Source organism: Rhodamnia argentea, chromosome 3 (assembly GCF_020921035.1).
Source record: "Rhodamnia argentea isolate NSW1041297 chromosome 3, ASM2092103v1, whole genome shotgun sequence".
NCBI lineage: Eukaryota > Viridiplantae > Streptophyta > Magnoliopsida > Myrtales > Myrtaceae > Rhodamnia > Rhodamnia argentea.
In genome coordinates this window covers 32,754,296-32,878,245 of record NC_063152.1, presented here as the reverse complement: position 1 = coordinate 32,878,245, position 123,950 = coordinate 32,754,296, and the positions used below count along the sequence as shown (strand labels likewise).

The 123,950-nt window shown below is 41.2% G+C and overlaps 6 protein-coding genes and 1 pseudogene across 14 annotated transcripts; 5 read left to right on the top strand and 2 right to left on the bottom strand.

Moving 5' to 3' along the window:
- Positions 1-15,119: 15,119 nt before the first annotated feature.
- On the top strand, positions 15,120-28,021 carry LOC115733964 (putative disease resistance protein At1g50180). Its single transcript, XM_048275963.1, has 2 exons — positions 15,120-16,201; positions 27,105-28,021. The coding sequence occupies exons 1-2, from the start codon at positions 15,190-15,192 to the stop codon at positions 28,019-28,021; spliced, it is 1,929 nt and encodes a 642-aa protein (XP_048131920.1). The 5' UTR covers positions 15,120-15,189.
- Positions 28,022-47,067: 19,046 nt separating this feature from the next.
- On the top strand, positions 47,068-79,527 carry LOC115754663 (mitochondrial inner membrane protein OXA1-like). Of its 7 annotated transcripts, none has more exons than XM_048275969.1 (11): positions 47,068-47,233; positions 47,773-47,895; positions 73,286-73,661; positions 74,102-74,192; positions 75,457-75,504; positions 76,096-76,154; positions 77,206-77,281; positions 77,390-77,521; positions 77,962-78,069; positions 78,767-78,821; positions 78,936-79,527. In XM_048275969.1, exons 2-11 carry the CDS (start codon positions 47,796-47,798, stop codon positions 79,193-79,195), a joined length of 1,305 nt encoding a protein of 434 aa, XP_048131926.1. In that variant the 5' UTR covers positions 47,068-47,233; positions 47,773-47,795; the 3' UTR covers positions 79,196-79,527. The 7 variants fall into 7 exon arrangements, with proteins under 7 accessions (XP_048131926.1, XP_048131928.1, XP_048131925.1 ...); XM_048275971.1 differs by having other exon boundaries at positions 47,773-47,919; positions 73,310-73,661; XM_048275968.1 differs by having other exon boundaries at positions 47,068-47,254; positions 47,774-47,895.
- Positions 54,788-59,695, top strand: LOC115754672 (annotated as a pseudogene).
- A 578-nt stretch (positions 79,528-80,105) lies between the features above and the next one.
- Positions 80,106-109,843, bottom strand: LOC115754662 (toll-like receptor 3). 3 transcript variants are annotated; one of them, XM_048275965.1, is made up of 8 exons: positions 109,809-109,843; positions 84,681-84,904; positions 83,300-83,454; positions 82,823-83,040; positions 81,903-82,509; positions 80,824-81,129; positions 80,626-80,733; positions 80,106-80,524 (listed from the first exon to the last, which is right to left on the bottom strand). In XM_048275965.1, exons 1-8 carry the CDS (start codon positions 109,809-109,811, stop codon positions 80,415-80,417), a joined length of 1,731 nt encoding a protein of 576 aa, XP_048131922.1. In that variant the 5' UTR covers positions 109,812-109,843; the 3' UTR covers positions 80,106-80,414. The 3 variants fall into 3 exon arrangements, with proteins under 3 accessions (XP_048131922.1, XP_048131921.1, XP_030549616.1); XM_048275964.1 differs by having other exon boundaries at positions 80,626-81,129; XM_030693756.2 differs by lacking the exon at positions 109,809-109,843 and having other exon boundaries at positions 80,626-81,129; positions 84,681-84,996.
- LOC115754664 (protein phosphatase 2C 51-like) lies at positions 89,771-92,718 on the top strand. Its single transcript, XM_030693759.2, has 4 exons — positions 89,771-90,029; positions 90,099-90,815; positions 91,713-91,818; positions 92,235-92,718. Exons 2-4 carry the CDS (start codon positions 90,102-90,104, stop codon positions 92,543-92,545), a joined length of 1,131 nt encoding a protein of 376 aa, XP_030549619.1. The 5' UTR covers positions 89,771-90,029; positions 90,099-90,101; the 3' UTR covers positions 92,546-92,718.
- On the bottom strand, positions 92,862-97,824 carry LOC115754683 (endoglucanase 6-like). Its single transcript, XM_030693787.2, has 9 exons — positions 97,336-97,824; positions 96,853-97,065; positions 96,368-96,568; positions 95,206-95,295; positions 94,907-95,071; positions 94,387-94,671; positions 93,931-94,279; positions 93,761-93,811; positions 92,862-93,682 (listed from the first exon to the last, which is right to left on the bottom strand). Exons 1-9 carry the CDS (start codon positions 97,525-97,527, stop codon positions 93,384-93,386), a joined length of 1,845 nt encoding a protein of 614 aa, XP_030549647.1. The 5' UTR covers positions 97,528-97,824; the 3' UTR covers positions 92,862-93,383.
- Positions 109,844-120,576: 10,733 nt separating the features above from the next.
- On the top strand, positions 120,577-122,200 carry LOC115754684 (ethylene-responsive transcription factor ERF061-like). The gene has a single exon (XM_030693788.2). It carries the CDS (start codon positions 121,008-121,010, stop codon positions 121,974-121,976), a length of 969 nt encoding a protein of 322 aa, XP_030549648.1. The 5' UTR covers positions 120,577-121,007; the 3' UTR covers positions 121,977-122,200.
- Positions 122,201-123,950: the final 1,750 nt, after the last annotated feature.

Below are 123,950 nucleotides of genomic sequence, written 5' to 3'. Positions count from 1 at the left end.
GCCGACACATCATTCTCAAAAAATAGAGAATGTTAACACTTTGGGCACGTCATATATTAAATGTATATTTTTATATATACATGCACATTAAATGTACAAATATCAGTAGTTAGTTTCTTTTCTTCTTCTTCTATAAGAGATTTACGATTATTTTTTTTTTCTAGCTAGGTATATTGGTTTTGGAGGTAGATATATGATTTAAGTATATACATTTGTGATAAATTTATATTTTGACCCCTAATTTACTGAAAAGGCTTAGAATTAATCCTATGAGTGTCAAAATGACGTGTCAGAATGCTAAATTCGCCTATCATTGGCCTGTCCAGAGTGCGGACCACATGTCATTAACATGTCGGAGAGTGTCAAAGTGTTGAAGAGTGTCGGGCGTGATACAAAAGCTCCCGAAGAGTGTCGGTGCTTCCTAGTAAACCACTAGTGTGGGCGAGCCTCGCCTAGAATTGGCAAGGCACAATCCGCTAGAGGAAGAAGAAAAGGAAGGAAAAGAAAGAGAAAGAGAGAGAGAAACGAAAAAAGAAAAAGAAAAGAAAAACAAACAAATAAATAAATAATTCTAGAAAAAATTAAATATTATTAAAAGTTGTCTACATCAGCGTTGGCAACGCCACGTCGGCGGTTTCAGGCCAAAATTGGTCGGATGGATAAAATTGGCACAAATACAAAAGGTTTAAGACTGAATTGACATAATTACAATAGGTTTATGACTTTTTTTTATCATTGTCCCTATAGATTAACACAAATGAAGTTAGCTATTCTCGCTTTGGGAATACATGTCTCAATCAAGCAAGGTACGTGCCTTGTGAACTAGGTGCAATCACAACCCCTTGATTTTGTAAACTCACGTCAGACGCAGATGATAAATGACTGTCAGATTGGGAGAAAATTATCTAGTCTCCCAATATGTCCTAAATTTGTTGTATTATATTTATTTAGTCCTAAATTTTTCAATTTTGTCAAATTAGTCCTAATTGCGCAAAATTTCAATGTAATCTTTCCAATCAATTTTCGCCGAAAATTGATAAAGTGGTGGTTCAGTCACACGGATTTGTGGCCGTATATCACACGGATGTGTAGTCGTATGAATCTGTCACTTTGACGGGTTGACAGCCGTCTTTTTAGCTTCTCTTTGGGTGAATGGACTTCTCCTGTCGTTGAGACGTCCGTAAATAATTTTCCAACTCCTACCCCACCAATAATCAGCTAATAATGTAGGGCTTTCAAAGCGTGCCAAGTTGGGGATACTCCTCGGCCTCGTGTTGCCCTCGCTTCTTTGCATTTCCGGACTCGCGTTCTACCTAAGCTCGCGCGCTCGAGTCTCCTAGCATCGCGATCCTCTCGATCAACCTCCTAATGGCAACGACCGCAAAAATGACATGGCAGACATCACATCTCCTTTGAGCCCCTCGAGAGAAACTCGACATGCCTCCAATAGCGTCACGGGCATCGATTTAGCCACGATAGAATCTTATCCAAAAACTCAAATCGATGACGATGGACAAGTACCCAGGCCGAACGACAACGTTTGCACAATATGCTTGTCGGAGTATCAGCCCAAGGAAATGCTACGAACCATCCCCAAGTGTGGACACTACTTCCATGCACGGTGCATCGATTTGTGGCTCAGGCAGAACGCTTCTTGCCCGTTGTGCCACGATCACAGGGGGCACATGTAATTTTCTTTTTCTTATACTATAGTTAATGTCGTCGAAATGGATATACTAACCCCATTTTACGGCTCATCTTGAAATCCATTATGTGGGATCATGTGAATTATTGTACGTTGTAATATTGTTCCATGAGAGTCGAGATACCTAGAAGCTTATCTCTTCTACTCAAAATGACTAAACTAGCTTTTCATCGGCAAAACAAAATAAATAAGTGCACAAGTTTAGGGACGGGATGAACAGTCCCCAGGCACAACAGTATGGTTCCGAGATCAGCTTATGTTTGTGTAATAGGGTCACATAATGTCTGCAGGAATTTTCGTCGCTAGTAGCAAAAAATCTTAAATTTATTGTGCGGCAATCAATTCAGTCGTAAACTTTTCAATTGTGCCGATTTAGTCCTAAACCTTTTCAATTGTATCAATTTAGTTTTAAACCTTTTGAAGTTTGTTAATGTAGTCCTCTCAGCCAATTGTCCAAATAATAGGTTTAGGATTAAAGCGGCAGAACTTCAAAAGGTTTAGAGCTAAATTAACAAATCATCAAAAATTTTAGGACTAAATTAATACAATTAAAAAATTTATGATTGAATTGGTCGCCGTACAATAGGTTTAGTACTTCCTGGATAATTTTCGCCAAATTTTCAGCTTCTATGGAAGCCATCGCCAGCAAACCTTTTTAAGTAGTGATGCCTTGAATGATGAGCTCATTTCGGTTTGGCAAAGTAGTGGCTAATTCTGAAACTTTGATAGCTCGATTTTATTAATTGAACTTGACTTTCTTATCGTATAACAAATTTCTGAGGGTAATGCTGGTCTTCGAATTCGATGACAGCAAGCAATTGAAAGTAAGTTACCATGTGGATCGGAAAGGAACATGGTAACGCACAGCCGTTGGCAGTTTTCTCTTTGAAAGTTCATCTCCTCACGCAGCGTAAGTATACATGCACATGTAATGGAAAAATTGTCTAAAAAGCTTTAAACCTATTGTACCGCAGTCAATTCAATCATAAACTTTTGAATTGTGCTAATTTAGTCTTAAGCTTTTTGACAGTATGCCAATTTAATTCTAAACTTTTTAACAATTTGTTAATATAGTCATTTGAGCCAATTATCAAAAAAATAGGTTTAGCACAACTAAGAACTTTAGGACTGAATTGGACTCTATACAATAGGTATAGGACTTTCTAGACAGTTATCCCCACATGCAATGTACAAACTCACTACAGCACTGTGATTCAACCATTTAATTGATTCAACATCTATCATACGTTAGTCCTTCAGCTTGTTCTACCAACAACATTTAGCGCCTTAATTATTCAATCCTTGCATCACATCCTTATGTCCTGGCCATGAATTTTCGTTTGAGATTAGTTTCCGTAAATGCGCGCCTGTTTCGTTAGGAAGAAAAAAAAAATGAAGCAATGTGGAGTTTACCTCATACATCGAATAGGAAATTTTGTCCCTAAATTCCATCAAATCAAGGAGGATTTCGTGCCTACGGAAAGTACGTCGCATTTATGCACTCGTAGCGTGATGTGTAATGCTTAGGTGAGATCGGGTTCTCGCTATGGTCGGTCCATTGGACAAATTGATCACTAGCATTCCTCACAAGTCTAAATGCTAGACTAAACTAAGTTGTATTCAACATTTTTAAAAGATGGGTCAATTATGTGTTATGAAAACAGCGGAAAAATAAGTAACATTTGGACAAGCAGGAGGACCAGGTCGATGGCCAGTTCTACCCAATAACCCTGTTCAAATGCATGCTTATTATCACCAATTCGTTAAATCGCCTAACAGAATGATCTTTCTGGCAAGATCGAGTCGAGTCGAGATGACACGGCGTCACTCTCGAGCTCGACTTGACTCGTAAATCTCGATTGCGTACTTTTTTTCCTTGCCGAATTAGACTCGGCAAAAAAACTCGACATACTCAAGCTCGGCTCGATTTTAAGTACATAAGACTCAACAGCGGGGATTTTCCAACTTAATCAAATGGGACTTAGATCGAAATCCATAACAACATAATATATGCATAAAAAAATGAGATACTCGATTAGGCTTGTAAGTCGATCCAGTCAAGTGTCTTGAGGCTCGAACTCGGCTTGATGAGCCACTTATCCTCGACTCTAGCTTGGAAAAAATCGAGCCGACCTCGAGCAGTTGATGAGTCGAGCATAATTTGCTCTACCAAGTACCAAGTAGCCTGACTCGCTTGTATGCCTTACCATAAATCCTATGGAAAATCCTTTTGATATGGAGCAAAATTCGGAACCTACCCGAGCATTGGCCACTAAACTCCTTCCCAGCACTCGGCAAATTTCCGCGAGATCACTTACACATAGTCCATATTTTAATACTCAATTTTGATTTCGCAACGATCAATCATCGTTCATTGTTATAGAGAGGAGGTCGAAATTCTATTCTTTACTATTGACAAAAGTGACACGGCTCATGTCAATGGGGCGTTGGATGAGTTGGTTGAGTTTCCTAGGCCTTAGACAGTTAAACCGATGAGATCCCAAGTTCGACTCCCAACGACCGCGTGTTGGGGACTTACCCGGTGGCATTAGCATACTCCCACCACTCAGAAGAATAGTCCATTGCATGTGAGATTAATTTTCGAAAGTCATAATAGATCAACGGTACGCCGTTCACGCAAGCCATTTTCGCGTCATCTTTAGTGTAATCGATGCGGGGTTTTGGGTCGAGCAACTTTAGTCACTGAGGCCAGGAATGCTTCAACTTGAGCTCCAGAAGTGAACAGTGGGCAGAACAGTCCACGTTTCAGCAATCTTCTCGCACTTTTTCTCATTCTGGGTACCGCGGGAATTCTTGCGTCTCTCTAGTTGCACTGTTTACTCCAAAGTGTTGCGCTTTTGCTGATTTTACACAGGCCCGTGTGTTCTTTCGGCTCCTTTTCTGTACATGCTGCAGCTAAAATCACACAGTAAAAGATCTTATGGGAAATTTTGTCAAAGACGGAGAAGGAAAGTAATGTTAGGATTGAGTGTACAATAACAACGAAGTAAAGCGTAAAAACAATAAAACAAAAGCTAGACAAAAGATTTTATCTTAGTTCACCTTAAATTAGGACTATATCTAGATTTCACTGTAGTTAGCAGCATCTTGCACCTCTTGTTATATTGTTTAATTACAAGCGGAAAAAAGTATATACAGAAGTAGTTATTCATGAGTTCAAGTTCAAACTACCAATAGAAAAATATGGGCTCAAATTATAAAAGGCATCTAATATCCAAGGGGCGTTGTCCCCTTGAGAATCCATCGGGACGGCTTCCCGGACCTCGTCCGCTCAGCGGGGAGCGGGAACCACGTGCTTTCCTACCGATGAGGTGTATGAAACATACTCCAATAACGAATACTTGAAAGAAAAAAAAAACCAAAGGCGAGAATCTTAATTCACACCCAAGCACAATGGAAGCATTGTCGACTTCCCGGACCCCCGATCAGCTCCCCTTCTTGGTTCAGGGACGTCCAAGGTAAACGTCGTGCCTGTCCTGGAGTTGAACCCTCATGCAACAATGGAAGCCAGGCGATCTTCCGATTAGCCCGACTGGGAAGACTTTGTCGGCCGCATCGACTACATGAGACGATACATTTCACAGAGAGATGCAGTACTTAATTGTCTCCATGGGCCTTGTCCTCATGGAACCAAACAGCATTATGCAATTGTCTATTACCTTAGTAAGGACATTACGTTTCGCCTTTTCCCTTTGATTGTTTCAACGTTATGTCTTTCTAATGACCTACATAACCCCACCCGTTTTGGGCCGGCTAAATAAACTAAGGCACATCCTGTGGTCTTGTCCTTGAGTAGGTACGCAAGATATTAATGACATCTCCTTCAAAAGGAAAGAAATCTTTCTTTAGAAAAAAGAGAAAGAAGAACCTTAACTTCCTAAGTACAACCCTAGCTACTCTCCGTTATGTGCCTCTCATGGCTTCCTCCGCCATCTTCTTCTCTTTCTTCCTCGGCCTCTCTCTCCATGTCTCCGCCGATAACCGCAGCGATATATGTCCGGTAAGAGTTTGTCATCCTCACAGTCCTGAGATTCGCTTCCCTTTCCAAGTAAGAGACTTCCATCCTGAGCGATGCAGCTATCCTGGCTTCGACCTCTCGTGCAACATCCGAGGCCAAGCAATTCTCCAGTTGCCCAACTCGCAGTACTTCGTCATCGACCTCATTAACTACGAGCAGCAGTACGTGGTGCTCAAGGAACCGAGCAACTGCCTGGTGAAGCGGCTTCAGAACTTGACGCTTTTGAGCTCGCCCTTCCTGGCGGAAGAGTACAGGAGCTACACGTTTGCGAGTTGCATTGAAGATCTAACGTCGGAGCCAGGGATCGAGCGGGTGGACTGCCTCAGCGATCAACGAAACAACGTGCTGTATAGTAGTACCGGCAATTTCTACGCTTCTTGGTACTTCTCGGTGTTCAGATGTCGGAATTGGACAGTGTCGGTTCCGGTGTCGTTGCAATATCAAACGAATATAACCGAGAGGGTTGTCCTAAGGTGGGATCTACCGGATTTTGGAGGGTGTGAGAAAAGTGGCAGGAGGTGCGGGCTCAAGGAATCCGCAGGCTCCGATGTTGGATGCTTCGGTAAACATGGTACGTGCCTAGATTCGCTAGCTTCTGCCCAAGATTTATGTTATTAACGTGTATAATAAACAGGGATTTAAGAACACTTCTGAAAAAAAAAAAATCGATTTCATAGATTATAAGCAATCAAATCTATTTTTCACCGGTTGATCATACGGTTATACCTAGCTTTCCCCCACATATAATTTATCTCTTAATTTAAAGATCACTCTCGAACTGTCTCATTATTCAATATGGTCAATCAATCAATCATGTAGGGGTTTTACAGAATGCCAAGTTTTGGATACTCTCCGGCGTCATATTGCCCTTCGTCGCTTGCATGTCTTGTATAGCGTGCTACCTAAGCTCGCGCTCTCCGCTCTCTAGTCATCATGGTCGCCGGGGACCACCCTCCTAGCATTGAGGACGGCGAGAACAACGTCGTTGATATCTCATTTCCTTCAAGCCCCTCGAGAGAAACTCGAAGCTCCCGCAGTGGCGTCGCTGGCATTGATCTAGCCACGATAGAATCTTATCCGAAGATTCAAGTCGACGATAATGGACAAGTACCTAGGCCCAACGACGATACCTGCACGATTTGCCTATCAGAGTACCAACCCAAGGAGACACTCCAGACCATCCCTGCATGTGGACACTACTTCCACGCCCAGTGCATCGACCAGTGGCTCAGACGAAATGCTTCTTGTCCATTGTGCCGCGATCACAAGGGGTATGTGAATTTGTTGTTCCTATAGTTACCCTCCAACAACATAGATATATCGACCTCATTTGACCCCTGACTAGAGATTAATATATAGAGTCATCTCAATTACCGTACATTCTAATCAAACTCAGCCCTTTTAGCATAATTTTTGTGCTAGTTCAATATGATAATTGTTAAAATATGTCTCGAGTTTGAGCCCAAAGCGAAAATATAAAATTGCAACGATAAATAAATGAATAAGGAAATTATTTGTTAGGTGAGAATTGGCTTTGATAATTCTCGTGTTGAGAATCCAAGATGGAAGACTTTAACTTGAAAAGATAATTGAAGAAAAAGATAAAGATCAAGAAAGTCCCAATTTCAATATTCGTGGACATCGGGACTGCATGTTGTGGAATATCTTCTGTTAGGTGATGTCTTGGAGATCTCCTTCTTGAAGTCAGCAAAGAAAAAAAAGAGATAAGTCCAAAAGTGAAGAAAACAACAAAAGGATAAGTCCAACCGTGGACTTGAATAGTTCGGTCAAACTTGGATGTGAGTGTCATTGACCAATATGTGCAGAAAGACTTCTGCTGGCTTTGCTATATATAAAAGCAACGAACGTCGCAGATGGTAAGGGTTTTTCGAATGCACGAAGTCTTGAAGCGCCGGTTTATGATCAAGTGCTTGGCAATGATTTTCTTCGTGAGTTTTGTTCGCAAAATTACATCAAGAATTCAAGTGTCGAAGCCGATTAAATCTTGAGGTTAGATTTGTGTAATTCCTTTGCGAGATTGAGAGATTATTTCGTTAGAAATTGGGGGCTAAACACTGTGTGCGTTCTTGAATGTAATTGGGGCTGAGAAACACCGAGAGTGTTTGAGTGACTCGAGTGTGGTTCTGTAATCTCCGTGTATCGCTTGTTCTATAGTGGAATTCGTTGCTGCTCTCCCCGTGGACGTAGGTCTCTACGACCGAACCACGTTCATCTAGTGTCCGATTTATTTTCTTGTTATGTCTATTTTATTGTTCGATCGCTTGTTCCGCGCAACAATAATAATGATCTCTTTTTGGGTTTATGTAGGTCTCCCGATCCTATGACCGCAAGTAACTGAAAGTAGATTGCCATGTAGAAGAGCATGGCAATGCGCAGCCTCTGGCGGTTTTCTCTTTTGGAAGTTCATCTCCTCAGGCAGTGCCAGTATATGAACATGAACAAGAGCATCTCATCAAAGTGGAGCAGAAGAAGAAAAGAAATACGAGTTAATAGAATTGAAATTTACGATTGTACGGAAACTTTCCTCCCTTTGTTTTTGTTTTTTCTTCCCTGTGTGTATTGTCGTAACTGGGGGTAGAGTTTGTGGTTGCACCTACACGAGTGTGGTTCAACAATTTAATTGATTCATGTTTAGTCCTTTGATATCTTGAGTCTATTTGTTAAACTTAGCTTTACTACTGTAAATTTGCAATTCGACAAGAATAATAATCACCTTGGATTATGTAGATCTTGAGATTCTATGTCCGCAACCAACGGAAACTAAATTGCCGTGTGTAGGAACGTGGTAACGCAAAACTTTGTGTGTTTTCTCTTTGGAAGTTCATTGTCTCATTCATTTTTGTAAACGATATAATAAAATGCGAGTCACAAATTACAGAAAGGGACGGATGCACATTCACCCCCCTCTTGCTATGGTTGGTCCATTGGAAAGTCGATTATCAGCATTTTTTTCACGAGCCATTGCTAGTTGCTAGACTGGACTAAGTTGCATAACAAAATGTGTAGACCGTGAGGCTGTAAATTATATCATACGCAAATAGCAGAAAATTGGACAAAGGAATGAAGGAGAAGTAGCCTACTAGGTGGGTGGTTTGGGGACCGATGGACTAATCGGATGAACTGAACATACGCATACGCACAGAAGGTCCGAAAAAAGATTAAACATGTCAAAAATGAAATTTTTAACACTTGAATTATTGCAAAAAATTGAATTTGTTTGTTGAAGTTGTAGATACAAGATTTGGGAGGATTTACTTGGTTTAAAACTTAGAATGAACGAAAATTTTTATTTTTATTTTCATGAAAGTATCCAATTATGGAAACTACGTAATTTTGTAAATGATGTTTCCCTAATAGTACTATCAAGGACGGTAAAATCTCAATCGTAGATTCACACACCATCACATCATGTTTTATATAAAGCACTCATTAATTAGGACATCGTGAGGTCATAAATAATTGACAGTATTATTAGACTGTCAGGCTAATAGTTTCCTTTTGCAAATTATGCGGACATCGCCTTGAGAATAGGGAATTGGGGTGTCTCAGTTTACTAATACATGCTTGGATCATGGTCAATGCCTTGCGAACTTGGTTTAGTCATAAACCCTTAGTTTTATAAACCAACGTGAGATCCAGGCGATGAATGACTGGGATTGACCTGATCATCGTCGACCAGGTGAGCACAAATATTTGCTCAAGAAGAACATAAGAGGAGCAAATGGATTGGAATCCCAAGTAAATTGTCTTATGCTTTTGTCCTCATGGAACCAAACAACAAAACCCAAATTGATATTACCTTGCTAAGGACCGACATATCCCCATCCATTTGGCGCCGGCTAAATTAACTAACGCACATTTTATGGTTGTGTCCTTGAGTTAGGTACAGGAGAAAATTCATAATCTCCCTTTCAAAAGGAAATAAATCTTGTCAATGTGGCGGACCCGAGATTCGCACCCCTTTTCGGCTGAGAGACGTCCAACTCGAGCGATGTGGCTATCCGGGTTTCGATCTCTCGTGCAACAACCGAAGCCAAGCGATTCTCCAATTGCCCGACTCGCAATACTTCGCAGTCGACCTCATTAACTATGAGCAACTATATGTCGTGTCAAGGACCCGAGCAACTGCCTAGCGAAGCGGCTTCCAAACTTGACATTTCGAGCTCGCCTTTCGTGGCGCAAGAGTATTAGAGCTTCATGTTCGTGAGTTGCAGGGAAGATCTATCGTCGGAGCTCGGGATCGAACGGGTGGACTGCCTCAGTGATCAACGAAACAACGTGCTGTTCAGCAGTATTGGGAACATCTACGCTTTTTGGTACTTCTCAGAGTTCAGATGTCGTAACTGGACCGTGTCTGTTCCGGTGTCATGGCAATATCCAACGGATATAACTGACAGTGTTGTCCTGAAGTGGGATCAACTGGATCATCGAGTCTCCGAGAAAAGTGGTGGGAGGTGCGGGCTCAAGGGATCCGCAGGCTCCGATGTTGGATGCTTTGGTAAACATGGTACGTATGTAGATTCGCTAGTTTCTGCCCGAGATTTATGTTATTTTCTAACCAAAGTTAATGCATTAGATTTTTTATTGTACAACAACTTCCCCCTTTTCGTTTCTGTGTGTATTTTCCTAACTGTGGGTAGAGTTTAAGATCGAACGATTCAATTGATTCATTTTTTTTTTTTTCTCTTCAGATTGTTTTACCCACAGAAATTTAACGCCTTCAAGTACTCAATTCATGCATGGACTAGCCATGAACTTTTGTTTGAGATACGTTTGGATTATTACGCCGGTTTCGTTAAGGAAAAAATTAATAAAGCAATCTAAAACTCGCAAATTAGTGAAAGTGATCGATGCCCATTCACCCCTCCTTCGAGATAGGCCATTTCGAGCTAATGGAGTACTACAAGGTGAAATCTCGTTATTATGCACTTGTAGCGTGATGTGTAAGGCGTAGATGAGATCAAGTTCTCGCTATGATTGGTCCAACCGAGGGAGGATTACAAAAAAATTTTTAAACCTATTGCAATTGTGTCAATTCATTTCTAAATTTTTTGCATTTGTGCCAATTCAATCCATCCGATCAACTTTGATCGAAAATGGCTGACGTAGACATTGGCCGCATGGTAAGACTAACGCTGACGTGGACATATTTTAAAAATATTTTAGAATTTCTTTCTTTTTTCTTTATCTTTTTTTCCCTGCACTTACGGCCGATAAGGGCTGAGACACCGTCCCCAGCACCGGCAAGGGCATCACGACCCTCGCCCCGTCTAGCGAGGGCTTGTGGTCCCTCGCCTAAGCTGGCCAAGCGAGGGCGCCGTGTCCCTTGCTAGCGAGAGCTTGCCGCGGCCCTAAGTGCAAGAAAAACAGTAAAAAAAGAAAAGAAAAAAGTTATAAAAAGTTCAAAAAATTATGAAAGTTTAATTTGAAAATATCTATGTCGATGTCGACCGTATCATGTAAGACGGTCGATGCCTACGTCAATAATTTTCGGTCAAAATAGGCTAAATTGACTAAACTCGCATAAATGCAAAAAGTTTAGAACTAAATTGGCAAGAAAAAAAGGTTTAGCACTTAATTGACCAAATTAGAAAGACTTACGACTTTTTTGGTAATTTCCCCTTCCATCAAATGAATTGGTTATTAGCATCTTCACAAGCCATTGCTAATTGCTAGACTAGACTAAGTTTTATGAGAAAATACACAAAGGAAGAAGGAGGAGGAGGAGGTGGGTCAATATCATGAAAAATCACAAACCGGTATCCCTACGGCAAAATTACCGAATTTTTTTTTTTTTACCACAACAAAATCCCAAACTAGTTTACCTATGATGAATTTATTCCAAACTATTTTTTTGATCGCCAAAAACCCTAAACTGATACACTTGTGATAAATTTACTCTCTATTAGTTTTCGTGAAATTTCACCGTCCAACTGTTGAGTTAGACGACACGTGATAATTGACAGTTGTACCAGCTGAGATATTTACCCTCTCTTTGTCACATGTGGGCCAGTTTGAGGATTTTTATGGTAAACGAATTAGTTTTTGGTAAATTTATGGCAAGTATACTAGTTTAGAGTTTTTGGTGGTAAAAAAAATAGTTTATGGTAAATTTGTCACAAGTGTACCAATTTGGAGTTTATTATGGTAAAAAAAAAGTTTGGAATAAATTTGTCACATGAATAATAGCGTGGAGTTTTTCGTGATATTAACCCAAAAAACAAATAAAATTTTAACAAGTAGGAGGACTTGGTCGATGGCGAACATGCTTAAAAATAACTCCATTTAATATCATGCTTAATTATCATCAATTCAAAAATTGCTCACGAGAATCATCTTTCAACCGGCCAAATTTTGCGGTGAAATCAGGTTGAGTTGAGACAGACAGTGGTAGGCTTGAGCTCGACTCGACTCATGAATTCAAAGCTCGAAACTCGGTTCAATCTCGATTCAATTCTTTTTCCCAAGTCAAACTCTACCCTATATAAAACTTGATATACTCCAGCTTGACTGGAATTTAAGTATATAAAACCCAACATACTAGATTTTCGCAGCTTGATCGAACTTGACTCTGCTCGAAGTACATGCATTGTAAACCTAGCCTAACAAAAAATTTTGAAAAATGGGTGAGTACTTCGTAGACCCATTTTACCAGCTCTACCTACGATAGAAGAAAGCGGAGCTTCAATATATTGACGCTAGACTAATAAGTGATAGCACTCATGCATTTGTACAGATTGTCTGAAGAAAAATTAACATGCAAAAAATGAAACTTAAAACATATGAATTATTTCAGTAATCGAATTCGAATGTTGAAGTTGTAGATATATGATTAGGAATATCTACTTGAGGTCAAAATTAACAAGTGCAAAAGATTTATCATATTCTTCTTCGATGAAAAAGATTTACGTATAACTTCGACGGGTATCCTACATTTGTAATTGTCTCTAGGGGCTTGTCCTCATGGGACCAAACAACGTTATGCAATTCTCGGTGAAATTACCAAAAATATTTTAAATCTATTGCTATTATTCTCATTCAATCTTAAACTTTTTTTTTTGCCAGTTTAGTCCTAAATCATTTGCATTCGTACCAATTCAATCCTTCAAGCGTCACATCAACAATTTCTATCCAAAATTGGCTAGAAAGACTGAATTGACACAAATACAAAGGTTTAAGACCGAATTGGAAAAGAAAAAAGTTTAAGACTAAATTAGCACAATTGCAATAGATTTAGGACTTTTTTAGTAATTTTTCCTATAATTTTGTAAGGACATGATGTTTCGCCTTCTTTTTCCTCATTCGTTCTTTCGACACATGCCTTTGTAAGGACTACACATCCCATTCCATTTGGCCGGCTAAGTTAACTAGGGCACATTTTATGTCGTGTCCTTGAGAAGGAAGGTAAGATACTAATGACCTCTCCCTGCAAAAGGAAATATATCTTTCTTTAGAAAGAAGAGAGAGAAGAACCTAACATTCCTAAGTAGATTATTTGTTGGAATCACACCCAATATGAGTTTATTCCAATATTTCCTGAACTACTGTTGCTTTTTGTTGTTTCTTTTCAGGTTGGCCCTTCTACACGTTTTGCCTCCTTCTTACCGTGCAGTCTAACTCGAATTTGTATCTTGACGACGGTACTACCAAGAAGTTCACGAGTGCAAAGATTTCGCTTCCTCACTTTTGATGGGATTTACATGATCCGTTCCGCAACCTCACTATGGTTGGATTTGCACGCACAATGGACCACCAGCGAATGCTTGAGACGTATATAGACAATGTACTACATAAGTTAGAGCAGGTCTATATAGAAAATGTACGAAACGGAATGTTTTACGCCCCGCATCATCCGACTTCCTAATGAGTCCATTCATGACTGTCACTTGGCATCATAGAATCCCTAAAAAAATGTCCGGCGAGTGCAAACTGAGTTAGGAATGTGATAGAACGACCCTGTGTAGGCTGATGAATGAGAGCAGCCCATCCTTGAATTTTACACCAAGTTGGACAAATTTTGTTGAAGAATTAAACTGAATTCATTAGCAAGCAAATTAAGATGCAACTCCAGTGAATGATTAGGGCGACAAAGGACAAAGACTTGGTAGCTAGACTTCTCAAGTTATTCTTCCTAGCAATCATATATTGCCTTTAACAACAAAGCAACATATTCGTGATTGCTGTCAAAGCAAACTCATGATTCGTTCTTCACACAAGAAAGCATTTATACCTTCTTAGATTGCTGTCATAATCCTTTGATAACTTTAATTACATTCTTCTCCCTGTGGAGAGAATATATACCTGTAAACCTCTCCATAACTCCATTCTTTTCTGCTTGGGGAGATTTTTCTCTTGTGTCGGTGGATATAGAATTTGCTAAGTAGTTATTCCTTTCCTCTCTTCTTCCCAACTTGCAGGCCTATATATCCACAGCTTGTTCACGCCTCAGAAGTGAATTCTCAAGTCATTCTCAATCATAAGCTCCACCGATAATAGTCAAGTAGTGGATACCAATCACATTCTTCTACCAGCGGAAAGAAAATATACCTGTAAACTTCTCCATTGCTCCAATTTTTTTTTTTCTCTTGGGATGATTTTCTCGTGTTGGCGAATATAGAATATGGTTTGGGTAAGCCCATAGAGTTGTTTCAGGATATGGCCTTTTGGATATCTCTCTTTTCTTTTGTTACGGAAATGCTAGTGAGCTGAAATTAGGGTCGGGAATGTGTTGTCGTAGATAAAAAGGGAAAAGAGCAGGTAATGTCAGCTTCATATTCGTTGCAGGTGCTTGGTGAAGGTGAAGTTCCATTTCGTCAGAGCCTCCACGATGCTGCATTTGGGGAATGAAGAAGATCTCTAGGGATTGCGAGAGATGCGAGAGGGACGGCACTTTTGATAGCTTGAATAGTCATGGCAGAGATGAATTATTAATATGAGCGCAAAACGAGCTTGAAAGCTTCTTGTGGAAGACTGATGATGACAGCATTTTGTTCCGCTTTTGTTCACCGTGCAATCAAGACAAACTCACCATGAGTAAGCCTTTAACAAGAAAGTATTATTCTTGATTGCTGTCAAAGCAAATTCAGTTTTGTCCTTCAAACAAGAAAGCCTTCACACCATCTTGGATTGCTGTCATAACCCTTTTGATAACTTTAATTACATTCTTCTCCCTGCGGAGAGAATAAATTCTTGTAAACTTCACCATTACTCCATTCTTTCTTCATGGGGTGATTTTCTTGCGTCGGTGGATATAGAATGTGTGTTATCAAAGTAATATGTAACTTTCTATCTACTTATTCTTGTCCTCTCTTCTTTGCAACACGCAGGCCTAATTAATCACGGCTTGTTAACGCATCAGAAGTGAATTCCTCAAGACATTCTCAATCATAAGCTCCACTGATCATAGTCAAGTAGTGCGATACCAATGGCCGAGTCTGTTGTTTCATCCATGGGGAAGACAATAGGAAAGCTGCTCATCGACGAGGCCAAATTCTTGTGGGGCGTGGAGGGCAAGGTCCAGGACCTGCAAAAGGAGCTGGAGCTGATTCAGGGCTTTCTGATGGACGCGGACGCGAGACCAGAGCACGAACAAGCTGTTGGAGTATGGGTGTCCCAACTCCGAGAAATTGCTTATGATGCCGAGGACGTCATAGAACGATACATCCTCAGAGTGGCGCAGAAGAAGGGACAAAACATCATCAAAGCTTATGCTTGCTTTGTGGCGAAGTGCGCGTGCTTGCAGGCTCATATGGTGGGGACAGAGATTGAGGGTTTAAAATCCAGAATCTCCAATCTTAGAATGAGCATGCAGGATCGCGGCATACGATCTGTGAATGAAGGCGAACGCAAACACAGGGGAGCTTCTATGTCGAGACGAACTTATGATCACATCAAGGAGGATTTTGTCGGGAGGGAAGATAGTATGAAGGAATTGGTGGAGGAGATGTTGAATGATAAAAAAAAGCAGGGAGTTATTTCTATATGGGGAATGGGTGGTTTGGGCAAAACCTCCCTCGCTAAGAAAGTCATTGCTCATGAAAAAGTGAAGAACAATTTTGATGGTATCGCTTGGGCTTGTATATCTCAAGAATACCACGTGAAAGATATCTTGATGGGAATTCTCATTAAGTTGATCCCTGATCAAAGACAGGAAGTTAAGGAGATGATAGATGACGAATTGTTTAAAGCTCTATACGAGATCCAACAAAAGAAAAGATGTATCGTGGTTCTTGACGATATTTGGACCAAAGAAGCATGGAACTGTCTTCGAGCCGCATTCCCGATGGATGACACGAGAAGCAAGCTATTGATAACAACCCGCAATAAAGAAGTAGCGGAATATATCAATCCTCGAGGTCTTGTCCATGAACTTCGGTGCTTATCGGACCAGGAGAGCTGGGATTTGTTGAAGAAGAGGGCGTTCCCTGAAACGAAAGGTAAGGCTTCTCTAAAGTTATTATCCTAACATACAGTAGCTCCAAGAGATTATATTGCCTGCTTGATTCCGATTTATGACGCTTCTGTTATTATTGCAGGATTAGTTATTGAACATTCTTCTGTCGGACCTAGAGTTGGCCAAGGTAGAGCTACAAGTCAAGTTGTAGAAGGTATCGAAAGACAACCAGAGATGGAGGGACAAATACCAATTACGTCATTCCTCAGTCTTGCCTTTCCGAAGCTTTAAAAATTTATGAATCTATAGTTGTTGACGCCTAAATTTTGATTAATCTATTTTTTGCATAAAAATTATAAAAAAATCATCTCACATATTTATTTTTAGCGTACATTGCATTGGCATATAATCGGGCAAGCAGAACACTTAATTTAGCATGCGTCTAGACTAGGCACGGGATGGAAAAATACACCGAGAAGATTTGAAACTTCAAGGACTGTATTGCAAATACTTAAAATTTCAGGGACTGTATTGCAAATACTTGGAACTTCGGGGACTGTATTGCAAATACCAAAAGAAGATGAAGAAGGGAAGATGATGAAGGGAAGATAATGAAAAGAAGATGAAGAAGGGAAGATGATGAAGGGAAGATAATAAAGGGAAGATGAAAATGGAAGGTGAAGAAATGAAGATGAAGAAGGGGGAAGAGGAGGAGAATTTTGGTGATAGAGAAGGTAGAGAGCTCTTGAGAAGAGTTTTAGAGGGGGGAGTGGAAGAGAATTGAGAGAGTTTTGAGAGAGTTTTTGAGAGGAATTTTTAGAGAAGAAAAAGAGAGTTATTGAGAAAAATCAGAAGAGAAAATTCGAGAGTGAAGAAAAGAGTTTTAGTCGAGCATCATCTTCGACGAGTCCCGACACATATTTCGCCTCTCGCCACCCAACAACGCCATTGCTTGCCATTTTCGACGACAGCCGCATTCTTCCAGCTCCGAGATCTTGAAGGGAACTATAACGTGTATGTGAGTAAGATTTTGTGTAATAGAAGGTAATCCTTTCCATCTCGATCTACAAAAATGTAATCGTTTGGTTTGAACATTTGTTTGTTTATTTTAGACATGCCACGTGTTCCAAATTTTAGCATTATTACATGTTAATTTATTTTTATAAATACTCGTGACTGGCTGTGTTTTCTTTCTTTCTAAATCACCCATGGTGTATATCGTACAAAGTTCAATGTTTTACACCCCCATAAAAAAGAAGAAAAAATCAAAAAAATTGCATCTTTGAATTTCAAGTAAAATCCATCAAAATTGCCAAATCAAATATTTTTTCATGAAAATGGTACCGAAAGGGCGTTAGAGTAATCTAGCGTAACCAAATCCCCGAATTCAAAATCTCCGGTTCGCGGAAATAAGATAGTTTTCTCCCGCTATTTTATTTAGGTTTCTAATCAACCTACCGAAAATGATTAGTGGCGACTCCAAATTCAAAACACGTTGCATGTTAATTATTTGAACCTTAAGTTGCGATTTGGTATGGACTTGGGAGAGTCCGAGTTAGGTTAGTTAATTAATTAACCTGATAATCCATTAGCCCGAAAATTAACCTGTTTATTTTTTTAGGTCGCGACAGCTTGGCGACTCACTTGGGGACCCAAAGAGGACTTAGGCCAGATAATTTCATGAAAAAGAAATCACTTGATTTGGTAAACTTTGGTTGAATTCTCATTCTTAGGTGTTAAATGTTTTTGCAGATTGGGAGTTATAAGGGGAGGAGTGATCGGCTAACCCTTTGTTTTGCGAGCTTGGTGAATTGGAATTGTGATTTAACTTTTGAATCATTGAAGCGGTGTTTGCCTTTAATTGTTGTGCATGATTTATCGTATTTGCACTACACCGCACACAACCCGTGATCGGACCCGGGTCACACTAATAGTTTTAAGATGGTATTTAGATGGTTCTTTAACCTTGGCGGTAAGGTTTCGCTAAAGGTTATCCCATTTGGATCCCGAAAATTTTTCCAAAAAATGGCTCAAGGGTCGTTCTCATACACGTGAGGCTACGATGCATGAGAATTGCCCTTGTCGACCGAACCAAGCCGAAGTGATTGGACCCAACTAGTCATGACTATTGTACGCGAGGTTGCGACTAGTCATGATGACTGCGCGCGAGGCTGCGACATGTCGTTTCGTTCATCATTTCACTTTGCAGAAGCCTTTTGGATAGATAGAATAAGATTTAAACTCACAATTCATGCGCATGTCTTTGTGATTGGCATTTTCTTCGTATGAGAGGTAATTTCTTGTCTCTTGTACCCTGTTATCTCATTTTTATTTTGGGCCGGTCCATGGTTTAGGTTGATTGTTTAGAAGTTTCATTATCTTATTTCCAATTTCGCACTTTGCTTCCGTAGCTTTTACAATTTCATCAGTTGTCCTCAATTCTGATTTGGCTTATTCCTGTTGTGCGATTTTTACTAAATTCTACGATCGAGCTTTGAGTAAGTGCCAAACATGAAAGTTGTAGACCTATGTTTCAACTAATATCTTGCAAAATTTCAGAATTAAATTCATAATTTAAGATGGCCCTTCGTTTTTTCAACAACATGCGGTTATAACAGTTTTCTGAACGTGATTTTTTTGGAAAGACACATTAAACTGATTTGATCCGTGCATTTCTAGTATGATTGGCCAACATAAAAGTTGTTCATCACATTCTCAACTATAAGCTCGTAAAATTTGGACATGTTTTGATCAACGTGCGAATTAATACGAATTTTTTCGTAAAAGCGGACAAACTGAAAATTACATGTTTCAATCTTTTGGTCATAATCACTTTGTTCGTTTGAGTCTAGAGGGATGTCATGGGCTGGCTCGCTATTCTTGCTCCCTGTACTCATTTTGGGTTTGTTACTGCGTACAGGTAATTTATCACGGATCCTCCATATATTACTCGATCGATCGCGAAGAGGATGGCCAACATCAACGCTACCGTCAGTGCTGCCCCGCACGAGAAACTTGGCTCCTTGACCAAGCGCTTTGAAGGGATGATGTCCCAAAAGACGGAAGAAATGATGGCCGCCTTCACCGCCAAACTTCAATCATCCGCCGCCAGCCCGCCGCTTCCTGCTCTAGTTCCTCCTACGGACAACTTCGATAAAGCCCCGGAAGCTACTCCCTATCCGACAATGCCACTAGATGATGTGATCATCACGGGCGTGAGCTCGAGCACGCCGCCCATAGTCCCAATCCCTCAAGCCAGCCCCGTGGCCCCCGGATTAAATGGTGATGCGGCCAAGCTGTTGGCCCAAATGGAACAGAGGATCCGAGAGGTTGAGGGGACTCACAACATACCCCAGATTGACTTGTCTATCTTTTCAAAGGTCACAATGCCGGAGAAATTCAAGATGCCCGACTTCGAGAAGTATGATGGGACTTCCAACCCGGTTCAGCACGTCCGGATGTACCAGGCAAGAATGAATAAGCATGCGACCAACGGCCCTCTAATGGTTCAGACTTTCCAGGCTAGTTTAAAAGAAGCTGCCATGAGATGGTATACGGACTACGAGATCTACCGGATGGATGATTGGGAAAAGGCAGCTAATGCTTTCATCAAACATTTTAGCTTTAACTTGGACGTGCTCACCACTAGAGAAGACCTTGAACAGCTTGAGATGAAGAAGGGAGAAACAATCAAGCAGTATGCCACCAGGTGGAGGAACGTGGCATCTCAATTGAAACCAGTCCCTCCCAAAAGGGAACTCATGAAATTGTTTGTTTCCACCCCGCCACCGCTTATGAGAACTCGAATTTTGGGATCCGCCGCTACGTCATTCAGCCATCTCATCGCAATGGCTGAAGAAATCGAGAACGGCATAAAGAAAGGTTGGTACGGTAATGTCGCCACGACGACTAAGAGGTTTGCGGTAAGAAAAGTGGAAGACGAGAGATGCTAAATTGCTGTCCTACCATGAGTATCTGGATGAACCGGTGGAGGAATTTAAGGATATCTCATTTGAGTATCTGTCCAGGACTCATAATCGATTCACCGATGCATTGGCTACCTTGTCTTCAATGTTACAAGTCGCCAATGGATTTGAGGTTGACCCACCGAAGATCGAGGTATTAAAAAAGACGGCATATTGTATGCCCGTAATCGATTAACCCGTTGACAATAACCAACGACCAACAAGTTTGTCATCATGGGGGATACATGAGGAGGGAAATAACTGCCTCGTTAGTAGAGAAAGCGGAAAGATTTGAAGAGGGAAATAACTGCCTCTTCCGTATGAGGGAGCGAAAAGATTTGAGGAGGGAAATAACTGCCTCGTTCGTAGAGAAAGCGAAAAGATTTGAGGGCTCCTCCATATCAGAAAAGAAAAAGATGACAGATTGAGTGAGAGATAAGAGTTATTACGGCTTGGAATCAAGGCGACCGGACCAAAGTTGATTGGAAGATCAATACCGGGAAAACCTACCGAGCAAAAGGTACCCGGCCACCTCCCAATCAAGAATACAGGCCATACCAACCTTCCGCTGGTGGTTCTAGCAGCAAACCGGTTGATCATCCCTACAAGTTTCCGAGCAACGGCGGAAGCTCAAGCTCAAGGAGTCAGATCGCTCACGGTGAAAACAAAGTGGGAAATCCGTCGCTAGTGTTAGCAAGTAACACTACCCAATTCGAGTATCAATCAGAAGATTACTTTGATGATGAGCTCACCACCTTGATCAACCGGTTCGGAGCTGAAGGACCTCCCGAGTTGTGATCCGAAGCAAGTGATTATAGATCCTTGAACAACGATCGTTGGTGTATGATCCAAGACAAAATCAGTCGATCATTGGAATGGCCAGCAAGAGAGGTGGAACCAATCTCGCATGAATACTTCTTTAATTCCATGTATAGTTCCCCTGCGTGGGATATTTTTTACTTTCTCGCTGTCTAGAATTTGTCTAGAGTTAAAGGGCGAATTTTCTCCTATCTTATCAAATGCGTAAGTTCCTTGTTAAGCTAGGCCCGTAGCAAATCAATTTGTGGACGACGCCCCTGAACGCCCGTAAAGAGAGATTCCGAATAGCCTTACTTGGGAGAATACGAGTAAAAGACCAAGCGGACTCAAAGATGGGTAACTCCGTATCGTCCCAATTGGCCCTCGATCATTTCAAACTCTAAATTATGCTTATTTTATTCTCGACAGGGGATTGCCAACTGTTTTGAGAACAATATAGCAAAAAGCGAACCAACCGTGGACGCCAACATCACCACGGCCTAGTGGTTGGGGGAATGACAGTGGTCCGAGGCATCCCGGGTTCGATCCCGGGATTTGGCATCAATGTACAAAGATTAATAAAAACCTTTTGCTTCGCGAGTTCAATGCCGATTGAAGCTCAGCCTAGATGGTTACAAAACCGGAGAGATAACATCCCGGACATACAATCCGATCCAGATGAATCGATCTTTTCAAATTCAAAGTTTGCAAGGAATACGTACAAGGGTAAAGCGGTATCGTTTCAACTCGTTTAGGACATGAGAACGTACATTGATACTTTCCCTTTTGATTTTTACGAGGGTCACCGCCTTTCCAGATAGGGAAGTATCCATTCTCCATGAAAAATTAATGAAATAAGAAATTCCTAGAGCCTTTGACAATCTCATGTCTCGAACCGGATAATGAAGTTTTGCAACTCATTTGCATGAGCGAGGGCAACTCCCGATCCACGCCCCTAAGAAGTTTCTTATGTGCTTGCGAATTCTGTCCACCAAGATAAAAAGTTGCTGCATTTTATATGCTCAAAAACACTCATACATTGCATAGTTTGCGCATGACTGTTCCTCATGTTTAATTTACCAACTCTGAATAAGGAACATGAACCGCATAAGATACATCGAATGTATGGAATGGGGCACGACAGGATGATGTAAGGCAATCCTTTCCCAAACACGTCCAATTTTTTCAAGCGAGATGAACGGTGGCAAAATTCCGCATTCCCCGAGGTAAAGAGTTTTCTCGCGAAAGGTACGATAACCGAAGTGACGGAGGCGTTCATTTCTCTATCATAAACACTACAAGTTATCCATTGATTACCCCTTTTGAGCGGTGGTTTCATTTCTTTACCCCTGTCAAGAACCACCCCACATCGGGGTCCAGACGGGTTAATTCCAGCAGCAACACGAGGTAAATGGTTAGAAATTTTCTTGCTCGGACTAACATTAATCTTCGGGTGTTTCTTTGCATTTATACTCGAATTTTAATTCAAGTGCCTTAGGATGATGAAGAGCATTCATTTCTCTATCCTATATACTTCATTCTTTGCGTAGCCCACTTGAGCCTGCAAATTCATTTCTTAAACCCCCGTTGGTGATCATTTGCTCATTCCAAAGACGAAGATAGCATTTTCCCAAGGATTAGAATTGGAGATGGTCGGGTCAACAGAGAATTCCCGAATGGACTCATTTCTTGTATGCTAGATTTTTTATGTTTACATAATTTTTCTTTGTAAATGTTTATGTTTGTTGTAATTCCTGGTTCAAAATCATGGGATTGTAAAAAAAAAGGAGAGGCAAACTCAGCTTAAAGGAGAAGGGCCCGCTCTAAAACAAAAAAAACAAAAAAAAAAAAGCAAAATAAAGAGATGTCGAAGAGCTCTCAAAGAAAAATGAAAAGAAATCTCTTCTCGAAAAAAAGAAGAAAAAAAAGAAAAATGAGAGTCGGGAGTAAGAAAAGCAAATGCCGATCTCATATGAAAATTTCAAGTATAGGAAAAGCAAAGTGCCTATCAAAAGTAAGGCCAATGCACATTCATTTGTAAAGTACTTCTGAATTTTGAATGTACATTTTTGCATGTTAAGTTGTAAATTCCATGTACATGTTTGCATTGTGTCTCTTGCAAATCCTTGACAGACACTTGTTGTGAAGAAGACTCCCCAAGAAATCAGTTTGCAAAGTGCAATTTTCAGTAGAAAACTACCATCCATCATTCAATGATGGTATTCTTTCCGAAGACATTTCCGGAAGACCAAGATCGGTGACTAGTCGGCGATGATCACCAACGTCAAGCCCCTTCTCATTTAATTTCTGAGCCAAAACGAGCCTTTTCGTTCCTCGCTCCCCAATCCTAGCCTACGTTATAACCCTCCAAAGTCTCTTCCGATTAGGGCACTTGAGTTAACGTAGAGTTAAATGATTTTAAGCATCACTCGAAGAGGTTCGAGCAAGATTATTTCTCTCTCATTTTTGCGGGGTTCTTGACTTGTAAATCCGGAGCAGATGATGAAGAAATTCATTTCAGCAGCTTTGACTCAACTAGAGTCCTCTTTGTAAACCTTTGACCTAGCCCTCATTACGGTCCTAATCAAGACCTCCAGATCGGCTCGGTCGTATCAATTGCGAGATTACTTGGATCCTTATTGAATGCGATGATGGAAAGATTGAGTGATTTCTCTTGAATCCTGCAGACAGGATAAATAGCTTTTCTCGAGAGTGAGAGAAAGCCCTTTCGGACCGAAGTCCCCCCATTCAGCTCACATTCGAGGTATTCGTAATGTGAGAACCTCCCTGGACAAAATTGGTAATGCAAACTTGACAGAATGGTTATGCATGAACCATAGTATGAGTGATTGCATTATACTCATTGTTGAATATGTTTGTGTGTGTTACCTCTGACATTCTATGATAGGTAATACATTCCCGATGTTCGAGTTCCCTCCCAAGGTCTCGAAATTCATCCAAGGATTATTGAATGAGCAAGTTTTGCTGGCAAATGCCTACCAGGTACGATATGAGCAATCTGTTTCGTTCCTTGATTAATCGTTTGGAGAACCCATGTAAGTTTTCTGAACCCCTTTTCAAATTAACAACTCTTCTCATGATAGTTGTTATGATTCAATTCAGGCAATATGCCCCTTTTGTACTTATCGATTCCATTTGATGGTGCTCCTATCAAATATTGTTCAATTCGGGCAATATGCCTCTCCCGTCAAGTCGTGTAGACATATGCACCGGCGATCTTGACATCTTATAAAATCATAACGACGTAGCTCTTATGGTTTCAATCTCGGGACGTGAAGACATATGCACCGGCGATCTTGACATCTTATCAAATCATAACGACGTAGCTCTTATGGTTTCAATCTCGGGACGTGAAGACATATGCACTGGCGATCTTGACATCTCATCAAATCATAACGACGTAACTCTTATGATTTCGGTTTCAGATCACGAAGACGTATGCACCGGTGATCTTGACCTTTAGTCGGCTCATAATGACATAGCTCTTATGATTTTCGGCTCCTTTATCAAATCATAAAGACATAAGCACCCATGATTTTGATCCAAACCAAATCATAACGACGTAACTCTTATGATTTTGGTTCCCCTTTATCGAATCATGAAGACATATGCACTGGCGATTTCGACATTTAATCAACTCACAACGACGTAGCTCTTGTGAACTTGATCTCTTTCCTTTCGACTCACAACGACGTAGCTCTTGTGATCTCAAACGACACACATATCTTGCGCTGTCTTGCATTAGGGAGAAGTCTCCGATAACGGATAAGGCACCGATACCTTAAAATCCTTGCATCCGCAAAAAGAAGCTTGGAAATTAAGAGAACCATTAGCTTACGAGAAATTTGGTAAAACAGGTATTCTTGTATGCGATCCATGTGCAGGTTTCTCTAACATGAAAAAGGGAAATTATGACACGTGTTATTTACAGTCTTGCATATCATGCATCACTTCATTACATAAAAAATGGGATTAAAACTCCCGCCAAAAAGTTCATCCATAATTTGCACTATCAAAATTTAGGATTCAATTTTGTCTTTGAGCGGAACCTCTACGAGCCTCCACTCAAAGAGGGGCAGCTGTTGACGCCTAAATTTTGATTAATCTATTTTTTGCATAAAAATTATAAAAAAATCATCTCACATATTTATTTTTAGCGTACATTGCATTGGCATATAATCGGGCAAGCGTAACACTTAATTTAGCATGCGTCTAGACTAGGCACGGGATGGAAAAATACACCGAGAAGATTTGAAACTTCAAGGACTGTATTGCAAATACTTAAAATTTCGAGGACCGTATTGCAAATACTTGGAACTTCGGGGACCGTATTGCAAATACCAAAAGAAGATGAAGAAGGGAAGATGATGAAGGGAAGATAATGAAAAGAAGATGAAGAAGGGAAGATGATGAAGGGAAGATAATAAAGGGAAGATGAAAATGGAAGGTGAAGAAATGAAGATGAAGAAGGGGGAAGAGGAGGAGAATTTTGGTGATAGAGAAGGTAGAGAGCTCTTGAGAAGAGTTTTAGAGGGGGGAGTGGAAGAGAATTGAGAGAGTTTTGAGAGAGTTTTTGAGAGGAATTTTTAGAGAAGAAAAAGAGAGTTATTGAGAAAAATCAGAAGAGAAAATTCGAGAGTGAAGAAAAGAGTTTTAGTCGAGCATCATCTTCGACGAGTCCCGACACATATTTCGCCTCTCGCCACCCAACAACGCCATTGCTTGCCATTTTCGACGACAGCCGCATTCTTCCAGCTCCGAGATCTTGAAGGGAACTATAACGTGTATGTGAGTAAGATTTTGTGTAATAGAAGGTAATCCTTTCCATCTCGATCTACAAAAATGTAATCGTTTGGTTTGAACATTTGTTTGTTTATTTTAGACATGCCACGTGTTCCAAATTTTAGCATTATTACATGTTAATTTATTTTTATAAATACTCGTGGATTGGCTGTGTTTTCTTTCTTTCTAAATCACCCATGGTGTATATCGTACAAAGTTCAATGTTTTACACCCCCATAAAAAAGAAGAAAAAATCAAAAAAATTGCATCTTTGAATTTCAAGTAAAATCCATCAAAATTGCCAAATCAAATATTTTTTCATGAAAATGGTACCGAAAGGGCGTTAGAGTAATCTAGCGTAACCAAATCCCCGAATTCAAAATCTCCGGTTCGCGGAAATAAGATAGTTTTCTCCCGCTATTTTATTTAGGTTTCTAATCAACCTACCGAAAATGATTAGTGGCGACTCCAAATTCAAAACACGTTGCATGTTAATTATTTGAACCTTAAGTTGCGATTTGGTATGGACTTGGGAGAGTCCGAGTTAGGTTAGTTAATTAATTAACCTGATAATCCATTAGCCCGAAAATTAACCTGTTTATTTTTTTAGGTCGCGACAATAGTTGCAGTGGAGTTCAAATGATCGATTGCCGAGTATTAGACACAATAATTTCAATATTTAGGGAATGAAAAGCCCCTTTTGTTTCTTAATAGCTAACAATCGTACCTCTAAACCAACATCCTAAAAACTTTGCTCCTCCTTTCCTCTGATGAGGATAAATATCGAGGAGACTTTTTATGGCCAACATAGTAAGCGATTTTCATGGGACTTATGAAATAATGTGAAGCCTAGCTATGTTACTTCTTCTATAGGCTTCATCTCAGGTCACCTTTTTTGACAATAAGATTTGGGACTGCTAGGAAAATCATGAGTCTTTATTCGAGAAAATATGATGACAACATGAAGATTTCACTAGAAGTAGCGCGGGAGATTAGTGGCACGCTCAAGTCACGTGATATTACTAGCACTCTTGAGCTATCTCTACGTTGTTTTCATTTTTCTTCATCAAGTAGGATTGTTGTTGTTATACATTTGCTTGAGTCACTCAATTCAAGCCACAAATAACAAAGATAATACATTTCATTTTCTAATTTAGGGTAGTTGATCTTTTAGACGTAGATGGAGGCATATGTAGAAGCTTTGTTGTGGTCTCCATAGTCTTTCCCTTACAAAAGCATAAATGATCCACGAAATACAAAGAACTATAGCATCTTACTTAAACATCTCAAGGTAGATATTCGTCCTTGATGTTATCCTTTTATGAAAATTGCATCTTCCTGTGATTGCTGAGTTGCAATTGGTTGCCTGTTGTTGTGCAGTAATCAATGAAGACATGAAGAGATTAGGACATGAGCTCCTTAAGAAGTGTGGAGGAATACCCTTGGCTATCATCGTGCTTGGTGGACTTCTGGCGGTCAACGGTGGACTTCTGGCGGTCGACGAGTGGGAGAAGGTTTACAAAAAGATTAATTTGCATTTTAGTGATAAGAGTGAATTATCAAAAGTGTTGGCCTTGAGCTATGATGATCTACCATGGCAACTAAAGCCATGCTTCCTACATTTGGGTAGCTTTCCAGAGGATGCAGAAATCCCCGCAACGAAGGTTCTTAACATGTGGATTGCTGAAGGCTTTGTGTTGCTGAATGCATATGAAGAAGAGAGTAAAACTCAAGTGGAAGATGTAGCGGAGCAATATTTAACGGAGTTGGTTAATAGAGGGATGGTTCAAGTACGATTCAACTTGAGTGGAAAGATCAAAACCTGCCACCTCCATGACCTGATGCGAGAATTATGCGTCTCCATGGCTATGCGAGAGAGTTTTCTAAGCATTCTTAACATTCAGCAGGACAATGAGACGGAGGATTGCTCTTCTCCGATGGCACCAAAAGTCGAGTCAACTTGCAAAATACGCAGGCTTTCTCTCAATATGCGCATGAGTGATAAAAGAAACATGATTCAGAGTCTAAAACAGATAGGAAGGGCTACGCTCCACCTACGAACTCTCATGTTCTTCGGATCTATGGAAGGGAAGTGGAAGATATGTCAACCTATTTTCACTAACTGTAAGTTTCTTAGAGTTCTGAAGCTAGAATATCTTTTCAATATGGAAGGAAAATTACCCAAATCAGTGGGAGACCTAGTCCATTTAAGATTCTTAAGTTTAGCAGGCAGTAGTTTTCAGGGTTTGCCGAAATCTATGGGGAATCTTGTATGCATGGAATTCTTGGACTTGTGAGTAATCGAAATGACGATACATGCAGTGCCGGATGTGCTATGGAAGCTGAGAAGGTTGAGACACCTCTATCTCCCCTATTCATTCCATGTCACTGGGAAACCCCATGGGTACCGGAAGAAGTTGCGATTGGGCACTTTAAAGAATCTTCGGACATTGAGAAACTTCTGTCTGGATAATTGTGATGTGAAGGATGTAGGCAAACCGACCAATCTGCAAAAACTGAAAGTCATTAATTCTAACGAGTCGGAGATATTTCCACAACTTGCTGAATTCAAGTTGAAAAATCTTCAATCCTCTTCTTTTGGCTTCCGAAGCTTTCGATCAATAAATGAAGGTGAATTGAGGAAAACCTCAAGTTATCCCTATTCCATGCAACTGTGCATATGGGGGGTAATAGAGAAATTACCGTAACATAAGTATCTACCCCAGCAATCGACGAAGCTGGTTTTATTTCACTCCGAACTCAAAGAAGATCCGATGCCAATATTGGAGAAATTGCGGCACTTGGTTGTTCTCCTGCTGGGGCATCATGCTTTTGTGGGAAAGGATATGGTTTGCACTGCAGGAGGCTTTCCGAAACTCAAGCATTTACTTCCGGGAGATTTGCCAAATTTGGAGGAGTGGAGGGTGGCTGAAGGAGCCATGCCTCATCTTTCTCGATTAGGGATCAGCAGATGTCCCAAATTGAAGGCGGTACCTCAACTTGAAGGAGTCTCCACGTATGACGGTGAGGAAGACGTGCTTCATGAGTATTGGAAGGCTTGTGGTTGAGGAATTCAGGTTAAGCGCACCACTTCAAAAATTAACTGGGCAGTTTTAATTAAGAAAGGATAGAGTAATTTATTTTATTTTGTGTTGACAATTTCAATTTGTTTCGACCAGGGTTTTTTTTTTTTTAATTTGCACAGCTGGCAATGGGAAGGGAACCGCTATTCTCTCTCCCTCCATTTATAACTTCTCCATGTCTTCTTTTGTTCGTTTCATTTTCCCTCGAGGACGAATCTGTCGTTTCTCTCACTGTCGAGAGATGTCGCGACTTTGCTCGTTGCAAAGACTGCGTATCTCTCCCGAGCGCCGTGAGGAGGTGGAGCGAATTCAATGACTCTCCAAGGACGCTGACGGGAGGCATACCAAGGAATAAGAGCCATCGCTTGGAGAGGAGAGAAGACCCGGGCATCTCATAGTGCTGGTCAGATGTTTGACGATATGTGCACATGAGTAGAAATTGCTGTGATTTATAGAAATCTGAAACGGCGTGTTGCCTTCGGCCTGTGCAATTGATTTCTTTGTATATTGAGTGCATTTTGCACGTCCCAGTCTCCTACATTTTCGTTTTTATCAGTATCCCTGCCTCCTCCATGTAAAAGGCTGCAAGATATATACTTAAAAGACTCTTTTATGTGTGCTTACATTACTTTTTCCCTTGGAACAACAACGATGAAATTGCTGGATGTAGCGAGAAAGCACCGTGATTATATGCCAATTAGCGATGCACAGCAAATGTTGCTCTTCTCCTGCGACCAAGAACTCGCGGTATAGATCGCGGAGGTAAATATTATGAGTGGATTTTGGCTTTGTCTGCCTGGAATTCTATTCTAGATTGATTAATTCCAAGGGTCTCATAAAATCTCTTCTAGTGAGTTGCTAATCTATGTCCATTTCAACTATTATGATTGTTTTTCTCCTTATGGGATCACGCTCTGATGTTAAACTTGCACTTACCACATCTAATGTGTCATTTTGCCCTTGCTGTCACTCTGCTGAGTTCAAACTTGGCAATTTGCTCAGTATGGAAACTTCGTGCTCGAAAAAGTGCTTCGTAGTGTGGGGAAGAATTTATCCACATTAAATATGTATTGTGGAGCCTGAACAATTGCATATGTTATCTGTTGGAATGCAAAACCAACCAGAGTGGTAGATTAAGAGCGAAGGAATCTGCGTCTTTGAAGGTAATTCCTTCCCTACAGCTAATCAATCAGACACTCAGTTGTGCAAGAGCGCCAGAGCGGATTGTTTAGGACCTACTGCAGTGCATGGCGATTTGCACACTTCGGAGATTTGTTATTTTGCGCTAATGGCATCTCATCCCTTTTGCCTATTTCGAGAAATTTGATATGCAATTATAGTAATCGTAACCATCACATTGTTGAATGCATTTTGCTCTTTTCCCCTTATGTTTTTTCCTACACTCCAGATTAAGCTCTGTGGACATGTGATTTTGCTTTCTGCATTTGCTGCATAAAACTCCCAAGACTGAGCAGAATCAATGAATCTGGGGTTTGCAATTTGGTAGAGTCTTGCACGATCCATGATGTAGGCTTTGCATGGTAAAATCGTGGCTAGATGCTATTGCCCCTTTGATAATTGATGTCCCCTTCGGAAAATTGTCAAAAAAATCTTAAATCTATTATATTTTTGCCGATTCAGTTATAAATCTTTTACATTAGTGCCAATTCAGTCCTAAAAAATCTTTTTTATGTCAATTTAGTCCTAAATCTTTTGTATTATGCCAATTCAGTCCATCCCTCGAACTTTGGCCAACTAGCGCTGAAGTGGACCTCGCCGGCAACCAACGAGTCAATTTTTAATAATATTTTAATATTTTTCATATTTTTGTATTACTTTTTTATATCTATTTTCTTATTTATTGTTTTTCTTCTTCCTTGCAAAGTCTTCCCGAGCTTTCGCATGCACCTTCTTGGATCACCGTCGACCTCCATCCTTGGCCGTCGTCGGCCACCGCCAACACCAAAATACCATCACCGGGCGAGGCCCATGGGCGATGGCGAGGCTTGGCCGTTGTCGAGCGAGGCCAAGCTTGCCCGACAACGACGACGACAGGACGCCATGGTTAGGCAAGGCCGACCTCGCCGAGCGATCGTGGCTCCATCTTGCCCAACGGTGGCAACGCCAGTGGTGGGCAAGACCTTGGCGGAGGAAGAAAATTTGAAGGAAGAAGATAAACAGAGGAAAAGGTCCAAAGGAAGAAGATGAACTAGGAAGAAGATTCGAGAAAGAAAATGAATCAGAAAAGGAAAGAAAATGAAAAAAGGAAAAAATATAAAAATATTATTAAAAATTATCTCATCAACGCCGACTATGATCCATGTCGACGTCGGCTATCATCCACGTCAACGTCGGTCGATCAAAGTTGGTCGGATGGACTAAATTGGTGTAAAAAAAAATTAGGACCGAATTGGCACAAATACAAAAGGTTTAAGATTGAATTGGCAAACTTAAAAGGTTTATGACTGAATTAATAAAATTGTAATAGATTTAGGACTTTTTCGAGAATTCCCTCCTACTAGGAAAGGACAATGACAGTCATCATTAATTTGCTTAATTGAGAAATCTTATGGATTCGGAAAGAACAAGAGGAGGAATTTAATGGGTGGGTGTCCAATAATGGTCCGCCTCTTCTAAATCATGGTGTTATGATGTATTAACTCCCTTATGTTAGGATGTGACCATCATCGACGAATCTCATCATAATGTTATGGTATGACAACGGACGCCCGATAAGAAATTCCCAACCACCCAAATGTTTTTATTTCTTAAAAATTATTTTCTTGTTTATTCCATTATTTTCAAAAGGCAAAAGAACACCAAAATTGATAAAACTCGTGTACGGCACTTACTTTAATGTCAAACTTTATTTTCGGATCACTTAAGTGTCAACTTTATGAAAAAATTATCATTTAAGTGCCAACTTCGATCCGTTTGGTCGGAAATTCGATGTTGCTTTTTTTTTTTTATAAATATCTAAAACTGACGTGACTCGCCAGCAAATCAGCAACAAAAAACCTAAAAGTTCAGAAAAATTTTAAAAAAATAAATTATTTAATTTAAATTTATATATAATCCAACAAATTTATAATTAAAAAAAACAGAGAGAAAGGCTGAAAATATCTGGCAAGGGCTGCGAGGATTGCAGAGTCCTCGCTACCACTAGTCTCCGGCCAATGGCCGGCACCCCCCACCGCAGGCGATTTTTAAGTCTAAAAGTTTTTGTGGACTGAATGTTTAAAAAATGTCACGTCCTATTAGAAACTTAATTAGAAATGCAAGAAAACAATTTAGCTGGAATTTATCCAATTTGGCAATTAAGTGATCTTTTTTTCTCCTACATTGCACTCCGGTGAAAAGTTTTGATACTGAAGTAAGTATCGTGCCTAAATTTTGACACTTTTGATATTCTTTTGCCTTTATCAAAATATCGTAAATTGTTTCTTTTCAAGTTGGCCCTCTGCTCCACAGTGCACTGTTTGTTTTCATCTTACCATGTAGTCTTACTCGGTCTTCAAGATGACAATATTAATAAAAAGTTCCAGATCGCCCGACTTCCTAAAAAAGTCTTTTGTATCTTATGCAAATTGATTATATCCAAAGCACAACTATCCATTGAAGATGCCATTTCACATTACTGGGTTACTAATTTCATTGCATGTGGCTATAGCTTGTCGTGATATGTAGAGGAGAACGAATAAGTAAGATATAACTTGGACATAATCATCCAACCTAGAGTGCAAAAATCCCGAATTTTATTAATTTCATTATATCCGCAATAAGAAGAGATTGAGAAATAGCATAAAAAATAAAGAGTCGGCTCCAGTCAAATAACAATAGCGGCGGCACTGCCACCGTCGCTGTGATAGAGCTTTGTATGCATATGCAAAAAAGTCCTGAAAAAGATCAAAACTGCGAAAAATGGAATTCAGAATATTTGAAATATTCTGGAAATTGTATTTGATTATTGAAGTTGTAGATCTTAAATTAGGGAGATTTATTTCCGTTGAAATTCAACACGTACGAAAGATCTATCGAATTCGTTTTCCATTAAAAAAAGATTTACAAATTAGTTCGATGCGTCAAGCCAATTTTGCCTTGATGTATATTAAGGGAGCATTATCAAAAAAGTCATAAACATATTATAACTGTGCCAATTCATCATAAACATTTTGCATTTTTGCTAATTCAATCCATCCGACTAATTTTAACCAAAAAGCGCTGACATGATGAGGCCGGTACTAACGTGGCACGGCCAAGGACAACTTTTAATAATATTTTAGGAAATTTTCAAACTTGTCTTTCTTTTTTTCCTTTGTTTTCTTCTACCTCCAGTAGGTCGCCAAACCTCGGGCGAAGCTCACCCTCGCCCACCACCAAAGTAGCACCAACACACAATGAGCAACGCTACACGACAGGTTGACACTTCATTTTTCAAAAAATAGAGAATTCTAATACGTTGTGACATGTTTTATATTAAATATATATTATTATAAATACAAGTGTATTAAATATACAAATATCAACAGTGAGTTTCTTTTCTTCTTCTTTTGTTAGGAAATTACGATTTTTTTTCTTTCCTGGCTGGGTATATTGGTTTTTGGGGTAGATATATGACTTAAGTATATATATATTTTTGAAAATTTTATATTTTGACTTCTAATTTATTGAAAATGCTTAAAATTGACCCTGTGAAAATCAAAATGGCATGCCAGGATGCGAGATTAGCCTATCGTTGGCATATCCGGAGTGTGGACCACGTGTCGGTAGCATGTCGAAGAGTGTCAAAGTGTCGAAGAGTGTCGGACACGACACGAAGGCTCTCAGAGAGTGTTGGTGCTTCCTAGCCGACCACTAGCGAGGGCGAGCCTCACCCAGATTTGGTGGGGTGCAATCCACTAGAGGAAGAAGAAAAGGAAGGAAAAGAAAGAAAAAGAAAAAGAAAAGAAAAACAAATAAATAAATAATTCGACAAAAAATTAAAATACTATTAAAAGTTGTCTATGTCAGCATCGGCAACGCCACGTCGCCGGTTTTCAGCAAAAATTGGTTGGTAGATAGAATTGGCACAAATGCAGAAAGTTTAAGACTGAATTGGCATAATTACACCAGGTTTAAGACTTTTTTTACCATTTTCCCTGTAGATTAATGCAAATGAAGTTAGATTTTCTTGCTTTGGGAATACATGCCTCGATCAAGGTATATACCTTACGAACTAGGTGCAATCACAACCCCTTGATTTTGTAGACTCACGTGAAACGTAAATGATAAATGACAAGACGTGAGATTGGGAGAAAATTATCTAGTCTCCCAATCTGTCCTAAACTTATTGTATGTATGTTTATTCAATCATAAACTTTTCAATTTTGTCAATTTAGTTTTAATTGCGCAAAATTCCAATGTAATCTTTTTCATCAATTTTCGCCGAAAATTAATGAAGTGGTGGTCCAATCATTACCGGCCATCCTACATGACACATCCCCACATCAGCAATGACTATTAAAAATCTGTCGGAATGAGTATATTGAAATTTCACGTAAAGGCTTAAGAAAAAATTAACAAAATTGAAAAATTTAAGATTAAATTAATGTCCTTACAATAGATTAACGACTAATTGGGTAATTCCAGGTAGACACGAAAGAAGAGGAGCAAATGGGCTGTGATCGTTCGTTCACTCACACAAGTTTCCAAATTCCTCAAGTAATTCCTCGTGGAGCTAAACATCATAGTGCGTCTCTCTATTACCTTTGTAAGGACAAGATGTTTCGCCTTGTTCCCATTCATTGTTCAGACGTATGCCTTTGTCAAGACCTCCACATCCCCATCCATTTGGCCGGCTACATTGACTAAGGCAAAAATTTTATGTCTATCCTTGAGAAGGTACATCATGTTTTAGTAATCTCTCTTTCGAACGGAAATAAATCTTTCTTTGGGAAAAAGAGAGATAGGAAACTTTACATTCCCAGGTACAATCCCGTCCACTCTTCGGTACGTGCCTTTCATGGCTTCCTCTGCCATCTTCTTCTTCTTCTTCTTCGCTTTCTTCCTCGGCCTCTCTCTCCATGTATTCGCCGATAGCACTAACGACATAAGTAAGGTGACGTATTGTCATATTGGCGGACCTGAGATTTGCTTCTCTTTTCGACTAAGGGACTCCCATCCCGAGCGATGTGGCTATCCGGGTTTCGATCTCTCGTGCAATGGCCACAGCAAAGCGATTCTCCAACTGCCTACCTTGCAAGAGTTCATAGTCTACCTTATTAACTATGAGCAACAACACGTCGTGCTCAAGGATCCGAGCAGCTGTCTAGCTAAGCGGCTTTAGAGCACGACGTTCTCGAGCTCAGTTTTCATGACACAAGAGTACAGGAGCTTCACATTCACCGGTTGCCCGGCTAAGTTTTTTCCCGATTTAGGAATCAGACCGGTGGAGAGCCTTAACGATGAACACCACATGGTACTGCTTGGTGATGCCAACGATTCCAGCGATCGGCACCTCTCGAGATTCGGCTATCATACTTGGGTAGTATCGGTTCTGGTGTCCTGGCAATATCCAATGGATGTAACTGAGCGTGTTTCCCTGAACTGGGGAGTGGTGGGAGGTGCGGGTTCCATGGTTCAACGGACTCTCAAGTTGGATGCTTCAGTAAACCTGGTACCTGCTGAAAGGATTTATCGGAACCGAATCAGACGATCACACGGAGAATCAAGAAAAATTGGAATGACGCACGAGATTACTCAGATTCACCGCAAGATTAGGGCTACGTCCTGCAAAGAGATTTCACTATATTTTTCGGTTTACAGCCAATTCGACTAATACAATGATAAAACCGAGCAAAATATATATGCCCCAAAAAGGGGCTAAAAAACCTAAAACCTCTTAATTCCAACCATACGGGTCAGCGAACCCCGTCGGGAGGCGCTGCCCTCGAACCCCGCATCCCGCGCACAGGGGGTCACATGTCGTTGGGTAACACTTCAGTTTCCCTAAGCTCACGTGGGCGTACTCGGTGTAAGAAACAAGGGTCCCCGAAGTATTCGCCAACTCCAACACCTGCCAGCTGATTAGATCTTGCTTTCCCCAACGGATAATTTGTATTTCCATTCGAAGATCGCTCTTGAACTTGTTCATTACTCATCATAACCAATTGATCATGTTGGGCTTTCCAAGGGTGCCGCCAAGTTTGTGGTCCTCCCCGCCGTCATGGTGCCCTCGCTCCTTTGCTCCTTTGTGTTGTCGGAATCACGTGTTACCTAAACTCGCGCACTCAAGTCTCTAGGCATCACGGTCACCGCGGACAACCTCCTAACAACAGCGCCAGCGAGAACGTCGTCGCAGATATCTCGTCTCCTTCGAGCCTCCCCAGAGAAACTGAACGCACCTCCAATGACGCTGTGGGCCCCAATTCCCTCACGATAGAAAAAGATTCAGGTTGGTGATGATGGACTGGTACCTAGGCCGAACGACGATATCTGCGCAATTTGCTTGGCGGAGTATCAGCCCAAGGAGACGCTCCGGACCATCCCCAAGTGTGGACATTACTTCCATGCGCAATGCATCGACAAGTGGCTCAAGCGGAACGCTTCGAGCCCGATGTGCCGCAATCAAAAGGGATAGGTATAACATTTCTTGCTCATATAATACCCTCGACCAAAATGGATATATTGCCCCCATTTGACTGCCGACTTGAGATTGGTATATAATGTCGTATCAATTACTGTGTTGAGATATTGTTCCTTAAGAGTCCAGACATCTAAACAATGAAATAAGTGCCCTACTTTAGGAACAGGATGAACAGTCCCTAGACATAATAATACGGTTCCAAGGTCGGTCTATGTTGTGTACTAGGACCTACAGACGCAAAATGACAGTCGCTGGTGATAAGTTTTCTAAACAATTGGGCACACCAACGGTCCCCAGAAAGCTTCAGCTGCCAAGCCTTGGAGCCATACTGTTGATAGGAATTTCCGCCAATGCTAATTGCCGGGCAGTTTTTTCAGCTCTTAGGGGCGGATGAAGCCGTTGCCTGCGATCCCTTTAAAATAGTGTCGCTTCTAGGGCGAATCATGACCAATTACCTTGAAGTAAGCTCGTGTGGACATCTGAAATTTTGAGATCTTGAGGCTATGAAGTACACTTAGTTTTCTACTGAAAATTTTTGTTGTGATTCAAGGTGATATGAATAATTTGCTTGGGTTGTGCAGGTCTTCCCATTCCACGACCGCAAGCGACTGAGAAGCAAATTGCCTTGTAGAGGAACATGGTAAGGCGCAGCTTTCTCTTTGGTAGTCAACTCCTCACGTGGTGCCAGTATTATGCACATGCACGAGACCATCTCATCGGGGAAGGTGGAGGTGTGAATATCAACCAATACATAATGTACAGACTTTTGGGTTTTTTCTGTTGATTTGAAGATTGTCCTCTTGCGGAGTGGGATTCAACAGGACTTTGCTAAGCTGACCGTCCCTCGATTAATGAGTATTTTATGCAAAACACGTGATAATGGTTAAAAGTCTACATTTGAGATTATACCTGGCCATACGATTACTTTGTTATAATTTTGTCTTCCATTTTAGCTTACAATAAAAACACATAAAACTAAAAAGAAAAAAAAAACGTGGGGAGTCATAATACTGAAACTGGATCAGCAAGATCGGGTTTCCATAAATTTCGTTTGTGGCTATAATCCGACCATCCCACCTGTTATTTTGTGTCTCGTGTTTTGAATTTCTACGGAGATGAAAAAAATCTTGAATGCAAGATTTGATCAGATTAGCTTCGTGGACTCCACTGGCCGAATAAAAGAAGTGCACATGAATATTCTATTGTTTGGAGTATATCTTGTGCGCCCTCCATCTTAGTAATGGGGCAGAAAGAACAAATAAAGAAAAGGAATTTTTTTCTTTATCTCGCCACACTTGGCGACAAAGAGGGGATTACATATATATTATATGTTATCTTGAGAGACCCATTGAAGAGAAAGATAGTAAAGGTTTTGCTTTTTGTGGCTCTCGACTCATCCCTATTAAAGCCATATGAAGGAGAAGAGAAGTAGCGGGCACAAGTCGAAGGAGCTGCACGGAGGAATGCTTCTGATCGTTCGGGTTCTCGTTTCGTTGGCCGTGCGAACGTGCTTCAACAAAACGATTGAATTGTCTTTGTGAGTTTTATTTTTCGTATATCCGATTGAGTTGTTGTATTTGTAAACACTTAGGGTTTGGGTATAATCTAGGTGTGGGAAACACGAGAGTTATTGAGCGATTGTAACTGTGATTCTCCGATTATAGTGGATTGTTCTTGCTGGCTCTCCCGTGGATGTAGGTACCGATATTCGGACCGAACCACGTAATCCCTGGTGTCATTTATCGTTCCTCGTTATTTCTCTTGGTGCTTTCGCATTGATTTATTTGCAAGATCCTGGTTAGTTTCCGCGTTATCTATATATTTCAACAATTGGTATCGAGCACCAGGTTCGGATATTCTAGATTGTGATTTGGGGCTTTTGCTTGTCCGATTATTATCCTGGATATCTTGTTATTGCAATTATGTCCTGAGTGAAAGCTGAAATTGAGAAGTTTAATGGGAGGAACAACTTTGGGTTATGGAGTCTCAAGATGGAGGCGATATTGACAACTCAAGGTTTAGCAGAAGCATTGGAGGGCAAGGCCGAGTTGCCCGAAACGATGACAGATGCTGAAAAGGATGTGGTAATGAGGAAAGCTAGAAGTTTGATCCTGTTGAATTTATCGGATGAAGTGTTAATAGAGGTTGGTGAGGAGAAGGATACCGCAGCATTGTGGGCAAAACTTCGGGCACTCTATGTAACGAAGGGTTTGAACAATCGCTTATATATGTTGAAGAGAATGTTCCGGTTCGGATATACTGAAGGTACGTCTATCAGAACCCATCTAGATGAATTTAATAAACTCATGATGGATTTAAAGAACGTCGGTAAGACACTTGATGATGAAGAGCGGGGCATGATGTTGTTGGCTTCCCTACCAGAGTCATGGGAGCACTTTAGTGATTCATCGTTGCAGGGGCGTACTACGATTACCTCGGAAGAGGTAAAGTCCGCCTTATTTTCTAAAGAGTGGCAGAGAAAGTTGCGAGATGAAAGTCTAGCGCAGGATGTAGCGCGAGGACTAATGATTCGGGGTAGAGAGCAACAACGAGGGTCCAAGAGCAGCAGAGGTAAAAGCGGATCTAAGTCACGCCACGTAAAGTCCAAGGGACGCGTGAAGTGCTTTGAGTGTCACGAGGAGGGGCACATCGGGAGAGATTGTCCTAAGTTGAGAAATAGAGGTGATAAGCAGAAAGCCACAACCAGTGTGGCGAACGTTGTTGAAGAGAGCACTAGTGATGCAGAGGCTGTCTTGTGTGTGTGTGCAGGTTCGTCGGGAGATGAATGGGTGCTAGATTCGGGGTGTTCTTATCATATGACGCCTCATAAGAACTGGTTTACTACTTACCGGACTGCAGATGGTGGTAGAGTTCCGTTGGGGAATAACGCAGCCTGCAAGGTTGTGGGGATAGGGACGATTCGGATTCGGATGCACGATGGCGTGGTGCGCACATTGACGCACGTAAGGCATGTACCGGAGCTCAAGAAGAACCTTATTTCTTTGGGGACACTCGATGATATCGGGTGTAAATACACCGCTGAAGGTGGAGTGCTGAAGATCTCTCGAGGTGCTATGACAGTAATGAAAGGGAAGAAAGTGAGTTCTCTCTATCATCTACTGGGAGAGACCGTGACAGGAGCTGCTGCGGTTTCATCGTGTGAGTCGATTCCGATCTAACTCGTTTATGGCATATGCGTCTAGGGCACATGAGTGAGGCGGGTATGACGATGCTTTGAGTGATAGAGGGTTGTTAAAGGGTCGGAAGACAAGTAAGTTAGACTTATGTGAGCACCTTGCATCTTTGGGAAGCAACGCGGGATTAAGTTTGCTACGGGTATTCATTCGACCAAGCAACCGGTAGAATATATTCATTCGGATGTCCGGGGCCCGTCTCCGGTTCCTTCGAAAGGAGGTGCCCGTTATATGCTGACATTTATCGATGACTATTCCAGGAAGGTATGGGTATACTTTCTAAAGCACAAATCGATGTGTTTGATCGGTTCAAGAAATTTAAAGCATTGATTGAGAAGCGATCGGATAAACGGATCAAGTGCCCGAGAACCGATAACGGCATGGAGTTCCGTGGTAAAGATTTTACCGAGTTCTGCGAGAGAGAAGGGATTGTGAGACATCGTACAAGCACAGGACACCACAGCGAGAATGGCGTGGCAGAACGGAAGAACAGAACTTTACTTGAGCGGGCTCGGAGCATGCTTTCGCATCTTTGGAATAGGCAAGGAATTTTGGGCCGAAGCAATAAACATGGCCTGTTACCCGATTAATCGATCTCCATCATCTGCTATCGAGTGGAAGACTCCGGAGGAAGTATGGTCGGGAAAACCCGTTGATTACTCCGGATTGCGAATATTCGGATGTCCTGCGTATGCTCATGCGAGTGATGGTAAGCTTGAGCCGAGGTCAAAGAAGTGCATATTTCTGGGTTATGCACATGGGGTGAAAGGCTACCGGCAGTGGTGCACCGATCCCGCATCACCCGGTTTTCTAATCAGCAGAGATGTGATCTTCGACGAGACTGCAATGCTTCGACGAGGAGTTCGAGACACAACCAGCGAAGAGCGCATGATCATAGTGTTAGTAGTGAGGTGGAGCTTCAGGTGGAGACTCCGGAGACCTCGGAGGTAACGGATGTAGAGACTGGCGATGAGGCCGCAATTCCTGAAATAGGTGATAATGAACAACCAATACAGCCGCAGCGTAGTATAGCCGCAGATGGACAGAGAAGACAAATTAAACCACCGGTACGTTATGCTTATACAGATTTTGCTTATGCTTTGACCGTAGGTGACGAGGTGGAGACAGATGAACCTTCGTCTTACTACGAGGCGATGGCTAGTTCTGAGTCGTCGCAGTGGCTAGGGGCTATGAGCGAAGAGATGGAATCACTCCATCGAAATCAGACATGGGAGCTAGTTAAAGTACCCAAGAGCCGAAGATTGTCGGAAGTAAATGGGTCTACAAACGGAAAGAGGGCATTCCTGGTGTCGAGGCAAGCAGATATAAGGCGAGACTTGTTGCGAAGGGGTATACCCAATGGGAAGGCATTGACTACGAGTGAGGTGTTTTCTCCCGTGGTAAGGCATACTTCTATTCGTGTTTTACTTGCCTTAGTTGCTGCACAGGATCTCGAGTTGGAGCGACTTGATGTGAAAACGGCATTTCTTCACGGTGAGTTGGAGGAGCAGATTTACATGAGGCAGCCGGAGGGATTTGCTATTCCGGGTAAGGAAGATCATGTTTGCTTATTAAAGAAATCTTTATATGGGCTGAAACAATCTCCTAGACAGTGGTATAAGCGGTTTGACGCTTTCATGGCTAGTCGGGACTATTCAAAGAGTCAGATGGATAGCTGTGTTTATTTCAGGAGATTGGAGGATGGATCTTTGATATATCTGCTATTATATGTTGATGATATGTTGATAGCAGCGAAAAATATGTCCGATATTGATGTGCTAAAGAAGCAGTTGAGTGCTGAGTTTGAGATGAAAGATTTAGGTGCTTTGAAGAAAATTTTGGGTATGGAGATTTTGCGTGACAGGACTGCAGGATTATTACGTCCGTCTCAAAAGAAATATATTGAGAAAATTGTTGCACGTTTTAATATGCAGTCAATGAAGTCCGTGAGTACACCATTAGCAAAGCACTTTAAACTTTCAGTTAAGTTATCACCGCAACCTGAGGAGGAAGAGGAACATATGTCTCGTGTTCCTTATTCTAGTGCCGTGGGTAGTATTATGTATGCTATGGTATGCACTAGGCCTGATATTTCACAAGTCGTCGGTGTGGTTAGTCGTTATATGAAGCGTCCGGGTAAAACTCATTGGGAAGTCATGAAATGGATCCTCGATATTTGAAGGGGACAACAGACGTTGGTATAGTATACCCGGAGGGACAAGAATGGCAAGTGAGACCACCGGTTTTGTGGATTCCGATCATGCGGGTGACTTGGATGAGTGCGGGTCTTTAGCCGGGTACGTGTTTACGCTTGCGGGTGGTGCGCTTAGTTGGAAGGCGTCCTTACAGGACCACGTAGCCTTGTCGTCGACCGAGGCGGAGTACATGGCACCGACCTTTGTAGCGAAAGAGGCGATATGGTTGCAAGGTTTGCTCATGGACTTTGGGTTAGAACAGAAAAGTGTTGATATACACTGTGATAACCAAGGTGCGATTTATCCGGCATATAATCCGGTTTATCACGAGCGAACGAAGCATATCAATATTAGGTACCACTTCATCCGAGATGTCTTAGCGAAGGGTAAGGTTGTTGTGAAAAAGATTGCTACAACAGAGAACCCCGCGGACATGATGACTAAGCCTGTTTTTTTGGCGAAGCTCAAGCTCTGCTTGAGCACTATTGGCGTCTATAGAGAGTGATCGCCCATTAGGGCGACAGGAGAGCAGCATGGATAATAAGCACTATGACTTTGATTTCAAACATCGAGTCAAGGTGGAGAATTGTTATTTTGTGTCTCGTGTTTTGAATTTCTACGGAGATGAAAAAAATCTTGAATGCAAGATTTGATCAGATTAGCTTCGTGGACTCCAACGGCCGAATAAAAGAAGTGCACATGAATATTCTATTGTTTGGAGTATATCTTGTGCGCCCTCCATCTTAGTAATGGGGCGAAAAGAACAAATAAAGAAAAGGAATTTTTTTCTTTATCTGCCACACTTGGGCGACAAAGAGGGGATTACATATATATTATATGTTATCTTGAGAGACCCATTGAAGAGAAAGATAGTAAAGGTTTTGCTTTTTGTGGCTCTCCGACTCATCCCTATTAAAGCCATATGAAGGAGAAGAGAAGTAGCGGGCACAAGCTGAAGGAGCCGCACAGAGGAATGCTTCTGATCGTTCGGGTTCTCGTTTCGTTGGCCGTGCGAACGTGCTTCAACAAAACGATTGAATTGTCTTTGTGAGTTTTATTTTTCGTATATCCGATTGAGTTGTTGTATTTGTAAACACTTAGGGTTTGGGTATAATCTAGGTGTGGGAAACACGAGAGTTATTGAGCGATTGTAACTGTGATTCTCCGATTATAGTGGATTGTTCTTGCTGGCTCTCCCGTGGATGTAGGTACCGATATTCGGACCGAACCACGTAATCCCTGGTGTCATTTATCGTTCCTCGTTATTTCTCTTGGTGCTTTCGCATTGATTTATTTGCAAGATCCTGGTTAGTTTCCTGGCGTTATCTATATATTTCAACACCACCGTCTGACATTGAGAGACTATCAGCTAAGCAAAATTCTTGATTCATGTTTGTTATTCACCTCTTCGCATCAACTTGTTCCACCGTTGCTTAATTCATGCATCACGTCCTCATGGGGCTGCCATGAAGTTTTGTTTGAGATACGTTTCGATTATTGCACCGGTTTTGTTGAGAACAAAGTAAATGAACACTCAAATGGACAAATTAACGAGGCGATGGATACGCTTTCATCCCTCTCTCGAGATAGGCTAAGTCTTACATCCAAAACTTTCTATGTTCGATAGAATTATGTAAATACAAGTAGCTTGGTGCTCTGGATGGCTCATATGGAATCTTCAGTGGGTCATTAGTTGTGTGCGGTTCGGAAGCGCGACAATAATCGCCCGAAGCTTAAAAGGATAGGTGTTGACATGTATGTTGGTGGTGTAGAGTGACGGTAAATGATTTACCGCTAGAATAGGGACCGGTGTGTTCCGAATCAAATATTTGATGATTTTCAAATTCTAAATTTACTATTGTGATTCTCCTAGTATTTAGTAATTTTTGCGGAACGTTTTAGCGAGGTCAAAATATTTTTCTGCTTTATAAACGAACACCGATTGCCTTGTTTACGTACTTATTTACTAGATATTTCATTAACGTAACACAATATCTCCTTTGAAAATGGCAGAAGAACACTAGAAGTGCCAATATTTATGTATTGCGCTCACTTTAATGCCAATATCTTTTTTTTGTTCACTTAAATACCAATTTTTTTGAAAAACGATTATTTAAGTGTCAACTCCGGTGAGGTCGTCGAAATTGGCACTTAAGTGATCGTTTTTTCTCCTATTTAGCACTTAAGTGAGCCGGTAAAAAAAATTGGCACTAAAGTGAGCGTCCTCGTACACAAAAATTGACACTCCATGTGTTTTTCTGCCCTTTGAAAATCATATAGTTAAGCCATATGCCTTTCTTAATTTGTACCACCTCTCTTCACTTTCCACCAATTGTTTTAACCCACATGCTCTTAGTGACATTGAACATAGTCTAGCATTGACATCATGCATTATATCACCTATTTCAACTTTAGCCAATTAATACTCTTGATGGCCAAAAAAGAAGCTCTCTCTAAAAATATCTCCTTGCTAGCTACTCTTATTAGACCATTTATAAGGCCAATTGCATTCTTTGGATTGAAGCATCAATCCTCTCCTTACACGTAATTTTTTTCACCCAATGTCATCATTGCTCTTAACCTTAGTTTTCTAAGTTCATTCCCCTTGGCCTTACCATTGGATGGAGCAAAATGGTTATCTCCCCTGTAATATCAAGTCATCATATCTAACTTGGGTTAATTGTTCTTATCTCCCTTAACCTATAAATAAATCCTTTTACATGTTCAAACTTCAAAAAGAATTTCGACTTGTTCTTGCAAAGAAAAACAGGTCTTTACTCACTTCCCTCTTCTATTTTCGTTCTTCAATTTTTCGAGTAAAAGCAAAGATTCCATTCGTGTTGTCAAAGATCTTCAAGAGTTTACAAAGCGAACTTGTGGGCCTTGTTCTCTTTTAACAAGCTAGTTTAATGGAAAGATTTAGACTTGTTAATCTTTCTTCTTCTTTATTTTAGCTTGAAGGTGGTTAAGACTTTGAGTTGTCCAAGTCTTTATTCAAGATAAGTGAAACTCTAAAGGCTAAGTTAGATTGATGTATATAGTACTCTCGACTTGGTTGTTTGATGTTTGTAAATTTTAGTTGGAATTTTGATGTTAAGTGTGAGAAAGTTTCATCGATGGTGTGTTCAATCATTGTGTTCGTTTGCCTAGTCTCTATGTGCCGAGTTTGCGATTAATCGATGTCCATAAAATTCGATAGTATAAAAAGTGGTAATGGTGAAACTAAGCCTCAAAGTGATATTTTTGACTAAATTACCGATTTACTAGCTAAGTGATGGCGATTAATCACGTAGTCGAATCTTGAGTTGTCGATGTTCATGTGATCGATTCTTTGAGTTGGTGATTATTTGGGTTGTCAATGTTCATGTTGTCGATTTATGAGCGTGGAAAGAGTGAGGATGTATGCATTGAAGTGCATGTAATTATTTGTTTATTCCTAATTGCATGAAAAAGGCCAAATTAGTATGATGCATATGCATTTATATTAAAATGATATGTATGAGTATGATGCCCTGTGAGGAAGTCCTTTGCCATAGTGGGTGCCCTTATATGAGTATGTGTGAAAAACTCTGGAGTTAGCTAGATGTTCTACCGTGTGAGACAATTTCTACATTGTTGAAAGGGCATGAAAGTCCTATGATTTACACACGATATGAGTTGGCTTGTGTAAGTTTGTGTTCACCATCATCTTGTGGTCGTATAGTGGCATACTTATCATCGCTGATGTAGAGGATGTCCGTGATGATTGGGTTGTGTGGCGTAGGAAAGAGGTATTTATAGTTCCATCCCCAAAATTTGGTGGTGACGATACTCCGAGAGTTCTCGGGATGCCTCGTGAGTCCATATAGGTCTTGGCCAGTGACAAGTAAGAAGTCACATGTACGTATGTTGGTGAGCTTCATGATGAGTATGAACTTTCCTATGTATATCGATAAGCTTCATGATAAGTGGGGAATAAATATTCCATGTGTATAGTGGCGAGCCACTAGGTGATACTAGTAAGTCATTAAGCAATATGTAATCTGCTTGCATTTGAGTAAATGATCTTATGCAATGTTGTTAATGGCTTACATTGGCATAGTATGATAGTAAAGATAGAGTATTGCTTGTGCGTTTGTCATACACGTATTGCCTTGAACTCACGTTGTCTACAGGTTGCGTGGTAAGATGATCTCATACCTTAAACTTATATATTTCATTTATCGGGCTTTGGCTCACTCCTTATTTTTCAGACATGTAGAAAGGTCCCTTAGACATGACAATGGAGAGGACGAAATGATGCTAATAGCCATCGACCTCCGAGTTGGATAGTAGCTTGGTTAACATTTTAGCTCACTTTTGGTGTAGTATGGGAGTGGAGGTGCTAGTTGACTCGATCATTTTCTCGTGACTTTTGTATTTTGTTTGGACGATATAGTAAAATTTTAAAGTGATGTTTAGTATAACTAAACGATGCATAAGTGTATTAATTAAACTCGTGCGATTTCTTATACAGGTGTGGTGAAATTTTTATTGTGTTTTCGTATGCATAATTACTAATTAAAAGGTAAAATGAGAAGGGACACGTGCAAGACGTGATGTCCTAAGGTGTCACAATGTTGAGCTAATGAGATTTAGCTTACACGTCAAATTATCGTGTCTTTCTTAAATTCCATCAAATCAAGTAGGATTTTGTGAAAATGTCGATATGATGTACAGACTAGGTGAGTGGGCTCGTCTAGCATATTTTTTTCACGGTAACAGAATCACCAGAACCGACTCATAGACCCCAAAAAAGATAACATCACTCACACCTGAGTCACATTAAAAGGATGGACAAATCATGTCCGCACCGGCCACATTTAGCAGTGATGTCGAGTCGGGTTAAAACAACATAGTGCCAGGCTCGAGCTTGACTCGAATCGTGAATTCGAAACTCTGATCTCAATCTTGATTAAGTACTTTTTTCTACGCTCGAACTCGACCCATTACACAACTCGACATAATCAAAGCTTGACTCGACTTTAGATATATAAAACTCAACATACTCAGATTTTCCGGGCTTGATCGAACTCGGCTGAGGTCGAAATACTTGCACTCGCCCTTTTTTTTTTTTTTCTGTTTTTGAAAAAAGTAACATTAGATGGGAGCTCTTTGTAACAGTGGACACAAACAAGTGAAGCCCAATCTTGAAGGGCCCAATGAAGATCCCTCTTCGACAGACATCGTCGTCATCTCAAAGCCCAGTTTCTTACCTCTTATTCATGCGAATATCTCGCGACTCTCAAGCTCTCTCGTGAGTTTCTCAACCTAGTCAGAGAGACGACGCAGTTGCTGTCTGTTTCTTTGCTGTTCAGGTTTGGTCGATTCGATCAGCTCCTCGCTTCACACCCCAAGGCGAGTTTCGGCAGATCGTCGGACATTAAATTTTCCCGCAAGCTGGAATAATTCAACGGTACGTTCGTTCCGGCAAGCTCTTTTTTTTTTTATGTTTCGCGTTTCCTTGGAGTGAGATTTATGCGGGGTTTTGGATCGAGCAGTGTTGCTCACTGAGTCCACGAACGCTTCGAATTTGAGCTCGCCAAGTGAATGGCGGCGCGCAAAAACGTTTCGCGTTTCAGTAATCTTCTCGAACTTTTTTTTCTCATTCTAAGGTACCGCGGGAAATGTTTTGTGTTTCTCTCGCTGCACTAATTACTCAAAATTTGCCAGCTTTTTGCTGATGTTATGCGGAATCGTGTTTTCTCTCCGGTTTGCTTCTAAATGTGGTGTAGCTAAGGGTGCACAGTAAAAGATCTGGTGGGGAATTTTGTCGAGCATCTGGCAGACCCGCCAGCTCACGTGGGTTTGTTGGTGATTCTGAGCTCCATTTTTTTAAGTGGGTGGCTATTGCTTCGTTGTGCTCACGTGTCCTTAGCGCGTTTGGCTTATCTTATTCAGTCTGCAATTTGATACATAAACTCTTTCTTGTTAGGGAGAGTGCACTCCTGTTGCCAATGGCCTTTAGACATAGCCTCTGTAAGCGATCAGGCCTGATTGCTCAGAGGTATCGTGCATCGTTTACCTATATTCCTCAGCGCAATGAGGATCACGGAGGTAACATGCCTGATGTCGATCCAAATCAGCCATTGATATATCTTGTTTACTTCCCCCGTAGTTGGTTACTTATGTTGCTGTTACTCCAAAACTAACTATGTGGTTATAGCAAGCTCGGCATTATCTTAAGTTTGTGAGAATCACAATTAGGAACTTAACAATTGGAAGTGATGAAATTTGTGCTTTTACCATTATCCAACAATATTTTTCAGCAATGAGAAAATATTTCAAAGCTGTTCTTATATTCACCTTAAAAATTTTGCTTAAAAAGTTTGCCAACATAACATAGAGTAAGGATTACGACTTTCTTTTCTCGTAAATTCCAATTGTTGGCAATTTTCCATTTTTCTGGAGTTCCAATGGTTGAACTTATTGGTTTGCTTTCAAGCTGTTTTAAGCTCCCTTGCCGCACGTTGAATTTTGGTGCTACATCAATGAGCTGCCTTTTGCAATCTCATGGTGCAGACAGCCACACATGTTTTTTGAACTGTTTCCTGCTTTATTGCATATGGATCCATGTGCTGTATAGTTGATGTTATGTTTCATTTTCTGTAGATAATTAAGCCACGCATGGAGGAGATAAAAGCAGAAATGGATGCAAAGGTATGACTGGGGATCTTGTATTCTGCATGACATTTTACCCTTGTTCAAGTGTGCAGCTTCTTTTGTCTTATTAGGACATGTATTGCTGCAAAGTTTCTACTTGGGCTTGAATTTCCACTGTATGCCGGATCTGCATGTGAATTTCTACTTGTGCGCCCCCAAAGTTTTCGCAAGCATGAAACACATGAAGCTTGGTGGAGGAGCTTCTTTTTGAGATGTCTCCTCCTTCCTTGCCTCTCATATCCTCACTTGTCGATAAAGTTCAAGATCTTTGTCTAGCGTGGCATGACCGGCTCCAATAAGCAGACTGCATGTCTACATATATTGTACTGTGTGTGTATGATTTCTTTAAAGAGTTTACCTTGATGAACTACCTGAAACTGCCGTTTTGCCTATCTGGGCCAATATCATTGATTTTCTCAACTCTGGATATTGACATTTGGGTAGCCCAATGTGTGTATGGACTGTTTCACGTGTTATTTGACGGAACATTACGGCAATTGTCAAGAACTTATGGTTTTCCTTTTTTCCAAACAAAATTCTAGGGTTTGTTTCAGATGAAAGCTATGTATATGTCTTCCTTGTGTCTTTTAGGGTATGGATCCAATTGCCATGGCTGAAGGTCAGGGAAAGATGAAGCAATTGTTCAAAGAGTAAGAAACCCTCTCGTGCCTATGCCATTGAACCACTAGTATTAGTTGCTTAGCTGCCATTCATCCCCCTAGTAATGCTTTATGTGTAGAAAAAAATAGAGGGAAGAAGAAAAGCCAAATGGATGGGGGACACGGAACATTGGCAGTTTTCTTTTTGGAAGTCCATCTTCTCATTCATTTTTGTAAGCGACGAAAGTGATCATTTTTAGGGAAATATATTCCAATAATAAAGCACAATTGCCAAATTAGAAAAAGGGACGGATGCACATTCACCCCTCTGGCTATGGTTGGTCCATTGGAAAGTTGTTTATCAGCATTTTTCACGAGCCGTTGCTAATTGCTAGACTAGACTATGTTGTATGACAAAATGGTTAGACCATGAGGCTGCAAATTATATTATGCGCAAATACTAGAAAATTGAACAAAGGAATGCAGGAGAACTAGGAGGATGGTTTAGGGGCCAATGAACTCATCAAATGAACTGAACATATGCATATGCACGTAAGGTCCGAAAAAAGATTAAACATGTGAAAAATGAAATTTTTAAGACTTGAATTATTGAAAAAATTGAATTTGATTGTTGAAGTTGTACATATAAGATTTGGGAGGATTTACTTGGTTTAAAACTTAGATTGAATGAAAATTTTTATCATTTTTTTTTTCATGAAAGTATCCAGTTGTGGGAACTACGTAATTTTGTAAAGGGAAATGTTTCTCTAACAAGACTATCAAGGACGGCAAAATTTCAACCGTAGATTTACACACCATCACTTCGTGTTTTGCATAAAGCACTCATTAATTGAAATATCGTGTGATCAGAAATAATTGACGATACTATCAGATCGTTAGGCTAGTAGCTTCCTTTTGCAAATTAGGCGGACATCGCCTTGAGAATTGGAGTTGGGGTGTCACAATTTTCTAATACATGCTTGGATCATGGTCAATGCCTTGCGAACTTGGTTTAGTGATGAACCCTTAGTTTTATAAACCAATGTGAGATCCAGGCGATGAATGACTGGGATTGACCTCATCATCGTCGACCAGGTGAGCACAAATATTTGCTCAAGAAGAACAGAGGAGGAGCAAATGGATTGGAATCCCGAGTAAATTGTCCTATGCTTTTGTCCTCATGGAAACAAACAACAAAACGCAAATTGCAATTACCTTGCTAAGGACCGACATATTCCCCATCCATTTGGCGCCGGCTAAATTAACTAACGCACATTTTATGGTTGTGTCCTCGAGTTAGGTACAGAAGAAAATTCATAACCTCCCTTTCAAAAGGAAATAAATCTTACTTTAGAAAGATGAGAGAGAAAGAACCTTACATTCCTACGTACAGTCCTAGCTGCTCTCCGTTATGTGCCTCTCTTGACTTCCCCTGCCATCTTCTTCTCTTTCTTTCTTGTGTTCTCTCTCCATGCATCAGCTGATAACCCTAACGATATTTGTCCGGCGACATCTTGTCAACGTGGCGGACCCGAGATTCGCGCCCCTTTTCGGCTGAGAGACGTCCAACCCGAGCGAAGTGGCTATCCGGGTTTCGATCTCTCGTGCAACAACCGAAGCCAAGCGATTCTCCAATTGCCCGACTCGCAATACTTCGTAGTCGACCTCATTAACTATGAGCAACTATATGCCGTGCTCAAGGACCCGAGCAACTGCCTAGCGAAGCGGCTTCCAAACTTGACATTTCTAGCTCGCCTTTCGTGGCGCAAGAGTGTTAGAGCTTCACTTTTGCGAGTTGCAGGGAAGATCTATCGTCAAAGCCCGAGATCGAACGGGTGGATTGCCTTAGTGATCAACGAAACAACGTGTTGTTCAGCAGATCTGGGAACTTCTACGCTTTTTGGTACTTCTCGGAATTCAGATGTCGTAACTGGACCGTGTCTGTTCCGGTGTCATGGCAATATCCAACGGATATAACTGACAGTGTTGTGCTGAAGTGGGATCAACCGGATTATCGAGTCTCCGAGAAAAGTGGTGGGAGGTGCGGGCTCAAGGGATCCGCAGGCTCCGATGTTGGATGCTTTGGTAAACATGGTACGTATGTAGATTCACTAGTTTCTGCCCAAGGTTTATGCTATCTTCGAACCAAAGTTAATGCATTAGATTTATGATTGTACAGCAACGTCCCCCTTTTCGTTTCTATGTGTATTTTCCTAACTGTGGGTAGAGTTTGAGATCGAACGATTCGATTGATTCATATTTTTTTTTTCTCTTCAGATTGTTTTACTCACAGAAATTTAACACCTTCAAGTACTCAATTCATGCATGGACTAGCCATGAACTTTTGTTTGAGATACGTTTCGATTATTACGCCGGCTTCGTTAAGGAAAAAATTAATAAAGCAATCTAAAACTCACGAATTAGTGAAAGTGATCGATGCGCATTCGCCCCTCTTTCGGGATAGGCCATTTCAAGCTAATGGAGTACTACAAGGTGAAATCTCGTTATTATGCACTTGTAGCGTGACGTGTACTGCGTAGATGAGATCGAGTTCTCGTTGTGGTTGGTCCAACTGAGGGAGGATTACCAAAAAAGTTTTAAACCTATTGCAATTATATCAATTCATTTTCAAATCTTTTGCATTTGTACCAATTCAATCCATCCAATCAATTTTGATCGAAAATGGGCGACGTAGACATTGGCCGCGTGGCAAGACCGGCCCTGACATGGACATATTTTAAAAATATTGTAAAATTTCTTTCTTTTTTCTTTACCTTTTTTTCCCCGCACCTACGGCCGACAAGGGTCGAAACGCCATCACCAGCACTAGGCAAGGGCATCACGACGCTCTCTTTGTCACATGTGGGCCGGTTTGAGGATTTTTATGGTAAACGAATTAGTTTTTGGTAAATTTATGGCAAGTATACTAGTTTAGAGTTTTTGGTGGTAGAAAAAATAGTTTATGATAAATTTGTCACAAGTGTATCAATTTGGAGTTTATTATGATAAAAAAAAAAGTTTGGGATAAATTTGTCATATTAATAATAGTGGAGTTTTTAGTGATATTAACCCAAAAAACAAATAAATTTTTAACAAGCAGGAGGACTTGATCGATGGCGAACATGCTTAAAAATAACTCCATTTAATATCATGCTTAATTATCATCAATTCAAAAATCGCTCACGGGAATCATCTTTCAACTGGCCAAATTTAGCGGTGAAATCAAGTTGAGTTGAGACAGACAGTGGTAGGCTTGAGCTCGACGCAACTCATGAATTCGAAGCTCGAAACTCGGTTCAATCTTGATTCAGTTATATTTCCCAAATCAAACTCTACTCTATATTAAACTTGATATACTCCAGCTTGACTAGAATTTAACTATATAAAACCCAACATACTAGATTTTCGCAGCTTGATCGAACTTGACACTGCTCGAAGTACATGCATTGTAAACCTAGCCTAACAAAAATTTGTGAAAAATGGGTGAGTACTTCGTATACCCATTTTACCAGCTCTACCTACGATTGAAGAAAGCGGAGCTTCAATATATTGACGCTGGACTAATAAGTGATAGCACTCATGCATTTGTACAGAATGTCTGAAAAAAAAATTAACATGCAAAAAATGAAACTTAAAACATATGAATTATTTCGGTAATCGAATTCGAATGCTGAAGTTGGAGATATATGATTAGGAATATCTACTTGAGTTCAAAATTAACAAGTGCAAAAGATTTATCATATTCTTCTTCGATGAAAAAGATTTACGTAGAACTTCGATGGGTATCCTACATTTGTAATTGTCTCTAGGGGCTTGTCCTCATGGGACCAAATAACTTTATGCAATTCACGGGGAAATTACCAAAAATCTTTTAAATCTATTGCTATTATTCTCATTCAATCTTAAACTTTTATTTTGCCAGTTTAGTCCTAAATCAATTACATTCGTACCAATTCAATTCTTCCAGCGTCACATCAACAATTTTTATCCAAAATTGGCCGAAAAGACTGAATTGACACAAATACAAAGGTTTAAGACCGAATTGGAAAAGAAAAAAGTTTAAGACTAAATTAGCACAATTGAAATAGGTTTATGACTTTTTTAGTAATTTTTCCTATAATTTTGTAAGGACATGATGTTTCGCCTTTTTTTTTCCTCATTCATTCTTTCAACACATGCCTTTGTAAGGACAACACATCCCATTCCATTTGGCCGGCTAAGTTAACTAGGGCACATTTTATGTCGTGTCCTTGAGAAGGTGCGTAAGATACTAATGATCTCTCCTTGCAAAAGGAAATATGTCTTTCTTTAGAAAGAAGAAAGAGAAGAACCTCACATTCCTAAGTAGATTCTTTGTTGGAATCACACCCAATATGAGAAAGTAAGAGGAAAAGTTATATTTGGACTTGTACTTTTACTTGGCATTTGGTGGTTGAAATGCAAGAATATTGATCAAATTATGGATAATCGTCTGTTTCCGATTTCTTAGACCTTTTTTCGTGTTTATGCCATTATTTCCTAAACTACTGTTGCTTTTTGTTGTTTCTTTTCATGTTGGCCCTTCTACACGTTTTGTTTCCATCTTACCGTGCAGTCTAACTCGAATTTGTACCTTGACGACGGTACTACCAAGAAGTTCACGAGTGCAAAGATTTTGCTTCCTCAATTTTGATGGGATTTACATGATCCATTCCAAAACCTCACTATGGTTGGATTTGCACGCACAGTGGAGCACCAGCGAATGCTTGAGACGTATATAGAAAACGTACTACATAAGTTAGAGCTGGTCTATATTAGATTAACTCTCAAGCAGTTACCAAATGGAATGTTTTACGCCCCGCACCATCCGACTTCCTAACGAGTCCATCGATGACTGTCACTTTGCATCATCGAATCCCAAAAAAAATGTCCAGTGAGTGCAAACTGAGTTAGGAATGTGATAGAACGACCCTGTGTAGGCCGATGAATGAGAGCAGCCCATCCTTGAATTTTACATCAAATCTGACAAATTTTGTTGAAGAATTAAACTGAATTCATCAGTGAACAAATTAGATGCAACTCCCAGTGACTTTAATGGCGATACCATTATAAATCACTAGCCCATACATGATTTTTATGTAGGCAAATAGCCAGTTAATCTTTTACCTTATATGCAGTATGTCCTTTTTTTCTTTTTCTTTTTCTGTCTTAATGAAGTGGGGCTCTATTAATGAAAAGACTCAAGCTAAAGGCGAAAGGCACAGATTGCACAAACAACTATCTATAGTCACTACGACAATTGGTGGCGACACATCTCTGCACGATGGTTTTTCTGCTCTCTCCCACCCTCAATATCTATGGTGAAGATCTAATTCTGGTTATGGCCATTTCAATATTTTCTCTTCATTTTCCTACCGAGGAATGTTAGCGAGCTGAAACTAGGTTCAGGACTGATGTTGTCGATAGAAAGGGAAAAGAGCAGGTAATGCCAGCTTCATATTCATTGCATGTGCTTGGCGAAGGCGACATTCCATTTCGTCGGAGCCTCCATGGTGTTGCACTTGGGATGCTGCGACAGTGAAAGCACTTTTGATAGCTTGGATAGTCATGGCGGGAGATGAATTATTAATAGGAGCGTGAAATTAACTTAAAAGCCTCTCGAGGAAGACCGATGATGATGACAGGTATTTGTTCCGCTTGTTTCACCATAACATTCAAGACAAGAAAGCATCATCTTCGTGATTGCTGTCAAAGCAAAGTCATGATTCGTCCATCAAACAAGAAAGCATTTATACCTTCTTAGATTGATGTCATAACCCTTTGATAACTTTAATTACATTCTTATACCTGTGGAGAGAATATATACCTGTAAACCTCTCCATAACTCCATTCTTTTCTTCTTGGGATGATTTTCTTGTGCTGGTGGATTTAGAATTTGCTAAGCAGTTATTCCTTTCCTCCCTTCTTCGCAACTTGCAGGCCTATATATTCACAGCTTGTTGACGCCTCAGAAGTGAATTCTCAAGTCATTCTCAGTCATAAGCTCTACCGATCATAGTCAAATAGTGGATACCAATTACATTCTTCTACCTGCGGAGAGAAAATATACCTGTAAACTTCTCCATTACTCCCATCTTTTTTTTCTTCTTGGGATGATTTTCATGTGTGCGAATATAGAATATGGGCTGGGTAAGCCCATAGAGTTGTTTCTGGTTATGGCCTTTTGGATATCTCTCTTTTCTTTTCGTTAGTGAGCTGAAACTAGGCTCTGGAATGTGTTGTTATAGATAAAAAGGGGAAACAGCAGGTAATGTCAGCTCCATATTCGTTGCAGGTGCTTGGTGAAGGTGACTTTCCATTTGGTCGGAGCCTCCATGTTGCTGCATTTGGGAAATGAAGAAGATCTCTAGGAATTCCGAGAGCTGCGAGTAATTGCTGCGAGATGGACGGCACTTTTGATAGCTTGAATAGTCATGGCGGGAGATGAATTATTAATATGAGGGCGAAACAAGCTTAAAAGCTTCTTGAGGAAGACTGATGATGGCAGGATTTTGTTCCACTTTTGTTCACCGTGCAATCAAGACAAACTCGGCATGAGTAAGCCTTTAACAAGAAAATATTATTCTTGATTGCTGTCAAAGCAAATTCAGGTTTGTCCTTCAAACAAGAAAGCCTTTATACCATCTTAGAATGCTGTCATAAACCTTTTGATAACTTTAATTACATTCTTCTCCCTGCGGAGAGAATAAATTCTTGTAAACTTCACCATTACTCCATTCTTTTCTTCTTGGGGTGATTTTCTTGCGTCAGTGGATATAGAATGTGTGTTATCAATGTAATATGCAACTTTCTATGTACTTATTCTTGTCCTCTCTTCTTCGCAACTCGCAGGCCTATTTGTTCACAGCTTGTTAACGCATCAGAAGTGAATTTCTCAAGTCATTCTCAATCATAAGCTCCACTGATCATAGTCAAGTAGTGCGATACCAATGGCCGAGTCTGTTGTTTCATCTGTGGGGCAGACATTAGGAAAGCTACTCATCGACGAGGCTAAATTCTTGTGGGGCGTGGAGGGCAAGATCGAGGGCTTGCAAAAGGAGCTGAAGCTGATTCAGGGCTTTCTGAGGGATGCGGACGTGAGAGGAGAGCGCGACCAAGCTGTTGGAGAATGGGTCGCGCAACTGCAAGACATTGCCTATGATGCCGAGGACATCATAGAGCGATACATCCTCAGAGTCACGCTCAAGAAGAAGGGACGAAACATCATCAAAGCATATTCTTGGTTCGTGACAAAGTGCACGTGCTGGCATGTTCATGAGGTGGGGAAAGAGATTGATGGCCTAAAAACCAGCATCTCTAATCTTACAACATGTATGCGGGATTTCGGCATACAACCTGTGAATGACGGCGGACGCAAACAGGTGAGAGCTTTGATGCCAGAACTTACTTATGCCTATTTCGAGGAGGATATTGTTGGGAGGGAAGATAGTATTAAGGTGTTAGTGGAAGTGCTGAAGGATGAAAAACAACACAGAGTTGTTTCTATATGGGGAATGGGTGGCTTGGGTAAGACCACACTTGCTAAGAAAGTCTTCGCTCATGATGAACTGAAGAGCAATTTCGATGGTTTCGCTTGGGCTTGCGTATCTAAAAATTTCAACAAGAGAGAGATCTTGATGGGAATTTTTAAAATGTTGATCCCTGAAAAAAGAGAGGTGGTTAAGGATATGAGTGATCAAGAATTGCTCGAAGCTCTATACCAGATCCAAAAAGAGAAGAGATGTATTGTTGTTCTTGATGATATTTGGACCATACAGGATTGGAAAGATATTCGAGCCGCGTTCCCGGACATGAACACGAGAAGTAAACTATTGATAACGACCCGCAATAAAGAAGTAGCGCAGTGTATTGATCCTCATGGTTTTCTCTATGAACCTTCATGCTTATCGGAGGAGGAGAGTTGGGAGCTGCTGAAGAAGAGGAAATTTCCTAAAACGGAAAGTAAGGTTTCTCTATGGTTATTATCTTCACATACATTAGCTTATTGCTCGTTCAATTTTGATTTATGGCACTTCCTTAGGGTTAGATCTTGGACTTTCTTCTGTTGGACTAGGGAGTATTAGGTATTACTTATTCTGGCCTTTTAGAAAGTTTAACAATTTATGAATTGACAGATATTACGGAGTTTGAATGATTGACAAAGGGAGTATTAGGCATCGATATCTTGATATTTGGGGAAAGAGAAGCTGCTTTTACTTCTTACTAGATAGCAATTGTACGTCTAAACAAAAATCCAAAACTTTGATCCTCCATTCCTCTGATGAGCGAAAATATCCAAGAGGCATTTGATATAGGCAACCCGATAAGTCATATTGATAGGAAGTCATTGAATAATATGGAGCCTAGCTATGTTCCTTCGTGGACGGTCCTTCTCTTTTTTTTTTTCCTTGTGAATAGTCGTCCAATATTAAAAGTTGGGATTGTTTAGGAAAACCGTGAATCGTTATGTTTTAAAAGATAGCGGCAATATAATTATTTCACTAGAATTTGCTGCTGCAATGGAGATTACTAGCACACTCAAATCACATAAGATTACTAGCACACTCGAGTTATGCCTATTGTTTTTCTTTTTCTTCATCCGGTACGATTATCGTTGCTATACATTTGCTCGAGCCGCATAATTCAAGCCATAGATAGCAAAGTCGATACATTCCATTGGTTAATTTGATGTTCTTGATCTTCCAGTTGTAGGTGGAGGCATGTATAGGAACTTTGCTGTGGTCCCCAGAGTCTTCCCCCTTACAAAAGCATAGATGAACCACATATAATAAAGAAATAGAGCATCAAACCACAGATATTCATCCTTAAAGTTATCTTCTTATTACAGTTTTATCTTCCTATGACTGTTGAGTTGCAATTTGTTGCCTGATATTATGCAGAAATGACGGATAACATGAAGAGGTTAGGAGAACTCCTTAAGAAGTGTGGAGGATTACCCTTGGCTGTCAAAGTGCTTGGTGGACTTCTCGCGACCAACGAGTGGGAGAAGATTTATAGAAACATCAATTCTTATTTAGGCTGTGATGATGATGTATCAAAAGTGTTGGCCTTAAGCTATGACGATCTAGCATGGTATCTAAAGCCATGCTTCCTCTATTTGGCTAGCTTTCCCGAGGATGAAGAAATCCCTGTAAAGAAGGTTCTTCCCATGTGGATTGCGGAAGGCTTTGTGTCGCCCACTGCATATGGCGAAGAAAGAGAAATTACAGTGGAAGATGTAGCGGAGCGACATTTAATGGAGTTGGTTAACAGGGGGATGGTTCAAGTACAATTCAACAGGAGTGGAAAGTTAAAAACCTGCCACCTGCATGACGTGATGCGAGAGTTATGCATCCGCAAGGCCAAGCGGGGGAAGTTTCTAAGCGTTCTTAACATTCAGCAGGACCATGAAAGGGAGGAATGTTCTTCTTCAATGGGAACAGAAGGAGAGTCAACGTGCAAAACACGAAGGCTTTCTCTTAATATGCGTGTGAGTGCTGAAAGAAACACGACTCTGGGAGTAGAACAAATAGGGAGGACCATGCTCCACCTTCGAACTCTTATGTTCTTCTGTTCTGGGGGATCTGAAGAAGGGATGTGGGATCAATTTCAACCTATCTTCATCAACTGTAAGTTTCTTAGAGTTCTGAAGCTGGAGGATCTTGTTTGGGCAAGAGGAAATTTACCTGAATCAGTGGGAGACCTGGTCCATTTAAGATTCTTAAGTTTGGCAGGAAGTGGAATCGAGGGCTTGCCGAAATCTATGGGGAATCTTGTATGCATGGAATTCTTGGACTTGCGAGTAGGCGAATTGATGACAGTGCCAGATGTGCTGTGGAAGATGAGAAGGTTGAGGCACCTCTATCTCCCCTATTTATTCGATGTCACTGGGAAACTCCGTGGGCGACGGAAGAAGTTGCGATTGGGCACTTTAAAGAATCTTCGGACATTGAGAAACTTCTGTCCGGATAATTGTGATGTGAAGGATGTAGGCAAACCGACCAATCTGCAAAAACCGAGAGTCATTAATTCTAAGAGGATGGAGATATTTCCACAACTTGCTGAATTCAAGTTGAAAAATCTTCAATCCTCTTCTTTTGGCTTCAGAGAATTTCCTTCGATAAATGAAGGTGAATGGAGTAAAACCTCAAGTTATCCATATTCCCGCAAACTGTACATACGGGGGGTAAAAATAGAGAAATTACCGGAACATCGGTATCTACCCCAGAATCTGATGAAGCTGGTCTTATTTTGGTCCGAACTCAAAGAAGATCCGATGCCAATATTGGAGAAATTGCAGCACTTGGTTGTTCTCCTGCTGGGGGGTGATGCTTTTGTGGGAGAGGAAATGGTTTGCTCTGCAGGAGGCTTTCCGCAACTCAAGCATTTACTTCTTGATTATCCGCCAAATTTGGAGGAGTGGAGGGTGGCTGAAGGAGCCATGCCTCATCTTTCTCGATTAGGGATCGACAGATGTCCCAAATTGAAGGCGGTACCTCAACTTGAAGGAGTCTCCACGTATGACGGTCGGGAAGACGTGTATAGTGAGTATGATAAGGATTGGGTGTGAGGGATTCAGGTTAAGTGCACCGCTTCATAAATTAAGTGGGCAGTTTTAATTAAGAAAGGATAGAGTAATTTTTTTTTTATTTAATTTTGTGTTGACAATTTCAATTTGTTTCGACCAGGGTTTTTTTAATTTGCACAGCTGGCAATGGGAAGGGAACTGCTATTCTCTCTCCCTCCATTCATAACTTCTCCATGTCTTCTTTCGTTCGTTTCATTTTGATAAATGAACTCGGCATTTTGATAAATTAACTATTTTATTTTCTATGCACAGCTCTCTCGCTCTCTCTCTCTCTTCTTTGTTTCTCTATTTTCTATGCAACTCCTTTTCGTGAAAATTAAAAAAAAATAAATTACCTCGGCAGTTTTAATTAAGAAAGGATAGAGTAATTTATTTTATTTTATTTTGTGTTAGCAATTTCAATTCGTTTCGACAGGATTTTTTTAATTTGCAAAGTTGGCAATGGGAAGGGAACCACTATTCTCTCTCCCTCCATTCATAACTTCTCCAATCTCCATCCATGTCTTCTTTTATCACACAAAACGTTGTCGTTCTGGAATTTGCCCATTTTGTTCGTTTCATTTTCCCTCGTGGACGAATCTGTTGTTTCGCTCGCTGTCGCGAGATGTCGCGACTTTGCTCGCTGCAAAGACTGCGTATTTCTCCCGAGCGCTGTGAGGAGGTGGAGCGAATTCAATGACTCTCCAAGGACGCTGACGGGAGGCATACCCAGGAATAAGAGCCATCGCTTGGAGAGGAGAGAAGACCCGAGCATCTCATAGTGCTGGTCAGATGTTTGACGATATGCGCACATGAGTAGAAATTGCTGTGATTTATAGAAATCTGAAGCGGCGTGTTGCCTTCGGCCTGTGCAATTGATTTCTTTGTATATAGAGTGCATTTTGCACGTCCCAGTCTCCTACATTTTCGTTTTTATCAGTATCCCCCTCTCCTACATGTAAAAGGCTGCAAGATATATACTTAAAAAACTCTTTTATGTGTGCTTACATTACTCTTTCCCTTGGAACAACAGCGATGAAATTGCTGGATGTAGCAAGAAAGCACCATGATTATATGCCAATTAGCGACGCACGGCAAACGTTGCTCTTCTCCTGCGACCAAGAACTCGCAGTATAGATTGCGGAGGTAAATATTTTGAATGGATTTTGGCTTTCTCTGCCTGGAATTCTATTCTAGATTGATTAATTCCAAAGGTCTCATAAAATCTCTTCTAGTGAGTTGCTAATCTATGTCCATTTCAACTATTATGATTGTTTTTCTCCTTATGGGATCACGCACTGATGTTAAACTTGCACTTACGACATCTAATGTGTCATTTGGCCCTTGCTGTCACTCTGCTGAGTTCAAACTTGGCAATTTGCTCAGTATGGAAACTTCGTGCTTGAAAAAGTGCTTCGTAGTGTGGGGAAGAATTTATCCACATTAAATATGTATTGTGGAGCCTGAACAATTACATATGTTGCCTGTTGGAATGCAAAAGCAACCCGAGTGGTAGATTAAGAGCGAAGGAATCTGCATCTTTGAAGGTAATTCCTTCCCTACAGCTAATCAATCAGACACTGAGTAGTGCAAGAGCGCCGGAGCGGATTGTTTAGGACCTGCTGCAGGGCGTGGCGATTTGCACACTTTGGAGATTGCTTATTTTGTGCTAATGGCATCTCATCCCTTTTGCCTATTTCGAGAAATTTGATATGTAGTTATAGTAATCATAGCCGTCACATTGTTGAATGCATTTTGCTCGTTTCCCCTTATGTTTTTTCCTACACTCCAGATTGAGCTCTGTGGACATGTGATTTTGCTTTCTCCATTTGCTGCATAAAACTCCCAAGACTGAGCAGAATCAATGAATCTGGGGTTTGCAATTTGGTAGAGTCTTGCACGATCCATGATGTAGCCTTTGCATGGTAAAATCGTGGCTAGATGCTATTGCCCCTTTGACAATTGATGTCCCCCGCGGAAAACTGTCAAAAAAGTCCTAAACATATTACATTTTTGCCGATTCACTCCTAAACCTTTTGATTTTTCCAATTTAGTCCTAAACATTTTACATTAATGTCAATTCAGTCCTAAAAAATTATTTTTTATGTCAATTTAGTCCTAAATACTTTGTATTGTGGCAATTTAGTCCATCGCTCGAACTTTGGCCAGCTAGCGCTGAAGTGGACCCTACCGGCAACCGACTAGTCAATTTTTAATAATATTTTAATATTTTTCATATTTTTTATTATTTTTTGTATCTTTTTCTTATTTATTGTTCTTCTTCTTCCTTGCAACGTCTTCTTAAGCTTCCACCTGCACCTTCTTGGATCACCACCGACCTCCATCCTTGGCTGTCATCGGCCACCGCCAACGCCAAACGACCGTCACCGGGCGAGGCCCATGGGCGATGGCGAGGCTTGGCCGTCGTCGAGCGAGGCCAAGCTTGCCCAACAACAACGGCAGCGAGATGCCATCGTTAGGCAAGGCCGACCTCACCGAGCGATTGTGGCTCCATCTCGCCTAGCGGTGGCAACGCTAGTGGTGGGCGAGACCTAGGTGGAGGAAGAAAATTCAAAGGAAGAAGATGAACAGAGGAAAAGGTCCAAAGGAAGAAGATGAACCAGGAAGAAGATCGGAGAAAGAAGATGACTCAGAAAATGAAAGAAAATGAAAAAAGAAAAATATATAAAAATATTATTAAAAATTGCCCCGTCAGCGCCGGCTAACATCCACATCGACACCGGCTACCGTTTATGTCAACGTCGGTAGGTCAAAGTTGGTCGGATGGACTGAATTGACAAAATGCAAGAAATTTAAGACCGAATTGGTACAAAAAAAAAAAAGATTTAGGATCGAATTGGCACAAATACAAAAGGTTTAATATTGAATTGGCAAATTTAAAAAGTTTATGACTGAATTGATAAAATTGCAATAGATTTAAGACTTTTTCGACAATTCCCTCCGACTGGGAAAGGACAATGACAGTCATCATTAATTTGCTTAATTGAGAAATCTTATGGATTCGGAAAGAACAAGAGGAGGAATTTAATGGGTGGGTGTCCAATAATGGTCCGCCTCTTCTAAATCATGGTGTTATGATGTATTGACTCCCTTATGTTAGGATGTGACCATCATCGACGAATCTCATCATAATGTAATGGTATGGACGCCCGATAAGAAATTCCCAACCACCCAAATGTTTTTAATTTCTTAAAAATTATTTTCTTGTTTATTCCATTATTTTCAAAAGGCAAAAGAACACCAAAATTGATAAAACTCGTGTACGACACTCACTTTAGTGTCAAAATTTATTTTCGGATCACTTAAGTGTCAACTTTATTAAAAAAAATTATCATTTAAGTGTCAACTCCGATCTGTTTGGTCAGAAATCCGATGTTGCATTTTTTTTTCATAAATATCCGAAGCCGACGTGACTCGCCAACAAGTAAGCAATAAAAAACCTAAAAGTTCAGAAAAATTTTTAAAAAACAAATTATGTAAATTAAGTTTATATATAATCCAACAAATTTGTAATTAAAAAAAAATAGAGAGAAAGGGTGAAAATAGCTGGCGAGGGCTGTGAGGCTTGCAGAGCCCTCGCTACCACTAGTCTCCGGCCAATGGCCGGCAATCCCCACCGCAAGCAATTTGTAAGTCTAGAAGTTTATGTGGATTGAGTGTTTAAAAAATGTCACGTCATATTAGAAACTTAATTAGAAATGCAACAAAACAATTTAGCTGGAATTTATCTGATTTGGCATTTGAGTGATCTTTTTTTCTTCTATATTGCACTCTAACAAAAAGTTTTGATACTGAAGTGAGCATCGTGCCTAAGTTTTGACACTTCTGATATTATTTTGCCTTTATCAAAATATCGTGAATTGTTTCTTTTCAAGTTGGCCCTCTGCTCCACAGTGCACTGTTTGTTTTCATCTTACCATGGAGTCTTACTCGGTCTTCAAGATGACAATATTAATAAAAAGTTCCAGATCGCCCGACTTCCTAAAAAGGTCTTTTGTATTTTATGCAAATTGATTATATCCAAAGCACAACTATCCATTGAAGATGCCATTTCACATTACTGGGTTACTAATTTCATTGCATGGCGCTAGAGCTTGTTGTGACATATCTAGGAGAACGAATAAGTAAGATATAACTTGGACATAATCATCCAACCTAGAGTGCAAAAATCCCGAATTTGATTAATTTCATTATATCCGCAATAAGAAGAGATTGAAAAATAGCATAAAAAATAAAGAGTCGGCTCCAGTCAAATAACAATAACGGCGACACCGCCACCGTCGCTGTGATAGAGCTTCGTATGCATATGCAAAAAAGTTCGGAAAAAGATAAAAACTGCAAAAAATGGAATTCAGAATATTTGAAATGTTCTGGAAATTGTATTTGATTATTGAAGTTGTAGATGTGAAATTAGGGAGATTTATTTCCGTTGAAATTCAATACGTACGAAAGATTTATCGGATTCGTTTTCCATTAAAAAAAGATGTACGAATTAGTTCAATGCGTCGGGCCAATTTTACCTTGATGTATATTAAGAGAGAATTACCAAAAAAGTCATAAACATATTATAATTGTATCAATTCATCATAAACCTTTTGCATTTTTACTAATTCAATCCATCCGACTAATTTTAACCAGAAAGCGCTGACATGATGAGGCTGGTGCCGACGTGGCACCGCCAGGGACAACTTTTAATAATATTTTAGAAAATTTTCAAATTTGTCTTTCCTTTTTTCCTTTCCTTTCATCTACCTCCAGTTGGTCGCCGAACCTCAACCGAAGCTCACCCTCGCCCACCACCTAAGTAGCACCAACACAAAATACGTAACGCTACACGACACGTTGACACTTCATTTTTTAAAAAAAATAAAGAATTCTAACACGTTGGGACATGTTTTATATTAAATATATATTTTTATATATAAGGGTATATTAAATGTACAAATATCGGGGGTGAATTTTTTTTTCTTCTTCTTTTGTCAGGAAATTATGATTTTTTTTTTCTGGCTAGGTATATTAGTTTTGGGGTAGATATATGACTTAAGTATATACATATTTGATAAATTTATATTTTGACTTCTAATTTATTGAAAATGCTTAAAATTGACCCCATGCATATTAAAATGGCATGTCGGGATGCTGGATTAGCCTATCGCTAGCCTGTCTGGAGTGTAAACCACGTGTCGGTAGCATGCCGGAGAGTGTCAAAGTGTCAAAGAGTGTCGGGCACGACACAAAAGCTCCCGGAGAGTGTTGGTGCTTCCTAGCGGACCACTAACGAGGGAGAGCCTCACCCAGATTTGGTGAGGCGCAATCCGCTAGAGGAAGAAGAAAAGGAAGGAAAAGAAATAGAAAGAAAAAGAGAAAAAAGAAAAAGAAAAGAAAAATAAATAAATAAATAATTCAACAAAAAAATTAAAATACTATTAAAAGTTGTCTATGTTAGTGTCGGCAACGCCACGTCAACGATTTTCAACCAAAATTGGCCGGTAGATAGAATTAGCACAAATGCAAAAGGTTTAGAATTAAATTGGCATATTTGCAATAGGTTTAGGACTTTTTTTTATCATTTTCTCTGTAGATTAATGCAAATGAAGTTAGATTTTCTCGCTTTGGGAATACATTCCTTGATCAAGGTATATGCCTTATGAACTAAGTGCAATCACAACCCCTTGATTTTGTAAACTCACGTGAGACGTAAATGATAAATGACGGTGAGATTGGGAGAAAATTATCTAGTCTTCCAATTTATCCTAAACTTATTGTATGTATGTTTATTCAATCCTAAACTTTTCAATTTTGTCAATTTTGTCTTAATTGCGCAAAATTTCAATGTAATCTTTCCAATTAATTTTCGCTGAAAATTGATGAAGTGGTGGTCCAGTCATCACGAGCCATCCTACATGACACATCCTCACATCAGCAATGACTATTAAAAATCTGTCGGAATGAGTACATTGAAATTTCACATAAAGGCTTAAAAATAAATTAATAACATTGAAAAATTTAAGATTAAATTGGCATCCTTATAATAGATTAACAACTAATTGCGTAATTCCCAGGTAGACACGAAAGAAGAGGAGCAAATGGGTTGTGTTCGTTCGTTCACTCACACAAGTTTCCAAATTCCTCAAGTAATTCCTCGTGGAGCTAAACATCATGGTGCGTCTCTCTATTACCTTTGTAAGGACATGATGTTTGGCCTTGTTCGCATTCATTGTTCAGACGTATGCCTTTGTCAAGACCTCCACATCCCTATCCATTTGGCCGGCTACATTGACTAAGGCACAAATTTTATGTCTATCCTTGAGAAGGTACATCATGTTTTAATAATCTCTCTTTCAAACGGAAATAAATCTTTCTTTAGGAAAAAGAGAGATAGGAAACTTTACAATCCTAGGTGCAATCCTGTCTACTCTTCGGTACGTGCCTCTCATGGCTTCCTCTGCCATCTTCTTCTTCTTCGCTTTCTTCCTCGGCCTCTCTCTCCATGTATTCGCCAATAGCGCTAACCACATAAGTAAGGTCACGTATTGTCATATTGGCGGACCTGAGATTCGCTTTTCTTTTCGACTAAGGGACTCCCATCCCGAGCGATGTAGCTATCCGGGCTTCGATCTCTCATGCAATGGCCAAAGCGAAGCGATTCTCCAACTGCCTACCTCACAAGAGTTCATAGTCTACCTTATTAACTATGAGCAACGATACGTCGTGCTCAAGGACTCGAGCAACTGTCTAGCTAAGCAGCTTCAGAGCACGACGTTCTCAAGCTCAGTTTTCATGGCGCAAGAGTACAGGAGCTTCACATTCACCGATTGCACGGCTAAGTTTTTGCCCGATTTAGGAATCAGACTGGTGGAGTGCCTCAGCGATGAACACCACATAGTACTGCTTGGTGATGCCAACGATTCCAGCAGTTGGTACCTCTCGAGATTCAGCTGTCATACTTGGGTAGTGTCCGTTCCGGTGTCCTTGCAATATCCGACGGATGCAAATGAGCGGGGATCAGCCGGATTGTAGATCGTGCGAGGGGAGTGGTAGGAGGTGCGGTCTCCATGGTTCTACGGACTCTCAAGTTGGATGCTTCAGTAAACCTGGTACCTGCCAGTTGATTAGATCTTGCTTTCCCCAACGGATAATTTGTTTTTCCATTCGAAGATCGCCCTTGAACTTGTTCATTACTCATCATAACCAATTGATCATGTTGGGCTTTCCAAGAGTGCCGCCAAGTTTGTGATCCTCCCCGCCGTCATGGTGCCCTCGCTCCTTTGCTCCTTTGCATCGTCGGAATCGCGTGTTACCTAAGCTCACGCACACAAGTCTCTAGGCATCACGGTCACCGCGGACAACCTCCAAACAACAGCGCCAGCGAGAACGTCATCGCGGATATCTCGTCTCCTTCGAGCCTCCCCAGAGAAACTCAACGCACCTCCAATGACGCTGTGGGCCCCGATTCCTTCACGATAGAAAAAGATTTAGGTTGGTGATGATTGACTGGTACCTAGGCCGAACGACAATATCTGCGCAATTTGCTTGGCGGAGTACCAGCCCAAAGAGACGCTCCGGACCATCCCCAAGTGTGGACATTACTTCCATGTGCAATGCATCGACCCGTGGCTCAAGCCGAACGCTCCGGGCCCGATGTGCCGCAATCAAAAGGGGTAGGTATAACATTTCTTGCTCATATAATACCCTCGAACAAAATGGATATATAGTCCCCATTTGACTGCTGACTTGAGATTGGTATATAGGGTCGTATCAATTACTGTGTTGAGATATTGTTCCTTAAGAGTCCAGATATCTAAACAATGAATAAGTGCCCTACTTTATGAACAGGATGAACAGTCCCTAGACACAATAATACGGTTCCAATGTCGGTCTATGTTGTGTACTAGGACCTACAGACGCAAAATGACAGTCGCTGGTGATAAATTTTCTAAACAATTGGGCTCACCAACGGTCCCCAGAAAGCTTCAGCTGCCAAGCCTTGGAGCCATACTGTTGATAGGAATTTCCGCCGATGCTAATCGCCAGGCAATTTTTTCAGCTCTTAGGGGCCGATGAAGCCGTTGCCTGCGATCCCTCTAAAATAGTGTCCCTTCTAGGGCGAATCATGACCGATTACCTCGAAGTAAGCTCGTGTGGACATCTGAAATTATGAGATCTTGAGGCTATGAAGTACACTTAGTTTTCTACTGAAAATTTTTGTTTTGATTCAAGGTGATATGAATAATTTGCTTGGGTTGTGCAGGTCTTCCCATTCCACGACCGTAAGCGACTGAGAAGCAAATTGCCTTGTAGAGGAACATGGTAAGGCGCAGCTTTCTCTTTGGTAGCCAACTCCTGACGTGGTGCCAGTATTATGCACATGCACGAGACCATCTCATCGGGGAAGGTCGAGGTGTGAATATCAACCAATACATAATGTACAGACTTCTCGATTTTTTCTGTTGATTTGAAGATTGTCTTCTTGCGGAGTGGGATTGAACAGGACTTTGCTAAGCTGATGGTCCCTCGATTAATGAATATTTTATACAAAACACGTAATGATAGTTGAGAGTCTACATTTGAGATTATACCTGGCCACACAATCACTTTGTTATAATTTTGTCTTCTATTTTAGCTTAACACATAAAACTAAATAAATAAATAAAACATGGGGAGTCATAATGCTGAAACTGGATCAACAAGATCGGGTTTCCATAAATTTCATTTGTGGCTATAATCTGACCATCCCACCGTCTGACATTGAGAGACCATCAGCTAAGCAAAATTCTTGATTCATGTTTGTTATTCACCTCTTCACATCAACTTGTTCTACCGTTGCTTAATTCATGCATCACGTCCTCATGGGGCTGCCATGAAGTTTTGTTTGAGATACGTTTCGATTATTGCACCGGTTTTGTTGAGAACAAAGTAAATGAACACTCAAACGGACAAATTAACAAGGCGATGGATACGCTTTCATCCCTCTCTCGAGATAGGCTAAGTCTGACATCCAAAACTTTCTATGTTCGATAGAATTATGTAAATACAAGTAGCTTGGTGCTCTGGATGGCTCATATGGAATCTTCAGTGGGTCATTAGTTGTGTGCAGTTCGGAAGCGCGACAATAATCGCCCGAAGCTTAAAACGATAGGTGTTGACATGTATGTTGGTGGTGTAGAGTGACGGTAATTGATTTACCGCTAGAATAGGGATCGATGTGTTCCGAATCAAATATTTGATGATTTTCAAGTTCTAAATTTACTATTGTGATTCTCCTAGTATTTAGTAATTTTTGCAGAACGTTTTAGCGACGTGAAAATATTTTTCTGCTTTATAAACGGACATCGATTTCCTTGTTTACGTACTTATTTACTAGATATTTCATTAACTTAACACAATATCTCCTTTGAAAATGGCAGAAGAACACTAAAAGTGTCAATATTTGTGTACGGCGCTCACTTCAATGCTAATATTTTTTTTTATCACTTAAGTGCCAATTTTTTTTAAAAACTATTATTCAAGTGCCAACTCCGGTGAGGTCACCGGAATTGGCACATAAGTGATCGTTTTCTCTCCGATTTGACACTAAAGTGATCATTTTTTGGATCACTTAAGTGTCAATTTTTTTGTAAAAAATGATTATTTAAGTGCTAAGCTGGTGAGGTCACCGGAATTTCTCATTGTTGGCACTTAAATGATCGTTTTTTCTCCAATTTGGCACTTAAGTGAGTCAGCGAAAATAATTTGCACTAAAGTGAGCACCATACACAAATATTGACACTCCAGGTGTTTTTTTGCCCTTTGGAAATGATATAGTTAAGCCATATGCCTTTCTTTAATTTGTACCACCTCTCTTCACTTTCCACCAATTGTTTTAACCCACATGCTCTTAGTGACATTGAACATAGTCTAGCATTGACATCATGCATTATAGCACCTATTTCAACTTTAGCCAATTAATACTCTTGATGGCCAAAAAAGAAGCTCTCTCTAAAAATATCTCCTTGCTACCTACTCTTATTAGGCCATTTGTATTCTTTGGATTGAAGCATCAATCCTCTCGTTACACGTAATTTTTTTCACCCAATGTCATCATTGCTCTTAACCTTGGTTTTCTAAGTTCATTCCCCTTGGCCTTATCATTGGATGGAGCCATAGGTTATCTCCCCTGTAATATCAAGTCATCATATCTTTTAACTTGGGTTACTTGTTCTTATCTCCCTTAGCCTATAAATAAATCTTTTTACATGTTCAAACTTCAAAAAGAATTTCAACTTGTTCTTCCAAAGAAAAACAGATCTTTACTCACTTCCCTCTTCTATTTTCATTCTTCAATTTTTCGAGTAAAAGCAAAGATTCCATTCTTGTGTTGTCAAAGCTTAAAAATTCTATCTTCAAGAGTTTACAAAGCGAACTTGTGGGCCTTATTCTCTTGTAACAAGCTAATTTTATTGAAAGATTTAGAACTGTTAATCTTTCTTCTTCTTTATTTTGGCTTGAAGGTGGTTAAGACTTTGAGTTGTCCAAATCTTTATTCAAGATAAGTGAAACTCTAAAGGCTAAGTTAGATTGATGTATACAGTACTCTCGACTTGGTTGTTTGATGTTTGTAAATTTTAGTAGGAATTTTGATGTTAAGTGTGAGAAAGTTTCATCGATGGTGTGTTCAATCATTGTGTTCGTTTACCTAGTCTCTATGTGCCGAGTTTGCGATTAATCAATGTCCATAAAATTCGATACTATAAAAAGTGGTAATGGTGAAACTAAGCCTCAAAGTGATATTTTTGACTAAATTACCGATTTACTAGCTAAGTGATGGCGATTAATCACGTAGTCGATTCTTTGAGTTGGTGATTATTTGGGTTATTGATGTTCATGTTGTCGATTTATGACCATGGAAAGAGTGAGGATGTATGCATTGAAGTCCATGTAATTATTTGTTTACTCCTAATTGCATGAGAAAGGCCAAATTAGTATGATGCATATGCATTTATATTAAAATGATATGTATGAGTATGATGCCCTATGAGGAAGACCTTTGCCATAGTGGGTGCCCTTATATGAGTATGTGTGAAAAACTCTGGAGTTAACTAGATGTTCTACCGTGTGAGACGATTTCTACAATGTTGAAAGGGCATGAAAGTTCTATGATTTACACACGATATGAGTTGGCATGTGTAAGTCCGTGTTGACCATCATCATGTGGTCATATAGTGGCATACTTATCATTGCTGATGTAGAGGATGTCCGTGACAATTGGGTTGTGTGGCATAGGAAAAAGGCATTTATAGTTCCATCCCCCAAACTTTGGTGGTGACGATACCCCTAGAGTTCTCGGGATGCCTCGTGAGTCCATATAGGTCTTGGCCAGTGACAAGTATGAAGTCATATGTATGTATGTTGGTGAGCTTCATGACGAGTATGAACTTACCTATGTATATCGATAAGCTCTATGATGAGTGGGGAATAAATATTCCATGTGTATAGTGGTGAGCCACTAGGTGATACTAGTAAGTCATTAAGCAATATGTAATTTGCTTGCATTTGAGTAAATGATCTTATGCAATGTTGTTAATGCCTTACATTGGCATAGTATGATAGTAAAGATAGAGTATTGCTTATGCGTTTGTCATACATGTATTGCCTTGAACTCATGTTGTCTACAAGTTGAGTGGTAAGTTGATCTCATGCCTTAAACTTAGATATTTCATTTACCGGGCTTTGGCTCACTCCTTATTTTTCAAACATGTAGAATGGTCCCTTGGAGATGACAATGGAGAGGACGAAATGATGCTGATAGCCATCGACCTCCGAGATGGATAGTGGCTTGGTTAACATTTTAGATCGCTTTTGGTGTAGTATGAGAGTGGAGGTGCTAGTTGACTCGACCCTTTTCTCATGACTTTTGTATTTTGTTTGGATGACATAGTAAAATTTTAAACTGATGTGTAATACAACTAAACGATACATAAGTGTATTAATTAAACTCGTGCGATTTCTTATATAGGTGTAGTGAAAGTTTTATTGTGTTTTCGTATGCATAATTGCTAATTAAAAGTTAAAATGAGAAAGGACACGTGCGGCGCACGATGTCCTAAGGCGTCACAATGTTGAGCTAATGAGATTTAGCTTATGCGTCAAATTATCGTGTCTTTCCTAAATTCCATCAAATCAAGTAGGATTTTGTGAAAATGTCGTATGATGTACAGACTAAGTGAGTGGGCTCGTCTAGCATATTTTTTTTTTTTTCACGGTAGAATAATCACTATAACCGACTCATAAACCCCAAAAAAGATAACCTCACTCACACCCGAGTCACATTAAAAGGATGGACAAATCATGTCTGCCCGGCCACATTTAGCAGTGATGTCGAGTCGGGTTAAAACAACATAGTGGCGGGCTCGAGCTTGACTCGAATCGTGAATTCAAAACTCTGATCTCAATCTTGATTAAGTACTTTTTTCTGCGCTCGAACTCGACCCTTTACACAACTCGACGTGATCAAAGCTTGACTCGCCTTTAGATATATAAAACTCAACATACTCAGATTTTCCGGGCTTGATCGAACTCGGCTGAGGTCGAAATACTTGCACTCGCCCTTTTTTTTTTTTTTTTTTTTTGAAAAAAGTAACATTAGATGGGAGCTCTTTGTAACAGTGGACACAAGCAAGTGAAGCCCAATCTTGAAGGGCCCAATGAAGATCCCTCTTCGACAGACATCGTCGTCATCTCAAAGCCCAGTTTCTTACCTCTTATTCATGCGAATATCTCGCGACTCTCAAGCTCTCTCGTGAGTTTCTCAACCTAGTCAGAGAGACGACGCAGTTGCTGTCTGTTTCTTTGCTGTTCAGGTTTGGTCGATTCGATCAGCTCCTCGCTTCACACCCCAAGGCGAGTTTCGGCAGATCGTCGGACATTAAATTTTCCCGCAAGCTGGAATAATTCAACGGTACGTTCGTTCCGGCAAGCTCTTTTTTTTTTTTATGTTTCGCGTTTCCTTGTAGTGAGATTTATGCGGGGTTTTGGATCGAGCAGTGTTGCTCACTGAGGCCATGAACGCTTCGAATTTGAGCTCGCCAAGTGAATGGCGGCGCGCAAAAACGTTTGGCGTTTCAGTAATCTTCTCGAACTTTTTTTTCTCATTCTAAGGTACCGCGGGAAATGTTTTGTGTTTCTCTCGCTGCACTAATTACTCAAAATTTGCGAGCTTTTTGCTGATGTTATGCGGAATCGTGTTTTCTCTCCGGTTTGCTTCTAAATGTGGTGTAGCTAAGGGCGCACAGTAAAAGATCTGGTGGGGAATTTTGTCGAGCATCTGGCAGACCCGCCAGCTCACGTGGGTTTGTTGGTGATTCTGAGCTCCATTTTTTAAGTGGGTGGCTATTGCTTCGTTGTGCTCATGTGTCCTTAGCGCGTTTGGCTTATCTTATTCAGTCTGCAATTTGATACATAAAACTCTTTCTTGTTAGGGAGAGTGCACTCCTGTTGCCAATGGCCTTTAGACATAGCCTCTGTAAGCGATCAGGCCTGATTGCTCAGAGGTATCGTGCATCGTTTACCTATATTCCTCAGCGCAATGAGGATCACGGAGGTAACATGCCTGATGTCAATCCAAATCAGCGGATGCTAAATAATGTTTCTCAACGGAGGTCCTTTGCAAGTAACGTCAATAAGTCAGCTGGATTGGGGGCCTTTTTCAAGAGTGGTTCCTGCTCAACTCGCTCAAGTCTCTTGTTTTCACCGAGCATCGGGTCTTCTTTCCATCGGTATATGTCAACCGCAGTTGGTGAGAGCGCAGATAAGCTTGAACTTTTAAGTGACGTCATTACAGATACTACAGTACAAGCAGTTGCTTCCCAGGCACCTGCCGTTAGTGAAGTGGCCATAGCAGCTGCGGATTCCTACTTCCCAGTAATGGCCTTGCAGTATTTGATCGACTATGTGCACCAGTTCACTGGCTTCAACTGGTATGGATGGATAATTTATTTCCTGATGTTTGTTTTCTTGGACACATTGGTAAATCTCTAATGATGTAAAGTGGCATCTTGTCGAATTGTCTTCTTCGAAGAAACACATACGATTCAATCAAATGCAATGGGCTTACATATTTAGAAAAACTCCTACTCGAACACCACTTTTAGTGATGGGTTCAAAATCCTGGTAGATAAACCGACAAAATCTCGTATCTTTAGTGTTTGACTTTCCCTGCATGAATAAAATTGTAATTGCTGTGCCTTTAGAAGGTGTTGATTACTCGTTAAAGCTATTGAAGACAGCAATTATTGATACTTGACTAGTTAGTGTTCTATGTATTGTCTTTTTGAAAGGGGAGCGTCCACTTTCAGCACTTTCAGATATTGGTGATATTATGAGGCAGGTTTTATTATGTCTTGCATGTATCTTTCAGGTGGGCTTCCATTGTGGTGACAACTCTCTTAATCCGAACTGCAACGATTCCTCTTATGATAAATCAACTGAAATCTACTTCCAAACTTGCTGTAAGTGGGACTTCTACTGCTAAATTTTCCATGTTATGATTTATGTTCTTATTAAACAAATGCATTTAATTACAATGCTTGGTGTAGTTGCATTTCATCTATTAAGAATGAGAATCTTCTGCTCAATTTCACTTAAGATATGATACTACACTACATGGATGATCATTTGACTAGCAGGTTAATCATGTCTAATTTTCTGTTCGGCAATTCAGCCCTAGTTCAAATCAGTCCATCACTCAGATGACTTGGCATTATATTTTGAACTGCTAATGAGTAAGACTTCTACGCTGAATCTACCAAATTTAAGCCAGTTAAGCATTTTATAATCTGCTCATTTTTCAGCCCGACTATGTAGATGCAATTGGCAATATGAATTTTCTTTTTGCCAATCAAGAAAGCTTCTAAACTTTTCTCTTACTTCAAATTTGGAGAAGCACTCACCTTAGGATGTTTGAATCTTTGTTGATACTACTTTTTAGTCTTTCTCGATCAATACCATCATAACTGCTCCACCTCTGTCATACATACGGGCCATACAGCATTAGCTTCTGTGTGATCAGCAGCCCTCACACTCAAGACTTTTGATTATAGGCTACTAATCTGCTGCAATTTGGATGAATATAATGTTTTTTATGATCTGTATGACAGCAAAGGGGATGGCAATGTCATTCTAGACCAATATGACATTTTTCGAGCCAAGGACTTTCTTATTGGCAATATGTCATTGATACTCATAGCCATTGATATATCTTGTTTACTTCCCCCGTAGTTGGTTGCTTATGTTGCTGTTACTCCAAAACTAACTATGTGGTTATAGCAAGCTCGGCATTATCTTAAGTTTGTGAGAATCACAATTAGGAACTTAACAATGGGAAGTGATGAAATTTGTACTTTTACCATTATCCAACAATATTTTTACAGCAATGAGAAAATATTTCAAAGCTGCTCTTATATTCACCTAAAAAATTTTGCTTAAAAAGTTTGCCAACATAACATAGAGTAAGGATTACGACTTTCTTTTCTCGTAAATTCCAATGGTTGGCAATTTTCCTTTTTTCTGGAGTTCCAATGGTTGAACTTATTGGTTTGCTTTCAAGCTGTTTTAATCTCCCTTGCCGCATGTTGAATATTAGTGCTACATCAATGAGCTGCCTTTTGCAATCTCATGGTGCAGACAGCCACACTTGTTTTTTGAACTGTTTCCTGCTTTATTGCATATGGATCCATGTGCTGTATAGTTGATGTTATGTTTCATCTTCTGTAGATAATTAAGCCACGCATGGAGGAGATAAAAGCAGAAATGGATGCAAAGGTATGACCTGGGGATCTTGTATTCTGCATTACATTTTACCCATGTTCCAGTATGCAGCTTCTTTTGTCTTATTAGGACATGTATTGCTGCAAAGTTTCTACTTGGGCTTGAATTTCCACTATATGCCGGATCTGCATGTGAATTTCTACTTGTGCGCCCCCAAAGTTTTCGCAACCATGAAACGCATGAAGCTCAGTGGAGGAGCTTCTGTTTGAGATGTCTCCTCCTTCCTTGCCTCTCATATCCTCACTTGTCGATAAAGTTCAAGATCTTTGTCTAGCGTGGCATGACTGGCTCCAATAAGCTGACTGCATGTCTACATATATTGTAGTGTGTGTGATTTCTTTAAAGAGTTTACCTTGATGAACTACCTAAAACTGCCATTTTTCCTATCTGGGCCAATATCCTTGATTTTCCCAACTCTGGAGATTGACATTTGGGTAGCCCAATGTGTGTATGAACTGTTTCACGTGTTATTTGACTGAACATTACGGCAATTGTCAAGAACTTATGGTTTTCTTTTTTCCCAAACAAAATTCAAGGGTTTGTTTCAGATGAAAGTTATGTACATGTCTTCCTCGTGTCTTTTAGGGTATGGATCCAATTGCCATGGCTGAAGGTCAGGGAAAGATGAAGCAATTGTTCAAAGAGTAAGAAACCCTCTTGTGCCCATGCCATTGAACCACTAGTACTAGTTGCTTAGCTGCCATTCATCCCCATGGTAATGTTTTATGTGTAGAAAATGATAGAGGGAAGAAAAATAAAAAAACTCATTTCAGGCGAAAATTGTTAAGATTAAAAAGTCTTCTAGGACAGTGACTGGTGTATTTTGCAAAGGGCACTGGCTTTTCTTCTCACAATTATTTGGTTCTGTGCTTCAGTAAACAACAAGGTTTTCCACCCTCTAAACTTGCGGGATAAAAGGGTGTACATGCTATGGAAAACCTAATAAATTATATTAGTGTCATTATCATTATCATGCTTATGATCTTTACAATAGGTAGTCATTTCAGCATCCTCAAAAGCTTCACTATTTTTCCCTCCCTGTTTGTTGGACATTGCAGCTCTTTCTTTCGACTCTTCACTGACCACAGTGGGCTCTTCAAGGCTCCAATATTTTGTGCAGTCTCCTTAGAATGTAGAAGCTGTCTTATCCATTAATAATGAATCAAAAGACTTTCAATTGGATACATTGTTCAGCTTAGACAAAAAATGTTTGCGCAGTGTACTCTCAGAACTCGAGAACCTGTACTGGATTAGGTATTAAGCAAGTCAGTATGTCAAAGAGTAGATTGCTTGGAGGATTATATGTGCACTTTGGAAAGTCCTGTTCATTTGACAATTTCTTTTCAGCAACTCCTGCTCTGGTTCTTAAGATTACTGATTCATTTGCTTTGTTGAGAAGCTTTCTTAAAGCATAGATTGCTTCCTGAAAATGGAGTCAATTCTTAGAAATGCCTCTCAATAAAAGATTATCCGCTGTTTTTCCTTGTAAAGCATAGGCTGCTCAATTCGCCTCTGTGTCTGTTCTAGAGATCAATGTAGAGTATCGGATACTAGATAAGCGAGTCAGTAGAAAAGGGATCTTGCTTGATGAGCAAATTATGTGGAGTAGTTTCCCCGTCTTAAATTTCTGGACTGTGGATCATACTTTTAGCGAACTGAAGTCTTAACCATGACTTCTTACTTACAACTTTGCAGAAGTGGCGTTAATCCATTTACACCACTGAAGGGAATTTTTATCCAAGGTCCTATTTTCATCAGCTTCTTCCTTGCTGTAAGACGACAACCGCAGTTACTTGTATTATGGCGTACTTTCTTTTCAGTTATCTTTCATCTTTCCCTTTTCGTCAATATTTAGAATACACATTCCTCCTTTTTGTAGGTAACAAACATGGCAGAAAAAGTTCCATCGTTTAAAACTGGTGGAGCGTACTGGTTCTCAGACCTCACTACCCCAGATGCTTTATATATCTTTCCAGTTTTGACAGGATTAACATTCTTGATTACCGTGGAGGTATATTGGTTTAGCATGGTTTTAGCTTTTCCATTGACAGTTACTTGAACTTCTTCTTGTGAATGTTTTAGCATATAAATGAATTCTGTTTTTGGCCATTAGCAAATGACCGGTATAATGTGTTCTTCTATCACCTTTTTCCTTGAAATGGCCTTCATTTCCTTCAATGAGCATACTCTCTTTCAATGCACAAACATTCATGCATACACGCACACCCCACACAAGTAAATTTTGCTATTGCATTGTTCCTATATTAAGCTATATCTTATGCACATTCATTGTGTGAGTAGTTGGTTTAACTCAACATTAAATCCGCCTTTTTGTCATACTGAATGCGAAGTTTAAGTGGTCTTATCATTGCTTTATATTCTTTCCTTCTCTCACCTCATTTTTTGTGTAATAGCTGGCTCTTGGCCTACTAACCCCCACCCTTTCCTCAGTCCAACACGCTGGAAGGCATGCAAGAAAACCCCATGGCTGGTACAATAAAGAATGTTTTTAGGGCCTTTGCTGTTCTAACTGTTCCGTTTACAGCTTCTTTCCCAAAGGTAAAATTCCTGCTTCTGGTGTAAAGATCATGATAGCAGCACCACAAGAACAGTGTGACCATGTTTGGCCTATTCGTTTTTAAATAATTGCATATGTAGTAAAAAGAGATACTGATTGCATAATATTTTGTCATTTTGTTGAGTTTGCTTTTTCTTTGCTGAACTCTGCGTCTCATCATACCGAGTTGCCTGCACTGTGATGTAGGAGTGTCTGAAAGTTGAAATTGTTTCCTTTTCCCTGCAAGAGAGTGTGGGCTTTAAAGATATCAGTGACGAGGTTGTCACCTTTACGGCATTTTCCATTATTTCTGTGGACTGTCCTATTTGGACTAATTTGCATATATAGATACTGCAGACCCCCATGAGTTTTTAAAAGCCATACGGAGCCAAGGCCATTCTAAGTAAATACTGCCATTCAATCGCATGGATAGTGACAAGATATGTTAACTAAATTAGAATACGGGCCTTACGCCGCCTCATCTTAGGATCAAAATCATAAAAAGGAAATTAATGTGATGCAGCTTTTAAGCATGCATCTTCCTTGGAAATTGATGGTTGTGTATGGGCAGAACGTGCGCTACACTGCTTTTTTTGGTTTTCTTGTTTCCTGTTGTCCCGAAATACTTTGAGCACTCCAATAGATAAGTTTCTACTGACTTCAGATGGAAAAAACCATTTATTCGCTTTTAATTTGCAGGCCATCTTTTGTTACTGGATGACCACCAACATTTTCTCGCTCCTGTATGGTCTTGGTAAGTCCTCTCTGCATCTAAAACACTAAGCAAATAATTGAGCTACTTCTGACACCAGTACGGTTTGCTTTTATTTTATACCTAAGCGACTGACCATGTCGATAATCATTTCAGTGCTCAAACATACTAGCCTGAAGAAGGTTATGGGTGTGCCGGAGATTCCTGTGGCTTCGAAACCCGCCCCAGGACAACCTGCCCTCTCTGTATTCTCCGCACTGAAACAACTAACTTCAGCAGTGCAGGAACCTACTTCTGCACCTGCTCAACCGTCCAAGTTCATCGACAGGAGGACATCTTCTTCTTCGGTACTTAGTCAGAGGCTCAGGAGTCTGGAGAAAGAGGTGAAGGGACGAAAGAAAAGCAAGAAAAGGTGAAGATTTTCAATTTAATTATAGTAGACGCTTCTTATCTATTATTAGGAGGTGGTGAGCGGTGATAAATTCTTCGGACTTTTCCTACTTTTTAACATAGATAACAGAATAGGGTGGTGCCGCCGGGTCCCCACCGGATGGCATTAAGAAAGAGAATCGAGAGGAGAATTGGGTCCCCTATGTATTTGATTTTTTTGTTAGAATAACCGCATTGGCCTTCATTGTGAGTGCCAATAGAAAATTTTGGGCGGTTCTGCTGAATAATTTGGTTGCGCACATTATGTATGAAGCTGTATTCTTCCTGACGAAGGTTTTATCATTGGATTAAGACAGAGAGGGTTAGAACCCAGATCAATTACGAGGCTATGATTCTAGTACTGGGTACTTCTGTCATTTCAGCACGGACGGCTTAACAGATTGTTCATTATCTGATGGACAAATGCTCTATTGATCCAGCGATGATGAAGGCTCTTTTGCTTTCCAAATTTTCGTCCGAAAGACGCATGTCGAACTGGCGACCCATTTTCGTTACATGTCTTGTAAACAGATGCCTTGAGAATTTGTTAAGCATACTTAATCAGAATGTTTCGGTATTGGAAGTATGGGTTAAACGTATCTTTATATGACTTCTTGATTGGAACCAAGATGGCATTTTTTAACGAGATGCCTCCTGCATATTGTGAGGCACAGGTTAAATGTGTCTCGAGAAATCTGTTAAACAATTAAATAAGAAAATATTGTAACATTTAATGCAGCCTCTCTCGTGTTGTACATACCCAATGCATCGGAAATTACCATTTTCCTTATAGAATATGGTTAACAGAACCCGTGTTGTAATCTTGCGCAGCTCTCTTTCATGGTTAATCCAGTATATATGTCTTTAAGCAAAAAAGAAAAAGTAAAAAAGAGAGAGTAAATCTGTCTGAAAATTGGTGCTTCCCTAGAAGAGGAAGCGGCGTCAATAATCCAAATAAGCTATAGCGAAAGCAAATGGAAAAACGTGCGCAATTAGAAGGGCCATGCCATTCTCAACTGTTCATTGCCGAAACGTTGGGCGAACCATCGATCCTTCCTCCTTTGTTTTTCACGTGGTATTAAAGGCCAAAATCACAAGCATGCAAATGAGGACCCTGGAATTTTTTGTCAATTTCATCTCTGTTACTGAGGAAGTTCCTACGATTTAGTGACGGAATAACAGCAGTCGAGAGCGACAATCTAGGCTTCAATCCATCGGCATCTTGAAAATTGCATCGTCTCTATTATTCAGCCGAAGAGACAGAGTTGAGTTCCGCAATGCTAGCAACTCTTCTCTGTTATATTTCAACCTTTGATCTGTTGAGAAACAAATCAAATAAATAAGTAAAATAGGATGTAGATACTTAGAGGAACAAGATTTAAGAAAAGGCTTATTCAGTCAGAGAGGAAAGGCTCACCTCCAAAAGTTGGGGACAAGCACAGCTTTTCCAAGTTAATATTCACCAGCGGAGTTCTCCTACTAAACTGTGATTTAGATGGAAAATTACAGGGGGGATGGTCTGAAGCTGCGATATTAATAAGTTCGTGCTTCAACTCGATCTGCGGATGTCTTCTATGAAATAACAACATGGCCTCCTCCGTTAAAAGCCAGCAACCTCTCAGATCCAACAGTTCCAGTGTTGCCGGAGGTTTAAATGAATCAAGCCCATGATTCGTCAGCACGGCATCACGAAAGCCGAGAGATTTCAGGCGACAGAGGGATGACCAGTGGTGAAGGGACAAGTCAGTAAGGTGGCCACTTTGAAGGAACAAGTGCCTCAACTCTGGAAAGTCCGGTAAAGAGCAGAGAGCATCATCCTGGAAATGGATCTGCTCCAAGTTTAATCTTTCTAAACTAAGACTTTGCAGAGCCGTCAAAGAATAAAACTTATCTGGTTCAGCATCTCCGTAGTCAATGAAGCCTGTAATTTCAAAGACACACAACGGTTAGCCAGCACAATATCAAATCACAGCTGCAGCTAAGAGAACATTCATTTGGCTCCACAGTTTAGATGAACTACAAAGTTCGGAAGTTCATGCGAGCAGAGAATAGGAGTCGAATGAGACATTTTTTCATTCAAGAGAATTTAGAAATAAGATTCTTGGTCCATTGCTTTTTACATCCCACTGCAAAGAAAGCAAGTCTCCTGAATACTAGGATCCATTCATCAGCAGCATTGGTTTTGATGTGAACTATGCAGTAAGAGATTAAAACTAATTTGCAGGGCATTGCTATGCTAGTCTGGAGGAACAAGAAGAACCATTCAGCACAGAAGCACTGTTCTGGACTTCAGACAACCAAAGTACTCTCAGCCTCACTTGTAGCCAAGCAGTACACTGCTCGAATCATTTACAATTCCTTGATAATATCAGCAAGGTTAAGTCTGATTTTTTCCCTAGTATCCATTTTCGTTTGGAACTTAAACTGAAAATAGGTAATAGCAGAAACATTTGACAATCTCCTTCATTTCACTTCTCCGGTCGCTTGTATTAAACAATCTGATCTAAATGTTCTGTACCCTTGTCCCTAATATAATTGTTTGGGATGCTGTGACAGGGTAGGGATATGTTGATGCAGACTAAAAAAAGAGAATTGAGACTATTTGTTTGCTTTGTCTTATGGAATGTCTGCATAATAGCATAATCAGATACATCAAATAGAACATCCTTATATGATTGGGTTCAAGAGAAGTACCTTTAACGTTTGTGTGGCTTAAGTCAATAGCCTTTAATTTAGGCATCACACTGATATAGGCAATGGCAATATCGTCAACTGATGTATGAGAAAGTGATAAAATCTCCAGATTTGGAACATGTCGTGCCAGGATTCTCACACCTGAAGAAGTCACTCGTGTGTTGTTGAGATTCAAATTTCTCAGGTTGGCTCCTATCTCAGCAATTAGTTCAACTGAGTCATCTCCAATTCCACTAGAACTGAGGTCCAAGCACTCCAATGATTTCATGGAAGATAAGAAGTAAAATTTGGGAATGCGAGTGTGAGAAGCATCTAGAAAAGTCAAGAAGCTTGGTTCAAGATGCATAAAGGTTTCGGCTTCATTTAGCAATGTAGCTCCAGCAATTTGAAGCTTTGCCAGAGGGGCTTTATCACCAGTTCCTCCAATGGATTTAATTGTGCAGTTACTCATGTTAAGGCATTCAAGAGAGAACAGGTTTGGCAATGTCGTCACCTTGGTCCATGCCAAACTCAGGAAACTCAATCTAGGGAAATTTTCAAGAAGAATAACCCCGTTGTCTGATAAGTCGCTCCCCCAGAGGTCAAGATGCTGGAGTTTTGTCAGTACCTAAAAACAGGATGTATGACAAAATCAAAATCACAGTATAGTAGCAAAGTACTACCAAAGCAGTAATACCAGCTGAAAGACTTGCCAACAATATATAAGATCAACTTAAGTTATAGCTAATTCCAAAGACTTCATGTGATGGACCCTGATGATCGACAAAAGGCCCAGACGGATAAATTGTCTGATTTCAATGCAATCAGTGTTATATGCTATTTCCTTTCAATAACCTAGAAAACAACAATTACTGACAAAAGAAACAGAGAATAAGCAAAAATTCTGACGAGAACCAATTCAAGAAAAAAAAATAAAGCACCTGAAGCGAATCCAAAGCCTTGTCACTGACAGGCAAGCCACCCAAGTCCAGCACTGACAAGTTTGAAAGGGAAGACAAAAGCGCAATACCATCTGCCGTGAGACCAGTTTCTGAAACCCTCAGCTTTTCCAGAGTTGAGATAGACAGAAGATGCCGAATGCCAGCATCGGTGACCTTCACACATCTGGAGAGGTTCACCTCCTTCAAATTAGCCATTCCTTGAACCAAAAGAAGTGGACAATAAGCTTGATTGCAATTGCTAAACTTTCTATAATGAAACGGGGGATCAATGACTAAGTAAAAAGTAGAAAGATGCTCAGGAAAATCAGAATATGTGAATTGTCGTGACTACTCAAACTAAAGATCCGATGCCTAATGCCATCGTTCTAAACGTTTTGTTATGTAAAAATACCTATTAAATAGAAATGATCTTGAGGATGGCCCACAAGGATAACATGAAGATGATCTTAAGCAAACCTGAAATGGCCCAAAGAGCAGAACTGGTAATTCTATGGCAATCTGCGACATTCAAACAGCGCAAATAACGGAATCCTCCCAAGTATGCCATCCATTCTGCATCCACGGAGATCTCCCCTCTTAAATCAACGTCCTCAACACAGCTTTTGAATACCCTGTTGAAGCAAGTTCAGTTTGGCAGATGGCCTAGACTAGCATGGAAGAAATGACATTAGAACATGAAAACCACATATCAGATTTTTTTTTTATTTTAAAAAAATGAAGCCATTCATGTGCTCAAACCAAGTGAATAACACACAATGTTACTACATTTCCCTGATAATATGCGTGGACTCTTCCCTTTGCTTTTAGTGCTCAGGTGAACCACATTGTTATACAGTATTTAATTAACATCCATTCCTTTTCCTCTCTCTTCCTTGGTCATTCAAGAAATTAAAATAATAAAGGATAGAGACATGACCCTATTGCAAGAGCTCCCACTAAAAACTTGAAAAAAACTTACTGAAACAGGCACTTGTGAATACAAGCATAACACTACATAATTCTAAAACCTATTTGGCAAGTTCTGCAAAGAACTGGCCATTGGAAGGTGAAAGAAATCCTACGAATATAACAACGTCTTTGCATTTTTATCACAATGAAGCAAGTCGTGCAGCACCATTGACGTATCTCCCAAGTTCACCAACTGAAATCCAGTACATGCTTGATGGTTCCCTCAGAAGGATCAAGTCAAAGTACCAATAACAACTCTTGCATTTGCTGCCATGAACGAACTCACTTATACAATATGCGCATTGCAAGACAACTGGATAATATTAAGCACTGGATTTCAAGTTCATTCGAACAATCCTTATACTACTGTCACTTAAGATACCTCTTCATTTGGCTCCCACTATAAACTCCAAAGATCTGAGACAATTTGTTCAATTTTAACAGCCAAATCAAGTAACTGCAACCATTATGCACAGCACTGTAATTTGCAGATTATTCAAGCAGCAGAGACAGCTCATATCTCTACGACATCATTTTCAATTTCATCTTCTCAAAATCTAAATCGAAACAGACAGGAGACTTTCTCGAAGCAAAGAATGTCCAGTCAAGGAGCACAAGCACAGTCTAGCCACTACGCATTGCTCCCGCGAGTATTAGCTCCAATATCAACTAAACAAGAATGGGAAAATTTCCCAACTCCATAACAACTCGAACCACCACTAACGAACTAAACCGAAACAAAAACGAACACGACTCGCGCTGGATCGCAGATTTAATCAATCGTTAGAAACAACCGATATCTCCTCTTAGCAACCATCTCGTCTCTCCACTCTCACTTCCTCGAGCAAAACAGCGAACGCGGAACCGACAAACGGGAGACGATACATACTCGAGCAACGACGGGGAGAGCAGGCGCCGCTGCAGGAGGCGGCGGAGGAGGGCGTCGGCGAGCGGGGACGGCAGCCGCTCCAGGGTCCGCCGCTGCATCCGCCACCTCTCGACGGCCTCCGCGCTCCGGCAAGCGGATTCGATGCACAGGCGCAGGAGGTGGCTATCGATCTCCATGTTGACTCCTCGGAGCCGGATCTTCGTCTTCTCCCTTGGGAGGATTGACTCTCTCTCTCTCTCTGTAGAGGTCGTTTGATCTGATTCGGTTCATCAATCCGGTAAAAGGAAGAGCGGAAAGTAACAGGAAGCTGCTCAAACTGTGATGCTCACTAAATCCAATATTCCAAGGAAACAAATTTACGTACGAGAATTTCTTTTTTTTTAATTAATTTTTAAGCCATCGATTAAGAAAAATTTACGATTTCCAATTTACAAAAATTGCATTCGTGTACTATAAAGATTTTTTTTTCTTGTCGAAAGCACCTTAGATATTGAGTTACTACCAAAAAAAAAAATGGACATTCAACAGGAATCTCGAAGACCCTCGTTAACAGTACACATTTTCATACTTTGTTTTATAATTTCACAACAAATTAAGTATATTTCGTACCCATCACAAATCAGTAATCGACTCGAATTGGGTTATGCAGATTATTTTGATTGAGCTTTTTGTCAAGGGCATATTTGACTTCACAAAACAATTGAGCGATTCAAATAGATCTAACTATTTAAGCCATCTTGTTTACATGAAACCAAAATCCTTAATTGTCTCACTTTTTTACTCTCAATTGAATAGTAAGAAAACAGAAATAATGACCCAAGTAGCTATTTTAATCCATAGAAAAGTAATTATCTTCATTCATTCCCGTCACTCGAATTCTAATTATTATTTTTATTTTTCGAGGAATCTTTCTATTTCTTTTTTCTTTTTTTTACCGTATATAATCATTTAACTTTGCACGCGCGATCGAAGCGAGTGCTTAATACTATTTTAGATTTAACAAGAATCCAGTTTCAAGCGGTGAAAATAGAAGGTAAAACAGTAATAATTACTCCACGCAAATATTTTTTAAAAAAAATTGGGAAAAAAACCATTTTTTAAAATTCGCCCTAGTAAAGAATATTCTCAACGGAGACAAATTGGGAAAAGGGAGAGAGTAACTTCTACTTCACAACTGAGCGTCGTCGTTTCGTAAGTCGCACCATTGATGCACTTTGGGCTTGAATCGAAGCAACCGGGCCAGTTAGCCCAGCAGTCGGCCTGTAAATTAGCCAGGCCCGTCATATCTCATCGCTAGGCCTAGGCCATCACGTGAACATAATGGACAACAGTAATAAGCATAATCTGAATTTGGTGGACAAATTCACATTTTTAAATATACATCATTCAATAGAAAATAATTTGCATGCAATATATCAACGGCTGAGATGCGACCGACAACGACAGAGAGCGAGATTGAAACAACATGCGAAAGGGGTGCGGCGGGCAACGCGACAACGAGGGGATGTGGAGGGCCCGGCAAAGGGAGGAGAGAGATTTCGAGATAGGACAAATTGCCCAAACCTTCAAAAGCTATTACAATTTTATCAATTCAATCCTAATTTTTAGTTTAATTTTGTCAATCGAGTCATCAACCTTTTCAAATTTTGCCATCGAGTTCATCAAGTTAATTTTGATCAAAAATCGCTAACGTGGATGCTAAACGGACTATATGACACCGCGGTGACCGACGTTGACAAATTTTAATAATATTTTAATATTTTTTTCAAATATTTTGTCATATTTTATTCTTTTTCTTCTTTCTTTTGTTATATTTCTTCTCTTATTTTTCTTACTTTTTCTTTACTAGCCAACGAGGGTCGTCGGGCCCTCGCTCGGCCTCACCCAAATCACCATGGGGCCAGGCCGCCCCGCTCAGGATCTAAGCGAAGCCGGGTAAGGGCCGCAGTCCTCACCTCCAATGTAGAAACAATAAGGAAAAGGAAAAAAAAAATCAATAAAATTAAGAAGAAAAATCATGAAAACATTACTAACATTTATCCACGATAGGGCGGTTAGGGACGGTGGCTTCCACATGAACGATTTCCGGCCAAAATTGATTGGATGGATTCAACTGGCAAAAACGTGAAAATGTTAAGGACTCAATGATAAAATCAAAATGTTTAGGACCGAACCGGCAATGTCTAGGACTTCTTGGATAATCTTCCCTTTAGAGATAGATTTTGCGTATAGCTTGATGTGATTACCATACCCTCTACGCATTGACGAATGGTAACTTACAGAGTATGGAATTATGTGGACATACATAAAGGAACACTTGGGTTGTGGGAATCCAAGACGAATTCATTTTAATACATGTACTCTATCTGATCGTCCAAAATTCATTTTAACACATGAACCGAACTCGGCGTATATATTTTCCATCGGGCGGTATTGTTAAAGCATCTCACATCGCTTATTTATCATATTTATATTGCGTACATGCGGAACTTTTTAGGTGGGGCATCGTGATGTGGCGGTATCATCGGCAAGTTCTACTTCCGTTTATTTCGCACACGCGGGAATCCTCTGTTCTTTAAATTTCACACGATGTTGTACCATCCCCGTGCATATATGCTCTTTGTATACATCTGAAAGATCCGAGGTACGTCTGAAATTTAGCGAAGCAAGCGGAAGTGCATGGAAATGGGGAGAGGATAGTCGAACAAAAATTTCCAGGAGGGAGGCACGTGGGAAGCCAAGGAGCAACCCACGGTTCCTTCCCGACCTTTCTTCAAAATGTCCGCACTCCGAATGCTGATCGAGGAGGCGGGGCACGAGCCGCCATTGATGGATAAGGGAATGGCTTTTGCGAAAAGAGGACAGAGCGCGATGTTAGAAAGCGTCGACGTCAAAAATTTCGATCGATCACTTAAGTGTCATTTTAATAAATAAAAGAAAAAAAAATCGACCGCTTGAGTATCCATTTCAATTTGGGACATTGGATATCCGATATGATAATATTTTAATTATTTTTTTTCAATCGGCGAGGCTCGCCGGCACTCTGAGCCGGTATAGTTACCTTAAGCAATGTCATTAAATATGTTTTCTCCGAGCTGAAACTATAATTTGGACAATCGAGCCATTTCCCCTCTTCTTCGGACCGATACAATTTGGGGCAAATAGAATCGCAATTCGCAATAGAGAACGACACCATGCACGAAGCCGACATCGACAAAGGAGAAAGCCTGTGCGCCTTAGCAAAGGCCGGCAAGGCGGGGGGGATTTCAGGGTTGGGACAAGGATCCAATCATTTCGTGAAGAAGAAGAAGAAGAGAGATTCTACGGTCCCGTGAAGCTTTCCAATTATTTGAATGGCCGAGATTATACCTTTTTTTGCTTATAGGAAAGTCACGCAGGCATTGAAGTTATATTACAAAGGGCCCGTAATACTTTTTGTCAAAATGATTTTACTCCGATACGATACTAAGTGAAAGTTAAGATACTGATTTCGAGAGATAGATATTGAGTGCCCAAAAGCGACCAAGACCTCGAGCTCAAGCGCGTTCCTTTCCTCGATCGTCGGCTGCCTTTTCTTATTTCCAGCAAAGGAAATTGCCTACGTGGTCGTGCTAGGACAGAGGCAGATCACACGTGTACATAGTATAGAGTCCAGGACGTTCCTACAACTCCGACCGGCCAGATCGGGGAAAAAAAAAACGAGCGAAAGGGACTACGGGTCGGTCATGGGTGGCAGAAGCAAGAAGACGTAAAAGCAGTCGAAATGCGACCAGGAAGCACCCAGTACAAAACTCAGGAGCTTCGACCCCAAAAAGAGAAAGACTCGAGCGAAACTGGCCGGCGCCCAACGCCGTCTTCCGAGTAACGTCAAGCCGGGCATTTCACGTCGTGAAAAGAACGAGGAAGAGGACGGGAATCAGGGGACTGGAGTTCCTGTCGGAGTTGATAGGGAGAAAGAGACAAGGGTCCCCTCTGTTTGTACGCGCGCAGCCTCTTTAGCTCGCGAGCAACACGACGGGGGTTTCGATCCATACTACGTGGTCGCCGTCGAAATGAGATAACATGCATGAGAGTCCGGTCACACCTGACCCCGACGAGCGCATCGCGTCGCGGGTCTACGATTTCGTAATTTCGTATAACCTCATATAAGACAAGATAATCTCAATTTCCGGATAAAAGCCACAAGTTAACAAAAGAAATACTTGTTACTTAATTCTTTAAGACTGAACAAACCAACCATATTATTTCTTTTTAACCACACTAACTAAAGATTCGAATAGGCACCGTTACAATAACAAATGGGTGATTCATTTGGACAAATATATCATTGAATCACATGCCTATAGCCACGATCGTGGATATAAGTATTTTTTAATACGCCTCGACAACCAAAGGTTAACAATGGCTCATGATTTTCCTCGAAATAGCAATGATGCGATCACCATTTTTAAAAAAAAAAAAATAACGCGGATAATGATGACAACATTGATCCACAAGGGGCTCCGAAGACTCTTAAACTAGAGGAAGCTCGATTTAAAGAAAATCGAAGGCAAGAGACAGATGATTGAGGCTCATCTAGCTCTTTGGGGCGTCGGGACACCAGCCGAGGCTATAAATGTAAATTTATAATTACTTAGCGTGTAAGAATTATTTGAAAAAATGTTATATAAATAAATTATTCGAGAATATATATATATATATATATATATATCCAATTGAATTCTCTATTCAATATGGAACAAAACAATCAACCGAGTAGGGATGGATTTTTTAATGCAATATTAAAAGAATTTTCAAACTCGAAATTGAATATTAGATAAGATGGAATACGAGCAAGAGAAGGTCCAAGTCCCATGCAATTTTTTATTATTATTATTCGAGAGAGAGAGAGAGAGAGAGAAATGGCGGGCACAACCCCGAACGCTGGCGATCCGATCGCTATCGCCACGTCGCCGCCGCCGTCAGGCTATCAGCCCCACTCGTAGAGCCCCGCGAGCCCACGTTGCTCCCGCTCCCGCCAAAACCCGTAACCTGCGTTTCAAAACCCTCGCGCCACATACGCCCCACCCTCCCCAAACAATCTCAGCCGTCCACGTCGTTGGCTCGACCGGTCACGAAACACCCGCCGTCTCCCACCCACCACCTGCAGCTCCGACACCGGACCCGCAGATCCGACGGCCCACGTTCGCCCCCTTTCCTCTTTTTAAGAGCGTCAAAAGTGTCTCTAAGCATTTTCACTTCTCCCATCGTTGTACCGAAAGCGAAGTCGAGCCAAAGACCAGATGAGATGGGCGGTCGTCGCCGGAGCGAATGATTGCTAGTGTCGAGATTCTCCGGCGAGCCTAGCCGGAAAAGCCGCCGGCCGGTTCCCCAGGGATTGGGACCGTTGCGTTCGATTTCGAGGCTGGTCGGAGTCAGCTGATGGAGAGCTTCGTCAAGCCGCCGGAGCACGATCTCCGCCTCGCGTTGGACGGATGCACGCTCAAGAGGAAGAGAGGAGTCCGGGAGCTGGCCTCTCGCGAGTCCGCTCCCGATGGTTCGAATCAGAAGATGCCGGATGTTCCTGCGGATTCGGTGACGCCGCGCCCGGTGGAGTCGCCGTCCTCGAGCCGGTCGTCGGAGAAGGAGGAGGACGGGCCAATAGGGCTGGTGCTCGGCGGCGGAGAAGGGGAGGGAGATGCGCGGAGCCTGACGTGCGTGTCTCATGGGTCGATATCGGTGATCGGGAGGCGGAGGTCGATGGAGGACGCGGTGACTGAGGTGCCAGGCGCGGTGGCCGGGAAGCTGGGCTCGTACGACTTCTTCGGGGTATACGACGGGCACGGCGGCGCGAACGTGGCGAATGCTTGCCGCGACCGGCTGCACAAGCTGTTAGTGAAGGAGATGGAGGGGAGGACCGACGTCTGCTGCGACGGAGGTGGAGAGAGCGAGTGGAGGGAGGTGATGGAGGCATCTTTCGGGAAGATGGACGAGGAGGTCGGAGGGAAGGGAGTGGACTCGTCGATGAGGACGGCAGGGTCGACGGCGGTTGTGGCTGTGGTGGGGGAGGAGGAGATTGTGGTGGCGAACTGCGGGGACTCGCGAGCAGTGTTGTGTCGCGGCGATGTGGCCGTGCCCTTGTCTCGTGATCACAAGGTGAGCTCTCACCTCGTTTACGTTCGTTTCCAGTGAAGCTTTAGCTCGGTGACTTCTTCCTAAAGACACTTCATTTATTCATACATTTTGCCAGAAATTTCACGCGACTAAACTAATCTCATCTACAAAGTCAATCCTTTTTGTCTACTTCGTATCATTTCTGCGTAATACTTCGGAAATATCGCTTCGTGTTCTTTCAAAGGTGGTTAATTTTTCTTATTGGTTTTGTTTTATTTGAAAGCATGTGCAAGAAATTCCTAGAATGTCTGATTCAGGATAGTTTGACTTCTGGGTCATGCTTCACAGGGTTGACATCCTATAATTAGGAGAACTTAACTACGCTCCGGCATCCTCTGTTTCTGTTAAATGGTTATGCACAGGCTGGGGCCCATCTTACTCTGTTGGTGTAATCGGTGAACCAGAATTCGTCCCTGTGATTTTTCGTGGTCAGCCACACAATGTTCATCCTGCAGTTCTCAATTAAAACACTGCTGAAATCACTTCAAGTCGCGGCAAATGGTGATAGCTAGTGGTGGCTTACCGGGTTGATAGATGAACTTGAGCCCTCTGGCTCTTGCCAATATTTTTATGCCGTCTCTTCTTCAGTGACATGTATATTTCTGATAATCAAACAGTAACAAGGTGTTCAGCAAGTCAAAACGAGTAAAGTCATCTTCATATTGAATTGGTGCAGTTTTACTTGTGGGGAGATTTTCCCTCAGCAACATCTTTGGAGCATTTGTCACAGTACATGCTCGGTTGGTGGCAAATGCTAAGATCGGTAGCAGAATAAATTACTTGAGCTAAAGTGAAAATAGTTGCATCCTGTAAGGCGTCATAACTTGGGTTAAATCTCTTGGATTTTGATTGAAATGGCTTTATGACTCCCCTGAACAGCCTGACAGGCCAGACGAGAAGGAGAGAGTGGAAGCAGCTGGAGGAAGGGTCATAGACTGGAATGGATCCCGTGTCCTAGGAGTGCTCGCTACATCGAGGTCAATAGGTGCGCGAAACTTCATCAATTAAATGGCTCCAATGATGGACTTTATCGGCTGCTTTTATATTTGTGCACGGCATGTTGAATTTCATCGGTCGCTTCAGCAATTGCTGAGTAAGTCGAATTTGTGGTTAGCATCAGCAGAATTGTGCTTGCCAAACCTCTGCACTTGAAGAAAACATATTAGATTACTCACAGATTGTAGTTTGTCGACAATGTGTTTGAGTGCACCTTAGGATAGTTAACTGCATAGTTAACTGCAGCCTTTCGATATAATATGCTTGTAACAATGCTGGGGGTCAAATTACCAACAGGGAAACAATAACAAACACCTCTTATGCAAAAGTTTTAGGTGGAGACCGGCTTTATTTGCTGTATGTCCTATTGTCTGGTGGCTGTATCCGGCATTTATTTTGTTGCAGGAGACTATTATTTGAAGCCATATATGACAGCAGAGCCGGAGGTCACGGTAAGCAGGAGAACAGGGTCGGATAACTTCCTCATGATAGCAAGCGACGGGTTATGGGACACGATCTCCAACGAGGTTGCCTGCCAGGTCGTGAGGAGATGCCTCAGTGGACAAATACAGAGGAGGTTCCCTGAGGAGCTGAGAGGAAGTAGCGCCGCCGAGGCGGCGGCAGTGCTAGCCGAGCTGGCCATGGCCCGAGGTAGCCAAGACAATATCAGCGTGATCGTGGTTGAGCTGAAGAAACCGAACTCGAAGAGTCCTTAAAAAAGAGGAGTTCCTCATCATTTGGGTGGGTTGTAGTGACCCTCCTGGCACCATGTAAACTAGCAAAATGTAAATAGGTGCTCTGCGACTGAGAACGTTTCTTTATGCCCATAGCTGGGCTGTCAATGTTCATCTTGTGTGATCTCTCTCGTACTAACTTTAAGTTGAAATTGAATTGCTTCATGATGTTTTATTGTACATAACTTGACAATTTATGACATCAACGTTGTGTTGGAGACTACTTGCTAATCTCTTTACTTGTGACAAGAGTGCTGGAAATTCATGAACAAAGTCGATATGGTAAGAACTCTCCAAATGAGCAAAAAGGAAAACTTTCGTACTTTAAATTCTTCCAAAACAACGGAATACATTTGTTTTGCAGAAGGCTATATCCTAAACAAATAGAGAAATTGTTGCAGAGCTTCGCAACGACAGAATCTCAAGAACGAAAAACATCTAATAAGTTTGAGAAACTAAAGGACTTCGCGAACTAGAAGGAAGCCCTTTTTCTCTCACTTCTCAGCAAACCATTCTTTGCTGTGCACATACAGACACTTCTCTTTTAACCGGCGAAGTAGAGGAGAAAGAGGATGAGCACTCGTTTTTAATGTCTCTTCACTCCTTTCGTCCTTCCGAGCCTCGCCCTTATTCAGCTTGGTTTCACCCGACACCTAAGCGGAAACAGGTTCCGACATCATGAAGCAGACACCGAAAACTTTCAAAAAAGAAAGAAAGCTGAGAACTTCCGAGACCGTATGCAACAGGAATGGCCGCCCAGTGCTTTACATCCCTGAACCCAGAAAAACTGTGCAATTACTTCTGAAGCTGAACTATCATCCTATGCCAAAGTGTAGCTCGAGATGGAGATGTCTGCTTGAGGCGAGGCGTGGATGTACACAAACTCGAGGCTCTTCCCTGAAGGTAAGGATTCAATCCAGGAAGGGAAAACGTACGAGTCGCCAGACTTGGTTAGTCCCCACACAGGACCGTAGAGCTTGGAGATTGAAAGGTTGAGGTATTTCAGCGTCTTCTCCGACTTGTTGGTGACCAACGTCGAGTATCGGTAGTAAGTTCTCCCGTTAGCTGTCCATGACGCCGTCAGCTTCTGCTCAAGGGACAACTGGTTGGAAGTTGTTACTGGAATCAAGAAAGCACAGTCAATGTTGTAAGTTTGTTAATTTCGCAGTTAGCAAGGGAAGGCGGAGGAAATCGTACCAGGAGCCGGATTTGGCTTGGTCACAGTTGCTTTTGGCGCAGGAACAACCACTGCATCAAATAGAAACCAATTCATCAGATGCAGATACATGTGAAAACATTGCTTTTGTCTGAACAACCCCAATTTCTGGAGACCAAATTCTATAGTAAAACCGGGTTATGGCGCATACCCGGAAGCAGCTGATTGTAACTGCCATGACCACCACTCAACCGAGCTAATATGCCGATGAGTGGAGCGTTGTTGTAAGTAGCAGGCTCCGTTTGCTCATAATTGTCTCTTTGATCAGCAAAGTTGTCATATGCATCGGGGCCGCCCACCATAGCGCCAGTGAGGAGATTGGGGTCACTCGATTTCCGGCTAAACCATGTGGCATAACCACCTCGGCAGCTCACAAAGGAAGAATCGGCCTTTATGGACACGATGGAAGCCGCCCGGTGATGGACTTGCCTCGGGTAGTTGTTCCCATAGCCGACCATGTAGCTCGTGGCTCTCGGGTTGTCCCCCAGAATATAGTCCACCTGCATATATTCAACATTCACGGCATAAATATTATTTCATTGAATCTTGATGCTTAAAAGAAAATTATTTCTTTGAAGTTACAGTTACAAACATCAAATTGTAACACCTGAGATTTTGCAAAGGAGAGTAGTTCGGATGGTTGGACACTGCCTGACGAGCACTGCAAGCTCTTGCCTGAGGATGAAAGGTAATCGGAATAGACGGTCACGAGGAATGAAGCGCTCGTAACGAACTGCATATTGTTCCAGCTCTGGCGGAAGATGAGGCCGCCGGGGGTCTTCTGGACGTTCCTCGACCCCTTCCCGAGGCACGAGCACATGAAGTACTCCGCCTTTTGCTGGTATTTCTCGAAGACCGGCGCGTAGTGCCCGGCCTGCCCCTGCATCAGGAACTGAAGCAAAAGAGGAACAACATTATCAATGCAACATCAAGCGAAAGTGAAAATGCGCGAAGTTACACGCTGAAGTACACAATAATTTAGGACTTTCTTTTCACGATCCGAACTCAAAATAAGTAACGAATCGCCGATGTTCGCTAACATTGTCCTGAAAATAAGACCTTGCAACTTGGACAGAAGCAAAATGAATTACTAGGAAGTAAACCATAGCACAGTATTCTGTGAGTACCTTGGCGACGAGCGTCTGAACACCGGCATACTTGACGTCCCAGCCAAACTCGGTCATGCCCCAACCGGTTCCACCCAGCGAGTCGCCGTTGTTGCCCAAGTAACCGAGGTAGTACTGGTTGTTGGTGGCTTGGTACAACCATGCAGCAGCCCATAGCAACTCATCCTTCAAACCCCCAAAACAAAAGAAAATTTTGAAATTCAGTAAAAAACCTCGAAACAAAATCGACATAATTCTAGCAAATATTTACAAAAAAAGGTCAACCCTTTTAATTTGGTAGTTCATAAGAAAATACGTACATTGTACCCACTGACTGATCTGTAATACTTCTGGGCCACGGTAATGCTGCTGTCGTATTTCCCTCTGTACTTGTCCGCAAATTCGAACAGCTGCAAACCAAATATGGCGAACGAAAATAAGTCAACTTTGGAGGACCAATAAGCAAAAATCACAATATTTCCAACAAAATTTACAATTTTTTTTTTTGCTGTTTTCTGGAGAAATAATTCGTCACCGCGATTCCTACAACATGTTGGCTAGCTATCACGTGACAAAGGTCTGTCACGTGCTTAGGTTAACACCGCGACTAGACTAAGCTAATCTAAACTAAGGTATTATTATATTTTCGGGCATGATAATCTGAATCGAACATGAAGGTTAGTGTACGGTCAAAAAAGGACAGAGACCCGTGATGGGCGCAAGAATCGCCTCTCGCGATCCAATTTCTGCGCCGGGTTTAGCACTTGGATCAAGCTTGCTAATCACTCTCGATTTTACGCTAGCACGCAATACTTAAAAAAGAGTTATTGACCATTGATTTGGACCAAATTTGTTGTGTTTTCTCAGTAATGCGACACGCGTGAAAGAGGACGAAGCGTGCACCGACCGATCTGACAAGAAGGGTTTTAACTTTTTCCAACTTCTTCGTTCACTATCCTCCGCCGCTCCTGCTAACGTACGCCGCTCAGCCGGCCTATGGCGGCGGATCGGGTGAATAATGCCTGGGCCCGGAAAGTGAAAAAAGTGTCAGGAGGTGAAAGGGACGATGTGAGGATGGGACCACCTTAAAGTACTAGTTGCTAACATGCGCTAAACATAACCGACGCACTACTTTACGAGAGTCGTTCTCGGTCTCCCTTTGGGGTTTTGGCGCTAAAGCCTCGCTTCCCTTTCGGTCACTTTCATTCTCTGTAGCTTGCCTTTCTGGATCTCCCTCCATCAATTCAAATTTTCATTAATCAACTAAAACGACGTGAAATTCACTTTATTTCTTTTCCAATTTGATTGGCATGAGCATGTGTGATTCGCTTCCAAGTTTTAGTGATCCAATGAAAAAAGAGGAAAGCAAGCAACCGAATCACTGTGGTGAATAATTGGAGGACTAAAATGGCCAAAGCATTTCATAGAAATAGTTGGGAGGACTACGAGATCTGGAGGGGGGGGGGAGCAAGAGTGTGAAACCTGCTCAGCGTGGCGGAGAAGCTCGCCGGAGTAGGCGGCGTCGGAGTGGCGGAAGACGATGGATGCTGCGGCCATGGCAGCGGCGGTCTCCCCGGCGAGGTCAGACCCGGGGTTGCTAGGGTCGATCCGGTACGCCGTCCTGTCGGTGGTCATGTCCTCCGGCCTCTGCCAGCAGTAGTGGTCGGTGTTCCCATCTCCCACCTAACCACGCATTTGGACCATTAAACAAACCGTTCAAAAAAACACTGAACGAAAACCATGGTTACGCTCATGTCATTAGTAGCAAAAAGGGCAAGATAATCCCATTGAAAGCGACAGCAAGAAAGGGGGAAAAGCCGCATGAACCGGAATTAAAAATGCCATCTTTGCAAGGCCATTTTCATGATTCCTCCACAATAAGTTGAACCCATTAACTCTCTAATCAACGCTTTTTTCTGCCTGATGAATGAAATTGACAAAACAGATGGACTGAAATGATAATATACCTCTCCGTAGAGGACATTTGGTTCAGGGTGAGCCTTGATGAAGTAGTCGGTGCCCCACTTGACAGCATTCATGGCGTGGCTCAGCTCACCGCTCGTGGCCAGTTGCTTGCCATACTCCAGTATGCTCCAAGACATCATTGTCACCGTGAATGCCATGGGGAGCCCGAACTTCACATTATCCCCTGCATCGTAGTACCCTCCCACCAGATCCACCTGAAACCATTAAATCCCAAATTGTGGTTTAAGAACAATTTTTTTAAAAGCCCATGAGATGTTGGAAATTCATTATGTTCGGTGTAATGGGTATGCGAGATTTGTTCAAAAGGACTGTTAGGATTGTGCAAAGAACTGATTTTTTGACCTACCCAAATTGGCATGAGCAAGGGCAATAAAAGAAACAGAGTAAAGTTGGTAGAACTCTGTCTGTAACTCATTGTGGGCTCGGGAAACAGAGAAAAGATGTGTTGACAGCGACTAACTTACCCCGCTAGCTTTTCCATCGCTCAAGCCGGAATTGGCTCTCCACGAGACCCTCTGGGTGCTGGGCAGGTAACCAGATCTCTGAGCTTCAAAGAAGAGGATGCTCTTGGACAGAGCTTGGCCATAGTCATGCCCACCAAGAGCCAGAGGACTCCAGAGGAGCACAAGAAACAGAGGACACAGAGCAAGCGTCATCTTCTCCCGTGTCAGACAACAACAGGAAAAACAGAGCAAATGCGAATGTGCTGCGACAACCGAAGCACTTTGGTGCGTATCAAACAGAGAATGAGATTCTCTCTCGAGCTTCTAAAACACAAAAGAGAATCGATCTCACTTTACCCCTCCTGAAGAAAAATCGGTAATGTGACTACGGTTCACCAGCTAAAAACTCCTGGCAAACCAAACCCACCAAAGAAACAGAAAATGCAGAGGCTCTACTACAACTCACGACAGAGTGTGAGAGGAAGGGAGGGGTTGGGAAGGAAGGGAGGGAGCTCGACCGTCTTTATAACCGAGGAGAAGAGGAAGGCCTGTCCCGGGAAACTGGCAGGGATCAATAAATGCAACCCAAAAGAATTGCATATTTTTTATTGTAAATTATTGCTAAATTACCAAAATTTGTCCATTCACTACTCTTTCGAAGGGCTTGAGAACGGCTGTGCGAGGAGGAGGAGAAGAAGATGAAGAAGAGCAGCCATGTGAGTGGGCCCCCACCCCTTGGAGAAGGCTTTTCCCAGAAGGGTCGGTGCGGATTTTAATGTGCACACCCAAAAAAAAAAAAAAGAGAGAGAAGAGAGAGAGATTACTCGCTCGCCTGTTCCATGGCAAAAAGAAGGGTGGATTCATTTACTGCTGCTCGAGTCCGTATTCGATTCGTTCACAGACCGGTTCGGTGAAAAAGAGAATGCCCCCTCCTTCCTGTGGCGACACGTGTCCTCTGTTAGGGCATCGAGCACCGGAGCAAATCTTCTTCGTACCTAAGTTTTGAACAATACGGTTTGACTGTTAAAAGTGGGGAGCGCAGTTCGCAATGTTGGTTCGGTTGCGTTGCATGGGGAAGTTGCGACGTTGCCGAATCAATGCGATCGCCACAGAAAAAAAAGGGTTTCGGTGCGGTCATGGATGGGCCTCGCAAAATCTTCCCGTGCGATGTCGGCACCCTTTCTTGTTGCTGAATTTAATTATGTTCTTCGTGTAACGAAACGGGCTAGCTAGTTTTTTTTTTCTGTTGGGATTATTGATTGAATTTCATCTTCGCCCGGAAAAATCCAAGTCACGCATGTCGAGGCCGAAAGGGGTTAGTCCCATGTGAAAGTCATGGGCGATTCCCGATTCTAATAATGAGAATCGGTGAGTACCTGTCTCGGTTCCAGGTGCGAAATTGCCCATCCGATATAGTTAATATTTGTGTTTTGAAAATCCTAACATCCAATTCCATGAACCCAATCGAAAACCGAACCGAACGGGCGGTACGGTTCCCGGGCGGGTCCAGAGAATCAATGAGCAATTTTCGATTCCCATTTTGTGAAACCGGCCTTTAATATTTGAACCGCCCTTGTTCAAATAGCTTAATCGCAACTTCACAAGGCTAGTCGATATGATCCTTAAGGTACTCTACAATTTTGAAAAATCGACCAAAACATTCTATCCGTCCCGCACGATGCCCCCCCGCAGCAGCATACCACGTGGTACAACCGATTCGGTCCGTAAAAGTGCGTTGGGGGCACAGCGCGCATTGATGATCCCCGTCTCGATCTAATGCTCCCGTTCCATAAGTGCACTGTGCAATTTACAACGTTCCCAAAAGTGGCTGCTAGGGCATTAAAGGCATGAGGTCCCAGATTGATACAATTGTCCGGGGAGGATCTCATTCAATAGGGGCCATCCAACCATTCTGGGGATCTCTTGCCGGAGCATTATAATAGCAAAGCTATAAAAGTTGCTGCGTTAGCTCAATAACTGGCGAATCATCTCTGCTTTCAACTTGCTACTAATCGCAAATTCGCAAGCGGAAAGTCGGAATAGTAGTAGCCTCCCACTTAGCCAGAAAAAGAACGTATGCATGAGAGCAGCTCGCTACGAACTATGCTTGCTCGAGACGATAACGCGTTCGAGAAATCGCCATTTTGATCGGGGATCTTTGGGAATTCGGAATTGGGTAATTTTTTTTTTTTCCCCCGGAATGCGATTGGATATGACATTCGGGTGCCCCGAAAATGTTATCCGGGCCGGTCCAAAGTACGGTAATGTGGTTTTGATAAGAAAAAAGAGCGAGAAATTGGTGCCTTTTTCCTTCCAATGGCGTCAATCTCACCATGATTTGGCCTGGACGCATACCCGGGAATCGAACGACAACCCGACAAACAGCACACCATCACCCAGCAATATCGTTTTTCTCGTTTTTCCTTGGAAAAGAAAATCGATTAGAAAATTCAAAAAAGGCCCCGAAGTCCACCGACAGCAGCCGGTGAAAAAACCTACTTGTTTACTGGATGGTCCAATCCAAAACTGCTTCCCACTACCAATCGATGGCATTCTCCGTAATTCTTCCCGACAACCGTGGGCACTTGCGTAGCGAGAAAAGACAGAAGGACCTCCGTTCGGGGAAAGAGAAGAAGATGATGCGGGCCCCACGTTCGGACCGCTTTTAAATGTTTCCAACCGCAATCAACGGTCTCCGCCGAAAAAGAGGTCGAAATCTCAGTTTATTAATTTTTTTTGTCGGACGGTTTTTTTTTTTTTTTTGGTCGGAGGTCGGACTGTTCATTTACTTTGCTTTTTTCTCTCTTTTTTTTTTCCCCTTTTGTTTTCTTTCACAATTTCTCTTTCGCTTTCGCTTTCGCTTTTACGAAAGTAAGTGCTAATTAAATATTGACAGTAGAAAAAAAAAAGATATGAAATTGTTAGGGGGAGAAAAAAGGGAGAGGAAAAAGTAAAAAAAAATAATAATGGGAAGGAACAAGACACGCCGCATGTGCGTGCGTGCGTGGCGACGAAGTCAAAGGGGAGCATTGGCTCCGCGATGACCGGCTGGGGCCGGTTTTGTCACGGCGACGGCAGCGCCTCAGACGGCAGCTGCAATCACCGGCTGTCGGCGGCCGTTGTGCGGTCAGCCTCTCCCCCACAAATGAGAATACTGGCTAATTAACCCCCTTGGCCTAGACTAGAGCACATTGCTACAACAGGACTGGCTCTTGTTTTTATTTAGTTTCTTTGACCAATGCGAATTGATTTAGATGCAGATGATCCATTTAGTTCTTGCTTTTGGTGTGTCTCTACCTAAGCCTTTCATAGTTGGATTACTCTTCTAGATGTGGTGCAATTTCCGGCAGAAGTAATAATATTTCCATGCGATTATGACATCGTTGGATTAAGATAAGAATTCCTTTATGAGATCGAGCGATAGCCTTCAGAGATTTCGCGCCAAATCGGAGATGACTCGAAAGCTATTCAGTACAATTTCCCTACAATAGCTCCGGTTTTGAGATAAGGGGCGTCACGATAACTTTCAAATGCGCGTGACCGCAGATGCAAACCACAAATACTTCATGGCACGATTACGACAAGATGAGTAGCGGTTCGGATGCGACTACATCAAATGGGCTCTTTACGCATGGCTTGATTTATAAGTTAAGTCCTGTCTTCAAAATGTCACCACTTCAAACTTTTAGGACATTCCGGTTCGCTTGTGGAACATTGAAGTTGGTACAAACGGTGCTGAACGAGTGCACCGGCAAAAAGTGTAGGAACCAAACAACATGAGAGCTCCTCCTAAGGTATATCCTTGATAAAAAGCCCTACTAGTGCAATACGAGTAAGTTAGACTTTATCATTCTCAACTTATCTACGACTCATTTATTGAACGTGATTAACTTATATAACATCCCAGCCCAATAAATGTAGATTGTGAAATGGGTCTATCACCCATTTCGACAGGTCTAGACAACATGAAAATGCAAATAGACATGCATTTTCGTGACCCTCTTGGGGTATTGTCAAGTGGGAAGGTGGAACCCTACCGGTGTTCATGTCTAGTGCTAGTCGATCTCGTTGCTTTAAGACCCCTATCAGCATTCCCTACACCAATAAGTCCTTTGATTCAACAACTTGTTAGTTGTTACCAACGAAAAGGAAATTAGACTCCATATGATCTTTGACGAGCACCCTCGAGCCAAATTAGTGGAGTTTTCAACAGCCAGACCTTTCCACTACGAGAATAATTCCTGCTCAGAGTTTGCTACTTTGCTAGGGTTTGCGCACACATTCGTGTAAAGTAATTTTCATCTTGACTTTCCTGCACAGAACGGAACTTTGACAGCAAATAAATAAGGCACATGCTAATCTGAAACGACGACTCTCTAGCGTGTGCCTAAGTCGAGCTCATTCTCGGGGACAGCCCAAGATTGTCACAAATTGCTAATAATTAAGTCAATCTAGGACCGTTGACTTCTAGTTTAATTTCAAATTGAAGCCAAACCCTAGTTTCATCAGATTCCCTTCTCGTGGTGGATTGAGAGCCAACTTGTTCGGTGCATCTTGCGACCAGCCGAAGTTACTTTGCTTCGTTGGAATTGATTTCCTCTCATGGTCACTTGCCCAAATTGCGCAATTTGTTTTGGGTGCAATCTTAACAAATACTTCTTCGAAAGAATGACCTGACAAGGAATAGCTCAAATAGCTCCCAAAACTTTAGATCGCGAAATCAAATTTTACCGACAAGAGACAACGAAAGTATCGGTTTTCTGTCCACATGAAGCTCCTAAGAATTGCTAAGCAATGGATGGGATCACGTACCTCGAACTGGGGAAAATATATGGTAAAAGATGATCAATTTGGTATTCAAATTTGGACGTATTATATAAGCCAATTTGTCTTTGAAGTTCAATAAAGGTCTTATGGACGAAGTGATTTAAACCTGTTGTTAGGGTACGTGTATGTTCATACCGGAATTTGTTCGAGTGGGAATCATCCCGAGTCAAGACTCGACTCTTAAAATAAAAGGAAAAGAAAAGAGGGAATTGTGCGATCTTGCTCGCTCGCTAGCATCATTGATTTTTAACAGAAGTGACGAGTGAATCAAGGTTTCTCTCGTCCAAGGCTGAATTATTGTTACGATATCACCTCATCGGGCCTTATCATCATCAAGATTGATGTTTCCTCAATAGAATATTTTGGTGGAGAAACCAACCACTGACTCGGTACATCGGAGTTGGATCCGACGATCGAAATAGTTGTGTAATTTCGAAGCACGAAACTATAGTAAAGCTATTGGGAACATTTTCATCCCGAATCGGCATCTAAAAAGTCGATTTGGTCCTGCCAGCAACAGCCACAACCTATCTTGCAAAATTCTTCCCCCCCCAAAAAAAAAAAATTCTTCAAAATTCCCCAAAAAAGTGGGAGAAAAGGAAAATATAACAAAATGAAAAGAAAAGACATTTGGGTCAAACGTTGACCGAGCAGGTGCATGCCATTGCCATTGGTCACGCAAATTGAAAAGAGGGGGAAAAAAAGTCGAGTCTTCTGACATTCGATACTCGAATATGAACGAGTTACGAGACATTTCGAGTCCCATGCATTTCGTTCACTTTTTTCCCATGCACTGAGCGCAAATCAGGGATATAAAGAAAAAAGCGCAAATCAAGGAAGATTTCTTCTTTCCTTTCCTCCCTTTTTGTTTTTTTGTTCTTTTTTCTTCTTTCGTAGATTGATTTATTTATTGATTTGCGGATAGCAATTGACAAGATGAACTCGCAGACGCATCTCGAATTCAAAATTTCGCCGATTTGCGTTGAAAAGTTCGTTTGCCAATTGTCATCTGATCACTTTTTGTACGAATTGTACTCGTTTTCGAATGATGCAAGTGAAAGCGGGCGAAAATAAGCACCTTTGCCTGCCATGGATTCAACGGCAATTCGAAAGGCTGACTTATTCGAAAATCTCCATATCTATGCTTATTTTCAACTTCTCGAAGCATTTCATTGTTTGCTACCCCATTCCTCGTCTCAGAGTGCCCAGGTATCCACTATAAGCCTTTCCTCGTTTGAACCTCGCCCTTCACTTTAATACTATGCCATCACAAGGTGATGCTAAATGTAATGATTTTATCAACATCCATGAACAATAAATCATAGATCAAACTACCGCATCGAAAAAATTGAATGCTATCATGGTTTACGAGTCCAGCCGAGCAATAAAGGTGTTAAAAAGAACCGCCCGAATTGAATCGACATGAACCAATAAATTCGAAATCTTTATTAAAAATAATTTCCGAAGAAACAAAAAAAGACTCGAACCGAAACAGAACCGACGCCGTCACAGAAAAAGACCCGAATTTTTTTATCCAATTCGATTTGGGCGGTTCTTTTTGACACCCCCTAACTTTATGTAAGTCAACATAGTCATATGATATGATAAATCAGGATGTTTATTTTTCCCCACTTTTTAACGCAATTCAGAAAGGGCTTCATCATTTTCGACGGTGTCCGGTAGCAAAAATCCAAGAGGAAGAGCCTCGTCCATTCATCGACAGGTGAAAAGCAAAAAGAAAAAGGGACAATTTCAAGACTTCCCAAATTCTTACCATCGCAATTCTGGCAACCACTCGTGGTCTCCATGAGAATCCGACAATTAAAAAAACACCCTTTTGCTTTATAAATTAATGGCATCGTGTCATCGTTTTTGTTTTTAAGAAATTAAACTGTCTAATCAAGGGTTTTAATTAGATCAAATGGTTTACTTTAATCGAGAAAATTATTCAAAAAAGTCCTAAACCCATTATACTTTTGTCAATTCAATTTGAAGCATTTTCACATTTTGTCAATTGAATTCATTCAATCAATTTTAACATGAAATCACCGACATGTAAACAGTTGGTGTTAACGTGAATAATTTTTAATAATTTTTTAATATTTTTTCGACTTGTTTTATTTATTCTTTCTCCTTCTTTGCTCTTTTCTCTCTTTTTTTCCTTCTCTCTTCCTTCTTTTTTTTCCTCTTCCCTTTTTCTTTTCCCTTTTTTGATTGGCGTTGATCATTTGCATGTGGGTCTGAAATGGTAAAGACAAAATGTTGGGATGTAAAGCCATTACGATTAACCCTTTTGATCTTGGAATTCGATTCACATCACAATCGACTAAGGAAGGACCGTTGAGATGGCGGCTCAAATGATAAGATTATCAAGCGACAGGTAAAGAAGGTTGTCGAATGAGATTGGAATAAAGAACGGGAAAGGGAACGGCACAGAGAAAAGAGAATTTCGAGTGGGAATTGGGGGATGTACATTTCCGATCGTTGGTTGTGCCGGGGGGAAGATGTTGAAATGGAAGAAAAGGGATCACAACAAGACGCCGAATGCCTCGGCTAAAGACACGAGATGCTCGAGGAAGTAAGAATACCAGCAAAAATAGAGGGCAGAGAAGGTGAAAATCCTTCTATGGAGCGATCAACTTGGCTTTAGAATACTTATGTGGATTCCATTTTATTGTTGTAGATATCCTACATCAATCGTGGAATGGGGTGGTAGTCAGTTTATAAATGTGAAAGAAAAACTAATTATTTGAGCTAGCTTTTGAGTGAAAAAGGCGCAAGACTACCGAAAAACATGTATAGTGTGTGCCAAGTAAGTTTGGAATTAGAAAGCGAAATGGCAATCTCCATCACTTGCATTATCAAACCACGCCAAGCATCACTCCTAAATACCCGGTCAACTGGGAGCGACATCGAGTGAAGAATTGATAAGGTGTGGAGTAGTTAATATGTTCAAGTTGGCTAATAATTTATTGGCTTAAATTTTTTAGTGAATGTGAGTCTAACTAGATATATTAACGGACTTCTCGTGCTTTCCTATCGATGATAAGTAGAAACCACACCCTAACACATATAATGTTTTCGCTCCTCTCAATATTTAGTTTGTGAAAGAAAAAGACCTAATCATTAACCCTTTTCGTATGATTATTTAATTTGATGAATAGAGATTGTAGGGCTTCAAATGCATTTAAACTTTTTCCTCCGCAAGGATTACATGTGAATAGAGTCCGGCTGCCGCGGCTCAAGAGGCTCGAAAGGCAAATGAGCGAGCTTGGGCGACAGTCTTACATGAAAACCCTCGGCTAGAACGATATTTCTATGTAAAGTTCATATTGTGGACAGCCTTGAATTACATACTATGCCTGAACTTTTAACCCGGCCCAATGATTACCTGTACTTGCAAATACCTTTAACCTTTTGTGTTAGTTGGAACTTATAAGCAACGTGTTTCACTTAACTACTTTCTAATAACCCCCAACCTACGAATACGACAAATATTCACCACATTTCCAAAGGATAATGATTTCGATGTGACATAGAACCAAAATGCTCTAATAGATAGATGCTATTCACCCTACCCATCCAAGGGCTTTCGCAAGGTTAAAAGCGTATACTTTTTCTTCATTTCTTCCAATCCATTCATAGGTAAGCAAATGGAACAAAGTACGACAAAATGAAAACATATGCGAATCCATACAAATATGACTAACACAATATGCCTAGAATGTCCAATCTATCTTTTGAATCAATTATTTTTTTTTTTGTAACATATAGCTTTATTTCCATTTCTAATATATAAAAAAAATTCATGAAATGACACCTCATGAATCATAATTTCAAGGTGGGGGACTTAGCCAAGGGTAGTTAGGGAGAAAAAGGACCAAACCTAGATATTATTTGTTTGTTCTTGGTGTGTCATGTTGGAGGTAGATGCAATACCCAAAAAAGGGTAGACCCTACAAACATATGGACAGTTGGCGCGGGAGTTACGCAGGAAGATTTTGGTGTCGGCTTCTCGATGCTTTTCTCTTGTCGCGCTTCGACATATTTTAAGCGCCAAAGAGAAATCTGCAAGAAGATCGAATCGAGGCCCATCACCATCTTATTTATATATTTTATGCACGAGAATTCCCCTCTTAACTAAAGAGAAAAACAATTGCATAATAATAAGAGGGTCAATACCATAAAAATCTCAAACCGATACACATATGATAAATTTATTCAAAACTAATTATTTGACAATCAAAAATCCCAAAATAGTGCATCTGTGATAGATTTACCATCCGTTAATTTTTTTTTTTAAATTTTGCCGTCAGATTATCGAGTTGAATGATACGTGACAATTAACGTGTATATTAATTTAGAATTTTTACGCTCCGTTTATCATAAATGTGCTTGTTTCGTGTTTTTCGTATTATCAATTCAATTTAACAAGATGGTAAATTTATTACGGGGCATACCAAATTAGAGTTTTTGGCGATAAAATTGTTATATATCTATCGGTTTAAATTTTTTCGTGGTACCGATCACAAGAAAAGCACGAAGCAGAAGATGCTGGGAGCGAGAGCATTTGTGGGGCTCTAGGAAGAGGAAATTGGTTGATTTTTCGAGTGTTTATTTTATTTTATGTGGGTGGGAGTTAGGTTTTTTTTTTGGTTAGTGCACAAAAGAAGACGGCGTCAATGTTGAGGTGGATCCACACTAGGATAGCCTAACAGCGGCACAAAGAGCCCTAAGGCGTCGGTCAACTTTTTGGTGCTGGTCCGGTGGATCTTTTTTAGCATTTTCCCTCCCCATTCAGAGGCGAAGATATAGGGAGGGAAAGGAATTTTAAGGCTGGATTTTCCATTGTTTTTTTTTAAAGGGGAAGGAAAGAGGAATTTCTTTTCTCCTAATCCAAAGCATGGATTTTCCATTCAGATGAGCATCATATCAAGGTAGAATCGAAAATGGAAGAAGCTGATTCGATTCCAAGTAAGTTTCGATTCTAAAATATTTGGAAAATGGGTTCTGCCGGGTAAGTTTTCAATTTGAAGGTAACGTGGGCATGGAGCAAGCCTTTGTGTTTTTTTTGTCCAATATCTTTACACGACCCTACGATATTCTACGGTACTCAATGATGAGTGTGCACTATGGAGTCACTAGTCTAAACTTTTATTTTCGATTATATTTATGAATGAAACTTTTGCTTCGTTTAAATTTCATAATATTCGTGCGTCTAAACATAAGTTATGGTCAGTGGATTGCAGGAGGAAATAGTGGTTATTAGAGATAATGGTCCATTGTAATCGTTCAATTAAGAATACGTGTGGAATCCGAGTAAACCCTATAAAAAAGGAAAAAAAGAAAAGAATTTAAAAACTAAACGATCAAATGCACTTATTATCCACAAGGTCAAGCCCTTTTTTTTAGACTGTCGCCGCCACTTCAGGCTTTATTCGAAACAAGATTCACTTTAAGCTTTTATATGAAAATGAGGGTACTTTATAATTTTTATTTGGAATAATATTCATTTTAAGCTCTTCTTTGCACATTGTATGAAATGCTTTCATTTCGGAATTTTCCCGTACAATAACGCGACACGTTGTGCAAATCTCAACCGTCAATCCCTCCGCGAGTTAACCAATGCCTCAGTGGGGCCCGCCCTCCGCGCTCCCGTTCCCCCCACTCTCGGATCGCAATCGGCGGTGGATCTGTGCCCGCCAAATCCGGAGATTGTGGGGACACGACCCCATGTTCGCCGGTGGACTATTCGCGAGCCCCTGGCCGGCCCGGTCATGTGAGCGCTCGTGCGCCCCTCTGACAAAATGGGTCCCCGGTGTGGGGTGGGGCCCGCCACGTGATCGCGCCGGGCCCCGTTCAAAAATCAAGAAGGGGAGGGAAGGAAGCAAAGCAAATCAAATCAAATCAAATCGCAGGCGCACGTGCCGCGCTCGTTCGGAACCAACGGCGAGCGGACACGATTTGAGGGGATGATGCGACTCGTCACATGCGCTTAACTAGCTTGTCCCTTAGCACCAGGCCTCGAGCTGTAGCTCTCTTCTCTTTTTCCCTTATCCTTTTTCATATATGGATTGTAAAGCGTATGGCTCAAAATGGATATTGCATTCTTTTTGAATAGACACATTTTTCGTGCAGTTATATCAATTACAATTAGACATGGCCAACCGAACCGGCGGCCCGAAACCGGCCCTCAAGGACCGGTTCCAACCTGTTTTTTTTTTAAAGGGGAGGCCCGGGAGGAAAAGAGCCCGTTGGGCTCGGAGAACCGGCGGTTCCGAACCGGAATTAGAACTGGCCCGAAATCGGAACTGGCTCGGAACCGCCGGTTCCACCTTTTTGTGGAACCGAAACCGACGGTTCGACCGAACCGGCCATCTCTAATTACAATGACAATCGGGGCAATTCTTTCGAATCAAGGTTCCGTTTCTTTCGTGAAAAATAATTTAAAAAAATATTTTTTTCAAAATAAATATGACTTTTATCGCTCAAAAAAATTCATAAACAATTCATGAAAATTTGTGGACATAAATTGTGTTCGATAATAAGATCATGTTCAATTGATTGGTTATTTCAAGCGATCATTTTTAAGAAAAATGTTTTCCAAACGATTCATTTTCTGTGTTTCTCAAGTACTTGGACCTGTTTTTTCATCTTTATTTTCTTGATAAAAATTTCTAATCTCTCGTTTTAAATTTCTGTGATAAGCAAATTTAAGCACTCCTGAATTTTCATATCGGTGCGTGCGAATCTTTGCTCTGAATCCAAGCACGTCGACCTTCCACGCGTCGTGATCGTAATCAAGGTGGTAGAATTGATAATTACGTGAGGCATCGACGGTTGCAGATTTGATTAGGTTTGGGACTGGTGCGATTAAGAAAAGACAATCGAAGAGGGGCCAAGGCAGTTTGTTTAATTATGTTATCCTTCTCGTATATTCCGTTTCCTGTCTCCAATGTATTGTCTATTATATTCACGTCCCTATTCGTCTATCTAGGCTTTGCAGGATTTGAGGCACGGAGCTGGACACTTGTCACCTCCTCGTCTATTTGATTATAATTTTGAAACACATTATCCGTTTCTTTCTTCTTGGAAATTTTCACTCTCAAACCTCAATCAAGTCTCGACAAGTGTCTGTTGCCGTCTTGTAAAGAGTGAGCAAGACAACCGATCCAATCGGGAACTGCTTGGACAACCGAATTGACCGATTTGACTCGTTTCGCAGAGGTACCGATTTAGTTCCATATGGAATCGGTGGTTTTCGGCCTGGTTACCAATAGATTATTTTTTATTTTTTTAAATATAAACTTAATAACTCATCGGTTATTTTTTTTTTTTTCTTAAATATATACCTAGTTTTAATTGATACATTAAAATTAAAGTATGTGTTTCTTAAATATCGGTTTCATTAATTCGTTCCGAACCCGGACCGAGGCGACAATTGATCACCCCTACTTCTTTTGGATTAATTATCGCATGCTCTTGCTGCATTGCTTCTAAAGTATGTGTTGCACGTTCCTACTAATAATTCATCGATTTCATTAAATTGCCTGGAACCCAAACTGGACCGGGAATTGATCGGTCCTACTTCTTTCGGATTAATCATTGCATGCACTTGCTGCATTGCTCCCGATTCAGTGAGACACGTCATAGGATAAATTAGAAGCCATGCTCTCTCTCTCTCTCTCTCTCTCTCTCTCTCTCTCTCTTTAATCAGAAAGCCATGCTCCTCGACCTCGTAATAAAAAGTGTCCTAAGAAGTTACCATTTTTCTTTTTACCTTGCTTTGGTTCTTTTGATGAGAAATCATACAATTATCAAGCTCGATCAAAAAGAGGGTCGGGTTGGGCGAATTTGCACCGAACTTGCGTTGGAATAAAGGGCTCGATATTCGGGTGTACATTTCCGAGTCCGATCTCTTGCATAATACCCTTTGTCGAGGCCCGCCTTTGATTTCGAATTTTAACTTTGCAGTTGATATGAAAGTCTATCTAATCCAGGGCTAGCCCGCAAGGGATCGCTTAATTGGGCATTAATGGGCTAAGCGTTTGAGCCCATCAATAGGGTAGATGGGCCTATACGGCTTATCGAGCGGCCTGGTGAATACTCGGGTCTAGGGTATAGAAGGCGGATCACTACTTCTATTGTTTTGTGTTTGCTATGGCTGCTACTGTCACTTCTTAGTTGGTAACCAAGCAACCAAGCGTGGGTGCTCACTTCGCTCCAAGTATTGATCGAGGAAGTAAAGTTCGTGTCTTCTTGATGTGTGCTAATTGATAAAGTCATCTTAGCCCAAAAAATTTTGGTTGGGCTTGGGAGACTGTGGAAACATTCATGGACAAGCCATCAGTCTAAAGGCAATATTTTTCATGGACCCAAATTGGTGGGCCTCTCAAAGCAATTAGAGTGCCAAACCCAATAAAGTTGCTCATAAGATTGAATATGTTAAATCTCCTATTCTCTTCTATTTTCGTGGACCCAAATTGGTGGGCCTCTCAAAGCAATTAGAGTGCCAAACCCTTGTCGAGGCCAGCCTTTGATTTCGAATTTTAACTTTGCAGTTCATCTGAAAGTCTATCTGATCCGGGGCGAGCCTGCAAAGGATCGCTTAATTGGGCATTAATGGGCTAAGTGTTCGAGCCCGTCAAAAGGGTATATGGGCCTATACGGCTTATCGAGCGCCCGGGTGAATAATCGAGTCTAGGGTATAAAAGGCGGGTCACTACTTTTATTGTTTTGTGTTTGCTATGGCTGGTACTATCATTTCTTAGTTGGCAGCCAAGCATGGGTGCTCAGTTCACTCCAACTATTGATGGAGGAAGTAAAGTTCGTATCTTCTTGATGTGTGCTAATTGATAAAGTCATCTTAGCCCAAAAAATTTTGGTTGGGCCACGGTGGAAACATTCATGGACAAGCCATCAGTCTAAAGGCAATAGTTTTCATGGACCTAAATTGGTGGGCCTCTCAAAGCAATTAGAGTGCCAAACCCAACAAAGTTGCTCATAAGATGGAATATGTTGAATCTCCTATTCTCTTCCATTTTCGTTTTGCTTTTTCCTGGCTTCGATCCGGAGTCACCATCGCCCCTATTTCGCCCGCTGCATATGAGCCCGGAGCATATCGACCGTCGAACCATGTTGAACCCCGAACGTCAACCTATACAATGCTACGGCCGACATCAATCGGGTCCACGTGCTCCGGGTCCGCGTAATAAAGTTATCGCGAAAAACCTTAGGAATAAGAATCAGAGAGATCAATGCATGGTGAATTTGAGCATGTTTTGGTACGGGCATTTGATCTGTTCGATAAAGAGACATCCCACTCATGTCAAGCAAAACATTATTGGTAGCTCTCTTCAAAAAGTCGACCTCGTTTTTTACGAACCGTACAGTTGACAAATAGGTCATCTCATAATTGAGACCTAACTAACCGGTGCGTCGTTGACTCAGGATAGCCTTACAATTTTCGATTCACACGCCACACCTCACCTCCATCGAGTTTCTCATCTAAGGCTGTCTGTTCTCGGTTGGATTTTGTTCGGACACCGCACATGAAATCCGAAGTGAGCAGAAGAACAGCTAGAGAGGAGAAACTTTCAACAAGCATCGAACTGTCGAGATATGGAGAAGCTTGTCGACTAAACTCGGCGAAATAGTCGAACCGAGTAGAGTCGAGCTTAACTGGTTGACTTGATTGACATCAATGTATTCGAGCTCGACTTGGTCTATCAGTGTACATCAACTCTTCACAAGGTTAAGTCGATCTCAAACTTAAAAATTAAAGCAAGTTCTCAAAGTTCAATCAAAATGGAAAACTAGGTACATATTCATTGTAACGACCCGGTCCGACGAGAGCGTGTGGGCTCCGATGGCGAAATGTAACGAGAGTGCGGATGTCGAAGGGGGAGAGGAAAGAACCGAATCTCACATCGCCTTGGTGTGGTGAGGTGAAGTGTTATATATGAGATGGCACTTATCTTAACTTGCAACGAGACTTTTTGTAGGTGAAGTCTCGAAAAACAAAACTAGGCGGGCTCAGGCTAAAAACGGATAATATCGTTGCGAGTGGAACCCGAGCGTCACAATATGGTATCAGAGCCAAGCTCAGCCGGAAGTGTGTGGTTTGGGGACGAATCGGGTGGAAATTGGTGGGTCTGTAACGATTCGGTCCAACAAGGACGTGCGGCTTTGACGGCGAATCGAAACGTGCGGCTCTGACGGCGAATCGTAACGGGAGTGCCGCGACTCGTACGGATGTCAAAGGGGACAGGAATGAATCGAATCCCACATCGCTTGCATCCTAACATCTATCCACTCCACTAATTCAATTGCATAGACATTGCACATCTATCCACAAGGGATTACAAAAAAGAGGGTGTGAACTTGAGACTTCCGGGGATACTAACATTCCAACAACAACATTTGTCATTTACTGTTCTTTTCCTAGAAATTAATTCTATCTTACATTAAATGCACGACAAATTCTTCTCAAAGCTTAAACCGTCATTACACCTATATTCCAAATGACTTCCCCATCGCCCCACCTAACTGAACCCCTCTAACCATGGGCACGTCGATGGACGGACCCCATCTCGCTCGGAGTCGGCGGTGCAAGTCGGCCACCCTGCCGCGTCGGAGTCAACTTACCCTCTATCAAGGGATTCTTGCTCACGCTACAGGCATCCTCCTAACCATAATTGAGATCCAACTCTGAACCGCCATTATTGCCCGCGAAAGGCCTCACGACGTCAACCTCACCCCCATCATCAAAACTGTCTCTTCGCTTTCCCTTGTTGCTGAGAGAAGGGGAGTTTCTGGAAGCGATGGAATGTCTGATAGCGGCCAGCGGGAATCGTCAAACCGACCAGGGTCCAGCGAGCGACGACTTCCTTGAGATGATGCAACGATCTCGAATAAGAATGCGAGCATGGATCTATCCTCGTCGGTTCGTGGAGGGACAAGTCATTAGAGTGGGAAGGAAAGGAGAAGGCTTGACATGACTTGGGGTGGTCACGTATAACATTCCCAGTTTTCGCTCAACTTTCGTGCTGTGCTTGTCTAAAAAGCATTCCTTTCTAGCCATCATCCGCCAAGATTTAATGATCACGAAGGGGCTGGCTGAATGATGATTCCTAACTAACAATCTGGCATCTTTTCGGTTTCGACTCATGTGGTCAGAAACAACCGGCAGCATTGTCAGACTGTCAAGCTAGCGGCTTCCATTCATACTTTGTATCAAAATCGCGAGTATGATTTCTGGGCATATCCCAATGTTAAAGGGCATGGGTTTAGCCACTTCGCTACTTAATCTCAATTATGTCGAAGTACGCATACGTTTAGGAAAGTCGTTTGCGCGAGGTCTATCGCCGCATTCGCCTTAGCCTTCGCCTTCTTTCCCAATGCCACCATCGCCTTCAGTCTTGTCAGGTGTAGCAAACACAACCACACCTGCATCGCGTTTGATTGGATTCCTTCAGTGGGATAATCACTTCATCGACCTTGTCCATCAGGTCCGGCAAATCATCATATTATTGGATGCTACGAAACTAACGCAATCGACCGTTGAAATTCGTCTGCACTGACACAAAATCGGTTGCCATCTCGTGTCAAATTGCATTTTTCCAACATGACCTCGAACTTCTCAGTTGGCACGAGCTGCTAGGCCCACATCTTTTGTTTCATTTTTTTTCTCCCTTTTCCACTATGGGGAAAAGCTACAGCTGCTTGCATCTTGCCTTGTCAAGTAGTTAAAACAGGCCGGTGCCGGATCTCGCTCGTTCGCAAGGCAAACGGAACATGAGGATGAACTTTCTCATCCCTACCATTTCTAGCCTTTTCGCGAAAGAAATAGCTGCGAAAAGGTTAGAGTTTTGGGACCACGTATTGTCAATGTCGCACGAAGACACTATGTCCTCTAAGGCTCCAAGAGTCCAAGGCATGTCCCGGGTGTGTACCACCTATGAAGACTAGCAAGCTAGCAACGTCCAAATCTCCGGTAGTTCGTGAATAAAGCGCAGCTGTAAAAAGTGGCTCATTATTTGATAGAATCAAATCCATTTATTTTTTTTCTTTTGGTTACATGATTAGATCGCCGAAAAGAAATCCGCGATTTCATTTTTATTTCATGTTTTGTTTTGCTTTGCTTTGCTTTTTTTCTCGGGCTAAGTTTTGTGATGTTACTAATTGTTGGAATATCGCAGTCACTCGAAAAAGAATTTCGTATGTTTTTTATATGCATACGATCTTTATAAGCTTAATAATTTTAAGTTTTAGGGTTAATCTCTCTCAATAACGATGAAAAGTTCCATCATGTCAATTTCCTGCCAAAGGAAAAAAAAACGATAAAAATAAATTAAAAAAGATAAACAAAAAGGGGTTGGATGGACGATGTTAATTTCACATGCGAGAAAGAAACGGATGCCATTCTGGAGCCTGTGACTCCTGACGAACTGGCCTTCCTGACAGGTTGACTCGGGTCCCGCCGGACACCCCGCTTGACCCAGTCCCATTTGGCAGGACTCCACTCCATACATCACGCTGGCGTCACCCTTAGGTCATAAGTCTGTCTGGCCCACCTCCTTCTTTTATGCTGTAAGAAAATGCTCGATTAGAAAGGCCAAGAGCTTCGCAATTGAATTAGAGTTCACTATCAAACTCTACCTTTTCCTTTTGGTAAGTACGTCAAACTCGATCCCCTTAATCCAATGTCAAAACATGTTAATATCACGAGTGAAATTAAATGAAGTTACTCACAATCAATTTCAGCTCGACTTGATGCTTGCTTGAGATCGGCCGCTATGGAATTAAGTTTGAGCTCTTCAGAGCTAGACAAACCGTGGAGCTTAATCTAATTCTTCTAAGCTTCTTCAATATATTTAACAGGCATAAAAATCAACAAAAAATTGGTAAGAGTATATGCAATACTCGAACTTACCTAAGAGGTTGAGCTCGAGCTCTTTAGAGCTCGACAAACTAGACAAACTGGAGAGCTTAATCTAATTCCTTTAACCTTCTTCAATATATTTAACAGGCATAAAAACCGACGAAAAATTGTTAAGAGTATATGGAATACTCGAGCTTACCTAAGAGGTTGAGCTTGTTGTTATAAGCCAATTATAATAGAATAGAGTCGAACTAATCTTGAATATCTTGACGTTCGAGTCGAGCCAAGCTTGTAAGTGAAAATTCCAAATAAGGGACTAAAATGCTCTGATTTTCTTAAATAAGGGTATGAAATGTTTTGATTTTCTCAAGTAAAAGCTTGGCCAAAAGGCATTTTCGTCTTTCATTATTTTAATTTTTTTCTTTTCCTTTCTTTCATTTTCTTTTTTTTTTTCATTTTCATTTTCCTTTTTCTTTCCCCTTTCGCTAGCCAACGCCGGCCTCAAGCCAGGGCCACACATGCCACCGTTGGGCGGGGTCGCCCGACGCCGGCCCAAGCAAGGGAGACGTCAACCCGGGCGAGGGCCGGCGTAGGCGACACCCACCCAACGACGGCATTGACAGCCCTCGCTTGAGGCCAGCGATCGTCGGGAAGGGGAAAGGAAAAGGGAAAAGGAAAAAAAAAAAAAAAAAGGAAAAAAAATTAAAATAGTAAAAGACGGTAATATTATTTGGTCATGCTCTTTTTTAAAACAAAAATGACATTTCATGCAATTCTTTAAAATAATATTTATTTCAGATTTTTATTTGAGAAAATAATGGCACTTCAAGTTTTTATTTAATTTTTTTTTTTAATGAATACTTTATTGAGCTCCAATCGAGTCGAAATTTCAAATGCCGAGTATGGAAATTGGCACAGTACGGGACACGCGATGATTATGGAGGCACACAAGAGGGGTAGCGGGGGGATCGATCTTTTCGACCGAGTCACGAGTTTTTGGGACGTCCAATCCAAGATATCGTCGCCCGAGCGGAGGAGGGGGGGTTGATAAAGCGACACGTGGGCGAGGTAAGGGCAGAGGGCGGCGACGGCGACGACGGGCCACGTTGTTTGGGGACCCACGTGGCGTCCCGGTGACTGCCAAAACCCTACTTTTTCTCTCGGGGAGAGGTTCCAAGATTCCACAACAAGGCCCATTTTGCTCCCAGCCTCCCACTAGCTTACAAAGCTGCTGACTAATAATAATACATTTCAAATGCCCATCTCATACATTTCCAAGATTCCTCAGGATAAATTGCTCTTAAAAAAAAAAAAAATACAATGGGTGAACGAGATTAACACCATGCATAACGATACGTCACATCGCATCCCCTTCGCTCAGCTAAATCGATGTAATTTTCTTCCTTCCGCTATGTCGACGTACACGGTGTTCTTGAAAGATTTGCCAAGGAAGCATGGAAGAGCGAGAACCGAACATGTGAATGGCAATTTCCCTGGATTTGAATTCTCTTGATTGGCTCGGCCAACGTCGATTTGCCTCTTTTGGGATCTATAGGAGTTCACTAAATACGACAACGATCCGATAGTTTCGGCATGATACGTTCTTCTTTCTCAATAGTTACCCTAAGCCTACCGAGAAATGCTTCTCTAGGCATCTTCACTGACTAACTCATGTCTAGCACGTTTGGAGCAAACCTTCATAACTAGAAACGATATTTTCCTCACATTCAAAGACATATTCCTGTCCTAACTCTCGTTAACCACTCCAGCACGACATCATTCGATGTAATGAGAATGCTTATAGGTGCCAACACAGATCCAAATGAAGAGAGACCGATGCAGAAGCTGTCTCAACTTACTTCCATGGAGAGAGAGAGAGAGAGAGAGAGAGAGAGAGAGAGAGAGAGAGAGAGAGAGAGAGAGAGAAGCACGACGCGAGTTTCGGGAAGACGATGGAGATCTGAAACGTGATAACATGAGAGGGTGATGGTGCCGTACTGCTCTCTGAGGAAGTGAGGATTGACTTTGGGACCAGTTTGGAAGAGTTAGGTTTTGCTCACATGCATCCACACAAGTCCTTTTTTTCTCTCCCCTCTTTCAACCCATTGATGAAGTTGAAGATGGGGGAAGTGTCCTTTCACGAGCTTTGTCTTCCGAAAAAAGGGGATCGCCCCTCTCGTGGATAGGATAGATACCTTATACGTCTTTAATGATGGGAGGCCCCACCACGAAGATGAGACCCCCTCATCTCCCTCGGATCCAATAGGGATTAAGAGAGAGTAGAAGTCCGATACATTCGTTCGAAAAAATCGCTAGATCGTCAAGAGAGAGCTCAAGTCCGAATCCGATGATATATCTAGTTGGACCTGCCTTTACTCAAAAACTTAAATCAATAAGTTATGGGTCAACTAAGATATATCAACTGCTTCATACCACATCAATTATGTGATGTAAAATTTTTCTAACACAACTCAAATATGCATTCTAACATGTTGATCTAGGGTTTTCCGATGGTCTCGCCTTGTACTAAATAGGGTTTCCGAGAAAAAGTCAGATTGCATTCAGTTTTGCAAATTTTCTTTTTCGAGATTGTGAAAAGGGCGAGGACAGGGGATTGGGGTCGATTTCCCTTCTGAGCGGCATTGTGGAAATCCCAATCATTCAATTCGAGTCATAACTGTTAGAAAAAAAAGGGTAATAGATTGTTGCGAACTCGGCCCTACCCTTTAATCAAGTGACTCCATAAATTAAGGGTGATTTTTTTTCACACCCTACAAGTATGGAGCTATATAGCATGTGACAAGGGTAAGGACAAGGTAGCATCTTCCTCCATCTTCTATATCTTTTATGTCTGGAAATCCAAAAAGGTTTGCCTACCCAAATTCGTGCAAATGGGATTCATTGCGGATCGATTTTGCACGGGACAAGCTCCGTGCCCCAAGTTAGCGATGGAGAAAGAATTGGTAAGCATGGGGGAAGAAGTGGATGTGATCAAGTATTGATGTGTAAAATCGTCAGTCTCTAGCGTTTAGGCTTTCGTTTCCACAAACCCTAAGGGTTTCTCACATTGAATTGCGCTTTCGCTTTCAATCTATTTATGGCCATCTTGCGATTGAGTTGTCTGGTCCATTTTGCTATAAGAAATGCAATTGCATGCGATGATGTACATGTCCAATCCTCCGATTCCTTCTCAAGCTCTTTCCTTTTTTCTTTTTCCCATCTTCTAGGGTCACCATCGATGTGTGATTTTGTGTGTATAGTTGCATGCTCAATGCATAGATGAAACTAGATTTGAATTTGTATGAACTCTGTTTAACTTAGGATCGAATCGAATCGAATCGAATGGATGCTGACGCTTAAAAGAAGCTAAATAATGGGCATAGCCATCCCGATAAAAAGGTTGTGAAAAAACCCTAGGCTGAGTACAAGGCTAGGCATTCGATCTTTCGGCCATCCCCTTTTTAACTCGCCTTGCGCGTGATCTCGATCTGGAGCCAAATTAATAAGCCGGTACGAGATCCATAGGTTAGGCTGAAGAATAAAAAAAGAATCAAGACTAGCGATATTATTGTTCTATTCTGGAGGAAAAGGTATGGATACAATGAGCGGCATTCACTTGTGAAGAAGAGCGTCAAACACAGAACTCTCATTGCTCGAAGCTTGATGATATTAGAAAGCAAGAACTATGTTATTAATCCGATACGATAGGATGGTTTCGCGAGCATGCTCAATCGTTTGCCACTCTATCGGGGATCCTACAAGATCGAAAAGTCTCCATGGCACCCTCATGGCATGCATAGATGATGTTCGAAGACTGGAAATGCGGTACCTCCTGTATTATGGGATAATTTCCTTAATTCGGATATTCACACACGACACGATGGAGAGAAAACTGTTATTAGCGGATTCTATCGAATCATTAACTTAATTAACACATAAACAAATCGAGGCAACCAAAAAAAAAAAAAGTCCAGTGCATGTGAGCGGTGGACACGTGGCGCAGAGATTGTGAAGCTGTGGAGAACTTTTTTTTTTGGTTGGTTTGTCAAAAACAGGAGTAGGTTGAGTTTGAGCTGACTCGGTCACATTTACATCTACATACACCTATACGCACACGCACACACAAAAACCATCTATCATAATAAATAGGAAAAGTTGCTTTTGAGCCAAGAGTACGGATAGAAACTCTCTCCGTCTTCGGGACCACGCGGAGATCGGACGGAGTTTCAGGTCCAAAATGTCCAATAAACAAAACACCCCCAAAAGGTAAAATAAACGAAGAAAAGTTGGAGGAGGACTCCCAAGATTTTTATTTTACAATCTAGGGAGGAGGACACGTGTCCATTCGAAATTCCAAGCTTGCACCTATCCCCTTTAGGTGGTGCCGAGTCGGATCGCAAAGACGTGAGTCGCAAAAGCCGTATCACCGTCACGTGATGACACCCGACGGTATAAGTTCTTCGATCGGATTATCTCTTTCTCGAGCCGTGTTGAAAAAATTCATGGCCGATCGAAGATATCTCGGCACTTCGTTCGGATAAGGAAAGCGGGTGCGCGATTTATGAACGCCCTGTGAGGAGCGGATGGCGGTGGTGCATATGGTATGTTGGTGGCATGGGAGGGCGGATTCGTCAAGCTCATTACAATGGCAGAGGACGAAACATTCAATTTCGAGAGCATACTTGCAAACCCTTTCACATACTTGAATGTTGAATATGGTGCGACCTTTAGCCCCAAACTATAGAAGTCCTAATCCTTGGAAAATCACTCCTTCTTAATAAAAGTCAAAGTTCTTCTTTCATGTGAATAACAGAAAACAGAGTTGGTCCTAAGCAAAGACCTTAAAAGACTTCGTCTAAAGTCTGGGACGTAAAACATTAGGTTATTTTTTGGGCCAATTGAGTCCGAAATATTTTACAATTGTGTTAATTTAATCTATTTGGCCGGTTGGAGCTGACGTGATAAATTTTTAATAATATTTTAATATTTTTCTATAAATATATTTTTTTATAAAAAATTTATGCTTTTTTTTTGTTTGGCCGGTTCTTGCCTAGGGTCGCGGCCCTCGCCGATGGTTGACAGCCTTTGCCGCCCAAAAAAAAAAAAAGAAGGAAAAACAAACAAAAAAATTATTAAAGAATAATAAAATAAAATTTAAAAATATGAAATATATTAAAATGTTATTAAAAATTTGTTTGCTAAATGGACTGAATTAGCACAATTGTAAAACATTAGGACTGAATTGATAAAAAAAAAGTTTACAATTGAATTGACACAATCGTAAAAAGCTTAGAATTAAATTGGTAAAAAAAAATTTAGAACTAAATTAACACAATTGTAATATATATATATATAAGATTTTTTTTTTATAATTTTTCCTACCAGGGGCCTAATGGTAATGAGAAATCCAGAAGGGTCGAAGAGTCACTCCAGAACAGCCTTCCAGAATGTAATTGCAATAAAGATGTGACGGAAGACAGTTAAAAAAAAAGAACAATCCAAGGAAAGTTTTTTTCTCTCTGCATCTATAAATATCCCCTGCCTGAATCAAACTCAGTCCCAGCATAGTAAGCCCAAACACAAATCTCTTCAGGAACTTCTAACATCTATTGCTCTCAAATGCTTCTGTTTCTGCAGAAACTCTCTCTTTCAGATGATGATCCTCCACCTGTGATTTCTCAGCCTATGTTTCCGTAACTGTTTCCCCACCTTTCTGCTCACAATTCTCTGGTTCTTTCCCGCTACTCTGTTTTTTGTTTTCCTTTTTAACCTCATTTACTCTCACTTTGCCACTTTGGCCAAATCCAAAACTTCCAAGTTCTTTTTGCGTAGCTCGCAATTCTTGAATGTTCATTTGAAAGCTTCTTTTGATCCTAGAGGAAAGGAAGGGCTAGATTTTTTTTGTTGTCCTGCCCTGTTTCCTGCACTCCATTTATGAGATCTCACCCCCTGCAAATACCCTGTTTTTAACCCCTAGAACGAAATGGAAAAGGTTCCAGAAGACCAGAACCCATTCTCACAAGACAACATTGACATCGGATCGTCACTGTCTCAACTGATTTTAGCTGGTGGAGGCAGCACCATAGACTCTATCTTCTCCTTATGTTCATCACCATCGCGAAAGCCAGCACCAACTCCTGCTGCAATCACAGGCACAATCACCGGCTCCTCTGATTTTGAGCCGCTGGGCTCCTCCGTTTATCTCCTCCAAAGAGATCTCCTCCACAAGTTCTCTCAGAGAAACAGGTCAGCATCAAACTTCTCGTACGCAACAACCCCGCTTCAGACTGCAGTGGGTTCGACCACTTACCCGGGTCCATGCAAGAAGAAGCTCTACAGGGGGGTGAGACAGAGGCATTGGGGCAAATGGGTGGCGGAGATCAGGCTCCCACAGAACAGGATGAGGGTGTGGTTAGGCACGTACGACACTGCTGAAGCGGCTGCTTATGCATATGATAGGGCTGCTTATAAATTAAGAGGTGAATATGCGAGGTTGAACTTCCCGAACCTTAAGGATCTGAGCAAGTTGGGGTTTGGCGACTGCTCGAGGTTGAATGCTCTGAAGAGCTCGGTGGATGCTAAGATACAGGCCATTTGCCAGAAGGTGAAACGGGAGAGGGCTAAGAAGAGTTCAAAGAACCGTAGCGGTAGTGCCAGTGGTGGTGTTGGTGGCAAGAGCGAGAGTGAGAAAGTTATGAAAGTCGATTCTTCCTGCTCTTCATTGTCGTTGTCGCCACCGTCACCGCTGTTCTTTGGCGAAGAGGATTGGACAAGCGAACTGATAGCATCCGACGTTTCAGACGATGGTTTTTGGAAGTGTGAGAGTTCGCAGCCTTCTTGCTCGGTCGATGGCTCGGTTGTTGTTGCTGACGAGTTGGGGAGCGAAGGATGCTCGCTTGCTAAAATGCCTTCGTTTGATCCGGAGTTGATCTGGGAAGTTCTTGCGAATTAGATGCAGGAAACTTTTCTAGCATGAATAGCAGAGGAATTTTGCGCGTAGTGGAAAGGAGTTCATCTACATGATCGGAACTCAGTTGGCATCGTGTAAATTTATGGTTTTATTAGTCTCTTTAGGTTGTTCAGTACGAGTCTTTCCATCTAGTCTGGCTCTCTAGTGTATCAGGACGATAATGTTTCATGTAGTAAGCCCCCGTAATTACATAGAAATATTACATAGAGCATCTGCGAGTCCTTTATATATTCGATTTCTAAGTGTTGAAGTGGTTTATCTTTGAGCATGAACCTATAGTTATATACTACGCTGTTACAGATGGATCGAATCCGAATCACTATGGCGAAAACTCGGGTGTTTTTCGCTCTTTTTGAATCTTCACATCTGCACCTTCCATGGGCTCGTGTTGTGGCTTGTGTGATGTCGAATGCGTAAAGGAAAGCTAAACTCCTCTCCACGTTTGTTCTCCATCCATGGGAATTTTCTTGAAGAGTCCTCCCAAGGATGAACAGATTGCAGGTTCGACAGGAGGGTCGAAATTATATGTGCTACCGCGATATGAACATCGGAATCTTGACTTCTGGTGTCACGAAAATGAACTCTTTATGATGAGAAAGCAACGCGTAAAGAGGTTGTGGTCCTCGTCCTGATCCTCCAGTTGCCTGGGATAGGAAAAGACCGAGTAATCATGTCTCCAGATTAAGCCTTGTCTTCGCATGAGAACGATGAAACGGCAAAAAGTGGTTCCGTGCAATGTTTTCATTTTGGACCCATTCGACGATGCCGGCAACTCAAGAACATGAACAATGAAAAGTGGGGGAGGATGGGCCACTCATGACGCAATCGATCTTACTTGCAATACATAGGTAAACTAAGAGTTAGTGCATTCAGTTTGGTTCAACACAATCCTCTGTGCTCAAAACTCCTACCAAGGCTGAGTAAGAGCATTACGAAATGTACTACATTCAGAAGAGAGATAACATACATGGCGACTATTGCCTCTTGTATTTTCGTCGCTAATGCGTGAACAACCAAGACTTTTGGATTGGCATTCCAGCAAACGAGCCCCAGAGGCAAACACAAGGCGGACGCTTACCAACTTAAATTATACTTTGATTGCTGCAGTCGACGATTGTATGCACTTTCTATATCCTCCCGCAAGAAACCGACAATCTACTGCTTTCCTTTGTTGAAATGGTTAGTTGGACAGAAATGAAATCAGGGAAAAGGTGCATGGGACAGCGACCAAGTGACCTGCTCTAGGAATTTTAATCGGACTGTATCTTTTCTTTATCAACCGAGAAATGCAAGTGATCAAGCTTAATGAACTACGTGTGCACGTCAAGATGACTTCAGCGAATCCTCATTCGAAGGCTCGGAATCTGTCACTTTTCATCCTATCTGTAGGAGAACCATCTGAAATAACAGAGAGTGACTGAAAATGGAATCCTATCAGCAGACCAATTGAAAATGGCTCACAGGATGAAATGCAAGGTGGCAACGAGCTCGGATGAAGCATACCTTGCAAGATCTCAGCGAGGGCTGCCAAAATGATGATCTGAAGTATCTCACTGCTCTTCAAAGTGTGGTTCTGTCCAGTTCCGGCATAAAATGCAAGGCGAAGATTTGAGAGAGATATAAGCGAGCAAACTATCATGACAAATTGGGTGAGAGACTCGAGGATCTAGAGCAAGGGAGCATGTTCGTCGCTGAGTATATGGAAAAATTGATGAGCTCAATGCTAGAAGTCAAATTGTGGATCCGCTCGTTTTACGACTGGTTTCAGGGCTGATCTCAAGAGGGAGATGCATAGGCAAAGCCCATAAACAACCATAGAGCAAGCATTTCAAGTGACCCTGAAAATAATGAGTACTCAAACTATCCTTCGGCACGAAGATTCGGCTTTCAAGCAGAGGAGGCATCAAGCAAAAAAGATCAATAAAGCACTCTGTGGTATCGCATCGGAACAAGTTC

Excerpts from the sequence above, each read along its gene's own strand:
- LOC115754684 (XM_030693788.2), top strand. The coding sequence starts at position 121,008 with ATGGAAAAGGTTCCAGAAGACCAGAACCCATTCTCACAAGACAACATT.
- LOC115754683 (XM_030693787.2), bottom strand. The coding sequence starts at position 97,527 with ATGACGCTTGCTCTGTGTCCTCTGTTTCTTGTGCTCCTCTGGAGTCCT. Across the intron at positions 95,072-95,205 it reads GATCAGTCAGTGGGTACAAT|GATGAGTTGCTATGGGCTGC; the intron begins GTACGTATTTTC and ends GGGGGTTTGAAG. Across the intron at positions 93,683-93,760 it reads CAAGCCAAATCCGGCTCCTG|TAACAACTTCCAACCAGTTG; the intron begins GTACGATTTCCT and ends TCTTGATTCCAG.
- LOC115733964 (XM_048275963.1), top strand. The coding sequence starts at position 15,190 with ATGGCCGAGTCTGTTGTTTCATCCATGGGGAAGACAATAGGAAAGCTG. Across the intron at positions 16,202-27,104 it reads GGCGTTCCCTGAAACGAAAG|TAATCAATGAAGACATGAAG; the intron begins GTAAGGCTTCTC and ends GTTGTTGTGCAG.
- LOC115754663 (XM_048275969.1), top strand. The coding sequence starts at position 47,796 with ATGGCCTTTAGACATAGCCTCTGTAAGCGATCAGGCCTGATTGCTCAG. Across the intron at positions 77,282-77,389 it reads TCATCAGCTTCTTCCTTGCT|GTAACAAACATGGCAGAAAA; the intron begins GTAAGACGACAA and ends TCCTTTTTGTAG. Across the intron at positions 77,522-77,961 it reads CATTCTTGATTACCGTGGAG|TCCAACACGCTGGAAGGCAT; the intron begins GTATATTGGTTT and ends CCCTTTCCTCAG.
- LOC115754662 (XM_048275964.1), bottom strand. Across the intron at positions 83,455-84,680 it reads CTCTCCCCGTCGTTGCTCGA|GGTATTCAAAAGCTGTGTTG; the intron begins GTATGTATCGTC and ends TTGCTTCAACAG. Across the intron at positions 83,041-83,299 it reads TGCTCTTTGGGCCATTTCAG|GAATGGCTAATTTGAAGGAG; the intron begins GTTTGCTTAAGA and ends TTTTGGTTCAAG.
- LOC115754664 (XM_030693759.2), top strand. The coding sequence starts at position 90,102 with ATGGAGAGCTTCGTCAAGCCGCCGGAGCACGATCTCCGCCTCGCGTTG. Across the intron at positions 90,816-91,712 it reads CCTTGTCTCGTGATCACAAG|CCTGACAGGCCAGACGAGAA; the intron begins GTGAGCTCTCAC and ends TCCCCTGAACAG. Across the intron at positions 91,819-92,234 it reads CGCTACATCGAGGTCAATAG|GAGACTATTATTTGAAGCCA; the intron begins GTGCGCGAAACT and ends ATTTTGTTGCAG.